Source organism: Pongo abelii, chromosome 13 (genome assembly GCF_028885655.2).
Source record: "Pongo abelii isolate AG06213 chromosome 13, NHGRI_mPonAbe1-v2.0_pri, whole genome shotgun sequence".
Lineage (NCBI taxonomy): Eukaryota > Metazoa > Chordata > Mammalia > Primates > Hominidae > Pongo > Pongo abelii.
In genome coordinates this window covers 33,437,609-33,581,787 of record NC_071998.2, presented here as the reverse complement: position 1 = coordinate 33,581,787, position 144,179 = coordinate 33,437,609, and the positions used below count along the sequence as shown (strand labels likewise).

The 144,179-nt window shown below is 34.6% G+C and overlaps 1 protein-coding gene and 1 long non-coding RNA gene across 7 annotated transcripts; one reads left to right on the top strand and one right to left on the bottom strand.

Annotated features, from left to right (window-relative positions):
- Positions 1 to 55,487: 55,487 nt before the first annotated feature.
- IZUMO3 (IZUMO family member 3) lies at positions 55,488 to 58,557 on the bottom strand. 6 transcript variants are annotated; one of them, XM_054519788.1, is made up of 7 exons: positions 58,090 to 58,557; positions 57,878 to 57,952; positions 57,638 to 57,727; positions 57,409 to 57,426; positions 56,867 to 56,947; positions 56,338 to 56,428; positions 55,488 to 56,061 (listed from the first exon to the last, which is right to left on the bottom strand). In XM_054519788.1, exons 1-7 carry the CDS (start codon positions 58,313 to 58,315, stop codon positions 55,923 to 55,925), a joined length of 720 nt encoding a protein of 239 aa, XP_054375763.1. In that variant the 5' UTR covers positions 58,316 to 58,557; the 3' UTR covers positions 55,488 to 55,922. The 6 variants fall into 6 exon arrangements, with proteins under 6 accessions (XP_054375763.1, XP_003777416.1, XP_063570242.1 ...); XM_054519789.1 differs by having other exon boundaries at positions 55,640 to 56,062; positions 56,356 to 56,428; positions 58,090 to 58,538; XM_003777368.2 differs by lacking the exon at positions 57,409 to 57,426.
- Positions 58,558 to 58,605: 48 nt separating this feature from the next.
- On the top strand, positions 58,606 to 123,903 carry LOC129047822 (uncharacterized). Its single transcript, XR_010136460.1, has 7 exons — positions 58,606 to 58,789; positions 62,307 to 62,466; positions 74,127 to 74,203; positions 111,885 to 111,955; positions 120,101 to 120,287; positions 122,444 to 122,567; positions 123,137 to 123,903. It is a non-coding gene; the product is annotated as an uncharacterized LOC129047822 (long non-coding RNA).
- The last annotated feature ends 20,276 nt before the right edge of the window (positions 123,904 to 144,179 follow it).

Sequence of the window (144,179 nt, the reverse complement as noted above, 5' to 3'; positions counted from 1 at the left end):
TGCATTCAACCCTTCCTTGGGGTGTGCTTTTAATTCTGCAGCCAGGGTATTAGCAATATTAAACTGAAAATGTCACAAAATGTCAAATCTGAAAATGTCGCTGGGAAAGGAGAAAAAAGATGATGACCCCATACTATCTACAGATGAAATAAATATGCCTCCCTGGTACTGTACAGTGATTTTTTTTTAGTGGATATAATTTTATACATTTTGCATCCTATTAATTTTCATGGCATAGATGGAGAAATATTAGAACAGCGAGAGTGCTGAAGACAAATTAACTCATCAATTACATGTATGGGACAGTGGAGACTGAGTTTATTTCACCATTTGGAATAGCAATAAAACTGTAATTACTAACTCGTGGAATCTTCATGGAAATCTGCATTCATTACTGCTTAATTTGAAGTCAGTGACTGCTGTATACTTAGCTTTTCTAATATCTGCCACCCAGTGAAAACAGTAGAAAACAGTTTAGAATTAAAGCAGCTGTCCTACTAAGTCCCCACAGAAACATTTTTGTAATCAACCAAACTAAATTTTACCCATGACACCAGTGAGACTAGTTTGTACTTAAATAGTGCAGAAAATGGAAAATGAATACATTGTTTGTTCATGGGTACAATTCCCCCTTTTCTTTTACTGTTCTCTGCATCTCAGTCTCTCTGCTAACTCTTCCCTCTTCTATCCTCTCTTTACACATGCAAGCGCGGTACAGACAGTTATTTTTTAACAGAATGGCTAAGGGGAAAGATGTAGTCAGAAGATTTTGGTACAAATTCTGTTTATAACACTTACCAACTTTCTTTATGGTGTTGAACAAGTCACTTCTTTGAATCTCACTCTCCTCATTTATAAAATGGAGATTATAATGTCAATCTTCTAAGGTTTATATGAGCATTAAGTGAGCTAATGTATGTAAACACCTCTAGTGTAGCACCCAATATTTTAATGTTGGTTTCTCTTGTTTTAATCTGTAAAGGAAACCAAAAGTTATAGGTATTATATGCTGTGTTATAATTTATGGAGTGAATTGAATATCCCTGACAGCTTAGTATCTAGAAAAATCAGAACTGCATTTATTATACATATGCCATTTGTTTTTGTTTTTGTATCTTTACTATGGTTGAAAAGCAAAGTGTTGTATCAATGGAAACTGATCTTTTAACTGTACATTTGTTTTTACGTGCCACTGTGAATTAATTAAATCTGAAAAGGCATCATTTAAATGCGATTACTTGTTTTTATTTATTTAGTCTGTTACTGGCACCTGGGAAATGATAGATCACAGTTTTAAGGGGTCAGATAGGGGCAGAAATCAACGGCATTTTATTTTAGGATCAGTGATTTTTTTCAAACGTTTGTTTCTCTCAACTACAGGTTTTGATATATGTGCATACAGAAGCAAAGGAAATGTGTCTGTGGTATACACACTATCTGATTGGAGAACAGAGGTAATAAAGCTCACTCTGAGCAAGAAAAAGGAACATAAAGAAGGGTTGTGGTAGAGATTAGTTACAATGAAAAAATGCAAACAATAAATTTTTAGAAGTGTTTGAAAGTTGTGATGGATGCTTAGCTAATAGTTTGAAAACTCCACCTGCATCAGCGTTAGGTATATTTATTAATAAATCTCATACTCTATCTCTCCGAGTTCCTTTGCCTTGTAGAGATCTGTAAAACCTAACAACACTCAATAACACAATTAACTGAAAAGAGGTTAGAACAAAACTAAATTCTATTCGTTTTCTTCATTCACTTGCCTATTTTGAGGTATTTTTCCATTTCCTTAAGAGGTACAAATGTTTCCCCTGAATCAAGCAAGACTGGAAAAGTGAAATTGATGACTTGATGTGGCTGATCTGGCCACATGTATGCTCCATGGGTTTCAACTGATTAACATAGAAACAGCACAACATTTATATTGCTAGCAAGAAACTGTTGAGCAAATGCCATACCTCTGATCTCAAACTGCTTGGCTAAATCTACTGAACAGATCCAAAGTAGTATTGAAAAAAAATAAGGGATGTCAGAGATTTGATGATCTTTCAGACTCTTTCAGATAATAATTGTTATCTGCAAAATTAAGATTTCAATAAGTTATTACATGCAGATCTCTGCTAAGAGCTCCTGCTATATATAATATGCTCTTAAGTAATGTTAGCTCTTATGATTCCTACTCAAGTTACAGTTTGTATAGTAAAATTAGGGTACAAATATCAACTAGAGAGTGATGTTTCTACATACAAAAAACAAAGGAAAGTTAAGTTCAGCTGTATATGATATCTGATTGAAAAGCCCAAGCAAGAAAGCTAATGCTCTAAGCTTAGTAACTTATAATTGATTATCCACAGTCTGCTAGTTGATAGGCCCAGTACATTATGTTGCTTAGAAAATGTAGTATTTAGAAAGTATCTAGTGAAAATAATTTGGCAGTGTCATTTATAAATTGATGTCTGTTCACTCATCTGATTAAAATGTACATTTTCAATAAACCTTGAAATAGAAAATGCTATACAGAAAAGACCACCTTGAATGTAAATTTTTAATTCCAAGAATCCGTCAAAGAACATAAACCTGCTGATTCTAGTGATTAGATGTGGTTCACAGAGGTTTATTGAGCAACATTTACATCTTATACCTAGGTTGATCTAAGCTGTTCCTGTTATCATTTGTCATACCATCTCTGGCCCCTTCTCAATTCTTCCCCTCTGTATATACTCTGAACTGTGCAAATATGATGCAAGAAAGTAGGATAATTGATGGTAAGAATTTCTTTTAAAAAATGACCATTTTAGTGCATTGTGAGTGAATCAGAGTGATGGCTTTGCATTTTTCCAGAAATATACAGCTATGCTGGCTGACCTGTGTTTTAATTGACTTTGGAATATATTGTTAGGACGTAAACCCTGTGGTGACATATAGGAAAATATTGACAGCACCTATTTTTAAGTATTGTAAATGCATATAAGAACCTTGGCCTCTCAAATTATCATATACATATATATGTATATAAATATATATAAATCAGTTATCTCTCACTTGAATTCGGAGGTGTTTCTTGGCTTTTCAGGAGCTATGCTTAAGCCATACTTAACTAACTCAAATTCTCTTTATATGCCTGCTCTTCCTCACTTTCAGGTTTTTGCACATGCTACCTTCTCTGCCTGGAATATTCTTCTCTCTGCTTCCCTTGTCTTGTCTGATCACTCCTTAACCTTTTGCTTTCAGCCTAGATATTTTGTACATGAGAAACATCTTCTCTGACCAACAAAACTAGGCTAATACCTCTACCCATGTGCATCCAAAACACTCTGATCACCTCTACCATTGAACATGTTACATTGTACTCAGCATTTCTCATTATGTGTCAGTGTCGTTCACGATACTAGAATTAAGCTATAGATAACAACTGTATTGTTCACCATTTTGTCTTGAGTTTTTAGCAAAGCACATGACATATATTAGATGTTTAGTAAACATTCATTAAGTGGATTCGTGGTTTAAAGTTGGAATGAGTTGGACTAAGAGACTATTCTTGCCCAAGTTTTCTTCTCTGGGTTCAGGTGTGTCTCCGAATCCTGGACCCTGGTAATACTTTGCTGTGTTCCATGCTGGGATCTAGATCTGGGATTCCTTAATGCAACTATAAAAGTTCTTACTTAAAAGCAATCTGTGAGGTATGTCCTCTTTTAGGACCTCTGACCAAAATCCAGAGATGGAGCGAGGACACTGTAATTTCCAAGACCCTTGTAAATATAGAAAAACATTGGAATTTCCACTATAGGCCAGTGTTCACCATTGTTCTCTAGACTGTCAGTCATCTAGCATTTAGAAAAATACTATTAATGATTGATAACCTACCTCTCGGTAGGCAACTGAGCTTATAAAGAACTTCTAAGGCTGGGTGTGGTGGCTCACACCTGTAATCCCAGCACTTTGGAAGGCCGAGGTTGGTGGATCACTTGAGGTCAGGAGTTCGAGACCAGCCTGGCCAACATGGTGAAACCCTGTCTCTACTAAAAACACAAAAATAAGTCGGGTGTGGTGTCGGGTGCTTATAGTCCCAGCTACTAAGGAGGCTGAGGCAGGAGAATGGCATGAACCCAGGAGGCGAAGCTTGCAGTGAGCCGAGATCGCACCACTGCACTCCAGCCTGGGCACAGAGTGGGATTCCATCTCAAAAATAAAATAAATAAATAAATAAACCATCTCTACTAAAAATACAAAAAATTAGCCAGGCATGGTGACGAGCCCCTGTCATCCCAGCTACTTGGGAGGCTGAGGCAGGAGAATTGCTGGAACCCAGGAGACAGAGGTTGCAGTGAGCTGAGATTGCACCATTTCACTCCAGTTTGGGCAATAAGAGTGAAATTGCGTCTCAAAAAAAAAAAAAAAAAAAAAAGTTTCTACAACACAATGAGAATACTGGCCACCAAATGCCCATCAAGAATTTCAAGAATTTAATGTCTTTACTAGTGGTATTCCATAATCATTTAAGGATTATCCATAGTTAAAATTTATCTGTCTCCATCTATTGCCAATGTAAACAGTGGAAACTCACAGCCATGCACTTGCATCTGTCACAGGCATGCTATTTATTTCTTGTCCTGTCAACTTCACCTATTTTTATTTGCTAATCATATTATTCTCATATATCTAACACATTAGAATGGATGTTCCTTTGTGTACATCATCACTGAACATATAGAATGTTGTCTATAGTCAAAAGCATTTTCCTAATGTAGACTTAAGAGGAAACTGAACCATCTTACCCTTCTAGTGTGTCCTACTAATTCTATACAGGAGATTAGGCAGTCAGCTATTATTCTCTTATTGCACAGAATTTAGATTCCACATACCATTCTGGTGGATACAACCGTTTGTCTTTGCAATAAAATCCCCACAAATATTTTATGGTCTGAATTCAATAGTGTTAAGAGCTTTCAATTTCTGAAGTCTTGCCCTGCTCCTTCTTAAACACAATAATCAATAAGCCCTGTGTCACAAAGTCACATTTTTTAATAGAATTACATTGATAACTCTTGCCAAAGTCTTCCTTTAAAACCTGAAATTCTGTGATAAATTCATTTGTGCCAGTAATAGTCATAATCTTTGAGTACTGTCTTTCTACAGTCTCTATTATATTGCCACTTATGCCATACCTTTTAAAAATTATTTTATATAGAGTTTCAAAGGTAAAACTTTTATATCTTTTCCGAATTAGTACTTTTTTGTTGCACAAAAAATTAGAGAAAGATTTTCACTTATAATTTTGAGACAAAGTCCTAGTTTCCTAGCAAAATTGATGTAAAATTATTTGTTCTTGTGCTTCTGCTATTCCACCTCCTCCTTTTTTTGTCTGTCCTTTGTTTAGGAAACGTTTTAATAGGTTTATGCATGAGCCATAAGTAACTGCCCCACAATATTCTTTATATAACCAATATTCTTTTATATATAACTCTTTATATAATCAATATTCTTTTTTATATAACTCTTTTATGTATAACTTCTTGATCCTTTGAGTAGATTATTTTATATTGTCATAAGATTAGCATTTTTTTTTTCTGTGACAGTGCTCAAGTTTGGACTAGTTGGTAGAAGTTTTGAGAAATAACACACATTTAAATAACCACGTCTATAATTTACTGAGTGCTTATATTCCAGACACTCCAGTGTTAAGTACTTTTCGTATATTAATATATTTTAATCTTCACAGCCACCCAAATTTGCCTCCCACTTTATAGATGAAGAACTTAGAATTCAGAGAACTTAAATAGACTGCCAAAGGATAGCAATAACAAAAGAGACTAAGTCTATTTTGGAATTCTGTGGAATGGAAAAATGAACCTGAAAATCTAAACCATGGAAACAAAGTAAAAGTCCTAGAGAGGATTCTTAGTCACCAGTGAATTATCTTCTCTCCTGGATTTTTGCTTACACCAAGCATTTCTTCCTCTTCTTTGTTGGCTGTTCCTCCTCTGCACATTCTTTAATGGTTGGCTTGTTCTAGGCTTCAGTCCCAGATCTTCATTTCTGTTTAGTCTTGTTCATTAGGAGCTTTCATCCATCACATGGTTTTAAATACTATTTATATGATGATAAACCTCAATTGTATACCAGTAGCCCAGAGCTTTCCCATGAGTTCCAGACTCATAGTCAACTTCCAACCTGATATCTCCACTAACAAGCGTATAAAATTGTATGGGTCCAAAATGAGTGCTAAACTTTTACCTCCCCGAAACGATCCCTCTCACTGTTTCTCATATTGGTAGTGCCGCTACAGTTTACTCATTAATCAAATCAAAATTATACGAAGTATCCTTGCTCATTTTTTCCTAACTCTCCCAGTAAAACTTAAATTCTATGGGTTCTGTCTCTAGCATGTATCTTGAATCTGCCTACTTGTATTGATACTTGTATGATTATCTTTTCTTTTGCCCTTGCCCTTTCGTAACTGCAGACCTTACCCTGGAATGCTCTATTCTCCTTGATCTTATTTTCTTTGCTAGATTATTCTCTCTGAGTTCTCAACGTGAAAGTAGACAGAATTTTTTCAGGACTTCTTTAGTCATCTTATATAGTCCCTTGCTCTCTTCCAATCCCATCCATTCTTGTCTCACCAACCTAAATGCTTATATTTCTACTTGTCATTATTTGTAGTATTTTGATAATGCTTTGTATACTTGCTTACTAGACAGGCTCACACAAAGGCAGAGACGTGTTTCTCTGTTGTATCCCCAGTTAACAGCAGAGTATTTGGAAATTGTAAGTATTCAATATTTATTGTGTTTCAAAAAAACTCAATAAATAAAGCCTGATATAATGGTTGCAAGGATGAGGTGGGTGGTGAGGTATCATTGCATGGGAATGAGGCACTTCAGGTTAGTTTGATAAGCTCATACTTTTTAAAAAAATTGACTGTACCCTGTGGAATTCCTGAAGTGAGACTTAGAAGATTCTTGACACTGGCTATTTCAATTTTTTTTTTTTTTTACTAAAAACATACTAAATCTTTATTGTCCAGCCAAATCCTCTTTTCTGCATTTAATGTTAATCTCTTCTTAAATTTTGAGTTCAGAAAAGCCTACTTTACATTCCATGATCATCATTGCCTTTTTATGAATAGAAGTTTATAGGTAGCATTCATCTCTCTCTTCGTTACAAATTAACTGCCACAATGATTTATATAGAATAAGAAGCCTTATTATTACTACTAATTGTGGTACATAGTGGATGGAGAATGTATTTTTAGCTAACCTATATTAGTACTTTGATAAATATTTTACATTCTTCCTCTTTTAATTAATGCTATACCTCTTTTACAAAGAAGAAATATTAAATTACAAAGCTTGGAATGACCAAACTGCAACTCAAGCCTACCAGAATAAAACGATCTTAAATATTATGTTCTAACTACCCAGTACTTCCTTTCTGTGCCTTCTCACCAGGAGTGCCTCGTATCTCATCATACAAACTGGTAGGAATGACATCACAATGAGAGATGAAAGAAGAACGTAAATTTCTCACCAAAACAATGTGATTTTCATACTGGTATTTGCTTTATTGACCAATTGTACCTTCATGTTAGCATGACAAAAACTTGAAATTAAATTCATCTTTAAACAATTTTACTTGTATTTTGGCTAAATAATAATATTTGAGGAGTCTGTAAGTTTAAAAGGGGAGATATCTAAATGGATTGCCATTGCTATTAAGCAGGTTATTCAAAGTTAGTCCTCAGACCGTTTTGCTGGTGTGGGGCAAATTCCCCCTTCCCTTTGCAATCAGACTAGATCAAAATTTCTGGTTCACCCAATTTTTACAGCAAATGTCTACAAGCTTACCCATTCTCATGTACTTTAATAATAACCTATGGAATAATTTTGTCTTGTATATTTATAAAGGTGATGTGAGAATTTATTAAAAAGAGGTCCCATACTATGGAACAAATATATTATTAAATATATATTATTTAGATAAGGTTAAGCATAAGTATGTATGCAGGAACCAGAAATAATGTGTGTTTAATGTTAGCCACCAGGTCCTGGTGACAATAATTTAGAGAAAAGGGGCAGTGGTAGCTCTGTAATATATATTTTTGAATTTTCATTATTAATTTTTCATTTTCTTTTTTTTTTTTTTTTTTTTGAGACGGTCTTGCTCTGTTAACCAGGCTGAAATGCACTGGCAAAACTATGGCTCTCTTCATCTTCAGCCTCCACCTCCTGTTCTTAATCAATCCTCCTGCCTCAGCTGGAACTATAGGCATGCACCATTGTGTCCAGCTAGTTGTTTTGTATTTATTTTGTAGAGATGGAGTCATACTGTGTTTCCCAGGCTTGATTCGATCTCCTAGGCTCAAGCCATCTTCCCACGTAAGCCTCCCAAAGTGGTAGGATTACAGATGTGAATCACCGTGTGCAGCTTTGCATGATTCCTTGATGCACTTTTTTTTTTTTTTTTTTTAATTTGAGATGGAGTCTTGCTCTATCACCCAGGCTGGAGTGCAGTGGCATAATCTCAGCTCACTGCAATCTCCAATTTCCTGGTTCAAGCAATTACCCTGCCTCAGCCTCCTGAGTAGCTGGGATTACAGACACTGCCACCATGCCTAGCTAATTTTTTTGTATTTTTAGTAGACATGGGGTTTCACCATGTTTGCCAGACTAGTCTCAAACTCCTGACCTCAGGCAGTCCGCCTGCCTCAGCCTCCCAAAGTGCTGGGATTACAGGTGTGAGCCACCATGCCTGGCCTATGCACTCCTTAAACCCCTATTGGTCTCCGCAAATTCCTACTGAATTGTTGTTTAATTCATTTATTCATCCAACAAATATTTAATCTAGTTCTTCGCTCAGCTAAATGTTGGTCATTATTTTGTATCAGACATAAATTACTATTAAAGAGAGTCATTCTGCCTGTTTGCAATTATCAAATATTTAATTTTTGAAGCCCACAGGTTTGTCATTTGCCACACACAGTTTCATCTTCTGAGTTTGTTGTTTTTCTCTGGCTGTTTCTCTTTCAATTTGCTAGTGTATATAGTTGTTTTCATACTGGAGCTGCTAAAATCTTGGCTGTTTTCAAATGCAAAGGTGCCCTGTATTTGCATTTTCAGAATGTTTGCAAAGAATTTTCTTCAGGATACGTCTTTACAAAGGACCTACTGTAGTTGTGTTATAAGGAATTTTATAGCAGTTGCTGATTTTTACTTATAAGAAGTATTCCAACTGGTATGTTTCCTTGTAGATAACTACTCATTTTATAGAATGCTTTACTTTTGAGATGTTTTTCTTACTACTGTCAAAATAAAATAATGGTGACTTATTTTGAAACTTGAATTTTTTTTGTTAATGTTTTAGTCTCTACTGCCTAGCATGTAGTAGACACTCAAAAATATTAGTTGTATGGTAGGATGAATAAATTAGCAAAAAAAAATCCCCAATCTGCAGCAAAAATTCTTTTATAACACAATTCTGCATCTCCAAAGCTTTGTTAATTATTACATGTGTTTTGACAAAGAAATGGACCAGATAGAATATTTTATGCTTTCAACCAGAGTTTCAAAAAGTGACCATGCCATGTAATATAAAAGAATAAATAGTATCCTTAAAATAGGCACATGGAACTCTTCCAAATGCAGACCCTTGGAGTATTTTCAAATCTCCTTCCTACTATACGTTTACATTCTAAAATAAAAAAAATCCTGTGACTTTTCTCAAAAATGAATGGCTACCTCTCTAACCTTTAACATTGTTAGAATTGATTTTTCCTAATCTTTATGGATATCTCCTTCAGTTTTGTTTTTATAGTTTTTCTAGAATCCCAGTGCCCTGCCGCAATTATTTCTGCAGGCCCTTTCTGCTCTTGACCCTTTCTATTTCTATTATTTTTTATAATTTTCTTTAGTCATATCATACACTTCCTCTGCACCTGGATCTTCTCTTGTCCTTTAAGCTGGGCTAAAGAGAACACTGTAAATGCTAATGAATTCAGAGTTGTCTCTCTGTCTTTCCTTGAATCTTTCCCCTTGCTTTCTCCCTGCTGGCACTCTGCCTCTGTCTGAGTAGTTTACATTCCTGGAGGTCAAACTTCTTTGACTTTGGCTGCTCCTTTATTTGGGGTCGGACAACAGTGATCATTTTTATAGATTTCCTTCCTCTGTCTCCATCTATAAACACTATTCGAGCTTCTCTTACATACAGCATTCTCTTACCTCTGAGATTTAGACTTTGGCATCTGAAAGTCTATAGACATTATCTCTCTTCATTTCACAGATGAAGAAAGAGTTGAAGTTTCTGGTTAAATTTGGTGCATTGAAAGCATGCTATTCTGCCAGAAACCTGACTAAAATAATAGAAAAAAATAGCTAAAAGTCTGCAGGAACAAACAGTAGTGAAGACAACAGCAGCTGAGAAATGACACAAAACTTCAGATGAAAGCAGATGGGTGAGTAATGAGTGAATTGGCAGAGCAGAGTGGAACCCTGGGTGCCTATAGAGAAGGACACCAGAGAGGAGAAGGTCACTTTGTCCCCCCTGGGTCTTGGAAAGTCCCTCAGGCTCTAAGGAATTACAGGAACCAGATTCCGTGAAAGGCAAAATTTGGAGGATAAAAAAATTAGAATTGGTTTATTTTTGTAAAAGAAGTGATTAGAAATGTCAGATGCCTTTTCCCACTTCTCACAGCAAGACAACTACTTCCTTCTCAAACCTGAAAGAGAAATTAAATCCATTTTTTGGATAAATTGACCTGGAAGAGACTTTGAACTGGAATTCCAGGCAAAGCAGAGGTGAGATTATCTTTCTTCGTAAAAGCCAGGAGCTTCCCCAAATGTCTGCATAGCTAATGGTAAGAATACCCATCTTTTAACTTTGTCTCCTATAATGGTAAATTATTATTGTCAGAATCAGACATTCGTGAGTCTCCCTATAAAAATCTAGCTAGGGACTCTATTAACTTACAGGGTAGCACATGAATTCTTGAACCCAGCACATGTACAAAATTCAAGATCAATTTTTAAATTACTCACTCTGAGTGAATAAAGACCACTAGAAATCTGGGTAAAAATTACAATGTGGAAAATAGAGACAAAAACAAAAAGAAGCTCAGTGAAAACAGTCCACACTATGAAAGGGAGAAAACATCATAAAGCCACGATTAATATTCTCAGAGAGATAAGGGAAAATGTCGCGCTCATCAAACAGAAACAGTATGCTATTAATCAAAGAAATTCTCAGGGAATAAGGAGGATTCATTTGAAATTGAAAATATAATAGTTAAAAAATCAAAGTGTTAAAAAGTTAATGTAATCTTCTAGACTGTAGAACAAAGAGACAAAGAGATGAAGTTCAGTACTCAACTAATAAGAGTTTCAGAAAGAGAAAAACAAGGAAAAAAAATCAGGTGATGCCAACATCAAAGAAATGAGAAGAATTTTTCAGGAAGTGGATGTTCGAAGTTCCTATAATGAAAGAGCCTGATAAGCTCTCAGAAAAATGGGTAATAAAAACCCACTTCAAGGCAACATAACATGGTCAAATGTCAAAACTAATGAGTTTTAGATGTTTTCAGAGTTAAAAATGTGTTACACATGATGGATCATGCTACAGAGCATATAGATCCTGATATGGATCATGATGTAAGCATAGAACTTCCCTACAGCAATACTCGAAGCTAGAAGATTGTTCTTCAAAATTTGGAGTAAAACATTTTCCATGAATAGTTCTATATGCAGCCAAACTTTCAACTAATTTGAGGACAGAATAAAGACATTTGCAGACATACGTGATGATAAACAGTTACTTTCCATGCACCCCTTCTTAGAAAGCTACTATCACAAAATATTAGTGGCATAACATCATCTTCTACCACCTGTATTTGAAAGAATAACTGCTTATTGAAATCAGAGGGTTGGTTTATAGATTGCCCATTTTAAAAGCCCAGGATACCTCATATTTAATAGATACTGGGTGTTAATAGTGCTGAGTTACTTGTCAGTTCAAATTGTTAATTCGCCAGCCAGCAAGACCCTGAGAATTCAGCCTCTTAACTCTGGCAGAATTGCATTTAAATGTTCTAGACAAATTAAAATCTGCTTTTTACAAGAAAATTCCTTTTTCCCTATATGACCCATTCTAACACTTAACAATTTCCCACTGCTAAGAATTTCTTTATGTCTCAGTTAAATCTCTTAAATTGCTACTTAAGTGCATTTATTATTTTTTTCCATTTTGGTGCTTTGTTATGGATACCAACTAACCAATGCCTGCATGTGTGTGCTCTCTCTCTCTGTGTCTCTGCCTGTCTCTGTTTCTCTCTCCCTTTCTAATCAAGCTTGCTTCAAATTCAAAGTGAAAATTTTTTGTTTTGACATGGTATCTTTAAAACAAAACGAAGGAGACTATACTCTGAAAGCTAACTTAGGGCAACTCATGGCTTTCACCAATTGTAGTCCTCTGATGCATAATTCTGTAGCATAATGTTTCTCTGAATATTGTAAATATGAAGAAAATTTGGTTATTTACTGACATTTAAAAGTCTTACTAATTTAATTTAGCTTTCTATCCCTTGGAATGAACTACCTTCCTGGAACTTCCTATTCTGTTGTCATTGCCATGTCTATGGGACTATATTGTTAACCACTCACTCAATCAAACTGTAAGTTTAATGTAAATGATTTTAATATTCACTGTTGATTTATTTTCTCTCCTATGTAAGTAGAAACAAAAGCATATAAAGAAAGACTTTAAAGACCTGATTTCCTGAAAAAAAATGGTTAACTTTTGAACACAGGTTCTTGTAGAAAATATTATTAACATAAAATTTAAATATATAGTAAAATACATACTTATATTACACAAATATTAAATAACTGTCTATAATACAAGCAATTTATGAAGCATAGATAATATATATTTACCCTTTATATTAAATAACGAAACATTTTTGTTAATGTGTTAGCCTTCAAGGATAACTTTCCTGCTAGCAGTAGCTGATAATGATGCTACTGAGAAGACATCTTCCAAGAGAGATTCATTCTCTAAGTAGATCACAGACAAATCAATGCATAAAATGTAAATAGGCTGCGTGTTGTATCATTGGTGATTTCTGCTTTTCTTTAGACCATTTAGGTGACTACCTTTAAAGTCTTTGGCAGTGTGTGGGTGGTCAAAGAATTTCTAAGCTACTCCCTCTTGCTTTCAGATCATTGAACCAATTTAGCTCTGGTTAATAACTCTATTAACTGGATAATGGTTACTGTCCTTTTATCAGCTCAGTAACACTACATCCCCATTATAAACAATTGGTCAGTAACGTAAATCTCTTTATGTAGTAATACACAAAATGCTTTGTCTCTTAAGGGCAGTCTCACAAACAGTAACTAGCACTATATTTTTCATTGGGAAAAGCTGCCTCAGGCTCCTGTGGGGCTGCAACTGGTAGCATCTTCTAATCTCTTCTCCAGAGTTGAACAGATGGCAGCTCCCTGACTGGAAACTTGATTCAATGCTGCATTTAGTGTGATTAAAACAAATGGTGAGCCTGGAGCTGGGTCTATACACCCCACAGAACAGGTGGCAAAATGGAAAGTGAAGGTAACCTGTTTATTTGTCTACACAACACTAAAGAAATGGCTTGATGAGTATTCTCCTTACTAGTGTGAATCTTTTTATTTTTCCCTTCATCAAATGAATTGAATTGACCAGCTGTATTGGCGTCCTGTAGACACAGCCTGAAAAGTCTCCTGCTCTAACAGGCTTCAAGCTAGTAGGGGTCTGTAGTGACGCAGCAGGTGCAGAGAGATCTAAGCCATTGAATGTAATGTATACACAGAGCTCTGCAGACAGCCCCGTGGAGCTACCACATAAGATGGTTTTTCATGTGTAAATGAGAAGGTCTTTTCATTTTTCAAGCTATTGCATTATATCCCCTTCTGTTGAAAGACAAATACAGGAAATCAACCAACACTGAGTTAATTACAGAGTGGCCAGTTCTATAATCAGGATTGCAGACTTCAGTCTTGAGGTTTAAGTGCACAAGCATATTTTGCACTTTGGTACTCATAGTTCAAACCATCTTGGGAAGTCATGGTTTTCATGATTTTGCTCCCTAGGACATCAGTGCTGGGAGCCTATTGGCTTTGAATGAAATGCCTACCAGGATGGGGGTTGAAAACAGAAAATACTTTTAGGGTGAAGAATTACGAAGAGCTCAGTGTCTGATTTACAATGTGAGAAATTACTTGGAGTGGTGTTTTAGTAGAAATTTTTCTCCTTGAAAGTTGCTGCTAGAAAGCGATGTTGAAGTCTTCTAGAATGAATAGAAGAAAATAAGTGAGGATAAGATATATCTTTAATGATTCTCAGTGATGTTTCTTAGTTGTGGAATGAAAAACTCTATTTAAAATTATTGTAAAAAAAACAAGTCTTTTTCTACTTTCAATATTTTGGCTGTGTAATTTAGCTGTCAAAAGAGTAATTGTGATTATTACTTACGTATCTATAATTTTTTAATATATTTGATATTCCTGGTCCTATTATATAATGGAATCCTAAAATATTTAAAAAAGTTGTTTTCATGCTACTTGCTTATGTACATGTTTATGTATGTATGAGTATAGATGCATACACATACACATATCTTTTTGCTGTGTATGTATGTATCTATATATACATATATATAGACACACACATATATATACACATATGCAAAACACACTACGTAATATTCCCTCCGAAACATTAAATAATTTATTTCTAATGTGTTAAATGAAGAGTTAATAATGAATGCTAATACCTTTCCTATATGAAGGATTTTTCATGATAGACATTGAAATATGAAGTTTTGATAGTACTATTATTCCCATTTTATAAGTGAAAAAGCTGACTCAGTAAGGTTTGGTAATTTCCCAGGGTCACACAGCTCATACATTACAGAGTCAGGAATTTTAACTTAGGTCTTAAATCTTTTAATCTGACATGTACCTTTTCTCGTTAATATATATGTTAATATAAAAGCTTAAAGTACATTGCAATATGTAGTAAAGTGAATATTACATATACATGTGCTAAAAAATTTGCATGTTTAACATTTCTTGGATGAATACGTTTTTTCTGGTAGACATCTAATGTAGGGATCGTTAATTACAAACCAGTTTTTGTAAACAAGGTAGAGATCATATATATCTTTGTTTCCTTTAGTGGCATACGTCGCCTAAAGTTGTTCTTCTATATATGGATCATATTTATGGTTTTTTTTTTTGTAAGCTTAGTCTCAAAAGATTAATATCAGAAACATAATTTTAATGCCAGGTTTTGGTTTTCTTATTGTTAGTAGCTTCTGAAAATAGAATTTATCTCTTTTCCATATAGTACCTTCTTATGATGTAGCTCTCTGTAATGACAGGTGGCATTTTTTTGTATGTTTGTTTGAACAAAAGAGCTCAAGAAAAATCTGAAACAGAAATATTTAATATTTATATACTCAAAGAAGGCATCAAGGGCAAGCCTTAGAGACTCTTTGCAAAAGCTCATTACTAAGCTCCATGTAGCCAGAAACTTATAAGATTTGGGAACTTAATGTTTATAGAAGTGCTGACAGAACTCTGCCAAATGTTCTGGATAATGTGTCTTGGGAGAGATCAGGTCGGTTCAGATTCTACTGCTCCATGTATTTTGCAATACGACTCGATTCCAATCCTTGACTTTCTGAGTACAAAGGAGAAAAAGGAAAGGGTATCAGTTATTCCGTAGCAGACAACTTCGGCACAATCCTGTTGGCTGCTCAACAAGTGTCTACTATTGGTCGGCTCTGTCATTGACAGCTGGGGGATTGATGCGTGCAGAACAGCCACTATTGCTAATGGAGCAACACATGTTAAATCCCACTGCCCTGACAAAGGACAGATTCTGGTGTTGAATGTGAGACTTCTGTGAAAAGCAAGATGGGACTGGTCTCACTAAAATAACTCTTCCTTCTTGCAAATCTATAGCTTTTTACAAGACAAATTGACCTTTTTTTCTCTCTGTTATTTGCTGGGAAAGGAAAAATGGAGGAAATATATAACTGTTCTTCTTGGTGGTGCTTTACCAGTATGACCAATTTTAGAAAATGCAGTTTTTAAAATACAAAAATATTCTTCGAATAGTTCTAGTCATTGTCTCTGCATCATCTCATTTATTCAGGTAAAAATGATGGAGCCAGTAAGTTCTCCAGATGTTTCTATTAATAAATATTTGGGTATTCCAGATCCTATAAAAAAGGAGACAGGATGACTAGATTTTTTTCAATCTTTTCTTCTGAAATTATAAATTCTTTTCATGATTTGAATGTGGATACTGATAGGGAGTTATATATTTGAACTGTGAGGTTTGGATTATTTAACAACTTTTCCTAAGTATTATCATTGCTCTTGGCTTTATTCTACTTTATACTACAGTGATTCCTTAGTAGAATTATCTCACTTTAGAGGAAACATTGAGTTGATAAAAGAATTGCTTTCTTACAGAGACAAAGATTGGGTTCATTTTCTCCTATTTCATGAAAGTGTTCATTAATGTCTAGATGTCTATTGAATGCCTACTTTTACTGTCCATCAGATGTTCATCTGGGGACTGGGACTCGCCTTTTATTGTGGGAAGACATAAATTGAACCAAATTATTGCATAACATGTCTAGTGATAAGTGCCAGGAAGGAATACCAAGCAGCACAATGGAGATAGACTTGTGGATAAGAGGGCTGCTATTTTATATGTGGTGATGAGAGCTTAGATGGTGTTAGAGGTAAGGAGCTTGATGCTAAATGTTTACTATTGGCTTATTTGGAAAGCCAGACCTAGAGGAATATCAAAATGGGTAACCTCTATTCGTTTTAGAGAATGACATTTTACAAAGTGGCATAATCTGACATTTTTCTCTCTCTAATATGGCATAATTTTGAGAGATGGAGCCTTGAGCAAAGAAATCTGTCACCAGTTCCTTGTCATATCAGTTACAGGCAACAATTGGGAAGATAGAGATTCAGAATATTTCACCGCATTAAAGAAAGCTGGGAAGAATTTTGCCATCACTTTATTGAGCTCAGGAACAATATTGACTTCAGAGTCCTTGAGATATTTCAATCTCTACTTCTTTGCCTGTTCCCTATGCTTTCTTCTCCTCCTCTCCACCCCCCACCCCTTACTCTCCAAGGTGGATGCAGTCATCAGTCTGCAGAATTCATCATGGCGTGCTTCTCTTCGAGTTAAAACCTGAAATCTGTCAAGTCACTGTGTTGATTATTGTTTTGAATTCTATGTCTAATTGTGGAACTCCCTAATTAGCATTCTGCACATTTTTTCCAAGGGTTTTCTCTAGTTTCCCTACCACCAAATCCTAGGGTTCCTTGCTGTATCTACCTATAAAGAAATACACAATCTTCCATGCAAATAGTTAAAAGTTTTGTGGTAATTTAATCTTCAGTTGGAATATGCTGGGTAGTCTTGCACCAGTTGCTTGTACTTGGTGAATAGGCAGGCGTGGGGCTAAAGCCTTCAAAAAGGTAAGGAAGAAGTCTAGGGACATGTATATGTGCATCAGCAATTATTTTTTAAGCCCGATTTAAAACTCTTATGAGAGGAAATATTTCCCTTAGCTCCCCGATGAAGCAATTGAGGCTCAGTTGGTCAGTCTGCCTCTCAGTGCAGGGTTCTGAAAGATTATCTGAGTTACTAAAATTCAAACATCAAACACATAATTTTACCTTTTTGTGTTTTTAGTGTGTATGTGTAGGGGGTAGGGTAGTGTAGTTGTAGGTATGTGTGTCATAATTATATAACAGATTTTACTGGCTTTTGCAGTAATATCTCTCAATACATTATAATATCCTTCAATTCTATTTTAAGTTCTCATTGAACTGATAGGATTTTGCTATTTTAATGATGTTTACTAAAATCAATAAAATGCTGAATAGTTTTTTAAAAAAGCTTTGTGCGACAACAAATAAAATTTATATTTCATACTATCTATTAATCTTAATCTTGTAGTAGATTTATCAGACATTTAAATTATTCACATGCTTGCTAAGATTACCAGAAAAAAAATAACAAATTGTAGCTGGGCATATGAAGAACACATTTATCATTGCATTCTTCTCATATTTTACTCAGAACTTACACAATGATTATTACTGTCCATACATTTAAAATATGATAGTAAAATACGTAATAATTACTAACACACACCATATCCTAGGCCGTAGGCTAAAAGCTTTGTGTTCCTTATCTCATTTCCTCCTCATTGCACTCCTATGAGGAAGATCCTATGATAATGCCTATTAGAGAGAAAATAAACACATGGTTGATCAGTTGGGAAAACTTGCCCAAAGTTGCATAACCAGAGGTTGATTTAAGATTAGGCAGTTGACTTGAGAACAGACACCAAACTTATGCCATTTCTAGAGATTAGTGGAGAAAACATGAAATTCAGAATTGGAAGTTCCTCATTTTAACAGCATGATAGTTTTAGATCTTGTTACTTTGACTCACAAAACAGGAGTATTCTTTAAGAAAAAAAATAGACAAATATGTGCAAAAGCACCTTGAAAATGTTCATACTAGCTAAATAGACGTAGTTTCATTTATTATTTCCTTAAAAAACAATTTCTATCCAAACATTTTTGTTGGACACAGTAGACTGTAATTTAAAAAGTAAACGAGAAACAGATAAAGTTGTTTAAAAACTTTTAAAAATCAATGCATTGCTTTTTAAAAGTAGCATTGAAAATTTCACAGCTTTAATGCAAGGAAATTTATGTTACAATTTTCATCTAACACAGGTATATGTAGGAATGCAAGAGACTTGATCTTAAAAAATAATGTAGAATATCATAAATATTTATCATGTGGGGCAAATATATTTTCTTTCTTATAGCTTTCAATAGGTTAATATGATGTGAAAAACAGCAAAGAAATTTTAGCCAAACTTTGGAAGAACAGCAATGACTGAAACACCTCTATTCATATTTTAATAAAAATACCGATTAAACTATTAGAATGTAAACATTTTAAATAGCTGTCCCTGAAAACCAAGAGAGTCTGCTGAAAAAATATCAGAATTTATGTAAAATTCCAGCAAAATGGCAAATTTAAACATTGTCAGTTTATATAATCAGATGGAAACTGTCGTAAGAAAATTATTGTATTCAAATTAGCAATAAAATATATAAAAATGCTCAGAAATATACTAAATAAAAAAGTAAAACTTTGCACATGATATGAAACTTGACTTTCTGGATTAGTGGAGAAACAGACAAGTCACTGATATTAAGTATTATAAATACAATGATCATAAGCCAGTCTGAGAAGACTAATGAAATCACCATAGTATTTTGGTATTTTTCACTGGGTTCCCTACTCTTGTATGTTCTTGTAGCTTAACTTTTTAAAAAACAGCTTTCTTAGTATATAATTGATATGAATAAATTGGTATGTTTAATATGTACTATTTTTTTCCAGTATATAACAATAATGCTATTACTAGAGTCAAGATAAACACATTTATCCCTAAAAATTTCCCCATGCCTTTTGAAATACTACCAACCATTCCCTCCTTGACTGCTTCTACTTTCTTAAGCACCTTCTCATTTGTTTTCTGTCACTACAGATTAGTTTTCCTTTTCTAGAATTTTATTTAAATGGAATCATATGCTATTAACTCTTTTTTGATATGGCTTTTGCCGAGCATGTTGGCTCACACCTGTAATCCCAGCAGTTTTGGAGGTCAAGGTGAGTGGATCACTTGAAGTTAGGAGTTTGAGACCAGCCTGGCCAATATGGCAAAACCCCGTTTCTACTAAAAATACAAAAATTAGCTGGGCATGAAGGTGTTCTCCTGTAGTCCCAGCTACTCGGGAGGCTAAGGCAGGAGAATCACTTGAACCTAGGAAGCAGAGGTTGTAGTGAGCCAAGATCATGCCATTGCACTCCAATCTGGGTATCACAGTGAGACTCCATCTCAAGAAAAAGAAGAATAGAAGAATATAGCTCTTATCACTATTCATAATTGTTTTTAGATTAGTCTATGTAGTGTATATAAACAGTCATTTTTAAAATTGTTGATTGGTATTCCATTGTGGAAATATGCCACAATTTGTTTATCCAGTTACCTAATGGCCACTGGATTGTTTCCAGTTCTTGGCTATTACAAATAAACATCAATGAACACTCATGTATAAGAAGTTAAGGCATGAATCGGATATACTCCTCCCTAGGTGGTAAGTGATATGGTTTGGCTGTGTTCCCACCCAAATCTCATCTTGAATTGTGGTTCCCATAATCCACACATGTCATGGGAAGGACCTGGTGACAGGTAATTTAATCATGGGGGTGGTTATCCCCATGCTGCTCTTCTCATGATAGTGAGTGAATTCTCATGAGATCTGATGGTTTTATAAAGGGCTTTTTTCCCTTTTGCTCAACACTTCTTCCTGCCATTATGTAAAGAAGGACAAGTTTGCTTCCACTTCTGCCATGAGTGTAGGTTTCCTGAGGCCTCTGGAGCCAGGTGGAACTGTGAGTCAATTAAACCTCTTTCCTTTATAAATTACCCAGCTTTGGGCAGCATAAGAATAGACTAATACAGTAAATTGGTACTGCAGAGAGTAGGGAGCTGCTGTAAAGATTTCCAAAAATATGGAATTGACTTTGGAACAAGATAACAGGAAGAGGTCGGAACAGTTTGGAGGGCTCAAAAGAAGACAGGAAAATGTGGGAAAGTTTGGAACTTCCTAGAGACTTGTTGAATGACTGTGACCAAAATGCTGACAGTGATATGGACAGTGAAGTCCAGGCTGAGATGGTCTCCGATGGAGATGAGGAAATTGTTGGGAACTAAAGTAAAGGTCACTCTTGCTATGCAAAGAGACTGGTAGCATTTTGTCCCTGCCCTAGAGTTCTATGGAACTTTAAACTTGAGAGAGATGATTTAGGGTATCTGGGAGGAGAAATTTCTAAGCAGCACAGTATTCAAAAGGAAGCAGAGCATAAAAATTTGAAAAATTTGCAGCCTTATGATGTGGTAGAAAAGAAAAAACTCATTTTCAAGGGAGAAATGAAAGCTGGCTGCAGACATTTACATAAGTAACCAGGAGCCAAATGCTAATTACCAAGACAATGGGGAAGATGACTCCAGTGCATGTCAGAGACCTTATAGGCAGCTCCTCCCGTCACAGGCTCAAAGACTTAGGAGGGAAAATTGGTTTCCTTGGCTTGGTCAGGGCCTTTTTGCTGTGTGCATCCTCAGACTTGGTGTCCTGCATCCCAGCAGCTTCAGCTCCAGCCATGGCTAAGAGGGGCCAAGGTACAGCTCGAGCCATTGCTTGGGAGGGTGCAGGCCCCAAACCTTGTCAGCATACATGTAGTGTTGGCCCTGTGGGTGCACAGAAGTCAAGAACTGAGGTTTGGGATCTTCCATCTAGATTTCAGAAAGCGTATGGAAATGCCTGGATGTCCAAGCAGAAGTTTGCTGTGGGGGTGGAGCCCTCATGGCGAACCTCTGATAGGGCAGTGTAGAAGGGAAATGCGGGGTTGGAGCCCCCACACAGAGTCTTCACTGGGGCACTGCCTAGTGGAGCTGTGAGAAGAAGGCCACTGTCGTCCAGGCTCCAAAATGGTAGATTCACTAACAGCTTGTACTGTGTGCTTGGAGAAGTTGTAGACACTAAACGCCAGGCCATGAAAGCAGCTGGGAGGAGGACTGTATGCTGCAAAGCCACAGGGGTGGAGCTGCCCACAGCCATGAGAACTCACTTCTTGCATCAGTGTGCCCTGGATGTGAGACATGGAGTCAAAGAAAATCATTTTGTAACTTTAAAGTTTAATGACTGCCCTATTGTATTTCAGACTTGCATGGGGCCTGTAGTCCCTTGTTTTGGCCAATTTCTCCAATTTAGAATGAGTGTGTTTACCTAATACCTGTACCTTCATTTTATCTAGGAAGTAACTAACTTGTTTTCAGTTTTACAGGCTTACAGGCAGAAGGGACTTGCCTTGTCTCAGATGAACCTTTGGACTTGGACTTTTGAGTTAATGCTGGAATGAGTTAAGACTTTGATGGATTATTGGAAAGGCATGATTGTGCTGTGAAATGTGAGGGCATGAGATTTTGGAGGGGCCAGGTGTGTGATGATATGGCTTGGCTTTGGCTAATCGTGAATTTTAGTGCCCGTAATCCCCATATGTCATGAAAGGGACCTAGTGGGAGGTAATTGAATCATGAGGGAAGAATACCCCCGTGCTACTCTTCTCATGATAGTGAGTGAGTTATGAAATCTGATGGTTTCATAAGGAGGTTTTCCACTTTTGCTTGACACTTCTTCCTGCCATTATGTGAAGAAGGATGTGTTTGTTTCCCCTTCTGCCATGATTGTAAGTGTCCTGAGGTCTCCCTAGCCATGCAGAAGTGTCAGTCAATGAACGTCTTTTGTTTGTAAATTACCCAGTCTTGGGCAGTCCTTTATAGCAGTGTGAGAGTGGACTAATCCAGTAAGCATTATATTGATGATGATGATAATAATGGTAACTGTCATTAAGTAAGCTTTTGCTGTATCAGACTGTATCACATTCTATGTGCTAAATGTATTTTATATGTGTAATTGTAACAAGATAAATTTAAAGTTCATCTCAGTCACTGAGACAACAAAATTGTCAGATCCTTAAGAGTGTGTGCATATCTTGGAATGGGATATCATGAAATGGGATATATGAGAATGGCTTTCATGGCTCTTGTGTAGAGTTTTCTGTGAATGAAGCATTGATAGAACACCATTGTTTCATCTTGAAACATAGAGAGCTTCAACTGGACTTACTAGAATGCTTGCTATGCATTCCTCGCAGTTGAGGAACTCTGCTGTGATTCCTGAATGTACCAATGAAAACTAAAGCTGAATTTGGTGAAGAAAGATGTGAAATTAGGAAGCTGCACTGAAGAAGTAAACACACTTACACTGAATGCAATACATAGTAATTTGCACTGGAGTTTAATCTAGTCAATAGGGACCCTCTGGAGGGTCAGAGGACTCCAATAGCCAGTGTGAGTTGTAGACAACTAGAGAACTAGGGCTGAGGATGGAAGAGTGGCCAGGAGGCTGCAGTGCGAGAGGCTGAGCAAGAGACTACTGTGGAGCTCCCGGAAGGTGCCTAAACATCTTCCTCACCCAGAGAACAAGCAAGTACTTTCCTGTCCTCATATCTCTTTCTTGTACTCTTTGACCTTGGTGAGATTTAAACAGTGGCAGATAATTTGAGGAAAAGGTGAAAAAGCTGAGCAGAGAAAGAGAGTAGGAGTTTACTACATCCACTCCCTGAAGACCAGCAGGTTACCAAGTACAGGATTTGCTCCAGAGGAAGAAAATAAGAGCAAAGGGATTAAAGTGATGAATTAATAACTTTGATGGGATGTAGCAAATTACCGAATCAAGACAGGGCTTTGTAACATAAAGTTATTGTATAACTATTTATTATCAAAATGTAAAGGGAATTGCTTTTCCCACTAGATAGTTTTTGCTTCCCAATGTCCTTTTAAAATTTAAGTTTCAATTTGATTGCATCCCAGGTGTCATTCTTGTGCAAGTTCTGAGTACATGTGAATTATTAGCTCACATAATGCATTGGTTTCGATGTTCACAGATGTTCACGTGAAAAGCAAAAAAAAAAAAAAAAAAATTTGCTAATAGATGAGGAATTCAGAAGAAAATAATTGTTGCCCTTCAGATTGCCATTTAAACCAGGATCACAAACAGCTTAGTGTTGACCTGTTCTGGAAGATAATAACTGTTTGTACCTCAAAGAGCTAGATTTTAGAAAGCTCTTTGCAGAAAAAATATTTAAGGTGTAAATCCTTTCAGAATTGTTTATTTCATTTCTCAGCATTCCATTATTCTAGTTTAGATTCATATCAGCTAACTGCATGTCTTTCTCTGAAACACACTGTTTGTTTTTAAGCAGGAGACATGAAAAATGAGGGTTATATATTGAGATGTAACTTGGTCACAGCAGAATGATCTCCATCTAGTTATATCACAGAGCTAGCAGAGCCTTAAGAAACTAGAGACAGGGCTTTGAAATGACAGTTGCAAATATAATGAAATAGTCACTCTCTTTACCCATATCTTATGAGTAAATACTTTTTTCCTGGCAGGTTTATCTTTTTTTTTAAATATCAGCCACCAGTCAGACACACACACACACACACACACCCAACCACTCCCACAACACACACACAATCCCACTCACAATTTTTTATTGTGTATGGTACATTTAGCAGTTGGGGAAGAATGTAACTTTAAATAGAAGTCAATCTTGGCAGTTTCACTTTTAACTTTGTACTAGGATTTTGTATTGTCTTTCTAAAAATGAGCTGTGAGTGCTGAGAGAGAAATTCTAGAACATCTGATCTGAATAGCAATGCAAATCAAATTCTGGTAAATTTATTTACTTACACTTAAAATGTGTTCATTTTGTAGTCCTGCACATATTTTAAGTAGAAAAATTTTCAGCATACATTTTCGATTCTAACTTTCAATGTTAGATAATCACAAAGCAAATTTTAAGAAATCTTTTATATAAAGCATCTATGATTATAATCAATTAGAAAAAGGTTTCCTATTACATTTGGTTAGAAAATACTTCAACATAGGTAAATTGAATAATTATCTGGAAAAAAAATCTTATAGTGCTGTAGTTTCCAGTTTTAATTGCTCTTCTTGTATTTTTAATGAGTATTCACTAATTTTATAATAAAATTTTTATGTGATTACTACCAGAAAAAATATTTTCAGTCCCAAAACATCACAATTAGTCAACATATTTGATTGAAATACTCTCCCATTTAACTAGATAAAAGTAACAAATTTACATTTTCATTGGCAAAATATTTAACACCTTGAGAAAAACAGTTATAATTTTAGTTAAAAATCTAAGAAGCTAACTTGGATGTTCCAAACTCATCATTTTCCAAATGGTTGAATTGAGATCCAGAGCAGTAAACTGATGGAGCCTAAATTCTTTTGTGTCAACATACAGTTCATCAGACTGATTGTAATATTTATTGTTTCATTCTTGAAGCAGTGTTTTAAAATCAGTGTGAAGGGGTTTGGGTGATGAATTTAGATAAGTATTTGTCTATATGCATAATCCTTTCATATTTGTGATGTGAAATAGTAGGGTGACTGTACAATTCTAAAGGACAGTTACTTGTAGTTAAGCAGAAAATGTTTTCCTATTTTTTCTTCATTCTTCAGCAGTTAGTACTGTGTTGTGTAAAACTGATTCCCGTTTTACATTTACTGAGTAAAATTAAATCAGATTTAGAAATTTTTTTTTGGATGGCAAAGTATGGATGAAAATCACTTATACTATGATATAGATTAAAGTGATATAGGTTAAAAACAAAGAGTCAAACTTAAAACTACATTTTCTAATGCATGTGTTACTTAATGTCCACATAGCTGATGGATGCAATAACTTTTTCTACTCACTGTTTGACTTATGGTTAATGATTTTTGGATTATAGTAATTCATTTGGTATTTATGGACTTATTTTTTTGTAATTTTACAGGTTGTATGTAACTTAGGGAAATAGAAGTTAATATATACATATATAAATATATAATATTTATAAGTATCAATCATGTTATAGACATTGTCTCATTTGAGACAACAGCTCCATTAGGGAGGGAATATTAACATGTTAACATTAGAGAAATTGAGGCTCAATGAGATTAAGAAAGTTGGATGTATTTCACACAAATATTAGAATCCAAAATTTAACTGAAATCTGCACATTTCCAGAGCTCCATACTCTTTCTCATTGACTCTCTGCTGAAGAAATCGAACAGTAAAGAGGAGTTCTAGTACATTCATTATCTTTTGGCAAATGTTGACAGTTTCAAAATATAAATGATCTTAATTTATTCATTTGAAAATTATGATCAGCCTTAGTCCGTGGTAGAACCTAAGCTGTATACATGAAGAACTAGCTTGTCTGTAGTTGCAACTTGACAAGAAAAAAGGTATCCTTAAAGGACAACCTGCCTTAAGGAATTACCAGAGTATGGTGGTGAATTTTGATAAGAGTTTTGACAGTTGCTAACTGTAATATTTAAATATGTAGCTCCTGCCTGGTAACTACAAAGCACACCAAAACTATTGTACTTGGAGTGTTAATTGTGGTGAGCAAATTGAAAAACACATTTCTTTGGGATACAATTTTTTCCCTGCATACAAACAGTGTCCTCCTCTATTTGAATGAGAACAGATGGATGAAGCCTCAATATACTTACGGCCCATAGCAAAGGATGCTTTTATAAGACTTTCAAATTAAGCTTAGACAAGAGTTATGACTTAGTAGATCTGCTTAGCTTGGTATTTTTATTCTGACAAATAATAAGAATTTCTATAAGGGTGAAGCTGAAAGGGCAACTGAGACCCCTTTGAGTGAATTAGTATTCCTATAGCATTACCTATGTGGATAATATTTTTTTTTACCTCTGATGTGACCCGTACAAATTTAATTAAGTGTGATGGCTGGCCAGCATGTAGATAATTCCTGCTATAGGCAAAATTTAAATGTTTTTGTCTCACTGTGGACAAAATATTTTTGGAAGTCCATGCCAATTTATGTCACTCAGGTAACTTTTCTAACTTTTAGGTATGAGAGTTGAGGAACAAATTATGTGTGTTGTCTTGCTGTTATGTTGCATGTCTATTAACAATAATCAGATGTGGTAGTACAGCATAGTCAGGGTTACTGGAGATGTATTATAAAATGTACTTTTACAGATATTTCATTTTTAAGCAGGCTTGATATATAAAAATTGTATGGGGTTTTATTTTTTTAAATGTATTTCTCTGTCTGTTTTTCTCTTTCTGTTTGTGCACATTTATGTGTCCAAAATTAGATATCATATTCTCTAAAGAACATGTGAAAAAGAACCATATTCAGTCAATATAACGAGGTGGATTTTTGTTAAGATAGTAACACTGGAATGATTTCTAAAAATCTGTCTCTAGTAAAGTTTGTTTTCTCCTCTGAGAAAATCCTATTCTTAGCATCCTGATAAATAGTACTTCATAAGCCTTATATTTAATTGCACTTAGTGACATTGTGGTGTGACATCTTTATAAACCAAGGCTTCTCACTTTAACAGAAGACTCTAATTGGAGCTTTTATTCAAAGAACATGCTGAGAGGTAAGAGGTGTAGCGAAGGCTGCATGGTGTAACAGTACTGGGTTTTCAAATCTAACTGTTGTTTCCTGGTATCATGGCTCTGGATAAAGCATCCTGTGCTTCAGCATCTCTATTTTCTCATCTGTCAAATGTTAATGACAACACCTTCACTGTGATGATGGACAAGTAATGTATTTGGAAGAATATGATAAACTTCGTAATTTATATAATTAGAATTGGAACACTGATAAAACCTACTGATGAATGGGTGAAAAGGAGGGTACTAGAAGAGTTCATATTAACGAAAAAGGCAAACTACACTGCTTCTCTGAGGAGCAGGATAGCAATATGTTAAGAACAAGGGACTGGGGGACGTTAAAAACTCTGACCCCCAACTCCACTATTATGATCTCATCTTCATACCTTACCCTATAAAGGTATGACCACTGGCCTCCTTGCTCTCTCTAGAACACACTGGTCATACTTGGAATGATCTACCAGATACCAGAATGCTTCATTCCCCTATTTCCTTCATATCTCTGAGTAAATATGACTTCATCACAGAGGCTCGCCCCCGTAATTCTATATAAAATGCCCTGCTGTTCTCAGTCACATTAATTTTTATCCCTTTACCTTGCTTTATTTTGCATTACTACCATAAGATGCATTGAATCGTTTATGGTCTTCCCACCAAAACACAAGCTTCATGAGAACAGGAATTTTGTTTCTTTGTTTGTTGCTACATCCTCAAGAGTTATGTTCTATGGATTAAATGAGAGAGCAAATTGTGCTAGGAGCAGAATACTTGGGTTACAGTTTTTCCTCACTATATTAAAATGGACAAGTCAGTCAATCATTTTTGCATTTCATGTTTGTTACATGTAAGTAAAAGATGAGATGGCGATTGGTCCTCCCATTTTTACAGATTAAGAAACCATGGTTTAAAGAGTTTGCCAGATGGCTCTTTTTAAAAAGACAAAAAACAATAGATTTTGGCACAGGCAAGGAAAAAAAGGAAACTCTTATACATTGTTGGTGGGAATGTAAGTTAGCACAACCTCTATTAAAAACATAATGGAGTTACCTCAAAAAGCTAAAAATACAACTATCGTTTGATTCAGCAATCTCACTGTTTGGTGTCTACCCAAAGGAAAAGAAGTCATTGTATCAAAAAGATGTGAACACCTAAATGTTTACTGCAGCAATATTCACCATAGCAAAGGTACGGAATCAACCTAAGTATCCATCAACAGATGACTGGATAAAGAGAATGTGGTATATATACAAAATAAAATACTATCCAGCCATAAAGAAGAGTGAAATAATATGGATTTTTTGCAGTGACATGAATAGAGCTGGAGATTATTATCTTAAGTGAAACAACTCAGAAAGTCAAATATATATGTTCTCAGTTATAAGTGGTAGCTAAATAATGTGTACACATGAGTATAAAGTGCAGAATGATAAATCATGGAGACTCAGAAGGAGGAGAGGCAGGTGGATAATGATAAATTATTTAATGAGTAAAGTATATGATATTTAGGTGATGTATATCCTAAAAGCCCTGACTTTACCACTCTCCAGTTTATGCATGTAATAAAATTAACCTTTGTACTCCACAAATATGTAAAATTCAAAATTTAAAAAAAAATTGTGACTCATAAAACTCGGTGCTATGAAATTGTAACAAATATTAGAAATATAAAACTCTTTAAACTATAAGGTACTATATTTTTTATAATAAACTAGCAATAAATAAGTAGCTATAAGCCAGTCTATAATTTGGTAGGTGGAAATAATGTATAGTTCGGTCACTGTTTATTTTTATGATAACTTTAGACATGGATAAGAGTTAAGTAAAACAATTCATTTGGGTACATTACCATTGGTACTATCTGATTGCTGAAAAGTTTATAGTGTCCACTTTCTATAGAGATCTGTTATAACTTGAGAGCAACAATTCCCTAAATATTTAAAGCTTTTTGTAATACAACTTTTTGCAGATCCACTTAATTTAATTTTTTTTTAGCAAAAGAGTTATTAGGACCAGTTTGCACTATTTTGACTGTGCTTTCAAATTTATTTCTACTTTGTACACTTGCTAAACATATTGACTGATGGACCTATTATAGTAACTCAAAGGTCTTCCAATGTTTGTAGCACAAGGTTTGACAAGTGTTCAAGAAACAAGATGGAGAATGATTCTCACAACCAAGACTTTTTGGCTAATTTAAGTACATAAATAAGAGGTCTCAACATTGTTTTTTCAAAGAAGAGATCCCAAAATCTGTTATGTAGAGAATTTTCATATGAAAATAAGAGACAAAACATGAAGTCTTCATAGAAAACCATTTAAATGAATGACTAGATAGCTGAGGTAGTCTTTCATTCACAAAGGCTTATAGGTGTGTCAAAGTCAAATAAAATATATAGAGATGGATATCTAAATTTAATATTTTATTTGGAAAGGCAGAATTACAATTTGGAGCATACACACAGACCTGGTGGTCTTTGGTTTATATGAAGAACACAGAAGGGTTGGAGGTTGTGTATATTGCTGTTTGAAAAAAGTTTATTGGCACTAGTAAAGTTTGCCGAGCTGGCAATCTTTGATTGGTGAGTGAAGACAGTGGGTAAAAACAATCTTAAAGATTCTGCAGGTTATTTCAGAGGCCATTGGATACAACTGGTTTTATGTTACAGTGGGCACTTTTACCAGCTAGACTTCAGAGAACTACCTTTGTGGAGCAATATTATACATCCTAAGTGCTTTTTGTCCCTGATTTATTGACTCTGTTTTAGTTGGGTATGACAAGGATAACCCAATTCATATTGTCAACTTTCAGAGTTGGAAAGGGAAAAATAATGGTGTTAGTGGACTGGGGAAAAAAGAAACTATTTTTTATCCTAGCTGTTTTATACTTTGCATCTCCTTATTAAAATTTGGGAGAAATTACCTTAAGTGGGCCTAGGGCCATTTAGAAAAACTGATAATTAATTCCTGTTGCTGTTTATTTTCCTTTACCAGCTGAACATATTTTATTCACCTAAAGACTTTAGGCCAAGCAGGCAATATGCCAAATGAAAAGTTTGTTATGTGGAAAGATCTTCAAAAATTAAGCAATTTTCTCATTCTTAATAATTAATTTTAAGATACACAGAGATCTCATCTTAAGTACATTGATAAAATTGAATTACTTTTTAGCTTTTCTCTCTTTTTTTAAATAAGGTTTAGTCAGCTCATGCAACTTTAAAAAATATCAAATGCTTCATTAGAAATGCACAAATAATTTCATCTGATTAAATAGAGGAAGATATTGAAATGCTTTTTAGTTTCTGTGTTACTGATTCTGCATAGCTGATTATAGGTCTGTTACCTTGCACATGCTGTTTCAAATCCACTGGGGGCAGTTTAAATGAAATTGGCCAAGTAAATATGACAAGAAGAAATGCTTTTTATTCTCCTATAGAGTTTAAAAAAAAAAAAAAAGAAAAAGTAATTTAGTGGGGACATAAGGTATGAATGAGGGAAATGAGTATCAGACATCAGACAAAAGGTTGGTACAAATACATTGTCTGATTTTTTTCTGATGGAACTGATGAGTCATATGAAAGATTTTTGACATCAGTGTATGTTGCTTATTTACTTGACAAATATAGCATGAAATAATATTTAGTAAAGATTTCTGAAAAACTTCTCTATTGTGTGAAGTGAAAAAAAAGTTAGGATTTACCAAATTGCCTCATATTTATTGAAATCTTTTTTTTCTGATGCTCATTAGAAATACATGGTTCCAGCTACTGCCAAGCTGTAATTAAGAGGAAGTATAAAGTATAGAACGGGGCAAGATAGGACAGGTGTGTGTGTGGGGGGTGGGGGGCAGAGGTAGGTGTATGTAGAAAAATGTGATTTGAACAGTAGGTGTAGAAGATAGAAGAAATGAACTATATCCAGGTGCATATGTAATGCATCTGTTTTGTTTCTAATAATAATGTAGTAAAAGCTTAAATAAAGGAAACATATTCTCAGAAGAAGACCAATTTAATGTACATCTGAGCTTCATCTGTGGACTAATCAATATGTTATTCTGATATAAAAGGAAAATATGCGTGGTCTGCAAGGATTCTTTAGAAAACAAAGCCAAACAAAAATGAAAGTTCAGATATTTTTTCTTATCATACATTGCTTTTTTCCATGAGCAGCAGTAACCTAGATGTTTTTATCTGAAACATTAGCCTGGCCCAGTAGGTGTCAGATTAGATATACATTACTCCATTATCTTGGTATACTACTCTGCATCAAAGGATCTATGGACTTGGAGAATGAAAGGGAAAGAGAATAAATAAAGGATATCTCTTTTCAGTTTTAGAGTAGCGCTTTTAACATTAAGAAAAATCAATAACTGGATTGAGTGCGTTCAGTAGGGAGCATTATTGTTTCCCATAATGGATCTAATGCATATCATTACCAAAGTAATCACATTGTTATCTGCCTCTGCCTTGCTGCTTGCTTGGCTAGATATGAAGCCAAAGCTATTTGTAAAGTAAGGTTTTTCCCCTTTTGCAAAATTGCTGCAAATTGTATTCTTCTCATTTTCTTTATTAGTTGTTTGAACTAGCCTGCACCTCTGATTCAGATTAAGTGGCGTGGTTTTTTTGTGGTGGTTATTATTTTTCCCCTTCAGGATTCCTTTTTACTCTATTCAAATTAAACTCACCTTTAGGAAACGGGACACATCATTGGTGGTTTGTTGTATCAGCTGGCATGGGAAATGGGGTAGTATAAACTGTAACTTAGGGTGGGTTTTGTGTTTCTGAGATACCTTTTGAAGTCAGCAACTGCAGTGATTCTGGAGTGTGTCTCAAATTGTGTTAAATTCCAACCCTCCTATGCAGGGGGCTCAGTATAAAACAATGAAGAGCATCTAGAGACTAGTACATTCCATTTATTTTCTCTACTGATTACAAAAGGGGGTAAAAGATGTACTTCTACTAAATTTTAGTGGCACATCTCACTTGGGTATAATGCTCATTTATGAGCTTCATGATATTTAGCTAGTTAAATTGGATGAGACTTAGTTCTCACATGTAGAATTGGAGTAATAAACTCGATGGTACAGATTTTTGGTGGATATTCAAGACAATACATATAAGATATCTAGCCAAGAGCATTGTCGCAGTGCACTTCCAAGTGGCAGTGTAATAAAAGAATGGCAGAGAAGAAATTCTTCCCAGTAGAGGGCTGAAATAAATACATATGGAACATGTTTCTCTAAAGACTTCATTATACTTCTACATGCTAAGGAGTTGCTGATGATGTCTTATGAAAGGATTAACAGTGGGAAAGGAAAATGAATGTACAGGAAACAATTAGATTTTTTTATTAGATTTACTTGCATTCATTTTTGTTCTGGGTTGAAAGATCACTTACTATCAACTTGCCAGAACATTTGTTGAAACATGTTCCCAAGGAAAACAGCAAACTAAATTAAATCAGTAAAAATACGTACACACACACAAAAATAGAAAGTATTTCTCCTATATTTTCCTTTTCACATATTTCTTGAACTTGCTTCCTTGTGCTGAGCAATGTAGTCAAACTGAGATCGCTTAGCGTTAAATAGGAAATAAGAGGGACATGCAACTGGACTAATTCATGGACCTGGCTGAAAGACTTCTGAGAATGAGAGGATGACATTTCTGGTAAAATAATTCTTCTCAGGAAACACTGGTTCTTCCATCCTTCATTTCTCATTTCACTTTCATTCTAAAGATGCCGTTATTTAAGGAGAGATTGGAGTTTTCTAATCAGAAATGCAAATTGCCTGTCTGCCCTTCCTTCTTTCCTTCCTTCCTTCCTTTTCTTCCTGCCTCCCTTCCTCGCTTCTTTTTCTTCCTGCCTCCCTTCCTCCCTCCCCTCCCTTCGTCTTTCCCTCCCTCTCTCCCTTTCTCCCTCCTTCCTTAATTCCTTCTCTCCTTTTTTCCTTCCCTTGTTCCTTCCTTCATTTTTTGACGACCAATTCAAGAGTATGGGTAATAATTGATATAATAGCCCAATTTGACACAAATGTGAACTTTGGCAAGCAAACCACTTTATAAATTCACTTGAAAGTACTTATTTGCTTACAATCACTTGTTAAGGGGATTATACCAAAGAGCTGCCAATACGTTTCCATATTCAATTCTTTCTCTACATTATGGAAAGGAAACCAAAGTACTTGGGAACAAAAAACCTCTCTGAATACAGAATTCAAGAGCATTGTTCAATTGGGAACTGGCAAGAGGCAAAGCAGAAAATGGATGTTGTAGTTTTCCTTTTAGTCCAGATGGAGGCATTTAAAAGAGTCATGCTTTTAGGATCTCTGAAACAAACCAGCGGAGCTTATAATATGAAGACCAGGCATTACTGTATAATACGTAGGGAATGCTTTTGCTGTGATCTTTAACTTTTAACCTATGTTCTGATAGTTTTATAATATTACTCGCCTGGTGTTCAGCAATTCAAATTACATATACAAACACACATGATTGTAGAAAAAGAAGCACATTTTGCAATTTCCCAAGGAAACAAGTTTGAGAAATATGTGAAAAGGAAAGTATAGGAGAATTACTTTCTATATGGATGTTTTTATTATTGTTTAATTTAGTTTGTTGTTTCCCTTAGGAATGTATTTCAACAGATGTTGTACCAGGTTGATAGTAAGTGATCTTTCAAACCAGAGCAAAAGTGAATGCAAGTAACCCTGACCAAATAAACTCTTAATAGCCTCTGGTCAGTGAGACATGAATTGTCTAGTCAAGTTCAAAAAATCAATAGTGGCCACTCAAAATTCAACTATAGTTAGAAACCAACAAACTTGACCACATTCCCAAAGATCAGAAGTTATTTCAATCTGACTTCCTTTTTTCCTAATTGAATACCTTTTATTTCTTTCTCCTGCCTGATTGCCCTGGACAGAACTTACAACACTATGTTGAATAGGAGTAGGGAGAGAGGGCATCCCTGTCTTGTGCCAGTTTTCAAAGGGAATGCTTCCAGTTTTTGCCCATTCAGTATGATATTGGCTGTGGGTTTGTCATAAATAGCTCTTATTATTTTGAGATACATTCCATCAATACCTAATTTATTGAGAGTTTTTAGCATGAAGCACTGTTGAATTTTGTCAAAGGCCTTTTCTGCATCTATTGAGATAATCATGTGGTTTTTGTCTTTGGTTCTGTTTATATGCTGGGTTACGTTTATTGATTTGTGTATGTTGAACCAGACTTGCATCCCAGGGATGAAGCCCACTTGATCGTGGTGGATAAGCTTTTTGATGTGCTGCTGGATTCGTTTTGCCAATATTTTATTGAGCATTTTTGCATCGATGTTCATCAGTGATATTGGTCTAAAATTCTCTTTTGTTGTTGTGTCTCTGCCTGGCTTTGGTATCAGGATGATGCTGGCCTCATAAAATGAGTTAGGGAGGATTCCCACTTTTTCTGTTGATTGGAATAGTTTCAGAAGGAATGGTACCAGTTCCTCCTTGTACCTCTGGTAGAATTCGGCTGTGAATCCATCTGGTCCTGGACTTTTTTTGGTTGGTAAGCTATTAATTATTGCCTCAATTTCAGAGCCTGTTATTGGTCTATTCAGAGATTCGACTTCTTCCTTATTTAGTCTTGGGAGGGTGTATGTGTCGAGGAATTTATCCATTTCTTCTAGATTTTCTAGTTTATTTGCGTAGAGGTGTTTATGGTATTCTCTGATGGTAGTTTGTATTTCTGTGGGATCGGTGGTGATATCTCCTTTATCATTTTTTATTGCATCTATTTGATTCTTCTCTTTTCCTCTTTATTAGTCTTGCTAGCGGTCTATCAATTTTGTTGATCTTTTCAAAATACCAGCTCCTGGATGACTTGATTCTTTTTGAAAGGTTTTTTATGTCTCTATCTCCTTCAGTTCTGCTCTGATATTAGGTATTTCTTGCCTTCTGCTAGCTATTGAATGTGTTTGCTCTTGCTTCTCTAGCTCTTTTAATTGTGACGTTAGGGTGTCAATTTTAGATCTTTCCTGCTTTCTCTTGTGGGCATTTAGTGCTATAAATTTCCCTCTACACACTGATTTAAATGTGTCCCAGAGATTCTGGTATGTTGTGTCTTTGTTCTTGTTGGTTTCAAAGAACATCTTTATTTCTGTCTTCATTTCGTTATATACCCAGTAGTCATTCAGGAGCAGGTTGTTCAGTTTCCATATAGTTGAGCGGTTTTGAGTGAGTTTCTTAGTCCTGAGTTCTAGTTTGATTGCACTGCGGTTTGAGAGACAGTTTGTCATAATTTCTGTTCTTTTATATCTGCTGAGGAGAGCTTTACTTCCAACTATGTGGTCAATTTTGGAATAAGTGCGATATGCTGAGAAGGGTGTATATTCTGTTGATTTGAGGTGGAGAGTTCTGTAGATGTTTATTAGGTCCGCTTGGTGCAGAGCTGAGTTCAATTCCTGGATATCCTTGTTAACTTTCTGTCTCGTTGATCTGTCTAATGTTGATAATGGGGTGTTAAAGTCTCCCGTTGTTATTGTGTGGGAGTCTAAGTCTCTTTGTAGGTCTCTAAGGACTTGCTTTGTGAATCTGGGTGCTACTGTATTTGGTGCACATAGGATAGTTAGCTCTTCTTGTTGAATTGATCCCTTTACCATTATATAATGTTCTTCTTTGTCTCTTTTGATCTTTGTTGGTTGAAAGTCTGTTTTATCAGAGACTAGGATTGCAACCCCTGCCTTTTTTTGTTTTCCATTTGCTTGGTAGATCTTCCTCCATCCCTTTATTTTGAGCCTATATGTATCTCTGCACATGAGATGGGTTTCCTGAATACAGCACACTGTCTTTTATTTGGAGCATTTAGCCCATTTACATTTAAGGTTAATATTGTTATGTGTGAATTTGATCCTGTCATTATGATGTTAGCTGGTTATTTTGCTCATTAGTTGATGAAGTTTCTTCCTAGCCTCGGTGGTCTTTACAATTTGACATGTCTTTGCAGTGGCTGGTACAGGTTTTTCCTTTCCATGTTTAGTGCTTCCTTCAGGAGCTCTTTTAGGGTAGGCCTGGTGGTGACAAAATCTCTCAGCGTTTGCTTGTCTGTAAAGGATTTTATTTCTCCTTCACTTATGAAGCTTAGCTTGGCTGGATATGAAATTCTGGGTTGAAAATTCTTTTCTTTAAGAATGTTGAATATTGGCCCCCACTCTCTTCTGACTTGTAGAGTTTCTGCCAAGAGATCAGCTGTTAGTCTGATGGGCTTCCCTTTGTGGGTAACCTGACTTTTCTCTCTGGCTGCCCTTAATATTTTTTCCTTCGTTTCAACTTTGGTGAATCTGAATTGTCCCTGTTTGCAGATGATATTATTGTATATCTAGAAAACCCCATTGTCTCAGCCCAAAATCTCCTTAAGCTGATAGGCAACTTCAGCAAAGTCTCAGGATACAAAATCAATGTGCAAAAATCACAAGCATTCTTATATACCAGTAACAGACAAACAGAGAGCCAAATTATGAGTGAACACCCACTCACAATTGCTTCAAAGAGAATAAAATACCTAGGAATCCAACTTACAAGGGATGTGAAGGACCTCTTCAAGGAAAACTACAAACCACTGCTGAATGAAATAAAAGAGGCTACAAACAAATGGAAGAACATTCCATGCTCATGGATAGGAAGAAGGAATATCATGAAAATGGCCATACTGCCCAAGGTAATTTATAGATTCAATGCCATCCCCATCAAGCTACCAATGACTTTCTTCACAGAACAGGAAAAAACTACTTTAAAGTTAATAAGAAACTGAAAAAGAGCCTGCATTGCCAAGACAATCCTAAGCCAAAAGAACAAAGCTGGAGGCATCATGCTACCTGACTTCAAACTATACTACAAGGTTATAGTAACCAAAAGAACATGGTACTGGTACCAAAACAGAGATATTGACCCTTGGAACGGAAGAGAGCCCTCAGAAATAATACCACACATCTACAACCATCTGATCTTTGACAAACCTGACAAAACCAAGAAATGGGGAAACGATTCCCTATTTAACAAATGTTGCTGGGAAAACTGGCTAGCCATATGTAGAAAGCTGAAACTGGATCCTTTCCTTACACCTTATACTAAAATTAATTCAAGATGGATTAAAGACTTAAACGTTAGACCTAAAACCGTAAAAACCCTAGAAGAAAACCTAGGCAATACCATTCAGGACATAGGCATGGGCAAGGTCTTCATGTCTAAAACACCAAAAGCAATGGCAACAAAAGGCAAAATTGACAAATGGGATCTAATTAAACTAAAGAGCTTCTGCACAGCAAAAGAAACTACCATCAGAGTGAACAGGCAACCTACAGAATGGGAGAAAATTTTTGCAATCTACTCATCTGACAAAGGGCTAATATCCAGAATCTACTAAGAACTCAAACAAATTTACAAGAAGAAAACAACCCCATCAACAAGTGGGTGAAAGATATGAACAGATACTTCTAAAAAGAAGACATTTATGCAGCTAAAAGACACATGAAAAAATACTTGTCATCACTGGCCATCAGAGAAATGCAGATCGAAACCACAATGAGATACCATCTCACACCAGTTAGAATGCTGATCATTAAAAAGTCAGGAAACAACAGGTGCTGGAGAGGATGTGGAGAAATAGGAACACTTTTATGCTCTTGGTGGGACTGTAAACTAGTTCAACCATTGTAGAAGACAGTGTGGTGATTCCTCAGGGATCTAGAACTAGAAATACCATTTGACCCAGCCATCCCATTACAGGGTATATACCCAAAGGATTATAAGTCATGCTGCTATAAAGACGTATGCACACGTATGTTTATTTGTGGCACTATTCACAATAGCAAAGACTTGGAACCAACCCAAATGTCCATCAATGATAGACTGGATTAAGAAAATATGGCACATATACACCATGGAACACTATGCATCCATAAAAAAGGATGAGTTCATGTCCTTTGTAGGGACATGGATGAAGCTGGAAACATCTTTCTCTGCAAACTATCGCAAGGACAAAAAACCAAACACCGCATGTTCTCACTCGTAGGTGGGAATTGAACAATGAGAACACTTGGACACAGGAAGGGGAACATCACACACCAGGGACTGTTGTGGAGTGGGGAGACAGGGGAGGGATAGCATTAGGAGATATACCTAATGTAAATGAGGAGTTAATGGGTACAGCACACCAACATGGCACATGTATACATATGTAACAAACTTGTACATTGTGCACATGTACCCTTGAACTTAAAGTACAATAAAAAAATTTTTTTAAAGTTATTTCAATCAAAAGCAAATGTGTGAGAATCTGGAAAATAATAAATGAGTTAAAACCTCAAAGAGAAATAGAATGTTTCACAGTAGATACATAATATCTACTCAGAAAAAATGACAGTGTTACTAAAAATGAGTAACAAAGTTATTGCTGAAGATAAGATTTCAGACATTTGATATTAATGTTCTTACACTTATGAATGATATATGTTATTGTTTTATTTGCTTAGCATGTCTAATGCATATCATTTAGTGGAAGCATCCCCCAAATTAGGAGCTCCATTGTCAAAGGCATTCTCTTCTGAGATTTCCAGAACCGGAGGCCTCAGAATGCAGTGCTGTACAGTAGTTCAAAACTCCAGTTTTGCTATCAGATAGACTAATTTCTGAACTCTTACTTATCACTCTTTTCTCTGAAACAAGTATCTTTTTCTGTTGGAACCTCAGTTTCTTCATTTATGCAGCAGGGCTATTCACAGTGCTTAGCTAATGGCATTTAATTCTCTTTACAGGAGAATTAAGTGAAACACTGCAGCAAATGTGTAAAATATCTAGAACAGAGTAATCACTGAATATTCCTGTTGTAGTATAATATATAATAGCTGAGATAGCTATTATAACTCTGTGTTTTGGTTTGGATTACTTACAGTGATTCATATACAAAGCCCACATATTTTATGAAGCATCTACTATGTAAGTTACTCTGCTAGTTTTTATAAAATATTAAAAATAGGTATAACATCATTCTTTTTATTAAGTAGCTTATCATCAAGCAGGAGTTACACTGATTATACACAAGTGAATGCAATATAAGTTATAATTGTGATAGGTAAAATCAAGTAGGAAAAAATTCTCTAGTGGTAAGAAGAAAAGAGAGATACCTTTCGACTTAGTGGAAGATAATCAATAAACTGTAGTTATTATTTTTACCATTATTATTGCTAATTCCAAATACAAAGCACCCTAGTAGAGCTAAACAAATAGGTCTCTTAAAATACAGGGATATCACAAAATGATTTATTAAATCTATTAACAGCATTTACATGAAATCTCTTTTGTTAAAAACAAATAGGAAAGTAGACAAAAAGCTATTGTAAAAAGTTTAGAATCTATGACTATATTGTGCTTAAGGCAAGTAGATCTCATTGAGAAGAAATCTATTGCTGATTAAAATATGAGCTATCTCATTAATCACACAATACATTAGATAATAAATTGTGGTTGTTAACTTGATATGCACCATTGAACATGGAGAAAAAATATCACATAGGCAGACAAGTGCTCTAGTGTATGACAGTGTAATAGCTTGTGGATATATTCTTTTTGTAAATATGTCTGCTGCATATCTTATGTCTTACTGAATTGTGCTGTAAAATATGGTTATTCTTTAAGTCACAGAGATTAATGCTGAAGATTTTTCAACACTGGAAAAAATCATGCATTTGAATAGAAGAAAACGTGAGATAGAAATTAACATTTTTCACTCAGAGTATGTCATTCTAATATTTCATTCAGTTTTCTAAGGGAGCTTTGAAGATGTTAGTTTTTAAAAAATGTTTTGGAAGAAAAAAGAAACTAATGACATAGTCCACTGACGGGTAATTATGTGAACTAATTTCAAGGACTAATTTAAACTGTGATCAAGGATATTTAACTGTCTGTTCTATATGGATCTAGTGAGCCAGACCTGAAAATTTGCTGATAACAGAAGTGGAAAAGAATAGAAAAGTGTTATGTTCTGTAGACCAGGGAACACATTTTTTTTTTAAGAAAAGAATTAAGATTTCTTTAAATTTTGTTTTCATAAATGTGCAATTTTAACATGTAAGAGATTGTTGAAAATTAATTTTGACCTAGCCTTGTGTTCAGTTTGCTTGACAAAGTAACATATTCAGAAAACTGGACCAGTTTCACTGTAAATATTGTTTCTGCTTCTGCTGTCCAATATGGCAGCCACTAGCCATGTGTGGCTACTAAGTACTTGAAATGTGGTTAATCTGAATTGATTTAGGCTATAAGTGTAAAATACAGGCCATATTTCTGTATTATTTTTATGCTTTATCTTCTTTAAAAAAAGGTAAAATATTTTACTCGGATATATAAGTTTTAATGAAATGTGTCAATTTCACTGGTTTCTTTTTAACTTTTTAACAGAGAGAGGAAAATATTTATACTCATGTGGCTTCCATTTGTGATTTGTCATGTTTCTATCAAACAGTCCTGTTTTTTTGTGGTACATGAATAAAGTCACTGATGATGGAAGTAATATTCTGAACAAATAATCTTGATCTCCTCAGAAACACATTAAAATTACTCACATCGTGGCCATAAAGCATGTTTGTTTTAGTTTATGTATAAATCATTGTAAAGAAACCATATAATTCAAAATATATTATGCATTTTAAAAATGATAAGAAAAATGATATAAAATCATAAATGTGTGGATAGATAACAGTGCAAAATCTGAAATGCAGAATATCCATTTGTTAGGTGAAACATATATATTCATGTTCTTATATAAAGCATATGTTCCACCTATAATTGCTGCATTATTCTTCTATTATATTAATAGAGACATTGTGATTATAAAGGAAACTCTTCCCCCTATATGGTTTGAAAGTTTGTGGAAATTTGTCTTCTCACTGATGAATTTTAAATGCAGAAATCAATACAAATCAATTATGCAAGAATCTTTGCCCAAGTCTATCCCTGCAAACTCAAAACAAAACAGTACTCTATCCCTTCCAACAAAGACTATATAGAACATCTCCTTTTCTCTCCTTCCGTTTTCTTTTCTTAGGTGTGTTTTTCAAAGAACGAATGAGTTAAAGACAGAAAAATCCCCCAGTGCAGTCACAAGCAAGAAAAATACAATAAGTGACTCTCAGGATTTATTGCTTTGGAGTACTACAATAGACTATCTTTGGGTTCATAATAAATAAATCTTTAACACCTGATAGAATGCATACATATCTCCAAGTAGGTAATATATGTTTTCATTTACATTTTCTAAGATTCTTCATTTATATTTTTAAAATACTGTGTTCTTCCAGGAATTATTCCATATAAATTCAAAGTACAATTGTTGTTCCCCCAGAAATGGAGCCATTATATACCAGGAATCACTGTCAGAAGGGAATGTATTCTGAAACGTTTTTCACATGCATATGTGTTGGATGTGGTTATTCTCACATATATGTCCTTCGTAGAAGTCATCTGTAAGTCTGTAAAAGCCACTGCTGGGCTTGTGTGTGGGGGCCAGATCTGAAGGTTAATTCCTGTTAAAAATAAGTATCCTACATATGAAGGTCTGAAGCAGAAACTAGCCTGTGAATTCTAAACCTCTGCTGTCCAATACAGTAGCCACTAGCCACATGTGGGTGTAGATCACTTGGACTGTAGCTAACGTGAGAAACTAAGTTTTAAATTTTATTTAACATTAATTAAGGTAAATTTAAAAACCAACACTGGATTCAGTGTTTGAAAAACTTTTAAGTATATTTGGAACAACTTTGGACTTACTTTATCAGGAATACATTTTATGATATCTAAATACAGATTGAGTATTTGCAGCCAAAAATTTCAAATTGAGATGTGCTGAAAGTATAAAGCACAAAGCAGATTTTGAAGACTTAGTGCTAAAATAAATAAACAAAATAACTCCTTAGTCATTTTACGTAGATTGGATGTTGAAATGGTTTGAATATTTGGGTTAAAATATATTAAAATTAATTTTACCTGTTTCTTTTTATTTTCTTAATATAGCTACTAGAAAGTTTAAAATTATATATGTGGTTTAAGTTAAATTTCTGTGGAAACAGAAGAGGAAAATACATGGAAATATATTTGAGGTAACAAGGTTATAGATGGGATATAGTGACCAGAATGAGGAACTAGTGCCAGCAGAGTGAGAGTGGGTAGCAAATGGACCAAAAGAGAAGCAGCTCCTTGCTGTATTGGCAGGTCAGTAGCTTATGATTCTTGAACTGTCATAGGGCTCAGGATCAAGAACGTGACTTTTTAGCATTTAGTGTCTTATGATCAATGACAGACAAATACATTATTATGTTGCTTTAATAATAACACAATTATTTTTATAATTTAATTAATTTTTTATTCATTTTTTAATATATAGAGATGGAGTCTTTCTGCGCTGCCCAAATTTGTCTCAAACTCCTGGGCTTAAGTAATCTTCCTACCTCAGCCTCCCAAAGTTCTGGGATTATAGGCCTGAGCCACTGAGTCTGCCCAGTAATAATAAATTTAATTATTTTTTAAAAGTATTACTGTATTTCAGTCTTCTTTCAGCCTACAATATGGTATTAAATGCCTTACATGGAGACATATAAAGGATTTTACCATAATAACCTTTAAAACAAAAGCGATTTCCTAGAATTATAGGACAGAAAAAAGAATGTTAAAACAAATTTCATTTCCCAGGGTAGAAATCTAATGGAACATTAACTTGGGGCACTTTGTTATATCAAATCTAGTCCATAGCTAAGAACTGGATTAAATTAATCCTTTGGACAGTTTGGAACAAATTGTATTACATTGTGTTTGCCATGGAAGTCTTTTTGCCCTCATGTTGAATTAAAATAGCCTTTCTCTCTACATAAGTGAAATACAAGCTCACTGCAGAGAAATCAGAATACTAACAAGCAAAAAGAGGAAAACAATAATCACTTGTAACCCATACCACCCAGAGATAATGACTGTAATTTTTCCTTGCATTTTCTTCAAGGAAACATAGTTGGTTTTTAGCCAGGGTTTGGTATGCCTTAATAAGCACTGCATCACAAACTCTGTATTTAATACTTTTCACCCTTTTCTTTGAACTCTCTTTGAGCTGTTTTCATAGCCCAGACTGAGGTTATCTGTTGTAGAACAACAACTTAATAAATGATGTCTTGTTGGCTTGAAAGTATTCTTCATATAGATTTCCAAAGCACCAAACATAAAGCCAGGAAGTGCTTTATTCACTAGAAAATCTTGTTGAACATTTTCTGACATTATTAGTAAAATGGAGAGAGTGAAGATGAAAGAAGAATGAAGAATTCTGAATCTTGAAGAGCCTGTGCTTATTAGTACTTTCAGCAGAAATCACGAAGGGTCACCTCATCAGCAGATTCATAAAGCCTCATTAGGTAAAGGCTTTAAATGTTTCAAGAGTAATCCCTCACAGAAAGCCTTATAACCATCCTAAGCAAATGCTAGACAAACATGCCTACCTGCCCATGTTGACCTTTGATTGGTGAGAGTTTTTGTTTCCTCTTTAAGAGGAAGATGCACACCCAAGTGTGAAACTACACAGAAAATTTAGCAGTGCTGCATCTGGGAATGCAAACCCGAGGACCTAAAGTTCGGCAGACCACTTGAGAGGAAGTGGAGTGCAAAGTGTCCTTCGTCAATTCTTCAGATAGTTTCTTCCATTGTCTCTGATTTTCATTCTCTCTATTGTCCTTTCACTCAGTCTTGATATTCAACTATTTTTAGGACAGTTGAACAACAAAAACATGTATGTTGAAGTTAGGAAAAACAATGGCTTGGTGTCCTGTTCCAGAATCTTCTGTGTTTATTGATTTTGAGATAATTTGTTACATAAATACCAACATCTCTACTGTCCCTTACCCAACTCCCACCCTATCCCTATAATAAGGGTGACTTTGGGGAATATGCTGCAGATTCTTTATCTCCAAGTTAATCTCCAGGTGTAGATCAGTGCCAAAAGTTCTTAGAACTCCTAGGAAGTTCTCAGCTACTTTGAGTTTCTGGTCCCTTTGGCAGGAAGGCAGGCTGAAGAGGAAGAGTCAACCAAGCTTCCTTGAGAAGCAAGTGGAGGTGCTGAAAACTTCATTTACGTGCCCCTGGACTAGGTTAAACACTAGAAATCCATGTGCTTGATTTGTGAATTTGGTACATATAGCCTTTATTTCATGGCAATGTTGGCCATCAAGCTGCAAAGGATTTTTAACATCCTTTAAATAAAGGACATAAAATGAAATACCGCCACATTGTCTACTGTGGGACTGCTACAGTGGACAATGTGGCAGACAAAATATTTATGATGCTGTTAAGAATATTTGGGTTATACTCAATTTCAAGTGATAGAATTCATCAATATTTTATTTGTATATTCATACTTTTATTCATCCAATATTCATCTTTTCTGTGCCAGGCATTTTAATGAGCTCTGAGGATAGGTACATCTATGAACAAACAGCAGATGTGATTTCTGACCTCTTGAAGTAAGACATTAATTTATAGTTATATAATATTCCTTAATTCCTACAGAGCGAAAAAAGTAAGCAATGACACAGTGTAATTGGAAGTGCTAGCATAATATGAAGATTCAGGAAAAATCTTCCTTGAGTAAGTGACATTTGAGCTGATGAAATGTTCCCTGATACATTGCTAGACTCTGTGACTATAAAGATAAGCATAACATAGTCCCTGTCCCTGAGAATTTCATGTCTAGGAAAGAGACTTGAAAACCAATCACAGTCATTTATTAAAAAGGCTCTACAAAAGCATGTGAACTGTAGTGGATTTCAAAGGTTGTGGGTGATCAATTCTAAACATCTCAGAAAAGGACTTATGAAAAGAGATTACTTTAAATGTGAGTTTTGAAAGACAGTAATGTTGAAGGCTGAGAAAGATTACCAGGCAATCAAGACAAGGAAGGACATAGCAAGTATTGTCTATGAGCTTAAAAAAAAAAAAATGCCTAATATGTTTGGCAAACTCTAAGTAGAGATTAAGGTTTGGGAAGGCAATTGACCAAAGGTGAAATTATATGTAAAGCATGTTGGTAAAATATAAAACATGTGAAATGTTGTATGAAAGAGTTTACACTTCTCTTTTTGAAGTAGAAGAGGCAATGGAGTATTTTAATCAAGGATTTGACGTTGATTTGTGATTTAAGATTGATATTTCTGAGTGCAAAAGGAACGATGAATTTGGCTCCTAGATAGGCTGGGCTCAGGGAAACTGAGTAGGAGACCACTGTAGTAGCCATCAGAGAAGAATGAAGGACCTCAACTTTGACAGTAGCTGGGGAGATTCAAGAGATATTTAGGAGTGAAAAATCAATGCTAATTGAAGAGTGACTGGCTAGGACAGATGAAGGAGAGAGAGGACTCTAGAAAATACTGAGATTTCTACCTTCTGGATAATTTATATTATCCATGGGACCTCTGCTAGCTAGTGAAAAGGTTAAGATTTGGGGTTTGAATCCTGCCTCCACAACTTGTGAATTATGGGGCTTGGAAGGAGTTACTTAAATGTGACAAGCCTCAGTTTTTTTGAGATATTCTTGGGAAGATAACTAAAAATCCTTCAAGAACCCTCAATTAGGATAAATTATATAGAATCAGGAATGGTTTGAGGTAAGTTCAGTGTTAGGCATGCCAATTTTTAAATTAGCATTGTCTTTCTGGATGGATATATCCAGTAGGTATTCAGAAATAAGGACTGAGGACTTGAGAAAGGGGTGCAAACAGAAGCCTAAGAATTTGGAGATATTATTATTATGTGGTCTTTGAAATCACATCAGTGGATGAGATTTCTCCAGGTAAAACGCAGGAAAAGGTTTGAAATGAGTTCTCTTCTTGCAGTATCTAATAAGTATGCAGAAGAAGAGGAAGAGCTCAAAAAATCAACTAAAACATGGTTTAAACATAGAAAAATCTAAAAAACAAGAACAAAAGTAAGAACATGTGCCTAGTATACCACAAAGGGTATTTTAAGAAGCAACCATTAGCACTCTGGCAAATCTTATAGCTGACAAGTAGCTCGAGGAATAAAGAGAACTCTGAATATAACAACAAAGAGATCACTGGCAGCCTTGGAGACAGAAATCTCCATATGATGGTTAGGAGAAGAATGCAGATTGGGGTGATTTGAGGGGAGAACGGAAATATAGAAACAGTCATGAGAAATAGAGTGTTCCTGTACGAAGTTTGTCATAGAGGACTGGGTACAGGATAAAGAGGCTTGAATTCCTAGTAATAGATAATAAGGACCTGGGGTTGAGAAAAGGGGGTAATGATTGGAGATAAATGATGAAGGAATGCTCTAGAAGTGACTGCAGTTCAGGATGTAAAAAACACGTAAGGGGGCAGGGCGCGGTGGCTCACGCTTGTAATCTCAACACTTTGGGAGGAAGAGGTGGGCGGATCACGAGGTTAGGAGTTTGAGACCAGCCTGGCCAACATGGTGAAACCCCGTCTCCACAAAAAACACAAAAAATTAGCTGGGTGTGGTGGCAGGCGCTTGTATTCCCAGCTATTCAGGAGGCTGAAGCAGGAGAATCGCTTGAACCCGGGAGGCGGAGGTTGCAGTGAGCTGAGACCTTACCACTGCACTCCAGCCTGGGAGACAGAGCGAGACTCCGTCTAAAAACAAATAAACAAATAAACAAAACAGGAAGCATTAATCTAAGATGGAAGAAGGTGAAACCTTCCTTTGAGTCAAAATGTAAGGGAGCAAGGTTAGAAAGAATATTAGTAAATGGAAATTAAGAAGCTTCCAGTATTAATTCAGCTGTTGTTTGATACTATTCACTTTTATTTTTATATTTTATCTAATACTTAATGTGTTTATATTTTATCTAATAACATATGAGTACTTTAATTGCTATCATGTTTTAATGTTATCTTTAGATAAATTATTATGTTATCACCCAATAAAAGCTAAGTGAAACCTCATCTCTGTCTGCTGTCTCCTACACACACACACACACACACACACACACACACACACACACACACGGAAAATACTGCTTGTTAATAAAGTAGCCCCAAGAAAAATAGGATCACAGAAACTATACCATCAGTGCTAGGGTTGAATGTTATCAGATAAATATCTTTCGCTAATGATTTGTAGCTCTTCAGGAAACCTTAGAACTAAGCTTCATGAAGGACTGACATCAGGACATTGGAGTATGTGTTAGCTTTTAAAATATAGTTGTTTCAGAATAAAATGATTTGTATTATTTATTGATATAAATGAGGTTTTGCTTGAGCATTTGCTTTTTGGAAGGATGTTTTTACATAGCCATGCTTTGTTATGTTAACTGTCAGCTCAAGCTTAAATTAGAATTGTAAGCAATTAATTTTGTATCATGTTTACATTTAAAAAACAGAAGTACCACAAGACCTTTCCTAGTGAATGAATACATAGTTTAATTAGATCATCTTCATTTTATTGTATGATAAGCATATAAACATAAAAGGCTTCTTCTAATTCTGGTGATTTTTGAAATAATAAAGTCCAGATTCTGGATTTATATGATGAAGCAATTGCGGTAGATTGTGCAGATAGAAGAGCACACATTTGAAAAAAAGAGTCCATTATTTTTTGAGTTTTTGATTATGGCCATTCTTGCAGGAGTAAGGTGGTAATTGCATTGTAGTTTTGATTTGCATTTCACTGATTATTAGTGATGTTGGACATTTTTTCATGTTTGTTGACCATTTGTATGTCTTCTTGTAATAATTGTCTATCCATGTCCCTAGGCCACTTTTTGATGGGATTATTTGTTTTTTTTCTTTCTAATTTGTTTGAGTTCCTTCTAGATTGTGGATATTAGTCCTTTGTTGGATGTATAGATTGTGAAGAATTTCTCCCACTCTGTGGATCGTTGGTTTATTCAGCTGACTGTTACTTTGGCTCTGCAGAAGCTCTTTAGTTTAATTAATTCCCACCTATTTATGTTTGCTTTTGTTGTATTTGACTTTGGATTGTTGGTCATGAAGTCATTGCCTAAGCCAATGTCTAGAAGGGTTTTTCTGATGTTAACCTCTGGAATTTTTATAGTTTCAGGTCTTAGATTTAAGTTCTTGATCCATTTTGAATTGACTTTTGTATAATCGGAGAGAAGAGGATCCAGTTTCATTCTCCTACCTGTGGCCTGCCAATTATCCCAGCACCATTTGTTGAATAGGGTGTACTTTCTCCACTTTGTTTTTGTTTGCTTTGTCAAAGATCAGTTCTGGGTTCTCTCTTCTGTTCCATTGTTCTATGTGCCTACTTTTATATCAGTCCCATGCTGTTTTGGTGACTGTGACCTTATATTACAGTTTGAAGTCAGGTAATGTGATGCCTCCAGAATTGTTTTTGCTTAGTCTTGCTTTGGCTATGCAGGCTCTTCTCTGGGGTTTCCATATTAATTGTAGGATTGCTTTGTCTAGTTCTTTAAAGAATGATGGTGGTATTTGGATGAGAATTGCCTTGAATTTGTGTTTGCTTTTGGCAATATGGTCATTTTCACAATATTCTACCCATCCATGAGCATGGGATGTATTTCCATGTGTTTTTGTTGTCCATTATTTCTTTCAGCAGTGTTTTGTAGTTTTCCTGGTAGAGGTATTTCACCTCCTTGGTTTGGTATATTCCAAAAGTATTTTATTTTTAAATTTTGGCAGCTATTGTAAAAGGGGTTGAGTTTTTATTTGATTCTCAGGTTGGTCACTGTTGGTGTATAGCAGAGATACTGACTTGTGTACATTAATTTTCTATACTGAAACTTGGCTGAATTCACTCATCAGTTCTAAAGCTTTTTGGAAGAGTCTTTAGGGTTTTCTAAGTATAGCATCATATCCTGTTGGCATGGATGTGGTGTAAAGGGAACACTTCTACACTGCTGGTGGGAATGTAAACTAATAAAACCACTATGGAAAACAGTGTGAAGATTACTTAAATAACTAAAAGTAGAACTACAATTTGATCCAGGAATCCCACTACTGGATATCTACTCAGAGGAAAAGAAGTCCTTATGTGAAAAAGATAATTTGTACATGCATATTTATAGCAGCACAATTCACAATTGCAAAAATATGAAACCAGCACCAATCTCCATCAGAGTGGATAAAGAAAATGTGATATATATATATGAAAGAACACCGCTCAGCCATTAAAAGGAATAAATTAATGGCATTCATAACAACTTGGATGGAACTTGAGATTATTATTCTAAGTGAAGTAACTCGGGAATAGAAAAACCAGACACTATATGTTCCCACTCATAAGTGGGAGCTAAACTATGAAGATGCAAAGGCATACTAATGATATAATGGACTTTGGGGACTTGGGGTAAAGAGTGGGAGGGGGGTGAGGGATAAAAGACTACAAATTGGGTTTAGTATATTCTGCTTGGGTGATGGGTACACCAAAACCTGACAAATCACCACTGAAGAACTTACTAATGTAACCAAATACCACCTGTTTCCCCCAAACTTATGGAAATGAAAAATTTTTAAAATCTGCATTGTCCAAAGCTGATTGGAATTCTTCATTATTCTTACTCAAAGTTAGTATCATCTCAAAGTCATTGAAAGGAATGAGTTTGCATAGAACAGGTTGGATTTTGGGGTATCTTAATATTATAAGTATCTTAATAGTTATTATCTTGCTGGCTTTGCCTTACAGTTCACTTAGAGTTTTATTTTTATTTTACCATATTGTAATGATCTTTAATATTCTGTCCTTGGTCTGTATCTCTTCTTCGCCAGCCTCTAGCTAGGTGACCTCAGTCATATTGTCAGCTTTGCTATTTATTGTGTTCTAGTGCCTTTGAAATGTGTTTCACTAGCTATGTTCAGGTATGTAAGTTCAAACACTGAAGGCATGTCTTTTTAAATATCCCAGCAGGATTCATACTTAATATTTCAAAACTGATCTGTGAAACTTACTTGTCCTCCTGTATTTCCTATTGAAGGACACAACCAAATAAAAAGACTTAAACTGGAAGAAAACCATAGTTCCACCATCAAGGTAAAATCAGTCAACATGTTTTATTTTACTCTGGGCTTTTCTCTAAGCATGGCATTTGTTTTCAATTGTGTTCATAAAATTTTTAAATTTTTATTTTTATTATTTATTTTTGTAGATATGGGGTCTCACTGTGTTGCCTGGGCTTGTCTTGAACTCCTGAACTCAAGCAATCCTTCCATCTCAGTCTCCCAAAGTGCTAGGACTGCAGGTGTGAGCCACTGTGCCTGACTCATTTTAAAATTTATTTAAAGAATATTGACATTTTTTTGGTGGGGGGGGGGGGTTCTTTTATCTTCCAATGTCGATATTGGTAATTTATACTTTTATTTTCAATAGCCCTTTCGCCCAAGTTTTAAATATTTTTGCAATTTAGCTTAAAAGAGTCTGTTAAGATATAAAAACAAATCTATCTGAAGTTTTGCTACTTTCAAATTTCTGTTTTATAAAAAATATCTTTTATTTTAAAAATTTTGTTCAGTGTGGATGAAAACTTTTTTATTAGCAGTGTTAGTTACCTTTTTATGCTTAATATTTCATTTATGATAGAGTCTAATGTTCCCTTTTTGTACATGCTTTGAGTTTAGTTTGTTCTTTTTCTATCTGCTTAATTATTATTATTATTTATTTATTTTTTTTTTGTCGGAGTTTTGCTCTTGTTGCCCAGGCTGGAGTGCAATGGTGCAACCTCGGCTCACTGCAGCCTCCTCCGTCTGGGTTCAAGCAATTCTCCTGCCTCAGTGTCCCAAGTAGCTGGGGTTACAGGTGTGCGCCACCACCCCCAACTAATTTTGTATTTTTAGTAGAGACAGGTTTTCACCATGTTGGTCAGGCTGGTCTCGAACTCCTGACCACAAGTGATCCACCCACCTCGGCCTCCCAAAGTGCTGGGATTACAAACGTGAGCCATTGCACCCAGCCATTCTATCTGCTTAATTTAAATACCCTGTTCAATACATATACATATATATATAAATACATAAATATGTATGTATTTTAAAATCTTTTTGATATATATGATTAGAATGTTATATTGTGAAATGCATAGTTAGCACATTTCATAAGATTTGATAGGTAATATTTTTATTGTTATTTAGCTGTAAGCATTTTATAATTTTGCTTTACAGATTCATTTTTAATTCATGAATTATTTAGAGAGAGAATTTTTCAGTTTCCAATATATATAATAAGGGAATATCCTTTGTGGTTTTAATTTTGTTGCTCATGGTCTGAATGATTGTTCTTTATGAGTCCTTTGGAATTTGTTAAAATTTCCTTTTTGGCCTACGTATTAGATCAGTTAATGCTAGTTCTAAAAATATCAGAAGCTTAATCAAATAAATATTTTTCACTCGTGAAACCTAAAACATGCTCCAACTAAGAGGCATCTTCAGGATTCTAAGATATTCCTGTATATTGACATCCTACCACTAATCAGGGAAGAAAGAGGCTGAAGGATTGTTCCTTAAATTTAGATGCTCCTGAAAATGTTTAATACACTTTTACCCACATTCCATTGGCCAGAATTTAGCTTCATAGCCCATCGAACAGTAGGGATGACTGAGAAATATAGTTTAACCATGTGTCCAAGAGGAAAGGGATGTAGTTAGGAGAAAACAAGCTGGTGTCTTTGAAGCCATACATGTTGTTAATTTTTATATATACTCCTTCTTCACTAGAAAGAAGAAAATCTATTTACTAGTTGAGCATGGGGTTTAATGCATCATGTCATTTAAAGTTGTTCATTGTGTTCTACAAATTATAGTCTTATTAACATTTTTTCTTTCTATTTATCAGATTCTAAATGAGAGGACTACACTTTCCCATCATGATTGTGAAAATCTTTTTCCTTTTTTAAAATCAGAAGACTATATTGTTAGGCTCATATGATTTCATATTATATTATCACATTATTCTTGTTAATGTTCTTTGGCTTAAATTCTCTCCTGGCTAATATCAATAAACACCTGCTTTATTTTGGGTAAGTTTTGCTAGGTATTCTTTCATTTCATATTTAGCTTCTCATGTTGTTTTAGGTTGCTATCTTACAAGTAGCCTATAATTAGATTTTAAAATATCCAATCTAATAGTTGATCTTCTGATTAATATATTTACTTCATTTACATATTTATTATGCTTATTGTGTTAGATTTTGCCCTGTTTATTTGTTTCTTCTTTCTTGTTTTTATTGAATCAATAGAATTTATCCCCTTTTTCTTCTTGAAATTGTGGATGTCATATATTGTATTTTCATCCCTAAAGAGTCACACTCCAATATTTCATAACAAAGAATAAAAGTATCATATGTATGCATGTACATGTATGTATAACGAGGACCTTGGCATCTACTGCTTTTGTTTAAACTCCCTTACTTATCTTTCATCCACTTTTAGTTTCCTTTTTCTTAAGGCATGTAATTGTTTCCCCCTGATTTTTGGACACAAAACTTGTTTGATTTTATAGTCAATATTTGATCATAATATTAATATGGTTTGTTTTATTTTGGTAATTTTGCTTCTCTTTCTGTTCTTTTACATAAAATCGCATGTCACAAAAAGAAATAACGAAATTATTAACAGAGCTAAGCAAGATTGAGGGAGAGAACATTTTTCTTCCTTGTGACAGTTTTCTAGGTACTTTCTTCTTTTCTAAGGTATTTCTTTTTGTGGTTCCTGGAAAATCTTTTGTATATTCAGAGAAGAAGAATACAAAGAAATGATATTACTGATAAGGACTGAACTAATTTATTATAAAATATAACCAGTTCATGAAGGGTTTTAAGATTCAACTATCTCAAGGCAGTGATATTATGTAAAGGAACTTGAACATTAAAATTCTTCTCCATAGGACTAGAATTTTTTAACCTCAAAGTAACATAATGGGTGTTCTAATACAACTTCAGGTGTTATGAAATAATCCCAATATAACAATTTGCAGTTTGCTTAAGAGTTAATGTTTTAACTTTCTCTGCATTTGCTGTTTACAGACTTACAGTTATATAATGATTGAGTTCTCATTCTTTTTAAAATAATAACTATGTTATTATTCAGGACTGACTTAAGATTCTTACAAATACACTATAATTAAAAAAGCAAAATGATTGGTACTAATAGAAAAGAAAATAGAAAACATTTGTTTTGGATAGAAATATGACTGAATATCAAAAAAATGCAAGAGACTTTAAAATAAAATTTAAAAACAAATGTAAGTAGTTGGTTATAGAGTGAATATGTGAAAATAAATGGGTTTTTATTTGACGTGATATGGGTAAAAAGACCTAGAGTGGTTAGATGTATAGATAGATAAAATAACACCTTAAATATTCAACTGTCCAATGATAGCTTTGGGGAAAAATACATCTGCAAAAGAGATGGTAGAGTTAATATTTATGTTATGGAAGAACCTCTTTTAAATTGACAAAACATTTTCAGATTAAAATTAGCAGAGTGTATGAATAGGTAACTCACTGTGGGACTGATTCTAATGGCACTGAATCCTATGTAAAGATGCTGACACACTAGAGAATATAAGTAAATTGATTATCATATTTATCAGACTGCAAAATTTAAAAGAGCTGTATTACCTGTTGCTGGTGGGGATGTGGCAAACATGAACAATTGGTTGTTACTGATATACTTGCAAATTATTACATCATTTCCGTCACAGTCATCACATTTTAAAGTACATATAACTTTCATTTTGATATCCCAATTCTGTAACATTATTTCTTATAAATAAAAGTATTAGTAAGTAGAGATATATGTACACAGATATTTACTGCAGCATTATTCATAGTAATAAAAAGGAACATTAAGAGATTTCCTATCAGTAGAAGAATATTGGAATAATTGTGGTGCCCCCACACTATGGTGTTGTACATAACTACCAAAATAGTGAATTAGACTTATATCACTTAAATAATTTCCACAAAGTACTTAAGTATGAAAATCAACATACGAAAAACTGTTTATAATTGTTTTAATTGCAAAAAAATCATCCATAAATGTTTTCATATGTATGTATGTCTATTTACTTTTAATTATTTAGGCTTTAACAAAAACCATGAAAGATCTATCCTAAATTGTTATCCAATATTTGCTAGAAAGGAGTGAGGAGTGTGGAGTAGCAACAGAGGGGAAAAAGAAGAACAAGCAATACGTTAATACCTTAAGTATATAAAATAAAATACATGTATAACAAAGTAACAAAATTAGATATAAAATAAAGTATATAAGTAAAAATCCACAGAACAAAAATATCTTAAAAATCTAGAAAGTATGTTACTCCGTTTACATATAGTTATAATGAAAAAAACAATATAAAGACAATAATTAAGACTGAATGAAGTTAATATATCTCAACAAGATACTTGAGGAGGTGAACGTTAAATCACTGGGAAATGGTAGATGCCTGACAAACACTCTTATCTGGGAATTTTACATGAATTTTAAATTTAGCACTTGAGAGATATTTGGGTTCAGGTCCTCATCAAATGCGTTTTCATTTATCTCATTATTATAACTGCAACTATAAGCAAGCACTCAGAGATCTATGTGTGAAAGATTTACAAATACCTGTACCCATCCCTGAAGGAGGACTCTCGAAACTATTTCCTGCTGCTAAATGATGGTTTTTATCTTCTAAAATAAGTTCCGGAATAAAAGGAAACAACGTAGGGCGAAAAGGTCATGAATTTTACAGTTCACCAGGCATCAGCTTTATTTCAGGCTTTGCCACATACCAACTGTGTAATGAAGAGTGTATAAAGACAATAAAGCCACAATTATCTCTCCATTAATGTGTCATAACTATATGATGATAGCTGTCAATACCAATCAAATGGTTTGGATGATCAGAGGTCAGCCACTAGAGGAGAGGAGTTTGTCGTAGCTTAGATTAGTTACCTGTTTGACCTTGAGTTGGAGATACTTGTGTTTATTCATCCCCAAAGCAGATATAATAGCAATGTTACCCATAGGGCTGTTGTGAGAATTCAGATGGATAACACATGTAAAGCACTATTTAGAGTGCTACACATACTAAAAAAGTATTCAGTGGAAACAACCAAAAATAATTTAAAAAATATCATATCCAACGTGGCCTTGGAACATAGATCCAGGGGGAATTAATTGGGGCAAACCTCAGCTACTCAGGACTAATACTTTGGGCCTTTTTTTTTTTTTTCTGCGTGTGTGTGTGTGTAATAATGAAGATTAAATGTTGTGTATTATCAAGGAAAATTGTCCACCTTGAACCTAATGATAAATATGAAAACAGTAACAAAACAATAAAAAGCAGCCTTAGAAATGTGAAAGTTATCCTAGTTACAGCCATTAATGAGAGTTACTAACGATGCATTGTTTATTACTATCCAGCATATTATCTTTCCTGTGCATTGCAACATACCAGCATTACTTTCTGTACAACTCTGGCCAAATTATTTGCTCTCTCATTACTTCCATTGTCTCAGGATATCAATAAGCATTTTCGTTAGAGAAACTCTAAGTTCTATTTCAGTTTTAAAATACTATGACTTTATGACCAAGAAAGGGTTTACCTCCCAGTTTTGTACTTAGAGTCAACACTTAAGAGAATCATGAAAGACCTCTTGTCCATGTTGATGTGTTTATTTTCTGAGTCTAAAGTCTTTCTCCTCATTCTCATCTATCTTCCCCATTAATTCTTCAAGTTTCTTCTCCATATATTCCTTTAGTGACCTTCGTATTGCCTTTATTTTCCTCCGATGAAAGATGCAAAAATGGAATCTAGAGTAGGAAAAGAAAATAATTCCAACTTCAATATCAGTAGCCCCATTCTTTAAGCCAATTATGCAGTGTTTTTTTTTCCTTTTCTGGATACTTCTCCACTTCCTTTTGTTCCAACTATTATCCCATCAAATTCTGCATTTTATTCCTGTCAGTATTCCAGAATTTAAAATGACTTCATTGGCCTTATTTCCATTTGGAGGAAGAGGCAATTTGGGCAGTCTCTTGGCAAAAGGAATATTTGAGCCAGTGTTTATTTGGAGAGAAGAAACTCACAGTAACATAGCACTTCCCAGTATTACAGCTGTTGCCAGCAATATGAGAAATAGAGCAATCTCTCGATTCTCAGCCTTTCTTGGATCCTCGTCTGGAAGGAGAAACAGGGAAATATGAAAGTGAGTTTTGGAGAAGAGAAATAGCTTGGGACGTTTATTCAGAATAGAAAACTCTTTTAACCTCAGTTTGCCCTGTTTACTACCTTCATCACTGTTCCATAGTTATTTTGACCTTTATTACTTTTAGTCTCCTAGGTTCTACAAAACTGTTCCTGATAGCTGTCAGCAAAATTCTTCCCAGCCTAATTCCTTCATTCCAAGCCTAGCCTCTTCATTTCTCAGCCTTTCAGTTGGTTCAGTGACAAATTATTTATACTGGTGAAAATTTTGCCCAACACCCTAGCTCCATTTTGTAACACTATCATGACCTCCATTAAAGATGCTCAACAAATATGTGTTGAATAAATCAGTGAGCAACCCTGCTCCTTGATCCCTGTCCCTTCAAAATTCCATAACACAATCTTTGTTACCTCCACAATATTCTCCTTTGAAGCACCTGTCGGTCATGCGAAGACACGTCCAACAATCAAGAATGGGACCTTCAACCACAACTGATAAAGAGGAGAAGAAAGATAATCAGAAAGAGGGCATGGCACGAGGGTTCCTTAGTCATACATCAAGTGTGGAGGATTTGATCTCAAGCATTCCCAGGACTCTCAAGTTTGCATTGCTGTGAATTTCTTCTTCTCCTAGAAATCAAGTTTCTTGATGGATCAAAATCTGTAAGTCTGATCTCCAGGAAAAAGCGGGAAAAGGATGCCTTGGCTTATACTGGGACAGTGGATTGTAAACTATATGTTAGAAGGCCTCCTAGTACCTCAAAAATATGTGGGGTGTCTGAGATTTCATGAGCTAGGTTTCGTTATCAGGTACTGTTGACGTTACCCCTTGTAACCACAGCTCGAGGAATTGCTTTCCCAGTGTAACAGGTGGGAGAGATGGGGCCATATAGAGCAAAGGAGATGGGAAAATATGGACTGAAACCTCAAGGCGTCACATGTACTGTACTCACTGCAATCTTCAGAACAAGCTAGAAGAGAATCAGAAAGTTCTAATGAGTTTAAAACCAGCTACAGTTTGCCATATTTATACCCAAGTAGTCTTTGTTTACCCTTTAAGTTCCAGTTACCTCTCCACCCATTCTAAATAACTCTATTATGAACTTGCATTTCTTCCCTCATCCCGCATTTTCTATTCCCTTCATATAACTTCAGTGCTATTAAATAGAAAGTTTTAATTACCAACTTCAGAGAAGTTCTTTAGTAATTCTTTCAGTTTGGATTCCAAGTTTTGGCAGACCTCGAGAAGCTTGCCTTGATAGATAAAGACACCTAAGAGGGAGTGGAAGGGGTGTCAAAAAATAGAAGTAGCTCTTCCCTTGAGAAGTTAATTCTGTCTGTTTTTATCTTTGTTTTCCCCAGCCAAATTTTCTGAGGCTTGCTTGAGCAGTACAAACTTTTAACATTGAAACAGTACCTCACCTTTCCATGTTTCATTGCCCAGTTTATAAAATTCATTCTTCAACCATGTTCTCAACTTAACAACCTGCTGAACAGCTAGAGAGGGAGAGTAAAGGTACATGCAGGGGAATAATTATATCTATGCAGGAAGTTATGTAGACCCAGGTGTTCTCTTCCTTGCCTCCCTTCTCCGTTTAAGCCCCTGGACTCTCAGAAACTCAAGCTTCCCTCACCCAACACCCGAAGCCTCTTGTCACTGTGGGAGACCTTGAAGCTTAAATGAATCATCTCCTTAATCTGCCGTTCAAGCAGCTGAGTTCGGCCAGGGACTTCTGAGGGTATCAGATTTTCCAGCAAGGAGCCAACATCCTCTATAAATTTGGGGTCACACTCTAAACAGCCTTTGACTCCATGGAAGGCTGACAAGGGCAGGAGCAGGAATAACCACAGGTCACCCATTTCTTTCTTCACCCCCGCTCCCCAACAGCAGGTTGTCCTGGCAACTAGTTCACTTAGTTCCTTTTCCTTCAAAAATCCAGGGCTGAGAGTCTGGTCCTGGATAGTCTGACTCCACTTTTCCTCCTGTTTCCATCCCACTATCAGGCAATCTAATTTCCTTAAGGATCTTTAGTTTTTTACTGACTGTTATCCTTCATTCTAGGAGGGGGAACTGCCAGCTGGGGAGCAGATACCTGAGTTCTGAGTGTAGAACACCAAGAGATAGAGAAGCCTTGAGCTCACACAAGCAGAGTTCTGTGCAGGGAGATGTCTCAGAAAAAGTGTTTCTTTAGCCCTCTCCCTGACTTGCATCCTCATGAAACTCTTAAACCCCCTCCTGACCTTCAGAGATGTTTATCACCAGAGATGGGTTATGAAAGTGATCCTATAGAACCTGAGGGATTGCTTAACTCAAACTCTACTTCTACATTAGAGGTAAGAAAAGCCAAGAATATTGAGTTTCTTGCGGGTCCCAGTCCCTACTGGGGCAGTATTGTTGACAAATACTGGTGGCGGTATTGTTGAGAATAAAGGAATGAGCATTTATCTAGAATAATATTTGGCAATTTTAATAGACAATAACTTATATTTCAGGCTACATTTGTCACTAGGATGATTTTCTAGACATGATTTGTAATCTTTTCCTTCTCTTCTCTCTTTTCTTTCTCTTTCTTTCTTTCTTTTCTTTCTTTTCTTTCTTTTCTTTTCTTTTCTTTTCTTTTCTTTTCTTTTCTTTTCTTTTCTTTTCTTTTCTTTTCTTTTCTTTTCTTTTCTGTCTTGTCTTGTCTTGTCTTGTCTTGTCTTGTCTTGTCTTGTCTTGTCTTGTCTTGTCTTGTCTTGTCTTGTCTTGTCTTGTCTTGTCTTGTCTTGTCTTGTCTTGTCTTGTCTTGTCTTGTCTTGTCTTGTCTTGTCTTGTCTTGTCTTGTCTTGTCTTGTCTTGTCTTGTCTTGTCTTGTCTTGTCTTCGAGATGGAATTTCACTCTTGTTGCCCAGGCTGGAGTGCAATGGCATGATCTCGGCTCACTTCAACCTCCACTCCCAGGTTCAAGTGATTCTCCTGCATCAGCCTCCTGAATAGCTGGGATTACAGGCATGTGCCATCATGCCTGGCTAATTTTGTATTTTTAGTAGAGATGAGATTTCTCCATGTTGGTCAGGCTGGTGTCGAACTCCCAACCTCAGGTGATTCACCCACCTCGGCCTCCCAAAGTGCTGGGATTACAGGCGTGAGCCACTGCGCCCGGTGATTTCTAGTCTTTTTATAGCATTCTTCTTATAGAGAGTATGGAGTCACATACTAGAAACAATAGTTGAGGAATATAGATTGATGAATCCGATAAAGTTCAGATCCCTTAACAAGTGCTTTCTAAAATACTGACAAAGTATGTAACATACAAGAACATAATGGTTATCATGGGCTTCCCTCTCAGACCACCTACAAGGAAGATGTCCAAATAAACATGTTCTCCCTTCAGTGGCCCTTTGAATAAAAATATTCTGTGTTATATGAATAAATTAAGGTTGCTTTTCAGACTCTTAACAGCACTGGTTACCTCTTTTCTAATATATTGCCTGTATGGCTGTGACCTCCTGGAAACCAGGAAACATTGGCAATCTACAGGGTTAGTGGTAGAATTTATATTTAAGATATGGGGTGATCACAGTGGAATGTTGTGCGGGAAGTTAAAAGAATTACCATTACTTTTATGTCTACCAAGCCCATGTGACAGACATGGTGCTAAACATTTCAGGTAGTCACGAATTCTCATGGCACAGCAATCCTTTGGAGATTGTCATTTCTATGTTACTGGTAAGAAATTGAGGCTCAGAGATGTAAAAGGATCCTCGCTGCAAGGGTTCAAGTTCATGTCTGTCTGATTCCAAACCCTATACACTTTACTGCCTCTCAACAACGACTTGCTGGGATAACACAGAAAATTATCTCTTGGAATTTGATAAGTCAAAATATGAAGGCCAATACAGATTTCTTGATTTATGGTTTAAATTAGCATCTCTCTGCTCAGATTTTTTATTCTCTTGGCTAGATGATCTCATTTTTAGAGGATTTCCCAAAAGATTTTCACATGCTGAGGTCTGAAGGCAAGTGAGCTAATGGGATTAAATTAACTCCAGATACTAAAGTTGAAAACTAAAGGGGCTAAAAAATTTGGCAGAGAAGTGGCAAGGTATGAGAACAAACTGTGCTTCAAGAAAAGATATGCATTATAGATATTTTCCAGTCAATGATCCATACCTTCACTTGGACAGTTCAAAGAGTGTTCTCTGACACATTACTGAATAATTCAATGGCACATTACTTTAACCCAGACCTAGAGGTCCATCTATCATTTTTATCATTATCTCACCCTTCCAGTGTAAATTTCAATCAGGTTTTTAGAACGAGAGAAAAAAATTGGCTTTTGGATAGTCTTAGAAATGCTGGAAAAAGGCAAGTCACTTATTAAGACAGATAGAACTTGTAATTGAAAGAATACATATATCCCATGTAAAAGGAAAAACAAGGAAGGAAATCTCAGTCTCATGGAGTAAACAGTAGAAAGATAACACAATGTGCTAATGGTAAAGGCAGAGGTACACATCGAGGTTTATGAGAAAACAGAACAGTACTAGCTAAGTTTAGAGAAATTTTTATAGAAAGGCTGGATCCAGGAGACTAGAGACAGTAATTAATATATCATGATGAGTGAGAATCCAATAGTGTTCAGGAACCTTTAGGGGGAACACTCTAAAAGTACTGATGGTGAAAAGTATAACATAAGAAAATAACCACAATTATCATGGGATAGCACTTTGAATTTCATAAATGTAAAATATTTGAGCTTTGGGAAAGAAGAGCTGTCTGGAAATTGATTAATAATATAATGATCACATTACTTAATTAAAATAATAATACCTGTGTCTGGAAGGCAAAAGGCTGACACCCAAATCCGAGAATAATTAAGTTAGTATATGGTTTGGCTTGGCAGGAAGAGCTATGATTTATAGTCAGCAGAAATCTGCAGACTAGCTAGCTAAACTCTGTTTAAAATAGTATGAGACAAATAATGGCACATACATTCATAATATTTTTACCAACTACATAATGACTCATTTGTGGTTCTAACATAGATATTCATGGGTAGTTGTTTTTATACTAAAACACTAGCAATTAGAGAGTCCCTCCTTTAAGGGCTAGAATCAGTTGTTTGGTACCATTTGGCCTTTGTTACAAATCACGTAAGGTACTGATGTTTGAAATTTGAAGAACGAGTTTCATAAAGAGTAAGATTTTTACAGAAATTCTCCCTCATCCCATGGTAGATCTGATTTCTCAGATTTATTAACAAAAATAATGAATCCTTATCCTCAAGTTTCTTACAGCCATTTTTCTGATGGATTATTTATGCCATTGAGCTCTGCTCTATTTCCCATCCCTACCTATCACTTCACAGGATTCCTTAAAAATTTGGCAAATAATCTAGATACCTTTTATAGTCACATGCAGTTAACTACATTCCTGACTGTAATCTGAGATCAAGAAGCCATTACTTGACATTTGGCCATGTTATAAGCTGTATTTCTAGGTAGTGTAATAATCGTATTTGAAATAATTACTATATACCAGACATTCCACATGTAGAATAAGTTTAATTTTCTATATACCTCCCCATTTATATTCCATTGTCATTAAGCTAATTTATCTCCACATATTTCACTTATCCTTTAGAAACAGTCATAATGGTGGGTAAATTATAGGTAGACTAGAAGATTTACAATGAATCTTTAACAGGAAATGAACTAAAAACTAATCACATCAAGGTGATTGTGGGAAGAATGAGGGGAGAAGGGTAGTGGAAGCAGAAGATATGTGTCACAGCTTATTTTCTCTCTATACTTTAAATGTTGAGTAAAATCCTCATATTCCATGAGCTTTTGCCCTGTTCCCTTTAAGGGCTTTTACAGGATAGGTTAATAGAAAGTGCTCCTGAGACGATGTCAGTTCCTATGTGGTGTGGAATGTCTAAGATGCTTTCACTGGCTGCTGGGGAAGGATGTACAACTCAACTCAGTATCTGACTGGCACCTTTGCTGGCATATCACCAAGGCTTCAGGTAAAGGGACCCTGTGTAACAGCTGGAGAGCGGACCTGGTACCAGGGTCAGGAAAGGAAATGGAGTCTGCAGTAAGCTTCAGGGCCTTGATGGGCCAAATCGTTAGGAAAGACCACTAGTTACTGATGCAACTGAGAGAAAACAGGTCCAAAGTGCCCCATGTGCAGAGTTTCTCAACAAACACTATAAATAGATTCAGGAATGGTATTAGGTAAGGTTATATCTTCACCTTGGAAGATACCAACACACTGTCAAAAACTAAAACACACGTTAGTGGAGAAATTTACTACACAATTTACTGAGAGGAAAAAAAATCAGGAGTTTTTAAACCCCTCTCTAGAAGGAGAGGGAGTCCATGGTGGCTATATTTACTACATTTTAACACGCTACATAGGAAGAGTTGAGTCCATGACTGGACTTGTAGTTGGTTAAAACAAGCCTGGATTTTGGTGATTATGAAATTGTTTTAACCTGGCTCAAGAAGGTCTAGGATCCCAGAGTTACTCAGACTTCATAGTTTCTTACCAATTTCAGGAGGTTAGAGCTAGTTGGCATGAAACATAACAGTTTTGATATGTTGTGGGTAAACGCTACCGTAAGTGAAAAACTTTCTTCTACGTGCGACACGTCCAAGGCAATGACCCCTCAACCACACAGTCCATGAGGTAATATCAGCTCCTACCTCCCCATTCTTACATCCTGTTTGGAAAGAAACAAGAGGAAAAATGTGAAAGAATGATTCTTCCAAAAGAAATGTAGTTATCTAAAAAAAGTGTTTAAATTATTTAGTGAGATTAGGCTTATTATATTATGCTACTATTGCTTTTTATTTTTTATCCAAAGAGGTGAAAAGATGTTCAGAGAAAGCTAAGACCAATAGACTATGAGGAAGCTATGTCTCTTTTCTGTATCTGAGAGCAGTGTGAAAAAATGTGTGACCTTGCAACATAAATGTCATAATATTTTATTCTCAAGACAAGCTTGCATGACTATTTCCATTTTATAAAATACAAACCTGATGTTTGGAGCCATTAAAGGACTTGTCCAAGGTCACACACTTAGTAGGATAAAGATTTGGGGGTTATAACACAAATTTGTCTGCCTTCAAATCCATGTTCTTTCTAAAACACCAAAATTTTTTTCTGAAGAGAGTTAATCCAAGGTCACATCATCATTGCCTCAGAGTAGCAAGAATAGCTATTCTTATGAAATTATATTTGGAAAAAATAGATGTTGTGTTCTTTTCATTCAATTATTTAAAAATTATGGAGTCTGTAATTCAACCATCTTTTAGTTTTCTCCCCACAGCCAATTCTTTTTTCCACTCCTCCCAATTATTTCTATAGAGGAATTGCCTGTTGATTAAAGTACATAATTTTTTTAATAATACATATAAAAGATACAAATGTTAACCCAGTTTACCATAAATAAATACCAGGTACATGCAGCATTTCTCCTTTCCTACCTTCAAAAGGAATAAAAATACAATAATAAAACCAATAATGAGAACCCAGTAGCCAATAAGAAGTAATTTCATTGAGCAAAAAGTCTATGTGAAATAGTGTTTTATATTCTTACATGCATGATCTTATAAAATCCCTATTCTAAAAGGATTGTCCTATTATACCCATTTAGAGATGAGAGAACTGAGACTGAATGGTTAAGTATTTTCAACCAGACCATAGAGCTCTCTGGCAGTAGAGCATGGATTTGTACGGTTTTGAATCATTCCCTATTTATTTTCTTTAAACCACCAAATTCTCAGTTTTTGGTAGCCAAGAGGAAAAAAAGTACCCTTTCCCTGTACGTAATGAACTGGCTTATTTCTGATAAACTTATACTTAGCAGGTGAGACATTGTGGACTAATATATGGCACTAGATTCAATTTTAGTTCTGATCCTCGTAAGAACAGATCTCTTTGCAATGTGCAGTCAAGGGGGTGAACTCTTAGTGGAATTTGAACTTAATGGTTACTACCCTTCAAAAACTAATTTTATTGTTAACTTTTTTTTTTTTTTTACATTATACAACTTTTCTTTAGTATAAAATTTTGCATTTGGATCTTTGTTTATTTGCAGACTTGTATTTGTCATCTTGTTTTGCAGTATTAATTAGGATACTTTTCTCTTGATTCTTTCTAATATGCTAAGTATTTTCTGTGTAATATAACCTGTCTTCAAACTACATCTGTAGGTGTTGTCTTATCTATAAGATCACCGGAAATTTAATCAAATTCCATTATATCTTGCAGTATCTTCTGAGAAACGACCTCAACAAAATTTGCTATCTACCTATTTACTAACATAAATGAGGAAACCAAAAAGGTCAACGGTGAGGCAGGAAGGTTTCAGTTCAGTGGAGAAAAGAAAATCTTGATGAAATGTCATTAACTTCCATATTTGGAATAAGCTATAAAAGGTGTGGAATCTCCATTCCTTCAATCCACAGTCAGTGTTGGGCAGTCCTCCCTCAAGGTTTAGGCTTTACTGAATTGGAGATCCTCTTAGGTGACATAGCTGTTACAATATTTAGAGTATTTAGAGAATGATACCATGAAAAGTTTCTGATTTATATTATTTTTTAAATTTAATGCAAGTATAACAGCAGATATATATGTATAATTTTTTTGAAAAATGAAAATTCTGTTATTACATATACTAGATGAAAAAGGAATTTGTCTAGTTCTACACATTATTAAGTCATTTTTTCCTAAACATATTCACCAAGACGGATTCTAAAAAACACTACAAATCAGTTTTTTTAAGTGGTAAGAAGTATATTTTCTAGAAAAATATAAAATGGTTTCCAATTGTAGCTATTTAAGAATTTCACCATAATTACTTCATCAAATTCTTTTGCTCTGTGAAGCCTTAAGAAAAGACCTTGACAAAGTATACATTGACCACTTTTTATTTTTGCCAAGTTTAGCTCTATGTCTGAAGGGCAGATGTGATAAATTGGTCATACATTATCTCATTTGCAGTCTGAGTTTTATGAACTCCCATAAAACAATTACCATATACACATTTTACAATAAATGAGCAAACAAAGTGGCTGCAAACAATATGGAAAAGTCAATAATTAATTTCAGGTTTCGAAATGTAACGGAGACAAGGGAGCTTTCTCTTCTTTTCAAATGAGAAGGTTTCTTTGTTAGGAATATGCAAGCATGTTAATTCATTACTGTGTGGTTTCTCTTTTTCCAAAGCTTGTCGAAGGTCTAATTTATGTGCAAGACTGAAAGCTGTTTAAACGGATAATATGCTTCCTTCATGAGAAATACCACCCCTTTATGCTCCATTAAATTCAGACGTTGACTCTATAAGCTACGTACCAATTATTTCTTTCCAGAAACAGCAACATAGTTTTTTCTGCAAGGGACAACAGATTATTGTAGGCTGCTATTAATCTCCACATAGTTCACAAAATACACAGGACACTAGGGAGAAACAATCACGTTGCTATTTTAACATTTGCAAAATGCTATGTGGAGCGGAAATAAAAAGAAGATGCCTGTCTGATTGCAATACTCCTTTATTATTTCAAATCTCCCAAAGATAGAAAAACTCTTAATAATGACCTGCTGATGTTGAAGCATCTCTGTGATAGACACAGAAATGAGTCTTTATCTGGTTGATCTTTGTTTTCTCCAACATGTATGGCTGACAACTGCACAATCCAACTGCATGAGACATTGGTTGGATGTGAGAGTGAGTAAAAATGCCTATTAAAATGCTAAAATAAATTCTTATACAACAACAGCATTGTTGAGTACAATGATAATGGAACAATTCTCATAGTAAAAACCAGAAAAATATACCACTACTTCAGTATAACCTCCTATAGGTTAGAATTTAATATGATGGCACTGAATTATTTTTAGGGGAGTGAATTACCCTAAGTAGCAGAGCTGTTTACAAAACTATTAACACTGATACTAGCCCACGTATCAAAATCCAAGGATTATTTTAATAATGAGAAGTCAATATCTTATTTTTAAAAATGTATGACTTTATCCAGTCAAAAGTATGTAAGTGCCTACATTTAACTTACATCCAACAAGTATTTATTGAGCACTTATTATTTGTCAGAAACCATGCTAAGTAGCAACAATAGAAAGAAGACGGGAGAGAAATACCTCTGCTGCAGCATGCAATCAAGTGGAAGGCTGATATTTTAATCTAAACATCTTTTTAATGTGTTGAGGTGGCTTTTTTCCCCAAGCATTCATTTTTGTTACACACATATACATACACACACACACACACACATGCACAGACACAGACACAGGTTATGTATATGCATATATGTATATATTTATTTTAAAAAATTAACAGTCTTCATGTTTCTGAATGGGAATTTTGCTCCATTCCAAACAAATTGGGAAAGTTTTGGCTGAGTTGGTCCATAGATCAAAGGGTGACTTAAATCAGTTAACACATTCTATTCATCCAGAAACTGTATCAAGAATGGGTATGTAAACCAATCATAGCCCATGAAATACTGGCAAATATTAATGGAAGCTTTCAGGAAAACAAACAGAAATCCACACTGTCTCCTTTGTAGGAGTTACCAGAGAAAACTCTGACCGTTTTCCCGAACCTCCTGATGTGAAAATGTGAACACTAAAGCTGCAACTGCCAGAGGCGTGTTGGGGCTCCCCTTGTCTGTGGTTTATGAGAGTTGATTTTACAATCAATTCTGCACGTGAGCTTGAAACTGACCATGGTGGAAGAATTTACATCTCTGAAATCGCAGATGATACAAATAAAAGGTCTTTACGTTTTTTCTGTCCTTTTTTTAAGGGAGGTCCTGATAGCCAGCTTACTATGAGTCCATAGTGTGGAGACATATGGAAACTTACTGTGAGACCAGCAGAGAGTCATGAGAAATTAGGTCTTGATACCGTAAATTGAACTACCAGATCAAGCTTTAGTAAAAACCTGCCGTAGCTCTGGAGTTTTCATTTAATGTGAGCATATAACTTCTTCACAAAATAACAGTTTCATGAACAATGTACATTATTTTTTGAAGGTAGAATACTAAAATTAGCATTACTTCAAGAGAATTCTTAAAAGCAAATTGAGGTTACAGAAAAAGACAGTATGTGTACTGGGAATCTGAAGAGAACGATTGACAGTTTTGAAAATGTAAATCTGCCTCTCAAGGTACATCTGGTGGACAGGCACTTAGGGGATTGATAATTTGGAAAAAGCAGTTTAATTGTTGAAGGCATGTGTTGCCTACAGTGGTAAAGCTTAAGTTGTTAAAATGTGGTATTGACCTGTGCACTGATTCCAATTATAAAATTTACTCCAGTCAAATTTCCAATGTACATTCCAGTAAAATTAAGTGTTGCCCCAGTAAAATTTGTAAATCCACATATGCCATTCTACAGGAATAACTAGCTAACTAGCCACTGAGCTTATGAACGGAGACAAAACAGAATAAAATTCCAAAATAACAGTGTGGTCAAATTAGAATTTCTGTTTTAATATAATGGGGAAGTAGTGGAGGCATATAATTTTATTAAGGCAGAAATAAAAATGTGGTGGGTCTTAACACTAAAGAAATAAATTCTACAATATTTTGTCTAATGTATTCAATGTCAAAAGGAAAGGCATTATACTTAAATTGTGACACAACAATAAATTATTAATGGAGAAACATTGGTCCACATTTTAAAGCTAATTTTTATACAAATTTACTGACAATATTGAGAAAGCTTGATCTTAATAATTTAATAAACTCCTGACATGTTTTGAGCACCTTTGTAAGTACTATGCTTTCTAATTTTCATGGAATCTCCATGGACAAGGGTATGAGCTACACCATTTATTAAATAAGAAGCTGCACTTCCAAAAGGAAATGTTACTTTTTCAAGCTTATGTGTCCTATGAGGGCAAGAGTTTGGGTCCAACTCTAATGTCCATACTTTGCTGAATTAGATCACATCAATTAGACATTTTGATGCATATTTCATCTTAGCCCAATCAAATCAAAGTGAGATAAAAATTAAAGAAAAAACATATTTTTAGTTCAGTGAGATAAAAATTAAAGAAAAAACATATTTTAAGTTTTGTTTAGATAAAAGAAAACATGAAACAGTGGGCAAGCCATGGGACAGTTGAACTAACTCCCACACATATTGAAGTTGAGTTCTAAAATAGCATTTGATGACAATAGTTAGCACAAATCTGGAAGATATTTCTCTGACCTGAATAGGTGCTTAGAAAATATTAGCAAGCTAGAGCAAAGGCCTAAATATGTGTCCAGGCTCATCCAGTCTTTCAGGTGTGGGAAAATTGAGTTTTTTATTAAGGTGAAATAACCAATGTCTATTTCACAGCATCAAACAGATGACTTAGAGAGACAAAAGAATTTGGAAAAACAGCTTTGTCAGTCCCATCAAAATAGCTAGTCTTTTAAAGTAATAACTGTGTAACCTTGGGGAAGTTAGTTACCCTTTAGAAACCTAAGGTTTTGCAACTGAGACATGGGAAAAAATACATACACATACACATTATAAGGTTCTTGTGAGGGTTAAATGAGATGATAATATGTTACCAAAAAGTACCTTATATTTATTAAATGTAAGCATTCATTAAATGTTAGTTGTTATTGATGCTATTTTTTTTTAACAAATAAAAGTGTTCTTCCTTTATCATTTAGTAATTGTAAAGCATTGCACAATTCACTGGATCTCTTTAAGCCTTAGTTTATTTATAAAGATGGCTCTCGTATAGTATCATGTTAATCTTTTAACGTTTCTTTGAGGGTTAAACTGTAAAATGCATATAAAAGTACAATAAGTCCTCACTTGATATTGTCAAGAAGTTCTTAGAAACTGACTTTAAAATCCTTGAATAATAATATTTTTTTCAAAATTGTTTCATTCTAAACTTGAGCGGAAAAAATACTGGTTTTATTATGCTTCTTTTGCTTAAAGTCAGTTTCTAAAAACCTATCAACAAAGTTAAGTGAGGACTTACTGTATTTTAGAAAATATAATAAATTAAAAGAAGTGATATATTAACATCCTCACTAGAAAAATCCACTGGGTCTTCTCACTCCACATCTCATTAGCCTCTGTAGCATTAGAGAGGAAGACTACCTTTTGCAAAATAGTATCATTCACTTTTTTCTCAATGACATTTCTGCACTTCTCTCTGTTCCTGTCTAACCAGCTCTTTTTCATTTTCTTTACAGAATGCAATTTCTCTTTTGACCTCAAAATTGTTAAATGTTCCACAGGGCTCCCCTTAATCCCCTTCTATTCTCATTCTACTGAATCTTAACTACTCCTATGACTTTAACATCTAAATCCCTATCTATAGCCAACCTAGACCTACAACTATTCTAATCTTAAAATGAGTTTTCCCAAATGGGGCTTGACAATGACAAAATGATTAGTGATCTTCAAAGTATATTGGATAAACTTTATAAAGCTATATGAAACACTATTATTCCGCTAGATATTGATATAGAAGTAATTGAGCTGCAATATCAGATAACATTAAAATGAGTGTTTATCACCATTCTTGGCTGAAGGCTTCTGGTAAGAAATAAGTAGCCTCTAAGGACAAACTAAGCAAATCCAGCCCAATTAAGTTATGATAGAGATTATTCTGGAATTTATACCATCTTTCTCTTCCTCATTAATTTGCTTCTTCAAAAAGCATTTATTTAGCACTAATTATGTCCAGAATACTAAGATTTTTTATAAAGAAAGAGGAGAAATGATAATAGGGCATGAAGAAGATTATTGAAACTGTTCCTTGAACTAGCTTTAAATTTGAGGTTTACTATAGTGAGAATTACACTAGAAAACTGAGTCCCTTTGTAAGTATTCCATTTGATAATCTTGCTTCTAATTTTAAATCAATCTGAAAGAAAAAAGAAAAAATTAACTCCATCAGGTGGAAATTATATATAAACCTGAATTGAAGAACAGATTTTCTTTTAAATTGGAAAATAATTCTTCTTTGGGAGTTAATTCCTTTCTACTTAGAAACTGGTAGTTTTATGTAAGATAATAAATGCAGAAAAATTAGACTGATACACAAATAACTGGCCAGTCTTTGTTTTCTGATACACTAGATAAGTATTTTATGTATTTAAGGAATTAAAAGATGGTTTACAAATAAGAAAAACATTCCTCATTTTAGGCTGTAAAACTCCCCAGACAGAAAAGACAATAGAAATCACTTCACAGAAACCAAACAACCTGATTTATTCAAATTATGAATTCCAAATGAGCGAGAATGCTCACTAATTCTTGAGAAAATACAAACGTGGAATTTCTATATTTTCGATATGAATATGACATTGAAACTGCTTGTAATTTCTGTTAGCAATGGGTAATATACTGCAAAGAAAGAGAAATCGGTTATTTTTTAAAAAGAACCCACTGAAAAAAAATATGAACAAAAAACCTAGGGAAATTAAAGATAGAAAATAAGCTTTATTGCTTAAGGAATAAGCATGGGAGACTGGGAAATTATTAGTATGGGGAAAAATTGAGGATAAGAGATAAAACCAAGGTCATAGCTAATTGTTAGTTGATTTGGAATCAATAAAATTTCCATGTGTAATTTTTTGGTTGCTGAAAACCTTAGTTATAACATTTGGTCTTATATTTAATTTAATCTTCATAATTCTGTGAAGATAGTATTTCTAATTCTCGTATATGAAGATAAAAAGCCAGGTTTATGAATGTTACAATGTTTGCTCATGTCACAGTGTTGGTCAGCAGCAGAAGTGAAATATAAACCCAGATCTGTCTGAGCCCCAAGCCTGCGTTCTTTCCACTTTCCTATGCTCATCCTATTCCCTCTCTACAGAGTGAAGCAACATTATTATAAGGTTCTGTATAATGCAATGTGATTTAACACTAACCAGTGATTTTCAACTTATGGAAGTTAATTTTGTGCTAATCCATTTAAAGTGACTCACTCCATCTTCCCCATGGCCCACACCACGTGTTGGTGGGACAGATGGTGTGAACTGAGGTCGTTGAAGAATAATACTGATTGATTCATGTGGGGATTATCAAGATGTTATGACCTAAAAGAAAAATCAGTCTATGTTTAACAAATTTTATGAGCATAATAAGATATAACTTGTATACTCAGATATTTTTCTTAAATGCATTTATGAAAATATAATTTTTTATCTTTATAATTAGCATGCTGAGATAATACTAGGATCATTTTAAAGACAGGTTTTTCATATATAGAATATTAGCATACAAATAGGCTTTATAGCATAAAAAGCATATTAGCATAGTTAATTCACACACTGGACGAACATATTCATTTAGTTTCTGTAATATGGTAAGCATTGAGTTAGGTGGGGTATATCAGTTAATGAAACAAAGACCCTGTTCTGGCAGAGCTCAGAGTCTAATTACACAAGAAAATGAATTATTATAACTGAGAGAAAGGCCCTAAGTTACAAGAAGATTGTTTAGAACAGCACAAGAACTTCATTTATACTGGAAACAGAAGGAAGTTTCTCATAATAGAAATAAATTTCAGCTGAGATTTGAAAAATTAGGCATAACTAAGGTAAACAATTGTGACAGAACATTCCAGATAAAGGAGGAAGTATGTGCAAAGGCCCAGAGGGAATACAGTTAATTCAAGAAACTGAAAGAAACTTGATTGAGTGGAGGCAGAGAACAAAAAATAACGCTAGACTACACAGGAGAGGTTAAAGATTTTGATCTTTGGCCTAAGAATAGAGAGAGTTGATTTAAAGAGTTTTTGCAGCAGCTGATATTATCAGATGTAGGTTTGAAAAATTTGCTCAAGTTTCAGGCTACAAGACATTTAAGGGTACCAGAGTGTATACAGAAAAATCAGTAGGCTTTTGAGCAGTAATCAAGGCTAGAGAATGGCATATGGGACCCAAGGTATGGAAGTGGTGGCCATGAGACTAGATGAATAAAATTTGGATTTTGAACTATCACATGGGCCTTTGTATTTTAACTGGTGAAATTAGGCTCTTCTGTGTCTGAAGTGAGTTGATGAAGTGTGGATTACACTGAAGATTTTTCCAGGAAAGCAAGGAAAAAAAATGCCTCTACTGTGTATATTTGACTGGCAGTCAAATGGGATGGAGAAAGAAGGAAGCTGCTTCTCATTGTACTCTATGACAGGTGACTAGTAAAGGGCCATGCACAGAGATAAATAACACTGAAACAGGACCAGGTTTAGGAAGGCAGACTCAGCAGCACTGTAATATAGTGGTTGATAAACGGGTCTTTGGACCCAGCATGCCTGGGTTTAACTACTAGGTCTGAGATGTATTAGCTGTATGAACGTGGACAATTTATTTATACCTGTTGTTCCCCGTTTCTCTCATCTATAAAATGGAGAAGATTATGATGGTAACTACTTACCTGAAACATTATATAGCCCATGGCAAGAAATTAATAAGTTGCTATTATAAGCCGTTTCTGGATATGTTGAATTTTAGGTCATTTTAATTATCCAAAAAGGCATGGTGAGTAAATTTTTAGATATATACATCTGAGTTCAGAGGAAAGGTCTGGACTGCAGATAAATTGAGTAGTCAATAGTGTTTAGACGGTAATTGAAATGGGACTAAAAGAGATTGACTCCCTGAGAAAACGTAGTGAAAACAGAAAAGGAAATAAAACCGCTTTGAAGAACACTATTGTTTAATACCTGGGTAGGAGAAGGTGAGCCTTTTAAGAAGATTGAGAAAAAGTGGCCAGATGGAAAGTAAGAAAACCAAAGAAGCTTGTATCATGCGCACTAAGAGAAAGAAGATTGTGAATAAAAGAGAAATAGTTACTACTGTCCGGTGTAAGATCATGTAAGACAAACATCAAAATATGACTATTGATTTTAGTTACTTGACAATCATCATTTAAGGCCAATAATGACCTTAGCAATGGTTGTTTATATGGAGTTATAGGATCAGATGCCAGAACATAGGAAACTGAAAAATAATATGGTGGTAAATAAATGAAAACAAAAAGATATCGCTCTTTTAAGTTTAATTGAAGGAAGAGGAGGGAAGTAGAATGGTTATTTAGGTGGGATTGAAGAACTTTACTAATGAAAAAAACTGATAGTTTCTTTTAAGACGATGGGAAAAACCTCAAATTGATTCAATTTGGTTAACGGGCCACATATAATTCCAATTAGACAAATTAAGGATTGACAGTTACAAAGGAGTGAAATAGTCATCAGAGTGTCCATATCGAAAAGACAGAATCTAAATAGTGATCTTACATTATCAATTTGGTCAGGTGGTGATCCCTTTGGATAGTATACAGTAGGACAAGATACACACATCTATCACATTCCAACATCTTCATAGGTCAAGGTCCCAGTCACCAGAAATACATTAGACTACCCTTATTCCTTACACAAAAGTATACATGACAACCGTGATTCCTTGCTTTCTTCATAAATTTCCACTTTCTTCTACCCCTTCCTTTATTGGTTAATCTTGACCTCATACCCCTTTGTTAACACTGACTCAGTCTTCATTTCTTTTGGCCTTCAGGACCTCCGGTCCTTTAGTAATTTATTTCTGTTTCATACTTTGGCATTTCCTGAAAGATGGACAATCTATTGTTACATATTTACAGAGTGCCTACTGTGTACCCAATGTCTTCTAGGCACTAGGATACAGCAGTGAACAACAACAACAACAATAGCAAAACAAAATCCAAGCCCTCAAGAAACTTACTTCTTGGTGAGTCAGAAAGATAAATGTATGTATGTGTATCTAAGTGCTTGAATAAATAATTAAAGATCACACAGTAGGTCAAATTTGTACACTTTTATGAGTGATTCTATGTCACTCTATATAGGAACTTTAGAAGAATTTTCTCCAGAATTTGCCTAGCAGCAATTATGCTATATTTTGAATATGAATGTGTTAAATTCCTCAAATTACATAGCAAATTATCAAATGTTTACAGTCGAGTGATACTTACCTAATTTTACAGGTGACATTGGAGCATCTTGCATGGTGTTTGGAATATACTTATGATTGATTTGTATCATTTGTTATACTTCCAGGACTATGTGTCTTTCCCCAGGACTATATGCCATTCCCCAAGGGCCATTCAGGTAGTCTGACCTCTTACCAGTCTTGGGTTAATCAGCTTTGAGATGGTCATAAGATAATGATAAATCCTGAAAAAATATTTTTAATAGTTTTTGTCTGCTGCTACTCTGTAAATAGTAATTGGTAAGTTTCTGTTTTAAGTCATGTATTACCCTGAAGCCAGTGTATAGTGGAGTCCATCTCATGCTACTAGGACTGATAATGTATTTTTAGATCTTCAGCATCTTTAAACCATTGTGAGTGGAGAATGGGAAGAGATTGGGGGTGATAACTGTGTAAGCATAAATCCAGTGTGTGAGCTGCTTGAGTGTACCAGTCTATCAACGTATAATTACAGAGTGATGAACACAAAGGAAACACTAAATATTTATTTTCTACATATGAGTTTTGATGCTGGATCTTGCTGCCTTTTACCTAAGTTCTTCTCATTTGTTCTCACCACCTCCCTCTAGCACTTAGTAATGGGATAGTTGAAGCCATAGGTATCTCAAGAAATAGACTATGATTTATTCGTCTACCCTTTCATTTCACACATTTTAATGGTCATCTATTGGGCAAGGTGTAATTTTCATGGTATTTGGAATTCATATATCGAAGGCACATTTCATGTATTCAAGTTTATTACAATTTAGTACATACAGGAAAATAAAAGGTTTTAATACATAGTGATAAATGAGAATGTAGCATAATAGTTGGCAGTCTAAGCTCTGGAGTTCAACACAGCTAGGCTGGGAGTCTAAATTCCATCACTTTTGACTAGCCTTGGGTAGTCATTTAACATCTGTGGGATATCAATAGTAATTGAGACCTAAAGATACTGTAAATATTAGATAAAATGACTCAGCTGTTTAATCACAGTACCTGGCATATAATAGGTCAGCCTGCATTTTTGTTGATATTCGTGTTTATTTTTGTATAAGAATGGCATACACGTAGTGATACTGGACAAGGGAAAGAGCGCTGGAGGTGAAACATCCCAGAAGACTTTCTGAAATATTAACAGGACATGTCTTGATACTTGAAAGATGAATATGGATTAGGAAAGGCAGAAAAGGCAGAGGAGGAAAGGACAAAGTTTAGTGCAAAGGCTGGAAGTACATAATGAGCATTTGCAGGCTTCAAGAAATTCCAGGTATCTGGAGAAAAAGTGTGACTGTGGAAAAGTAAGACTGTGAAGGGCCTTGCGTGTCTTAGGGTACTAAAAAGCAATTCGAATTTCTTCTTTTCATGGATCTTAGTTTTGTGTGAAACCCCAGTGTCCTTCCAATGAATTAATATGTTCCGTTCCTAATTTCAACAATCCAGTGATTATGCTGCTTTGTAGTAAAAATAAAAACAACTCAAAATATTTAACTGAAATAAGTTTGAAATCATTATATATATATATATCATGGTGTTAATGAAAAGAGTTATAATTCAGCTCATATATAAGTCTAGCTTTTCTAATGCTTTCGTTTTAAGGCCTGGATTTTAGGTTCGGGGCTACATGTGCAGGTTTGTTATATAGGTAAACTCATGTCACAGGGGTTTGATGTACGAATTATTTTCTCACCCAAGTACGAAGCCTTGTACTCAATGGTTATTTTTTCTGCTCCTCTTCCTCCTCCCACTCTCCATCCTCTGTTAGGCTCCAGTGCCTCTTGTTCCTCTCTTTTTGTCTATGGGTTGTCATCATTTAGCTCCCACGTATAAGTGAGAGTATGCAGTATTTAGTTGCTGCGTTAGTTTGCTGAGGATAATGGCCTCTAGCTCACTCAATGTTCCTGCAAAGGACATGATCTCATGCTTTATTATGGCCGATTATTCCATGGTGTATATGTGCCACATATTCTTTATATAGTCTTCCATCAATGGACATTTAGGTTGATTCCATGTCTTTGGTATACAATGCTTTTTTTTTTTTTTTTTTTTTTTAATGAAGCTGGAGGTAAGAGATGTCTCTCTCTTAGAAATGGCACAATCATTACCCTCTTCATTGATGCTCTACTTAATTCTGTGAAGGTAGAGAAGTGAGCAAGATCTTGCTTGAGAAGTGGACAAGAAATTCTTGTTCACTTCTTTAGCCCAGCCATCTTTATCTGTCTTTGTATCTTTTCATGCCTTTCTAAATATGTAGGTAAGGCACCTGGTGCTGCTCCAAAAATGTGGGAGTGGGGGGGAATCCAGTTATGACCCATGTGTATAGAGCTTTCCTTCTGGCTTGCTCTTTCCCTGCACCCACTCTAAGCAAAAGGTCTTCCTCCATGGATCTAGTTTAGCTCACCCCAGGGAATATTCTGGAGTGTGGAGCTAAAGTGTAGATAGAAATATCATGTTCTTTTATTGTCCATTTAACTGTATGCTATGTTTTTCCTGTGGCAGCAGCAGGGGAAGCTGCTTGGGGCTCTGTTTCAGGGCCCCTGCTTCAGGGCTCCTGTGTCTCTACCATCTGTCTCCTTATCAAATATTAGGTTGGTGCAGAAGAAGTAATTGCTGCACCAACCTAATGTAACAGTGGACACCACCATTTTGACTTGATCTCTAAATGATTACCTCAGTGCTTATTGTGAGGTATGGATGAGTTACCATATTTGAAATGGCCTAGAAGATTGTCTTGGATATGGTTGGTAATGTGCATTCATTCTGATGTAGCACATTGAGAAAGATAAAGGGAAAGAATAAACAGAGATTGAGGGTTTCCCTTTCTTTTTTAACCATTGTGAATACAGAGGAAAAATGAATGCCCAGATATACTTTTTTACACCATCTTCATTGGATTTATATGAAAAGCACAAGCCCATCAATAAATAATAAAACACACATTCCCAACTAAAAATCTTGGTATTTTAGTTCTAAGATAACAGTTTATTTTTTCAAGATGAAAAGGTCCCATTCTAAGGTCTTTTTTTTTTTTTTAGATAGTTTTATTCAGGGAGAAATAAATATCTCTTTACTGAAAGCAAATAACAACAAAAACATATATTGGGGTCAATAAGGTTAATTTTTTTGGTAGAATATTTTTTTCTTGCGGGATACACAATGGAGGTGATTATGTTGGAAGCAAGGAACAGGAGAGGCTGAGTTCAGTAAGTTCAATAAGCAATAGCTATTGCTTATTCTACAATGTTGGGAAATCTGGGGACTTTACCTTTTTCTCAGATTTTGATTATCTCTTTGTCAAGAAGTGAAGTTATGTCTGGAATGAATGTTAACAATATCAGTTGAGGCTAAAGAAAGCATCTATTATTACCAGCCTATTTCAAAACAGGATTTTATCACTTTTGGCATAAGTGGCATTCTATTGTAGTCTTTTTCCTCCAGAATTCACTGAAAACAAGTAATTCCATGAATCTGTGTGTTTGCTTCTCTTGTTTTTAAAAGTTTCCTTCAGTGAATCACTTGGTAACTACTTTTTAAAATTAATGTACACTCAAAATATTTTTTCTGTATTAATTAAACAAGATAAAAAACCTAGGCTTGATAGGATATGGCTCTCCAAAGTTTCTCTTTAAGGATAAAAGAATAAATAAAATAACAAAGAACAAAATAGTTGGGCAAATTCATTTTCGGTCAACGACTGTCATCACTTACACTACAAATCTGTGTGTCTGTTTCTGGGTATTCCCCAGAAAATCTAAGCCACAGAGTTGATTGTCTTCTGTGTGACATCTCCACCAGCGCTTATCCTCTCTATATCTCAAAGTCAGCAGGATCAAAATTGAAACCCTTATCAATGACCAAACTTCCTCCTCTTGTAGGATCTGACCTATTGGATACCAGAACATTTACCCTAACTTCCATCTAAAAAATCATTTTTTTCTCATTTATGCATTAATTCCAGTAATATTTATTGTGCAACTGCAGTGTGCTAGATATGGTCTAGGTGCTGATGCTATTTTAGAGAATATGTCTGACAACATTTTTCCCTTATTCTAATGAGGGACAGCAATAAAATGAAAAAATATGCAAATAATATTATGTCAGGTAATAATAGATGCTATAAATAAAATGACTAGAATAAAATAAACTACTTTGGTCTTATAGTCAGTGACATTTTGTAACTTGTTTCTTCTTCCAGTATAGTCTTCTGAAATTAGTCTTTAGTGAGTCTTCAGAGATATTTTAGTGAGCTGAAAGACAGAAACTAGTTAAGGTCATCAAACTGGAATTCATTAATTGTTCCCTTTCTATAGGTGATACTATCCTTCTCTCAGTGTTGTTTTTTGTTCAGTCTCTTATTCTTAACTCTCTTTCAGCCTCTGCTTCTTTTATCTTCTCTCGCATACTGCAGATAGAATTTTTCTTCTGCTTAGCCTATGTGGTAGCTGCATTCCAGTAGCCTCAGACTCATTATAACATCAGTCACCTCAAGTGAGATGGATCTTGGCAGTGGTGTGTTGATGAAAAAAAAAAAAAAGCCTGATTTTTGGCATTTCTAAATTTCCATGTGTAAATACTTCTAACAGGGCCAATTTTCAGGCTACCAGAATGACAGCACAGAACACGGAGCTGGGAAAATTTTATGCCATACACTCTCACAAGCCTGTATCAACACTCTGAGCTAGCACACCACTGGATCTTGGGCAAAAGATAAATTGACCAAATTTTAGTCAAGGTTTCCTATCTTAACAAAATAAATATACTAGGGTAGTATAATCATTTTATATAAAATAGCTTCCTTGGAAATCTAATGTGCTGTTCTCAGATCTGGGCAGTGATGGTTGAGGATGGGAAGGGACTTCCTGTGAACGTGTAAAACAATAGGACTACCTCTCCAGGTCATGTGATTTGTCCATTATGGACTTATTACATGGATTTTCTTTCCTCTTTCTTCTATCAATTTTCCTAGTGTCTATGGGGTTTTTAATACACGGCCACAAATGCTCTGAACTGCTGTCATGAAGTGGTAGATTATGTGTTGGAATCAGGACATGCTTGTGACTACTTTGAAAATGACCAGTAGAGTTCAGTGGAAGTGACAATATGTGACTTCTGAGTCCAGGTCATAAAAGACCTGGACTGAAGTCCTGCCCTCTGCTGCATTCTCGCAAAGCTGAGAATCATATGAGAAGTCTGACTACCCTGAGATTGTCATGTTGTGAAGAAGTCCTCCTTACACGGAATGGCCAGATATAGAAACTCTGGTTGGTAATCCTAGATGAGTCCCTCACTCTCAACCCCCAACCACAGGGAAAGTTTCAGGCACATGAGTGAAGAAGACACCAGATAGATGTAACACAGAGCTCTTTATGAATCACTTCCAGACAGGAATTTTCCTAGCTAAGGCCACAGACATTTGTAGAGCAGAAATGGAAAATCTCTCCTGTACCCTGTTTTGGATTCCTGAACCATAGAATTCACGAACTTAATAAAATGATTGTTGTTTTATTTCACTACATTTGACATGGTTCGTTCCAAAGCAAAAGATAGCTGGAAAAGACTCAATTTTTCCAGGCTCAGTTTGCCATAATGGAGATGTATTCACGAATAAAGTTCCTGGCACTCCACTCATAAAGCTGGTGAGAAAATAGAAGATTGTACTGCTGAGGTTAGGACAAAAAACTCATAGTGATGCCTCCCAGGAAGTTATGAAAAATCAAATACAGCATTCCTAAAGAGTTTGAAAAATTCAGTTGGGACAGGGTTTCTTGCAAAAGTATTTATTGGGGAAGATAAGATCTTCCAAGTGAGAATCCAGGAAGTAGGTGATTTTAGAATAAAAATAGATAATTGTGTGATGGAAATGGAGGTCACTTCACAAAAACTTTACAGATAGCACATCAAAAATGGGACCCATGTATATCCATACTCTGGTCCGTTTAAACCAACAAAGCTCAGAGTTTTAGGTGCTCAGTTTTCTGGTTCATATATCATCCCTCTGTATTTGAATTAAGCTTATAGAATAGGGGAAAGATGATGTATATTTCCATTTTTCCAGCAGATGGGCATAAGTGCTGTATGCATTATTCTGAGGAAGAATATTTCAATTAACTATTGCAGCAATATTTCTGCATAACAGACCACTCTAAAACTAAGTGATTTTAAATGACAATAATTTATTATCATGGGTCTGCTTTAGGCTGTGGAGGCTGGAGGATAGCTCACCTGGCTGGTCTCGGCTTGGCAACTTTGCTCCATGTGTTTCTTAATCCTCACATGGAATTTGCTGCATTGTTGGGGCATAGTTTTAGGGTGATGAGAAAGGCACATAAAGTTAAGTAGAAACCTGCAAGGTTTCTTAAGGCAGTGTCTCAAAGGTGTCATGCTGTCCCTTCTACTCTACTCCATTGACAAGTTACATGGCCAAGCCCAATAATGTGCCATGGAAAGGGTGCATATGATGATGGGGGTTAAGAATCAGGGCTACTAATTTGATCTACCACAGAAGAATTGCAATGTGTAACAGAGATCTAGTTTAGCAGATTAAATTCCAAAAACTGACAAGATGGCTCGGTATGGGCATTTAGATAAAAGCTCAGCTGTGTGGACATAAGCTGTGTTGTAGCTGTTTACATATGCCTAAATCACAGGAATATTTAGATTAAGCTTATTGCTGACTCTATTCTAGATGGTCTGGTTCAGGGTTCAGATGCAAAACATTTTATTAAAGGAGCAGGTCAACAGTTAGGTGAAGATATGGCTGTAGGTGTGCCCCCCTGATGCCACAACCGCCTCCGCAAAAGACAGATGTTCACCTAGCAATTTTCAATTCATTTTTATTCCACTAGGTTTTATATTGAATCTTCATATAAATAATGTATTTTTCAACAAACAAACTGATAAAGTAACCTACCATAGTTAAAGTGAGTGTTGGACATCTATTTTTACTGTTTGTGCAGTAAAAATAGATTTGTGTCCATACCATACTCTAGTGCGGCTTTTTAAAACTTCTAGGTCTTATAACTATGCCTGAAAAAACATAGTTCCTTTCTCTCATTGAATCTTTCCTAATTGTATTAGCACTTACTATTGAATTCCTATTTCTCTTATAGTACATATCACATATTTTGGTATTTCAGTGTCTTTTTAAAATATTGAGGTAAAATTTACATAGAAATGCACAGATCTTAAGTGTGCAATTCTATGATTTTTGACAAATGTGTATAGATTTGTAACTATGCCTCAATGAAGATATAGAACATTTGCATTTATCTACTTGGAAATTTTCTTTGCACCCCTTCCAATTGTCATTCCCACACCAAGGCAGCACTGGTCTGATTTCCATCACCATAGGTTGGTTTTGCCTGTTAACTGATCTTTATTTAAATGCAATCATGGATTACATGCTCTTCTATGCCTAGTTTCTTTTGTGGATCAAAATATTTTTGAGATTCATACATGTTATTGCATATGTCAGTTGTTTATTTTTTGGCCTGTTTATTTTTTAAAAATTCTGAGTAGTATTTAATGGCATGAATGTACCACAAGTTGAATATTCATACTATTGATGGGCATTTGGATGATTTATAGTTTATAGCCATTATGAATGAAGCTGATATAAATATTTTTGTATATGTATTTTTCTGGACATATATTTTTACTTACGTTGGATCAGTATCTAAACTAGCAAATTTCTGGGTCATGGGATACATTCATGACCCCAGCTGCAAACTTTATTCTAGAGTTTTTGTATAATTGTGCACGTCTATCAGGAAAATATCCTATTTGTATCAGTTTCTTAATAGCTCTGATATTGGCATTAATCATCTTTTAAATATTAACCATTCTAGTAAAGTAGAGTCTCATTGTGGCTTTAATTTTTCATTTCACTGGAATTAATGATGTTGAGCACCTTTTCTAGTACTCATTGGCCTTTCACATATTTTCTTTTGTGAAGTGTCTATACAAGCCATCTGTTTTCTTCTATTTATCTTCATCTGTCTTCTTATTGAGTTGTTTGTCTTTCTCTTAGTGAATTATAAGAGTTCCTTATATTATCTGGATAAAACTCCTTTGTCACATGTACATATTGAAAGTATTTGTAGATCATGCATGTCTGTTTCTACAAAACATCTTTTATAAGTTTTATTTGGAATATATTGAATATATGAATAAATTGAGAGAGAATTGACATTTTAACAATGTTGAGTCTTCCAATCAATGAATATAAAGTATGCCTTTCCATTTATTTAGTTTTTAAAAAATTATGAGTTACTTTGTAGGTTTTGGACAGAAATCCTGATAAGTTATTCATAAATGGCTGTTTTTTGATATTATTGGAAATAACATTTAAAAACTTATCCAGTTGTTTGCTAATTATATGTAAAAATATATTTTAAAATTGTGAATTTATAGATTACAGTTTTGTTAAGTTTACTTTTTAGTTTTGGTAGTTGTTCTGTAGATTTCTTAGGATGTTCTAAGTAGCTTATTACGTAATCTGCTATGGAGACTATTTTAATTTTCTTTCATATCTACTTGTCTTTTATTTATTTATCTTGCTTTACTTTCCTGGTTAGGATTTCCAAGACAGTGTTTATTAGAAGTGGCAAGAGCAGAAATTCTTGAATTGTTTGATTCTTAATTTCTCACTATTAAGTCTGATGTTAGCCCTGGGTTTATTTATTGCTGTGCTTTTTCACGTTGAGGGTTTCCTTTATTCCTAGTTTGTTAAAAATTTAAAAATAAAAGTGCAAAAATGTTGTCAAATTCCCTTTTTAAATGTATTTAATTGTTTTTAAAGTTTTTATTAAAGTTGTAAAATAAATTGGCTGATTTTTGAATGTTGCTCCAACTTTACATATCTGAGAAAGCTCATTTCATGTGTTAGTAGACTTTATTTATATATTACTTGTTTTTTTTGTTGTTGTTGTTGTTTTTTCAGACGGAGTCTGGCTCTGTTGCCCACGCTGGAGTGTAGTGGCACGGTCTCAGCTAACTGCAAGCTACGCCTCCCGGGTTCACGCCATTCTCCTGCTTCAGCCTCCCGAGTAGCTAGGACTACAGGCGCCCGCTACGACGCCCCGCGAATTTTTTGTATTTTTAGTAGAGAAGGGGTTTCACCATGTTGGCCAGGATGGTCTCGATCTCTTGACCTCGTGATCCACCCGCCTCGGCCTCCCAAAGTGCTGGGATTACAGGCGTGAGCCACTGCGCCCAGCCAATAGTTGTTTTTTATGTATTTTTTTTTTCAACTTAGTTCAGGGGTACATGTGCAGGATATGCAGGTTTATTACATAAGTAAACATGTGCCATGGTGGTTTGCTGCACAGATAATCCCATCACCTTAGTATTAAGGCCAGCATCCATTAGCTATTCTTCCTGATGCTCTCTCTCTCCCTACCCCAACCCAGACAGGCCCCAGTGTGTGTTACTACAGTGTAATACCATTATTTAACTATCGTTTATGCTATTGTCATATTACCATGTGTGTTATAAATTTCCATAACATGTTATTGTCTTAGTCTGGACTTCTATAACAAAATACCTTAAACTAGGTAGCTATTAAATAACAGAAATTTATTTCTCTCTCTTCTGGGGGATAGGAAGTCAAAGATCAAGGCACTGGCAGATTTTCTGTCTGGTGAGGGCCTGCTTCTCCTATATGACAGTTTTCTCATTGTGTCTCACACGGTGGAAAGGGCAAACAAGCTCTCTGGCCTCTTTTGTAAAACACTAATACTGTTAATAGTGGCCCCACCCTCATGACCTAATCACCTACTAAAAGCCCCACCTCTTAATGCTATTACAGTTGGGATTAGGTTTCAACATATAATTTTTTGGGGGGTTGGGAAAACAGACATGCAGACCACAGCAGTTATTTTGTGCTTTAAACAAATCTTTCAATTAAGAGAATATATGCTCACATATTTATCATTTCTTTTTCTCTATAAATTCAAATTTTTTTCTGAGTTTTATTTTAAAAGGAACTGAGGAGCTGTTGTATTTTTTAATGCAGGCCGGCTGGCAACGACTTTCTAACTTTCACTTATTTATAAATATATAAGCCTAAAAATGCATAAAATGAACCAATTCTATGAGGCTACACATAATTAGTATTTTGTATTAAGTCCTTGAAAATATTCACGTTAACTGTTTCAAAGTTCTTTTCTATATTCTGTTTTTATTTATTGTTTTCCTTCTTGATTTGGCATTGCTTTTCCCTGCTTTTTCTCACATGCAGTAACTATTATATAATGGCCATTGCCAAAGCTATGTTGTAAGTAGTCTGAATCATGTCATCTTCTTTTAAAAGTTTTTGAACTTTGTTCTGAAAAAGAAATGAACATCCCAGGAGCTTTTTTTTTTGTTTTTTGTTTTTTTTTTTTCATTCTAGCAAACTTGGTTTTACTTTTTATAAGAGAAAGTATATTTTTCTTTTGTCTTTGTTACTAATGTGTCCTGTGACCTAGGAAATGACCCTTACTTCTAAATTCTAACCTTTTCATGTCCCAACTAAATGCACAAGGTGCTCATTAGGGTCTCTTTACTCTTGCAGAACTGAAACTCCAGTATTTTCCAACACTGTGAGACCTCTGGTGTCTTTTTCAGTCTTCATCTCTGAGTATTACTCTGCTAATTTTCATAGTATTGACTTACATATTTGAAACCCAGACATTGGCAAAAGACATGTCACTAACTCCTGTGAAGTCTTCCATGCTGTTTACTCCTAGCAGCTTTCCCTTCTCTAATACCTTGTGTACAAATTCCAGTAAGTTCAATATTAATTTCCTTTGCTTAAGAAGATTGTGATTGTTTGGGGGGGCTCTATTCCTCTTCTGTTGTAGAAAAGCAGGATGTCAGAAAACTAGAATGACTGCTTTTGTGTCTCTCAAGAGTCAGACAGTCGGTACTGTCTGATGTGAAATACCTAAAAAAGAGTGGTCTTATACACTGTGTTCATGTTTACAGTTAGTGGGTGTGTACATCCAATATAAGTTATTTCATCATAGCTAGAATTGTTCATTCGTGGTTTCTTACAGTTTTATCGTGATTTACTTTTGGCTTCATAGTTATAATATAAACTTTTTACCAAGTGGGCATGTATTTTAGATATATGTAAAAAATATTTTTCAAACAGTAGGCGCTTAATAAAAGGCCAGCATATTAAACAAAAGTCAAACAACTTTTGCTGTCCTTTGTCCAAGAGACTGTCTCAAACCCGTGAGCTTTAGCTTCTCAATACAGATTTTTAAACCACATTTAGGAGTCTTGTCTACTATAAAACACTTCTTCGTTTCGTTCTCTCTTGCCTTAATATCTTGACAATTTCTAGGATAATATTCTTGCTTGCCTCTTTAGTCCACACGTCTCACCAGAGGGACAGACCCACTCTTCACTTGGCATATCAAGTGATTACTGAAATGTACATTTTTTCAGGGTAAATACGTTTTAGTGGGGATTACCAGAGAGAATAAGAATATTAACATTTATCCCTTGTGTTTTTTGTTAGTCCTATAACAATATAGAGAGTTAGGTTGTATTGTTCCTCTTTTGCAAAGACAATCACAATAAATAATTTTCCTGGGATATAGATATTGAACTGTTAGAACCTATCTTCCCCAACCCCCTCAACTGAATTTATTTAATTTCATCTGAACCTTAGTAATGTTATTTTTAAAATATAAATAATACTACCAGCCTCACAGGGCGTTTTAGAACATTAAACATTATAATAAGTGCAAAGTTTCAGTCACATATTTGATTAGTTTCCTCCTCTCTAGAAAATTGTCTTGAGTGCCCAGTTTATGCATAGTTAGAGATTTGAATCAGTATTTCATCAGTGCCTCTTACTTTATAGCCTGCACTCTTTGCAAGGTATCATTTAAAAAATTTTTCTTCAGGTAATTCTTTTTTTTATTATTATTATATTTTAAGTTCTAGGGTGCATGTGCACAACGTGCAGGTTTGTTACATATGTACACATGTGCCATGTTTGTGTGCTGCACCCATTAACTCGTCATTTACATTAGGTATATCTCCTAATGCTATCCCTCCCCCCTCCCCCTACCCCACGACAGACCCCAGTGTGTGATGTTCCCCTTCCTCTGTCCAAGTGTTCTCATTGTTCAATTCCCACCTATCAGTGAGAACATGTGGTGTTTGGTTTTTTGTCGTTGCGATAGTTTGCTGAGAATGATGGTTTCCAGCTTCATCCGCGTCCCTACAAAGGACATGAACTCATCCAATTTTATGGCTACATAATATTCCATGGTGTATATGTGCCACATTTTCTTAATCCAGTCTATCATTGTTGGACATTTGGGTTGGTTCCAAGTCTTTGCTATTGTGAATAGTGCTGCAATAAACATACCTGTGCATGTGTCTTTATAGCAGCATGATTTATAATCCTTTGGGTATATACCCAGTAATGAGATGGCTGGTATTTTTCAGGTAATTCGTAAGTGTAAGCATAGGATTAATTTTCTTAGCTATCATTCTCTGAGTCATTCAAAACATATTTTGGTAGTCACTCCAGTTGGGTTAAGGGCTTTTCAGTTTCATTGGGTAAAATCACTATAATTCCAAACACCCTTATTAATAGACACTTTAAAGACACTTAACAACTTTTTAACACATCGAGCCTGATGCCATTATGAAAGAAGAGTAAGTTTCAAAGTTTAACAAATTTTGAATCTGTGACCACTATTTATATCTTATATCTATGCTCCTAACAAAAGGCAACCAAATTAAATGGAGGATTTATTATAAGGTCACTGTCATTGTATACTTGTATTTCCATGTAACCTATGATAACTATTTCTTGTGTTCACTACCTCTGACTGTTTTAAGCGAAAGCACACAAGGAACGTGTTAAAGGTCAGTTCAATATTGCTATGGAGTGTAATAACATTTGTACCTTAAAGAATGTCTAACATTGCAACTGATTTTTTTCTAGAACTTTAGAATCTTTTTCATTATTCTAATATTACAGCCCTATTTGTTGAACGAAGGAATGAGTGAATAAATTACATAGCTTCTCATTCTGCAAAAGCATGATACATTGTAATTGAGGAGAGACTACTTGTTCTACCAGTTTTGAGTTAATATAGATCTGACTCTGCTATTTACATAATCATAATTATATTATCATAGTTCCCAGGAATTATGTCTATGTGAAATTATAAATAAAAGTATTTTGGTGTAAAAATTTAGATTTTTAGCCCAGAAAACAATATTAACAAATGAAGAAACCTATTAACCACTGCATTTAAAACTTCTTGTTTAAAGAAATGATCTATTAATATATTAACATATTTTGCTGAAATGTGAGAAGGGTCCCATAGTTTTCCAACAGTGTTATTTTAGACAATTAACGTGTATAAGAAAATCTATGAAAAAAAGGACAGCAAAATTACAAATAAATTAGAAAACTATGCTTGTGAGCCTGTAAGCACATATCACATAACTGACTATGCCATTAACTATCTGTACTTTTTATGAACATAATTGTTATCTTTTGCAGTCTCAGAAAATTGAGTTAGGTAATTTTTTGCATTCGTATTTAGTTTCTAAAATTTCCATGACTCAGAGAACACTTTCTCTGTGAGCTACTTTGGATTATACAACTAACCAAATGGAGTTTGAAAGTATAATGAATTAGATTTTCTCAGTTAGTGATATTAATTCTAAAATTTGCTTCTATTAATTTCTATTCAGTAGCCCTTTCATATTCACCCAAAGATCATTTCTTAAAGTTCTAGAAAAAGGGGGCCCAGGTAAAAACTCATGATTTAGCTTAATAAAATATTCCTCAACTTTATCCTATACATAAATAATATGCATAATTTTTGAGTTACACCTCTTGGATTTTTTTAAATAAAACTAAGCCTAGAATTTCGCCTTTTATGATTTATAATAAGTCTAGGTCATTCCAGTGCTAATTCTTACCTTTAAAGCATCAGTGCCTTTTGCTATCTGCTCCTTGGGATTCATTTATTAAGAGGCTGAGATGTGAACATCTGTCCATGTTCCAACAGAACAAATCATTCCAAATAACCTTTCTAACCCAAAGTTCAATGGATGAGGCAGACCATGATTTATATTTGAGGAATTTTGTTTTGTTTTTACAACAAAAGCGATTCTTTTACTGTACTCTCAACAACTGCTTGTATTGCATTAATCAGACCTTAATTAACAAGGAAGAAAGGTGATAATTTACATTTATTTCCGATTGACACATTGTAATTTATTTAGCAAATGAGACCTGTCAGGCACTGCCAGTGATGCTTAGATTGAAGACAGAGTGTCGAAAATATGTCTTCCACCTGCCTGTGCCTTTGTAGGAGGGAGCTTTCAGTATGTTTACACAGGGATCATTAGACATACCTCATGCTAAGCTTTCATGAATCTTTGAATAAGAAATGCTCAAAGGTCATCAGGTATGAAATATTTTATAATGACACGGTGCCATAAGGCATGAGAAACTGTGATTTATTCTCCAAAGTAAACTCAAAAGAGGATAAAGGAAAGAGAACTGCATAGGACTCAAAATGACTTCAGGTCTATCAAAAACAGAAGAGAGGAGAGCTGAAACTATCAGAATAGAAGCTGAGGAAAAGTTTATTTACTCAGCGTCATTGTGCAATTTAAGAGATGGAGGATGGAAGTAAATAGACGACCACTGTAACTGATCACCAACTTCTAAGAACAATAAGTGACTATCAAATGTCAGGAAGAGAGGAGAATTTAGGAATTATGAAAAACAGTCTGCTATGGGATGAAAACTGTTAATTAAAGAAGATAAGTAATTTCTCCCATTCTTGCTTTTGATTGGGCATATAAGTAAAGGTTGAATTTGAAATGTAAGTTTAATATAATTGAAAAGAATGAGGCATATAGTTAAAGCCCATATTCTGCTTTCATAAACTTATTTTCTTGACTTTTATTAGCATATATTTCAGACCACAGTTTAAGGCAGGCAGTGAGAGGAAGTCTTACAGGCTCCCTTCTTGCATGTTTGATGAGCCTGGACACTTGAGCATCACCGAGAGCATACTGTGCCCCTGCAGGCATCCACATCTTTGCTCACGTGGTCTCCTCTGTTGAGAGGACCACTCCATCCACTCGATATGGAAAATCTGTTATCAGCTTTAAAGTGTGTCTTGGATTTCCCCTCCTCTCGGGAGCCTAGTACTATTGTACTCCCAGAGTACTTTAAGTTGTACTTATCCCACTGCTTATACACCTCTGCTTACCTGTAATTCCTATTCATCTTTATTTCCCCATGGCTTAGTAGAATGTCTAGTGCAAGGAAAAAATTTTGGTAGTTGCTAGTCAAATTAGATTAAAATTTTAATGAAAATTCATATTTTTGTAGCCAGTAAATAGCATTGTTTTAGGGTAAAATCTTGGGTATTTGCTCTTTTAACTGTAGCAATTGACTGGTATAGGGATATGCATGCGTACCACGGAGTGTGCATTGTGGCACTCTTTATATAGTTTATGTGATGTGTGTATAAGTTTAAAATATTAATACATGTAAATAGTATATTCTCAAAAATTCACACCCATTTATACAGTTTTTGAAATGTATAGACTCTCTTCCTTTTTAAAATTAGTTTACATTTTCATTGACATAAATCATTAGAGGAAATTAAACTTTTTATTCACTCAAACCATAGTTTAAATGCTGATTTTTCTCTTTTATAATATAAAAACTTACGTATATTACTTTTGGTAAACTTTTTAAAGTTTTATTTTATTTGTCTAGAGATTAAAAGTTAATAACGCCTACCTCTTTTTTTTTTTAATTTCGAAAGGTAAAATAGATCCTCAAAGTCTCTAGCAAATTTTAATTATCTGATTAAATGTTTACTATCTTCTCATCACCTTTAATTAACACTCTGGCAAGCACACTAATTTATAGGTCAAGGGGCTGAAATTTCCGTCAATTAATGGCATTGAACAAGCCTCTTAACCACTGTTAAACTCAGTTACCTCATTTAAAAGTATGAGTAATTTTGTTGAAATAGTAGCTGCCATTCTATTAAAGAGAAATAAAAGCTCTTTGGAGGAGAGGGAAATTTCTTGTTTGATATATGCTGTTAAAATTATACAGCCAAATGTAGATGGAAAAGATGTTGTAAGTCATGATAGAATCCATGATGCCAAATCTGCTTAATCTCACAACACAGCACAGAATTAATAATGATGTGTCTTGAAGTGGAAGATGTTTCTTATTGATGAAGATCTGCATAAAAAGGATATTAAGTTTTCTTATGTTAGGCATGCCAATATATATGAATTAGAGTTTCAAATTCTGTTTTGTGTGGAATGGAAATTAGAAAATTCTCATTATTATGAATATCTTGTTTCATGGTTGTTCAGTGGCAGAGCTGAAGTGGAAACTAGGTTCCTGTCCATTTCCATGTCTTAAACTATTTCATTTAAGGTAATACTTTTCAGATTTAAGAATCCAGTTTCAAATTCTCTTGCAAATTTTAGGATCTATTTTCCAATTGCTTGCTGATATCTTTACAGAGATTTTTCTGCTAAACACAATACAGGCATATCTTGGAGATATTGCAGGTTCACTTCCAGACAATTGTGCTAAAACAATTATCACAATAAGGCAAGTCACACACATTTTTGGGTTTCTCAGTGCATATAAAAGTTATGTTTACCCTCTGCTCTATTAAGTGTGCCATAGTATTATGTATAAAAAACAATGTACATACCTAAACTTGAAAATACTTAATTACTATGAAAATGTTATCAATCATTTGAGCCTTCACCGAGCTGTAATCTTTTTGCCAGTGGAGGGTCTTACCACGACATTAATAGCTGCTGACTGAATAGAGTGGTTGTTGAAAGCTGGTGTGGCTGTGACAATTTCTTAAAATAAGACAGCAATGAAGTTTTCTGCATTTATGACTCTTTCACAAAATATTTGTCTGTAGCACGTGATGCTTTTTGAGAGCACTTGACTCACAGAAATTCTTTCAAAATTGGAATCAGTTCTCTCAAATCCTGCCACTGCTTTGTCAATTAAGTTCATGTAATATTCTAAATCCTTTGTTGTCATTTCAACAATGTTCATAGCATCTTTATCAGGACTTGATTCTGTTTCAAGAAACCACTTATTTTCTCATCTGTAAGGAGCAACTCCTCCTTTGTTAAAGTTTTGTCATGAGATAACTATCTTAATGTTTATATTTTGACTTCCTCCCATAAATCACTAATGCTCTTAATGGAGTCTAGAATGGTGAATCCTTTCCAGGAGGTTTTCAAATTAGTTTGCCCAGATTTTTCAGAGGAATGATTACCTGTGGCAGCTCTAGCCTTATGAAACTTACCTCATAAATAATAAGACTTGAAATTCAAAATTACTCCTGGATCCATGAACTACAGAATGGATATTGTGTTAGCACATAAAAACATTACTCTCTGTGTACATTTTCATCAGAGCTCTTGAGTAACCAGGTGCCTTGTCAATGAGCAGTGATATTTTGAAAGGAATATATATTATTTCCTCAGCAGTAGGTCCCAAAAGTAGGCTTAAAATATTTAGTAAACCATGCAGTAAATAGATGTGCTAATCCGGCTTTGTTGTTTCACCTATAGAGCACAGGCAGAGTAGATTTAGCATAATTATTTAGGGCTCTATGATTTTCAGAACGGTAAGTGAGCGCTGGCTTCAATTTTAAGTCAGCAGATACATTAGCTCCTAACAAGAGAGTCTTTTGAAGCCAAGCATTGATTCCCTCTCTCTAGCTATGAAAGCTTTATACGGCATCATCTTCCAATAGAAGGTTGTTTTGTCTACATTAAAAATCTGTTATTTAGTGTAGCCACCTTTGTCAATGATCTAGATCTTCCGGATAACTTGCTGCAGCTTCTGCATCAGCACTTGCTGCTTCACCTTGAACTTTTATGTTATGAAGAGAGCATCTTTCCTTAAACTTCATGAACTAAACTCTGCTAGCTTCAAATTGTCTTATGCAGCTTTGTCATCTCTATCAGCCTTCATAGAATTAAAAAGTGAAGGCCTTCTCTGAATTAGGCTTTGGCTTAAGGGGATGTTGTGGCTGGTTTGATCTTCAATCCGGACAATAAAAACTTTCTCAACATGAGCAATAGGGCTGTTTCATATTTTTTATCATCTGTGTATTCACTGGAGCATCACTTTTAGTTTTATTCAAGAACTTTATTGCATCCAGAGCATTGCTAATTTTTCATGTTGGAAGCTTAGATTTCAGCCTATCTCAGCTTTGACAGGCTTTCCTCAGTAAGCTAATCATTTCTAGATTTTGATTTAAAGTGAAAGATATGTAAGTAACAGTCTTCTTTTCACTTGAAAAATTAGAGACCATTGTAGGGTTATAAATTGGCATAATTTCAACATTGTTTTTTCTCACAGAATAGGGAGGCTCAAGGAGAAGAATAGATGGGGGACTGTTTGGTTGGTGGAGCAGTAAGAACACACATATTTATCAATTAAGTTTTTTGTCTTATATGGGCACGGTTACTGGTGCCCTAAAAACAATTAAAATAAATAAAAAATCACTGATTACAGATCACCATAACAGATTTAGTAGTAATAAAAAAGTTAGGAATATTGTGAGTATTAACAAAATATGACATAAAGACATAAAGTGGGCATATGATGTTGGAAAAAATGCCCCCAATAGACTTGTTCCATGCAGTGTTGTTACAAGCCCTCAATATCTGTAAAGTGCAATATAGTGAAGCTCAATGAACAAGGTAAACCTATGTATTAAACATTCTGTCAATGTACCCTCCACCCCATCTCATTGTTGTTCTGTATACTCATTTCCTATTCTGTTGGTTACAGATTTCTTCTAAAATTTGTTTCATTTCACTCTATTTCCAAAATCCAGAGTATCTCTTTCTGGAATGTTGATTTCAGGCCTCTGTTTTATACTCAGTGCCTACATGGTTGTTGATGATTATAACATATACTTGCTACTTCTGGACTTTCACTAAAAACATCCTTTCCACATAACTTATCCATAGAAACATTTCCCCAAACTATAAGACTTACTGTGGCTTTTCATTGCTTGGAGGATTAGCTTTAATTTCTGCAGTCCAGTACAGAAGACAGTTCAAAAATTGTCTGGTAATTTATGCTTCTAAAAATTTAGAAGATCCTTCCCATAGAGCATATCTAGGGTGCCTGGACAACATATAAGGTATATATGTTTGAGAACCTCAGAGAGATAACAACATATTAAAGAATTACTGAGCCTTCCTTGGGAGAAGACAAAAATCCAGGGAGATGAGCCTGGAACGTGTCTTGGAAATGCATTCATATTGTCGCAAAAAGTTGTGCTGTTTGAGAGTCTGAACAGTACTTTTGACAGACCCATGAGTATATAAGCACAGAGTTGGAATTCAGGGCCTAGTGTAGTTCTCCTAACACATCTGTGCTTTGAGGAGGAATTCCAAAGAGTTTTTCCACAGAAATAAGTCTCAGTGACAAGAAGGCAAGTCCTCACAGAGTCCAATGATTCTGTGACTGAAATTCAACTAAAGTGAGCTCAGACTCTTGTTGTCCTCAGAAGCCTGGCAACTGCAAATGTAAGTCATGTGTAGAGGAAGAAGATATCCTCATGGTCCTCAAACTATTTCAGCAAATAATTTTTTAAGCATAATTTCTGAGATCCAATAAAATATGACAAGAAATATAAGTAGATAAAACAACTTGACTAATGAGGAAGCAAGAGAGAAAATAGGGCTTCAGACAGTGGATATGCTGACATAAGCATAAAAATTCTATATAGTCATGTACTACATAAAGACATTTTGGTCAACAGTGGATCACATATACAATGGTGGTCCCATAAGATTATAACAGAGCTAAAATATTTCTATTGCTTAGTGATGTAGACCTTCCAGTGAGGCAAGATATGGAGGTAGAATTCAGTGATATTGATGGTTCTAGCCCTGTGTAGGCATAGGCCAATGTGTGTGTTTGTGTCTTAGTTTTTAGAAAACATTTTTAAAAGAATAAAATTTTTAAAAAATTAAAAATAGGAAAAAGGTTTACAGAATAAGATATATGGAAAGAAAATATTTTGTACAGCTGTACAACATGTTTGTGTTTTGTGTTACTGTAAGAGTCAAACGTTTAAAAAAATTAAAAGTTTATAAAGTAAAAAAATTACAGTTACTAAGGTTAATTTATTGAAGAAAGAAAAGTACTTTTTCAATTTAGTGTAGCCTAAGTGTATGGTGTTTATAGAGTGTACAGAAGTGTACAGTCATGCCCTAGGCCTTCATATTCACTCACCTCTCATTCACTGACTTACCCAGAGCAACTTCTGGTCCTGCAAGCTCCATTCATGTTAAGTGCACTGTACAAGGGTACTACTTTTTAAATCTGTTATGCTATATTTTTAGTGTAGCTTTTCTATGTTTAGAGTCACAAAATCATACCATTGTGTTACAATTGCTTACACTATTCAGTACAGTAATTTGCAATATAGTCTATAAAATATAGTCCATACAATAAAGCTAGGGGTATAGTATATTCCATTTAGGTTTGTGTAAGCACACTCCATGATGTTTGCTCCAAAACAGAATTGCATGGTGATGCATTTCTCAGAATGCATTCCTGTAATGACTGTACATGGAGATTATATTCAAGGAGATTAAAAAGAACAAGATAAATAATTTCGATAACTAAAAGCTATGAAAAGAACATGAAAATGTAAAATATAGTTTATAATATTAAACATAGTTTAACAAGTAGATGTTTGCTAAAAAATAAATGAGTTATCCACAATGACGCCAAGTCAAACATAGATTAAAAATATAAAAATAGATATGATGTTTTTAGAATATAAATGAGTAAATATCATCAGAATATAAATGAATATAATTGAGTATAAAGTTCTCAATTGTATATATATATGAGTAATTGAAACCTCGAACATAGAGAAGAAAAAGAATGGGGGAAAATTCTATATACAGAAGTAATGTTTGGAAATTTTCTCATACTTTTGAAATCATTCAGCCATACATTCAAATGGTCTTATAAACCCCATTCTTTGCAGCCCATAGGTTAAAAACCAAATCATAATGGATAGGAGAAGATATTTTTTACTAAAGAATGATAAAAATTCCATAAATAAAAATTTCCATGGTAAAGGAAAAATCATGCTTAGAAAGTTTCTTATAGGCTTAAGTATACAAATTAAAGAACACAAAGGCTGAAAATTTTAGTAACTAAACATCTTCAAGAAATTAGAAAAATAATAGTAAAGTATAGTATATCTAAAGAAAGTTGAATAGAGGACATAGAACAAAAAGTAGAATCATAAACAATGGAGAAGATCAGCAGAGAAAAATATATTTTAAAATATTAATATAATTGGTAAATTGCTGGCAAGGTAAATTAAGAAAAAGAGAAAAGAAAATACAAAAAGCCTAAGCATTAAAAGATAACACTACTAGGCAACTGAAGACTCAAAAAAGATAGCCAAAAGATATTATGGACAACTTTATGACCATTTCTTGAAAGTGTTGCAGAAATGAAAAAAATTCTTAATAGACTAAAACTGTGGAAACTTACATAAAAACAGAAAATCAAAATAATTCTATAACAATGAAATTGAATATATAATTAACCTTTCCACATACACTTTACACATATATTTTTACACATATGTTTTTACATACACATATATTTTCACATAGCAACAACAAGAAATTGGAAAAGGAAATAAAAAGGATATGTTTTAATAGTATAAATAATATTAAATGTATTGGAATAAATTCAATGAAATATATGCAAGACCTCTACAAAGAAAATTGTAAAAAAATATGTTGAAAGAAAGTAAAATATGACTTAGTAAATGTAATAAATGTCATGTTCATGAATTGGAAGATTAAATATTGAAGGTCTAAATTATCCCAATCCAATTCTAACAGTTTTTGTTTTTCCCTTGTGGAAATTATTTATAAAATTTATGTAGAAACAAAAGGTTCAAAAATAGCAAAGACACTTGAAGAACAGGTAGGAAGGACTTGTTCTACCAGCTATTGATTTATTATATTATTACTCTAATTAAGACACCGAGTTTGTCATCAATATTGAAAAATAGTTCAGAAGCAATGAATTAAAAATCCAGGTAAGACCCATATTTTTGTGGACAATATTGATTATAGAGTTGGCATTGCAAAACAATATAAAAACATGAGTCTTTTATAGAAATGGTGTCAGTACATTGGCATTTCTGTACAAAAACAATGAAATCTGACACCTAAGACATGTAACTGATTTCCCTGTAATACTTAATTTTCCCCCTGGTTTAACCTGTCTTAACCTGTCTTGGCCATATCTTGATGAGGCAAAGTATTTATATAAACAATAGCTACTCCATAAGCTACAGGCTGGCCACAGGTTTTTAGAGTCTGCTCTTCAATATTTGGTTATTTTTTTCTCTTAGTTTTTTGAAATTTAACTCTAAGAATATGTCAGTTAGCAAGTGGTTTGCTCCTAATTATACTCCATTAATTAATTTCTGGAAAGAAAATTTAATCTGTTTCAATTTAAAAGTTGTTTTTCTACTCATGTTCCATATATAGATGCTTCAAAATTTCTAAAGTGTAAATTGGCATAATGCTGTAATTCTTTTGGTAGGATTTATATCAATTTTGTTTAGACTCAATCTTAATTACATTTGAATACCAAAATCTATATTTCGTTTCTAATTGTAGCAGAAAGGTTTACCTAAGTTAAAATATGTCTGATCATTAAAAATATGTATGGAATTCAAATAGAAATTTTAATTGCTTTCTTATTTTTAAAAATATAAATATTACAGGTTCAGATGTCTAAAAATAGTTAAACCAGAAAATTCAACACAAAGAAATGAAAGATAAAACAATGGAATAATTAACCTCACAATAAACTGGGGGTGTTTAATACAAATGCCTTAGGTAATATACCATACACATTTGAAAAATGAAAAATGATAACATGGTCTGAAGTTTCCAGTTACAGAAGCATTAAAATATGAAGCCATTAGTCAGAATTAATCATATTCCTATTTTGTCTTCATATTGAAGTATTCAATAAATTCTAGTAATTCCATATTTATCTTACATTTAATAACCTTCAGAAAATTACCAACATGATCTTTGCAGTGTACCATTTTCTCTTTTACCTTTGTTTCACTTCTTAAATTCTGAAAATTAAGTAACCAAGTCATTCTTTTGTAAATGCATTCATTATTTGTTATTCAATAAACAAATCTTTGTTATTCAATAAGCAAATCAACAAAGTGAAAATATTAGCACTTCAGTAAGATTTAAATATTCAATCTTAATTGATTTAAAAGGTCTTCTAGCCACCCCCCACCCATTTCTAAGGTGCCTTTTTGCCAACTATGGGTAGATCTTATCACATTTTAATTCTTTGCCCAAAATTTCTAATTAGCAGAGTATTGCATGGTATTTGAGTGCTGCTGATTAGCATCTAAGAGACTATATCCAATAACATTCCCAGTGTGTATTAAATCAATCCAAATTTTGATAGATTATTCTTTTCTTATTTTACAGAAACCAGCCATTTTTCCATACTAATTTGGTCTCAGTGAGAACAACAAAATTGTCATTCATCTCCCTATAGAAGTTACATATTTCTAAAGTGGTTCAAATGTACTGAAAGCCAACTCACTACTAGGAATTAAATTAAAATTGACCCACAGACATACGACATTAAGTTTGCTGAGAAGATTTAAATCAGTGGGCCATAAAATAAAAATTGTATGCTCCCCAAACCAAAGCCTCTCCTTCAAAAAATATTGTTGTTTTTGTTGTTTTCCCATTATGTCACAGTTCTTAAGTGGTAGAAAAGCAAGTTGATAGGAATCACTTTATCTTGTAGTTTCATTTTCATACCACAGATCTTCAGTTTCCTTTCAGGCAAAAGTCATCAGTGTAGTAACAGATGCATCTTTTTCTGCCCTAGGATCTTAGAATCAATGGGATTATCAAGATGGAGATTACCTTAGCAATGAGTGAGCACTGTTTTGTGCATAAAGGCATTGAGATTCATATAAGAATTGACTTGAGGTCCACTGTCTAGTTACTTTAAAAGCAGGAATGATATAAAGGTTTATTCTAGCTAATCTGTGCAATTTCCAATCAGCTCTTTGTTTTTCCTTGTTTTCTCTTGTATATTTGCTTCTCTCACATCTAGGTTAAATAACTGCTTTTTTGGGTAATGTAGCAGATCTCCTTATGTCTGCCTCATCCATTCTTTCTCCAACAACATAACTGAGTGGGCAGTAGAAAGTGTGAGGCTGCCCTAGGCTCCAGTTTATTGGACTAGAGTTGAGCAGCTGAGTCAAAATTAATCAGTCACAGTCTCTATGGTGTGAATTAGAAAATGTGAGATGGGGACTTCTAAAACATACCAACTCATCAGGCCCTTCTAGAGGTCAGTTAAAGCAGGAATCACAGGGTAAGGACTACACTGTAACTCCCCACTTGTTTCTCATGGTTGGGATTCAGAGCCATTGATCCAGATTATAGTTATTTTATACCTATTTCCATAGGCCATCTATATTCTGGTTGCATATATGTGAATTTGTATGTATGTTCCTATTATGTACTTATAGACTGTGGCCACATTCATGTATATTACTCCAAAAGCATAATCTTTGGCCCTTACCTCAATTTCAACAATTCTACAATATCTTTCACTAGCCTGAATAAACAATTTTGATTTAGTGTTCATGTTCCTCCAGCCTTAAGTAATCTTCATTCCACCATAGTACTCCATATAATATTGTCATGTGTCAACTAAATGCTAATTTTTTTTAAAATTATGTTTCTGGTGTATAAAATGTGATTAGAAATCCAAATAGTAAATTAGCCCTTAAAATAATGCATAAATAATTTATCATGTATAAAACTTTTCTGATAAAGATATATCTCTATAAAATGATAAACACTATTTTGATTAATTGGTTAAATTGACCTTTTCCTGTAATTAACTTTTTCTATATTAAATTTATTAAAAATACTCCAGTATTTAATTAATGTTTAACATGGAAAATTGTGTTTGGTAATTGACTTAATTTTTTTACTAATTGATTACATATTAAATCCTCGTTTTTATAGAACACTGCTCATTACTAAGAATAATAATTCTAGTCAAGAAAATATCCATCACTTTGGTAGAGGTTTTCTTCCTAAATTAATAACACAAAAGTTAATGTTTATTGAATTACTTCTGTTTAGGGATATTAACCTTAATCAGGCAAACTTCTTATCTTCTCTAGCTTACAATTTAATGCAGTGGTTTGTAATATATCACACAATGCAGTAAGCATTCTGCACATATACATGTTTGTGTGTGCATGTGTGTATATATACACATATATATATTTACACAAGTGTTTTATTTGAACAGAGATAATTACCATTCATAAATGCCCATTGGTTAATTGCTTAATAGTCGTATTTAGTGGCTCAAAGTAAAACACTTGTGCATTATGTTTTACGATACTAAGATTAAGTTCTAACCAAATCCTATGCTGACAAGGAACACGTTCCTTGATGAGCTCTACTAAGACCTACAAAAATAGTAATTCAAACACCAATTATTCATATTTTATACAAATGTTTGCCTATACATAGCCTAGGTGAAAATCAACCTGAAACTTTATATTGTTAGAGGCATGTCAGTCCTAACTAAGGAGACTTTTTCTGATTTTATGTCACTATATATATAAAAATGATGCATTTTAGTCTATTTAGGAAAATATTGTTAGCTTCAATTCCAAGTTTTTATTTATTTGTGAGGTTTCTTATGGTTTGATTAAAATAATTTGTTACAAACCTGTCACATTCAGTTCTTGCATGATCCACCACAAATAGAAATTCTCACCATCTCAAATATAATGGTGCAGATCAGTTGTAAATATAATTACGATATGCACTTATAAAATATAAGGATAGGAGAAAAAAATCCAGCCTCTTATTTGTGTACCATGTCCTTTAAGATTATATCTAGTATTGCAGCTTGGGCCCCTTGACTATCACTTCATTGCCAGGAAATTTTCGGCAGTGCTTTGAACTATTTTCATCAAAGACAGAAGAGTGTGGTGCCATAGGAGTTAAAAGACTAGATAGTCTCAATGAGAAGGGTGTGATCCAGTGAACTAGGCAACTTGAAAAGTACAGTAAACTATGAGTTAAAAACTTCTATTAGTTTTGGCAACTTGAAAGGTATTTTTGAATTTATGGAAAGCAATATTTTATGAACTCAGACAGTAAAAGCCAAATTGCCATAAAGTGAGGAGTAATAGGGTACAGGGTACAGTCGATTGTAGACAGGGTATCAATGCTGAGGAAGTTAGCCTGGACTTGTGTTGAACCACTGACCTATGTGCCTGGAAGTGTCATCAGAAATACTATATTAAAGGAAAAATCTGCATGACAGCTCTGGATCACAAAATGGAAAGCCAAGCGGAGCCCGGCCACGGGCGGCATTGAGAAGAGTAAGGTTGTGGAGACTTGGGGACCAGCGTAGGGTTAAAATAGAGACACAACTGACCTTGATGCTTCTTAAAGTATTTGTATTTGTTCTATGACTTAAGTCTTCAATATTAAAATAATTGATTAGTTCTAGTTCTATGCAATATTCAGAGTTAAAATCACTAGCAAAGTCTCTTAAGTGTATCAAAATCCAAAATGGAACTCAGCCAAAATCTTCTCTTGCTCCAGGAATAGGCTTTTAAACCAAGACTCAGTTACCTCATCACCCTTAGGAAGTTTTGAGTTGAATAATTTTGAAAATGCAGAAGATAGCCTCACCTAAACAACTGAGTTTTCTTTTTTTTTTTTTGAGGGGTGATAAGATAGTAAAAAATGTTTGTTTGTTTGTTTGTTTTTTGAGACAGTCTCGCTCTCACTCTGTTGCCCAGGCTGGAGTGCACTGGCCTGATCTCGGCTCACTGCAAACTTTGCTTCCCTGGTTGAAGCAATTCTTCTGCCTCAGCCTCCTGAGTAGCTGGGACTACAGGCGCCTGCCACCATGCCTGGCTAAATTTTGTATTTTCAGTAGAGAAGTGGTTTCACCATATTGGCCAGGCTGCTCTTGAACTCCTGACCTCGTGATTCACGAGCCTTGGCCCCCCAAAGTGCTGGGATTACAGGCGTGAGCCACCGCACATGGCCGAATAACTTCTTAAATACTTTTTTTTTCTTCTTCTAATTCTTACTGTGGAAAGTTCCTATGACCCTGGAAATTGAGTGAAATGTTCAGTGTGGAATCGCCTGCATTTTCATGAAATTTCTTCAACTATGTTTTTAGAATGGTGATTTTATAATAGTAAGTTGTCAATAAATTTGTGTTGATTAATCACCTGATTTCTAAATTATTTTCCTAACTTTTAATACCTTTTAAAACCTAAACTTTTAAAAATAATTCATATAAAACCTGAATATGCAGAACTACAAATTGTTAACATTTTGGCACTTTTGATTTCTCTATCTCCATCTTCGTATATTTTGAGTTACAGATACTGAGAATCTTTCCTCCCTAATTTAGCATGCATCTCTTTCTAAATGCGCTCCCCCTTTTTTTTTTATTCCAGAGTCTAGCCAAGGTTCACATGTTGCTTCAAATTCTTTGTCTGTAGTTTGTTCTAACCAAGAGAGTCCCCCCCTCCGCCTCTTTGTCTCTCCTCCTGATCTCTACTTTTTGAGGGATATGGATTAGTTGACATAAAATGTTCCAAATTTTGTTTAGGTCTTTTGATTTCTAATTAAATTGTTTTCTCTATAAGAATACTACATGAACCATGTTGTATAGTTCTGATTGCTTCTTATTAGTCATTAATAATGTCGTGTTTATTAGACATGATGTTAAGTCACTTGGTTAGTGCAATAATTACCAAATCTCTTCAACTGTCTCACCTAAAGAAATGTGAGTATCTTGTCCTGATCCTCTCCACCCCCACAATATTTCATAAAATGCTTTTAAAGCCCTTGCTGATGATGTATTTAAGCCATCAGTACATTAGTGGTTACAAAGTGGTGATTTTAAAATTCTGCCTTTTCTTCCACATTAATTATTGGGCAATCTCCTCTATACAAATATTTTCTTCCCACTGTCCCTTTGTCCCCGACCTCCAATAATTACTTACACAGGAAATAGCAGCTAGGGCTGGCCAAATAGAAAATGTAATGAGGGTAAAATCTTTCTCTAGCACTTGGTTTTCTTTTCTAGATATTTTTCCCCCACCAGGTCTTCTCAAATATGCCTTCCACTTGAGGACCCAAAGCCTCTATGCATTCTCTTATTCTTTCCTAAATATTATAGTGACTAAGACTTATTAGCTGCTTTAAGACTTTAAACACATCATTCATTCTCTTTGAATAGAGGTTTTTCATCAGTTCAAGGAAGTAACATGTATCCTTCATTGAGTTGTAAGAATTTCGAAAGATAACAGTGGAGTGTGATACATGGTTAAAGTTTAAGAAATTTCCATTAGCAAATGTAAAGCACTAAGAAGAGATAAGTATCGGGCTTCTTCCTGCACTACATTTTCGACTGTTCTTGTGTTTTAGGAGTATTTATGATTATTTAGCTAATGTTATTTATTCATAAAATAACTAGTTTTTATGCTTATATACCTTTACCTCATTTTTGGCATAGGATAAAATGTATTATATATATCCTATTTCAAAACATATGGTTAATGGTTATTGAATAGAAAAAATTACCACAGAAACTCTTGCATAAAGTTGCAGGTTTATGAGGTCTTTGTTAATTGTCTTTGTTAATTGTCTCTGTTAACATTTTCTTTGTTAATTGTGTTGCTTCTACCTTATTTAGAATATTTAAAATTATATTTTAACGTTGAATATCACAATATCTACTGGAGTTTAAAGGTGATCATCACACACAGGTTTAAAACAGAGATTGATGGAGTTAGAAAAAAATGGAAATTAAAATGTGGGTGACGTTATGCACACTGCTAAGTCAGTTTGCACTGTGGCCAGATAGGCTTCCTTCCCCACCCTCACTGAGTATGTACATTGGAAAAATCCAGCTAAGAGAAAACATAGGACTTGCAGCAGAAACATCCCTTCAGGTATCAGTGGGACTTTTAACTCATATTTTTAAGCTTGAAGAGCAGTGGCAGAGAAATAAAACATTGATTTGACTCTGCAAACCAGACCCTGAGTCCTGAGGAAGAACCGGGTTAGTGGGAAATGGAGAATGGCAAGAAGAGCAGCCCAAAGAGTAAACCCCAGAGGGAGGGAGTAAAACTACATATGCCCAGTGCTTTTTTGCTATCCTCAGAGGGGAATAAAGGGGGGGATTACAAGAGAGAGAAGAGCATGTACATAGAGGAGAGAACCTGCAAAGCAGAGATAGAGTTAGGGTTGTTCCAAGGCTATTGAAAAAAATTCCAGATGAGAATTGATTGCTGGCTGCAGTGAAGTTATTGAAAAATGGTCAGATTTTGGATCTATTTTAAACTTGAGTCAGCAGAATTTGCTGATGGATACAGTAAGGAATATAAGACTCTAAGAGAAAGTCTAGGATGACTCTGAGGTTTTGGGCACGTGCTAGGTTGGAATTTCTTTGTTATTACGTGCCAAACTTTATTTCTTTGCATATATCACAGTGTTTTTTTATTGCTTATCACTCTCTTAAAATAAGTTGTAATTTTATTAAAGGCACATCTTTTCTTATTTTTAAATGAAAATGATATTACATGACTTTGTCAGAAAGGTCAATCACCAGCATTTTGTCTCTTCATCCCACAAGATTACTCCCCAGATGGTATCAGTTTTTCTACTGTTTTTAAGGTATTTTTTTTTGGATATTTTAAAAATTACATTTAAAAATGTTAAAACATTACATTCTTTAAAATAATGAAATTATATTTCATTTACTCATTTTAGTAACTCTTGATTTCCTGTTATGGTAGTTGAAGATTTAGCTTTCCACTCATCCTCACATTCCTGCTTTCCCTTTTCTCAGCCTTTTGACTAAGGTTTCTTTAAACTCATTAATAGGTTAATAGAAGATACTTTCATGGTGATGACTATGTAAATACAATTCACTTCCAAAGGATGTATTGTGCTATGATTACCTTTCTTTTCCCATTGCCTCCCTTCATCACTATATGCTGGACTTAATAATTGCTTAATTTACATTAGTTTCCTATACGTATATGAACATTTTTCTCCAAACGCATTGATCTGTCAATAGGAAGGATTCCTATTCCTTCCTATTTCCCAGTCTATATCGTTGAAGTCTAGGCTTGAAACAAAGATGTTATTTGTGTATTTCCCTCACCTCTCTTATTTGTTGTAATCCCACTTTCTGGATCTCATCTCTTCCTTTTAAGGTTTTCTGCATACACATCTTCTAATATAGTGTTTCTGAAACTTTAGCGTGTGTCAGAATCACATGGATATCTTTTTAAAACACAGTTTGCTAGGTTTTAACCCCAGTTTCTGATTCAGTGTATCTGGGGTGAGGAGAGTGAATTTACCTTTTCAACAAATTCTCAGGTGCTGCTGCTGATTTGGGAAATTCACTTTAAAAACTATTCCAGGGCACAAGGGACATAAAATTTTGAGAGCTTCCATGTCTTTCTAGTTTAGCTAGTATGATAAATTGCACTATTGCCTAAAACCCCCCATGCCTACTTGTATCCAAGCCTTTTGGGGTTTTTGTTTGTTTGTTTGTTGTTTGCTTGTCGTGTAACTGCAATTCTTTCCACTAGAAGTGGAGTTCACTTCCCTGTTTTACTGGTGAGGGGTTTGGTAATGTTCTTTGCTTGGGCCAATGGTGTTTTAATAGATGGAACTCAAGCAAATGATTTATACTTGCTTGCAGGATGAGTTCCTCTTATGTTTTCCCCTTCAACGACAACAACAACAACAATGAAAGTAAGAAAGAAAAAAGCCTTAGGTAGTGTTGTCATCTCAAAAATGAGAGACATCTGAGGCAAACCCAGCTGAGCCTAACATATACAAGCTTAACCACAGATAATCTGCAGAAGCATGGGTGAAAAATATATGCTTGTTTATATAAGCCACTGAATTATGGTGTAGTGTAACAGGGCATTACTGTGAAAGTAGCTAAATAATAGATAGCCTGGGAAAGAATAGTTTTCTCTCAGAGTATTCATTTGTTTAAGAGCTTACATTTTTTCCCCTTATGGAACATTTTAGAGAATTCCCTTCAAATTATTTCTCTGAGTTTTGCAATGATGAACACTGTGAAGGATCTTTTCTCATTTATTGTGCTGACTTCATGATTGGCCCTTTTATTCTAGAGATACAAATTCTTAATCTCCCAGAATTTTCATATATTGCTATTATATTTTCTTCATAATCACCCAATTATGTTTTATTTGCTCTTCCTAGAACTCCTATAATCTAGATGTTAAACATTCTGGATTGAGTTATCTTTTCTTTCATATTTTTGTATTTATTTCTGGAATATTCCCTTGACTTTATCTTCTAAACTTGCCAATTAATTAAAAATAATAGACAGTTTTATCCCTAAATTCTCAGCACTCCTGGCTCTTCTTTGAACGTTTCTTATAAAGTCATATTTTCATTTTACAACTGCATTTCATCTCACAACTGCATTTTATCTCTTCTTTCTAAGAATAATGAGGATCTATCTACAGTATCTATATATCTACTTTTTTTCTACTTTTTGTTTTGAGGATTTCTTTACACCATATTTTGCTTATTTATTTTGGGATCTCCTTTTTCATAAGTTGGTTATTTTTCCTACTGGAGGGCTTACTTGGACGATACGGTCTTTGTAGCAGTGAAGCTTTGCTATAGGAAAGCAGGTTGTTAACTTAGGGTTTTGTTTGAGAACACTCAAAATTAATAGGAGTCTATTTTTTTCTTTTTCTTTTTCTTTTTTTTTTTTTTTTAATTCCCTAGTGTCACTTAGTTTCTTGTCAAGGAATCTTCCAGGCCAACTCCTGGGTATGTGTTGGCCTGGAATTAGGTATTCCTAATAATACAGATCAGGTATTATTGAGGGGAATTTATGCCTGGCTGCCAGGATTCTGGGAATAGGTTAGAGAAAGATCAGTTAACACGTTTCAGTTCAACATGTAGTTGTTCAATTTCTTTCTCTATTTTAAGCTCTATTCCTCAATTCTGCCATCAACTGAGCATGAGTCTGGGGCCTCCCCAGCTCAATTTTCTCAAAGAGGAGGAGGAGAGTGCCTTAGCTGTCCTTTGCCCTCCAAGGTATTTATATTATTATTTCCTTGATTGTTAAGCCTGTAATCATGTCTCCCCACATGCTTTCTGCCTTCTAATAACCAGAAATAACTTGCTTGCTGTTTTCTGTTCTCTTGTTTTCTATCCTTGGGTTTATAATAATTTATCATCACTTTAGTGAATTCAGGGGTGGGAGTTGAGAGGAATAGGGAGGGGTAAATGAGCATCCATGTTCAGGTAGAGGTATAATTTGTTAACTGTGTTAACTGAACTGTAATCTTCATGAAGAGAGGATGTGTAGCCACTTTATTCACAGTTCTATACCCATGATCTAGCACAGTGCCAGGCACATAGTTAGCACTCATTTAATATGTGTTGAATGAATACTTCAAAAAGAAATATGTAATATTTAGATATCTGTTTGACAGAGTCCATGGATTTCCAATTCAAAGGAGAAAATGCAGAGATGTCGCGGAAAGCAGGCAAGACCATTATTTTGACCCAGCACAGTGGCATGGACAGACAGACAATTACTATTTAAAAATTCAGTTCCATTAGCCTTGCTCTTAGTTAACATATTTTGCAGGCACTCTTTACACTTAAATTTTTCCAGGGAAAACACCCTTCTCTACTTCAAGGATATATGGATCACATTCCTGGGCCATTGCTAAGTATTATGAAGTGATTCTTTTCTTTATTTTGAAAAAAAATGGAAGGTCAAACAAATAATTTTTCTTTTTCAAATATTTGTGGTGTTTTGTCACGGTAAATTGAGAGGTTAGGCTCCGTATCACCTGGTGTGTAAAATATGATCTGCTTAATTCTTAGAAGATAGTTATCTTCTATTTGAACAAATATACTGTCCAGTAGCCTTGTACCTTGCGTTCTTGAAAAACACACGTGTGATTGTGAAATACTTTGGTAAAGAATACATAAAGCAGAGACAGATCTAAATATTCTTTTAGTAAGATTAGAATTTCTCAGCATGTTTAATCTGGCACTTATATGAGAATATTGCTGTGATGAATGCGCATGTATCAGAAAAGGTAAGTTACATTACTTAACTCTCTATTGTTTTTAAGGAAATTCTAAATCCTAATTTGGTTTAGGCCTTTAAACTAATGTCCGTATAACCCAGCATGACTTATAAAATCTGTGATTATAGGCATGTGTTTATTAGTATGTGTTTGTATATCAAAACATTTATATGAGCAGGCAAATATTCTTCAGATAAATCATACCCTTCCTATTTCCCTCCAGAGAAGGTCACTAGTTTGAGAGTAAAAGTACATATGTGTGTGTGTGTGTGTGTGTGTGTGTGTGTATAACATATAGGTTTAAAATGAAAATTCCTTGGCTATAGAAAATATATTTACATATATATAATAAATTGCTACAGTGTCACAAAAGCCCATGCTTTCTTATTACGTGGGAAATCCAAATATTCCCTTTCTATTTCCATCTGTACAATTCAGCTTGAAATCAAATCCCATGTATAAAAGAAAGAGAACAGAAGTCCTATTTTTATGAGAAAGCAATGCCAAAGTCATGATGTGTCTATTTTGCTTCTAAAAATTCTACTTAGGAGCAAGGACGTAGAAGACACACTACAGTCAGTTTGCCCATTAGCTTTTGCTGTATACAGAGAACCAAAATTAGTATGGCTAACACCCTGTGACTATGGCCATTCTTAATGACTCTTGCAATGCTTATAGATAAAACCGATTCTCCATTATCACTTTAGTAGTTGGGGCTGCATTTTTAGCATAAGCGAACACCATGGGAGGCCCAGAACTTCACTGTGGCACAGAACCCTAAAGCCTTCTCACTCTGTCCTTTCTGTTATAACTTGACCTTCATTTGATTCCAAAAACTTGTTCTGATTTGAGCAAATTCCTCTGTGCCTGGAGAAGTTGCCATTAATGTACATCAATTTACCATCATCTTCTGTGTATCTTTCCTTCCATTCTGGACTATTAGCCCCTTTCTCCTTTCTAGTTTTCCATGATACGACCTTTATTCACACTCCTCCTGCAGCAGCCTTTTCAAGATATCATTCCTAATGGATACCGATGCTCAAGTATGTAGACCTGCCATTCAATATGATAAATATCAGGGCACACTTTGTTTTCCTTGTACTCTGCCTGTAGACTCTAAGTCCTGTAATTGCAGGAGCTCTGTGTATCCTCTAAATGATGTATCCTCAGAACCTAATGTAGTGTGTAGAACATAGTAGGCATTCATTTCATATTTGTTGTGTGAATAAATGCAATTGTTTCTGATTCTATTACATTTTGAACTTCCACATGCCAAGGTCTATTCCTTTAGTCCAGATACTAAGGCATTTGTCTGAGAATTGCATCAGGATCTGAGTCATGTTCCATCATGAGAGGAAATAATTTACTATGATTATTGTTTCCCTTAACTGCAATAACCACAAAAGTGCTTATAAATGCCTAATTGTCCATAGAGATATATGTGGTAATGTATGATAAAAGGAAAAGCCCCAAATTTTCGGAGTTTGACAGGCACCTCAGTAGACTCAGACATGATAGAACATAAGAAAGGCAGAATTCAGGCCATTTTGATGTAAAATGAAGAAAAATAAGATTTCCTATTTTTGTGTCTCAAATGATTTTTTTTAAATAGCTAATTTTATGAAAAAAATCAGAAGTTTTTATGTGTAGTTAATTTTTCGTTAACAAAAGAATAGAAAAATCCAAATAACATACAGGTGATCAACACATTTCATGCACACAAACATACTCTTGTTCATGCATACGTACAGTTTTTAGAAATGCCTATACCTAAGTAATAACCATTAGTAAATTTCTGAGATCCTCTTGATAATAAAAGATAGTTAATAGCTTAAGAAAGTCTTTGTTCATGCTTCATGTGTCATTACCACGTATTTAGAAAATTCAAGCTTATAAACTCTAAGTGACAATAATATTCCCGTTAAACCAATGAGAGATACCTATTATTAAAAAAAAAAGATTGTAGTTAAAATAGATGTGCTGACATCATCCTAAATATTTGAATTTGCTAATAATTGTCCTCTACACAATTGTAGTACAAGTTCATCCTTAAGATGCATATGTTTTGCTAATGTTAAGATTAGCTGATTAATATTGATGGCAGCTAAGGCCAGTGGCTAATGTCTGACATCTGTTTGGGAAATCTTTGTTCCCATTCAGGAAGCTGGCATTTCTGTAGAGGTTAGAATGAGGGGTTAGTGTGTAAGGAATTATGATTAGGGTTTTGTGTATGGTTAAGGTTAGAAATAGGGACATGTTCTATCTCATTTCTGTTCATCTCAATATATTTCTGGTGTCAAGTTGCTTGCTCTATTCTGTGTTAACAGAGAGGTCTTCCCCTCTGTTCCCTTGTGGCACATTCACTGTGGCACATTATTTCACGTGCTCCATTCTGTGTTAATGGACTGATTGATCTCATTTTCTTACCTGTGTTAGTCCTTACTTTGTCCTTAAAGAATCTCTTCTTTTGGGATAGAAACATTCTTTTTGTTCCAATTGTTCATTTGAGTCACAGGTGGACACTTTAACTGATGTAAGGTGGGAAATTAATTTTTACCTCATCCTTTTCCAGTGCCACCTTAACCTTAATCTTAATACTGAAACCATATCAAAGGGAACTGTGTTTTGGTTTTGGGAGGGAAAGCTATTGATATATGGATTTGTCTCCCAAAATTAAAATTTTAATAAATGAAAAATTGTAAGCCAAAAAAGTCGTAGTCCTTTAATTTTTTTCTAACACAGCTATTTGTTTTATTTTTTCTCTAGTGGGCTTTGGTATTAATCAGTGTATAGTGGAGGTAAAAATAGTTTTCCTATAACTTATGCAAAGGGAAGAAATGAACATTTATTATAACAAAAGACTACTAAAGTGAGGTAACCAACAGAGACTCAGAAAATCAATCAACCTGAAAAGGAAAGAACACTAGGACCGCTCAGTATATTGAATTAATGCCCAATTAAAGTCTGTTTTCCTTTTATTTCCATTTTCCTTTAACTGAAACATCAAGTGGAAAATCATGAAAACCTTGAAAATTCAAGAAAACTTTTAAAGAACATTCGAGGATCTTACTATATTGATGTACATTGCTTGTTTGATATTTTTAATGAAGTTCTTTAAGCCATTATGTTAATGGCTTCAAGACATTTTGTTCAGTAAATGAAAAATGAAACCTTTACACACTCTTGTAAGATTTTCGTTAAACACTTTAAAAAATAGTTTTTTATGTAAAAGTTTCAGTCAACATCAAAAAGCTTTTATTTAGTACACATTTCCTGTCTGTTGGGGGGAAGCAAAACTAAATGAGAAGAAAATTGAAATTATCTATGTATATTCCTTATTAAATGTAAGTGGGGGCTAGGGTGGAATATTCTTTTATTACTATTGATTTTTAGACAGAGTTTTTTTCGTTTCAAAATGATATCCCAGTTTGCCAACTTGTAGATTGAGAAAAGTGCTGCTTAAATTTTTTGTGCCTAAGACTCCATATCTTTAAAATGGGTTTAGTAAAATAGGGATAATCAACAAAATATTGCATTTCGTAACACATTTAGACATACCTGATACATAGTAAGTACACAATACATATTATTTAATAGTAAGGGTACTAATATTATCTAGCATGATACCCAGCTAGCCCTGGACCTTTTTTGTGCTCAAATTAATGAATGAATAAAGAAAAAATATATATTTTCTTCACAATAATAAGATTCAGGGACATTATAGAAACTTAAACTTAGAAGTTATTTAGTTCACACTTTTACCAAATATGAGAGTACCGTAATTTATGACAAGGGATTAAATGGATTCACACTTTTTTTCTGGATTTCTTAGAAGAGATTAACGTTTTTGTCTTGCAAAATATTTTTCTTAAATTAAAATGAAATTGAATGAATTTAGCATTTACTCATTGGTGCTCACTTCAGCCCCAGGAATGTCAAGAGTGGGTTCACATTTTCCCATAGAGTTGGTCAATGCTTTCCTCATATAATAACACTAAACATTGGATTGTAAGAATTATCACCCTCTTACATAGACTACTACTGTCTAAGTAAAACATTTGTTCTCAATTTACTTGGTTTTCTTGGGAAGTAATGATTCAGTCATTCTGATTTGTAAATGTTTTCTTGTATATCTCATGGCCAAGACATAATAGAGACTCCAGGAAGGTCTGACTTACTCCTGATGCGAACATTAATAACCACTACAGGCACTATGGTAAGTTGTAGATTGTTTAGTTCTCCTTTTGTCGAGGACCCTTATAAGGCAGATTTCATTATTGTCATTTCTTCATCAAAGAAACTCAGATCTACCTTGGTTATATCACTTTATTTGGATCTAGTCACAAAGACAGTCAGCTCTCAAACCTTTGTTTTTTCTGATATTTCTGAAAAAAATGACCTTTCACATTTCCATTTAGTTGCTATTATCTTCTGCTTTATTCTGGACACCATAGTGTAAACACTTGTATTCTTAAAACTATGTATAAGACCTTAGAAATTCACCAAAAGTTTAAAAAAACACTCCTTAAGAAGTAAAATTATTGTGGTTAATTAGGCTCCTGTATACTAAATAGAATTCCAATTCAGATTAGAGGCATTAAATATAACATTTTATTTAATCCTCAATTATGAGGTAGGAGTTATTATTGCCATTTAAATTAATACATATCATATACCTTCCTAGTCACACATGAATTGACTTGTTAATTCATATAAATTGAATTTGCATATGTCAAAAGTACTACTCCAACTTTATGAATGCTATTTAAGATTGGGTTAGGATTTTTGGTAGTCACGACATAGTATTACCTTTAATTCAGCTATTGCTAATAAAAACACATCGGTTCCAGATGCGCTATTCAGTGAACACTCTAATATCTGGAACCTATGTGATTAAGGACCTAAAGGCTAGATTCTTAAGAGAATAATTTATTAGATCACTGCTCTTGTGTAAATCTTCCCTTAAGAGAGATTCATACTCAGTCTATAGTAATTCACTTCTGGGACCCTAAAGTTAGTTGCTTGGCTCTGCTGTGAGAAAAAAGTAGTATCAAATAATAATATGATACAAGCAAGAAAGCAAAATAAAGAGAAAGAAGGAAATTCAGCCGTTTGATATTTTGATTGATAGTTGCAGGGTCTATGCCGATAAAAATTATTATTTAGATAGCATTAATGTAGTTATTGACTCAAGCAATATGTTCATGCATGCAATATTTTATTTTGGTTTTTACCATTTTAAAAATAATAAACAATGGACATACTCTTTCTCTGAAAGAAAATAACAAGATAAAAGAGTTTTGACATGCAGTTTGAGTAAATATATCTAAAATATGTAATGAGAATGGGAGATTTCACATCTGCTATATTCATTGTCAAAAGGTTATTCTAGATCTTTTATTTAATCTAGTAATATAATTATCTAGCAAAGATAGTAATTTAGTAACGTTTTAAATTTAAAAAAGAAATTACTGGAATTATGGCAGCAAATGGATATATTTAAAACTGAGGGCAAAATGAAGCGTGTATGAAAAGAACCAACAAATGAGAGAAGATAAAGATAATCAATATACTCAGACAGAAAAGTATGCTTAGTACACAGCAGTGAGCAGTTTCTGAGGTTTCTGGTGCAAGGGAATTACCTCTTTCAATAAAATGAATCAATTGTAACCAAATTATGAAATAATCTCTTACTGTTTGATTTTTTGATACATGAAATTATTTTTACTGCAGATTTTAATATAACAATATGTTATAGTCATAGAGCACTTTTCCTAATTTAGTAATTGAAAGCTTGTGTAAAAAATGTTTCTCTGTTTTTGTTTTTTTCTTATATTGGCCATGAAAACCTTCTTTTGAGGAAGATTTTATTTTCCCTTGCTAAGTTTCAGTAAATATAATTTAGTTGAATTTAATACAACTAGATGCGTAAGATGAGGTAGGTAACTTAACTGTCAGATGAACTATAGTTAGTTAAGGTACGCAACGGTTTTTGTTTTTCTTCCAAGCAAGTGTCAGTTAAATAGCATTCATTTCCTTCAAAATACTCCCTCACCTCAGCCCCTCAAAAGAATTTCAATGCTATTTTTGAAAATATTTTGAATTACTGGTTATAAAGGAGTTCGAAAACATTCCTGTGAAGTGCTTTAGAGCTTCACCCAGTAGTGTCAGGAGTATTCATTCTTATTTGAACAAGAGAACAGAAAAGAGGACTGGCTATAGCAGTTGCCAGCTTCAAGGATTCAAGTGCAGAGGAAATCAGAGAAAAGAACAGGCAGAACAGATGGTTAAAAGTAATTTCTGAAATTAGTTCAAGTTGTTTTAATGGCTATTTGTATTTTAACAGCATAATTTAACAATTTATATTTTCAGATGATGTCTATGAAAGTAAGTCCCAAAGTAAGAAAGCATTTGTGTGTGTATATATATATATATGAATATTAATTTTCAGAACTCAATCTTTAAGACTGATAACAGTAATCGTAAATGCAAAAATCTGGAAGAAAAAAACAAGTTTCCCAATATTTATTATCTTTGTTTTCTGATTTTATATATTTAAAAAACTATTGAAACATCTGACTCTTCACTAAACCCTATAGAGAATGGCTGTATTTCTAGGCAAGTGTTCTAATTACGTATTTTTCATTTATATAGTATTTCTTGTTGCTTGAAAAGCTCCTTTCTAATCTAGCAGAATATGTTAGAAAAGACAATCCCAGTAACTGAGAATTCTATTGCATCGGTATCTATTATTTATATTTTTTTTCTTTTTGAGCTTATGGTGGGCAGTTTAGAGAGCTGACCCATTCTTCTGTCTTTGCATATGTATTTTTAAAAATTCTAGTCATTGTGTAGTGAGAATTTGTAGGTGCTTCTCAGAGAACTTTTTCCCCTCTAGCTGGATGTGGAAAGGACAATGCAATTAATAACAGATGGCACGGGATGACCACGTCCTTGAGAGAACGCCTTATTGGCACCTCCTGCTAATTGTATCACATATAACACAACTAAAAGCATAATAAATCTGAACTGGGGGACATTTTATGCAAGAGCTCTTCTCCTTTTCCAGACGGTAAATTGCTCAGCTCTTGAAATATCTATAACCTTGTGACACTCAACTTGCATTAGCTTAATTGCCTTTTTTCCATCTCCCTCCCCCTTCTACCCTCCCTTTCTCTTTCTCTCCTTCTCTGTCTCCCCGTTTTTCTCACCCTCTCACTGTCTCTTTCTTGTTGTCTCATATTTTTTCCCTCTAGGTATGAGGAAGCAATTTGACATTTGTTTTTCTACCTAATTTAGTGCTGCGTCTAATACGGCTGTATTTCCTAGCTTGTATAGAATCTTGTCAGGATTTGATCTGGTAGCACAAAGAGTTTTTTTGTTTTGTTTTGTTTTTTGACGGAATCTCACTCTGTCGTCAGGCTGGAGTGAAGTGGCGTGATCTCGACTCACTGCAACTTCCGCCTCCCGGGTTCAAGTGATTCTCCTGCCTCAGCCTCCCAAGTAGCTGGGGTGACAGGCACGTGCCACCACGCCCAGCTAATTTTTGTATATTTAGTAGAGACGGGATTTCACCATGTTGGCCAGGATGGTCTCGATCTCTTGACCTCATAATCCACCTGCCTCGGCCTCCTAAAGTGCTGGGATTACAGGCATGAGTCACCGTGCCCGGCCTCTTTTAAAGGGCTTTAAAACACTTTTCTTAACATTTGTGTTGAGAAAGAAAGTGCCTGTCTAATGCTGATGTAATTTAATAAATCTGTTAAAAAAAAAAAAAGGGCTCTCATTAAGTGTGAACTCATGTGAGCTTCTGATGGACATAAACAATAACACACGTACGTATGTAAACAAACATCCATTCACACACATGCACAGGACTTTTTTCTTGTTTTGCACAATGGCAATAATTCACCATATTCTGTAGCATTGAAAACGATTGCATTTTCTTCCATTTCATAACTTGGTATTATTAACAATTTCTAAAGTAAAAGTATTATGATATGCCAGAAATGTAACCACCTAGCAATTATCTTTTTCTTTCCTTTAAGAAAATGCTATAGTGAGTAGCATGAATTTCACAGTAAGTTCCTACACATCTATTTTCATTTTTGGTGGTTTGCCTATAAATGAGCAAACAAAAAGTAATTTAAATTACATTTGGAGTTAAAAACAAATACATCAAAATCATGAAGTATGTGTAGAAATTGTGCCTTGGCTGGCTAGCTCTGTTTGTGTGTGTGTATGCGTGCACTCGTGGATGTTTGTGGGTGTGCGTGTGTGCACACTGACACATTCTTTCCTTAGCTCTATAGATGTCTATTTCTTTCCAGTGATTTATCTTCATTGGTGAGAGTAACCTTAGTGTTTATGTCAGTTGGATGAACCAATGCTAAAATAAGACAAAGAATAGCTCATTCAAGAAATGATATAATTTAAAAGCAGCCATGTATTGAGATCTTCATGGTATTATATTCCTAAATCTCCTACTGATGAATAAGTTGGGCAAAAACTCCTAGGGCAGTTCAGGACCTGGGACATACCTGAAATTGGGTATAATGGAAAGTGAAAAATTCTCATGATTCTGAACATGCTTATTTGGGCTCCGGTGACACAAGAAGCATTGTTAAGAGTTATGTGTTAATTATATAGACCCCAATAGTGGGTTTGTGACAGATGAAAGAAAGTTAACATTAGTAGTAGTATTATGAATTTCAAAAGTGCTTACGTCACAATCTGCATTTAGCTGATGAATGACCTTAGTAAGTCCTACTACTTTTCTGAGCATCATTATCTTCCTTTACAAAGTGAGGAATCAGAACTAGAATGAGTCATATTCTAATAGTACTGCCTTGAAGACTAGGAGTTCTACAGACTCCCACTGTAGAATGGGGAGAGGTCAAAGGATGAGAGTATAGTGCTACAAGCCACTATTCTCAGAGGCATTTTGGTATCATTTGTTGCGTTTATATGTTTCATATACGATTTACTTGGAGCGATCTTGTGAATGTATGTCTTCTTGGGTAAAATCATTCAAAAATAATTAGATTGCATAATTGCTAAGGTTCCTTTCAGCTAGAAATTCTATGATATATGTACCAGCATGCCTCCTAATTAATATGATCTAATGTTCTTAATGAATGAAACCTGGCATTTAGAACCAATTACTCTGCTCTTTCTACTTGTTTTGCCGTTGATTTAAATACTGTACGATACATGGATAAACATAAGTAAACTCCTTTGCATTAAATGTATATTTGTGATTAAATATTTAAAATATACATTACTTTATGTTTCTAGATTTTAAAGACTAACAGTTATTTTTACAGCAAGCAGAATCTCTAAAGCTCAAGTAAATATGGATCTTATGTTTGTTTGTTTTATTTCATGGCTGTCTCTTCATCCCCATATATTTATAGTTTACTATCTTGAGGTCAATGCAGATAGAAGGTTGCTTGGTAGAAACATGAAGATAGGTTTACCACTTTTAGAACAACGAATAAGATAAAAGTATTAATTAGAGTGATATTTGATGTTTATCTCATTTGTGTTCCTACAAGAATCAGATATTTTCTAGGAGCAGATTCTTCTTTCTGGTTCAGTAGTCCAATAAAGATGTTTATCTTGTATACAGAGAAAAAAAGGCTAATGTGATAGAAAATATACTCATTTTCATATATTGCTGCCCAATAACTTATCCAGTTTCTGACTTTCTCACTTTTGGTTGCTGTGAGGATTAGAACAAGTGAATGCATTTGAAAAATATAAAGCCTTGAATAAATGCAGTAGTATCCTCATGGGTGGGAACCATCTCTTATTCATCTTTGAAGCCTCGTCACTTAACATGTTTTCTAATTTATAGTCTATGCTTTGTCAATATTTGATGAATACATAAGTAAATTGATGAATAAACAATAATATACATAATTCTGTACTTGGGCCAGTTCATAAGATAAGGTAAATGCTGTGTAATGATGAGTTTATATTCTCTGAATTGTTTATAAGAAACGTAATAAAAATCAATAAACCAGCATATACTGCTTATTTATATATTACCTTATGTGATTGTAACAACTGAAAAAAAAAAAAGCTGATGCTTACAAACATGGCGGATTGCTTTCCTTGTACGAATATTAATCAGATACCATCATTTAAAGGGGATGGGCAGAAAACAAAGTGAGAGAAAAGGATTCAGAAATCAAATGTGCTCTACTATGGTTATATTAACTTTTCTTCTCTGCAACTCATTGTGAGTTTTGCCACTCATTTTGAACCCAAATTTATCTCAAGTCCACACACACCAGGTGATATCTCACTTATATTATTGTAAATTATTTACACCACAAATTCTAGGTCATGAAGCAGAGGTGATGGAATATTTTTACAAAAAAATGTTGGGATATTGGGATCATGTTTTATTTTATGCCTCCTATAGTGATCATTTTATTCTCAGTGTATGTCCTACATTAGCTTCTGAATTTGGATATTAGTGCAATGAATGGGATCATTACATAGCAAGCATTCCATCTTTCCTGTTTAATGTTATTCTTCAAACCCTCGGGAATTGCTGATATATTAGAATATATTCAGGATTGAGTATTACATTTTGTATTTACATATGATTTCAGGTAATTTATTTGAAATTCCTTAGATCCTTGTTCTCTTTTAAAATAACAGTGACAATAGCAAGTACTAATCTATCATTTAGAGTTGGAAATCATCATAATGTTTGGCAGCAGGGAATTGGTAAGTGGAAATACGCTAGCTTTGAAATTTATCTGAACTGGATTCAATTCTTGGATTTTCCAGTTACTATATGATTTTGAAACTGTTTCTCATACTCTAGATTGCTTATCTGTAAAATACCACAATGAACTCATTGGATCGTTTAGATGATTAGACATAATAAAAACAGAGTGTGTAGTACAGTACCTGACTGTATTCATTCAAAACTTCCTCTTTTGTTATTATTATTATACCACTTCTTATTAACAAAGGGAAAATATTGGTTTAGATCAGCGTTCTCTAGCAGAGGAGAGGGATTTTGCTGGTCCCTAGTTCCCAGAGACATTTGTTGATGTTTAGAGATATTTTTGGTTGTCATGAATTGGGGGGAGGTTACTACAGGAATATAGTGTGTAGAATCCAGGGATGCTGCTGAACAACCTGTAACACACAGCCCAGTCTCCCACAACAAAGAAACATTTGGCTTAAAGTTTCAATAGTGCTTAGATTGAGAAACACTGATATAAATTATTTTGAATCAAACCACTCTCTTGAAACAAAAAAAAAAATGTATTTTAAGTTGTAATTCAAATTATCTGCTTCAGATTCCAAGAATTGAAGCTAGGAAGCATCTATACTGAATGGCTGCAATATCCTATCCATTATGTTTAACTTGGTCTTAGGCTACAGGAAATGGCTTCTGCCCTTAATATAACTTAGAAATATCTGAAATTTTTCAGTTATTCAAGACATATTGTATCTGAATTTTAATTACCTCCTGATCAAATTGGCTAAGTACTTAAGAACTGAAGCTCTCATTGACCTGAATTAGTTATTCTGTGGTCTGTGTTTTGTGCTACCTTTTGACTTTGCTATTTTCAGGAAATGAGAGGGATTATGGAGAATCAATGCTGTAGTGGATGACTAAAAGCATAATTACTTTAGCTTAGCACAACTTTCTTTACTAACATTAGTTTTAAGTTTATGCTATTTACTATATAAACTCAAAGATTTTATTCATACCAATGCAACTTGGAATGCAGTCAAGGGTAATATAAATGATTAATTTAGGTTGGTATGCAGATGATACAAAGATCGAATATCATCTTACTTGGCAAGATGGTTTTGTTCTTTTTTTAATAGACTGATAAAAACTGTCTTTATGTTGCCATTGAGTTTCTGTACCTTGTCAATGCCCCCAAAGATTGCAGACTTTAAATACAAGAAAGCAGAGATAACAGACATGAAAAAAAAAAAAACAGAAGAATCTGTGAAAATCATTTACTTATTCAACTTTATTCAAAACTCAACACTCTTCAAAATATTCATGTATTATATAAACAGAACTATTTTTTCCCATAGAGAAAAAACATAACATTTTATAATTGAAACTTGTGTGTTGTAGATGTGATGGGATATATACCAACAAGGATAGACAAGGTTCTGGTTGCCCACAGACCTACATGGGGCCCCAAACAGAATGTTCTTGATTTACAACTTTTTTTTTTTTCCAAAATAGGTAGCAGTATTTTTAGAAACAAAGGATGGCACACACATTTCAATCAGCACTTTCCCCATGAGCCCTCAGTACAATCTGTACAATCTCCTTTCTTTACCTACTTCACTTTACTACCTTTAGGGCCCTTGTCTGCTATGGGTGGAGTATAAATAACAAGCCTCAACAAAAGACAAAATAGTTGGATCAAACAGGCAAATTCTCTGGAGGAGGCAAGAGGGATTAGCAATGTCATATTGACAAGCTGCACTAGAGGGCAAGAGAGAGAAGAATTCTAGCTTCAGCTACAGTTCAACAGAAAACGGACAAGGTAAACTTGAACAATTACCCTTGGGAAGTTAGTAGAATCTGTTTAAAAGTTGCTTTCAGATATCCAGAATTTATTTAGGAAGAAAATGACTCCACAAAGTCAGTAAAAAATATTTTCATATCTCTTCCTGAAGATAATTCATTGGTTTGCATGAAGAAACCTTTTTTATTTTTTTAAAAAGGAAAAACAAAATTTATTTTTGTGAGAACAAATACACAAGGAAAATATTATGTAACTTCAATAGGGTAATAATCTTGCCAAAAAAAAAAAAACACCACACAGACTAGACAATTTCTTGACCTTTCATTTCTGCAATCAGTCAGTTGGATGTCTCCCTCTTCCTCTGATGAGATTTAGAGCTGGGGAATCAATGTGTTGGCAGTGTCTTTGAGCCAAGTACTGTCATGTTCTGGTAACCATATCTCTTATTATAACAAATATGAATTCAAGTGGATAGCAAGACGACATCCCAGTGGAAATTGTAGCACTTGGTTATTTATCTGTCATCAGTCTACTGAACTAGCAACGAGGAGGAGAGATGAACTGTCACCTGCTAGATACCTAATTCATCTGTTTGTTTAAAACTGCACTGTGGAAGTCAACAACAGACCTCTTCCTTAAAATACCAGGAACTGAAAACCCATCTCTGCTCTTCTCTGTGTTTCTGTTTAATAAGGGATGGGTGTAAAGTGTTGTGTTTGTGATCAGAGCTAGGAACCAAGTTTTGAACAACTTCTAATGGGTTAAATAAATCGAATGCATTATAAATCTAAAATCTAAACATATTGTAGACCCTGAATTGACTTGTAGAAGTAAACCTATTATAAATGTATTAATTTCAATGTAAAATATGTGAAAATAAAGAATATTATATTGAAATTTAGGGGATATAAAGAACTTACCAAAGAAATTTTATTACTCTTAAGGAATGCTTCAGGGGAAATGAGGTTTTATGATAGCATGTAAAAGGAAAAATAATTAGAAAGGAGATTATTAAACAATGGAAATTCCATATTTAGAAGAGACATATTAAGAGTTTCAAAATCTATTATTAACAGAGATCATTATATATGAAGGAAAACATTTAAACAGCTATTAAATATTTTTCCTATTTTCTGAACATTTTATCTCCCATTTGAAATATATGGGTAAACTATTCACTCATACTGTATACAATAGACAATATAAATTTAAGAGCCTTCAAGTTATATGAACCAAGTTGACATGACACAAAAGTGTTAATACAGTTGGAAGCATATTGAATACTTTTCTAAACATGGCTAACTTAGACCCGATGGTTCTACAAAACAAAGCTGACTTCTTGGAATGAATGAACAAAACTTGCCATGATGCAGAACGGGAGAGTGGTTGCCTAAGGAAGTGGAAAATCCAAGTTGTCTCTCTTCATTTAAAAGGACCCACTTTCTCTTGTGTAAATGTCATCCTACAGTTTGTAATGAAAACTTGAGGAAACCCTGAGGGAGACCTGGTGCTTTTAGTAAATGATGCAAGCCGCATTGACTTACAATAAAAATCAGCTTGTGTAGCTATTTACTGCTCCCTTTGGCATCCAATCTCCCTCCTTCCTTCATGAGAAAAAGAGGCATATTAGGGCCTTGGCAGAGGGAATGAAAAGCATTGGGATTCCTAGAAGATTTATGCCTCCCTGAGAATGGGCTAACTTGGGTAAACCAGGAAGAGAAATGGCCTCCAATGCCTTCCGAGGCAAGGGAGACAGATGGTCAAGCTAAATAAAAAACAGAAAAAAAGTTGATTTGGAAAGTTGGTTGATGAAAACATTTCAGTAGATTAGATATTTTGTATTAAGTTCCACACAACTAAACATTACACATACATAATTTTTATATAAATGTTCCTTCTCATTGTTTCAAAACAAATGCTATGAAGTTCACCCTGATTTTTCCAGTCAAATACTTCCTATCTGGCATTTGGCAACAAAACACAGAAAACAAACAAGAAAACTAGAAACACAATTTTAAACACTTCCTAATAATATAGAAAAGCAAGATTTTAGCCAAAAAGAAAATCCATAACTTTATATTTTAAGGGAGGTTGTTGCCTCAATTGACCAAGGCTCTGACTTTTTCAGAAAGAAATGTAATTGTCTTTCTTTTTTTTTTTTGGTCCCATGGCAGGAGGTCAAGACTTGTATTACTTCACCCACAGAAGATTTATCACAAATTCAAGTACTCAGAGTATGCAGTGTTTTCAGGGAGGAACCACTTATTCTGAAGTTCATATATTCTCAGGATTTCTGGGGTAAATATTTGCCTACAAAAGTTAGTTAACACACATACAATACATATGTAACTTGCATACCAAAACACTTACCAACCTTTTAAAATTAAAACAAAAAACAATATAATAAAAATTCAAAAATCGTTTATATAAGGCAGCTGCCATATACTATATTACAAAAACAAATATTAAATCATATATTAAAAGGTTGTTTCTCTCCTTGAAAGAGAAATATGTAAGAGGAGAAAGATAAAAGCCAGGAGAAAAAAGGAAAACATTTCACCATATGTTTACAAAACAAAATGCTGTATTCAGTCATGTTAATTGGTAGAGGATGCATCAGCTGTGCTTGCAAAGGGCACTAATGTGTAACTGAACCATCAGCCATTGTGCTCACTGGAAAGGGGTACTCTCCTACCCTTATTCAATCTGTAAAGTGATATAGCGGTGCCTCCCACAGGCCTGGAGACACAGAGTCCACATGCACAAGGAATGTCAAAACATGAATCAATTATATTTCTGGCCAGAAAGGTCAAGTGTTGAACTTAAACAGCTGAGTTAAAACAAGCCACTTGTCAAATCTGTCCTAGGGACATGAAGCCAGAGTCTTGTATCTCAATGGCAGCCATATCTCGGATTTGGGACACTGGAAGACCAGAACTGAAATACTATATTTCAAAACTAAAGTATTTAACAGTAAGGTGGACTTGGAAAGTAAGTGTAAAGCAATTTCAATGCATGATAAAGAATCGCTTTTATTTATTTTACCTAAAATACTGAGAAGTATATTTCATATTTGGTCCTCCCTTATTTTTTGTGGAATAGTAACTAAATGGCTTTGTGATTAAGTGGCAATGTGATTGGAACTTTAGGTACATCATCACACTTAATTCTCACAAAAAAATGAGGTAAATCTCATCTACAATTTATAACAGAGAAAGCTGAGGCTCACAAAGGCTGATGAAATTTTTAGCTGTCATAGCTAGTATATGGTATAGCCAGAAATTAAAACAGTTCTCTCTGCTACTTAAGTCCACACTTTTTCTACCAAACTAATATGAGCTTCATCATTTTACATATTTTAAGCCACTACTCTGTGTTGTTTTGTACTTGTTTAATATGTTTGAAACTTTAATTTTTCACTAATGTTAATAGGTTGAAAGTTAATTATGTAAAATTAGATTTTTTTCTTTGATCAGCAAAACAACCAAGAGACTTTAATCCGATTCACACTCTGATCAATTGGTTTCAAGAATGAAAAAAAATTATTTTTTGCCAAATCAGACAAATGTAATGTTTCTGTTGGAATAAATATTATGTCATGAAGCTAATAAGTTCAAATAAAAGATTTTTCTTCAAGATTAGACTTGCTGGAATAATATTATTTACAGGATATAAATATAATCACATTGCCCATAAACAGCCTAGTAATTAAAGAAGAGTTTTTGGTTATTACATTTATTTAAAAATGAGAATTAAAAAAAAAATGTCCAACACCAAGGAAGAGGCTAACTTGATTCTTGGTGGAATGGAATTTAGGAAGGGTTCTGAGAGATGTGTTAAGATTCCTGCTATCCTGTGCTCTCTGCTCTTCTTCATTTATTTTTCTTTTTCTAAAAAGTGAAAATATGAGAACATTTACAAGGGAAGTAACATTGTTGAGTACTTACCATGTGCTAGTGAATGTGCCAGGTGTTTTTCATCTATTGCTTTATTTAAGCTCAGACAAAATCAGCATTATTTTCTCCCTAGCACTAAGGAAACTGAGCCTAAAGAGATCCACTGACATACCTAAAACATACATTTAGGAAATGGTAGAACAGATATTTAAACCTAGAACCCTGGCTTTAGAAGTTTCATTTTCTCATTACTCCAGGGTGTTTGTGGAGATGCAAAATGGATCCCGGACTTCATCAGTTTTCCTTTTCTGGGGCTCACAAAGCATATGTTTCAATAATATAAAAGAGAAATTTAAAAGTTGGAGAAATAGTAATTATGTACACTTTAGACTTTATTAGTTAATATGCAAATTCAATAGCTAACATGCTATAAAAAGATTGCATATTTGTAAGTTTAATTCTCTTTTTTACCTTGAGTCAATTTTGATATCAGTAGTGTTGAAACGGGAGAGTTCCCTGACCTCAGTCACAGGACATGCAACAGGAGTGTGGCTCATCTTGAGAACTACAAACCCTTTATGGAAGAAGGAGCACGCAGATGGGCAGGTGCAGGAGCCAGGACTAGAGCTTTTGGGCTCTGGCCCCACAGTAGCGTCTAGGGGTGGATGTCTGTTAACTCCTGCAGCCCCAATGGGCATGTTACAGTGCTCCTTTAGCTCTCCCAACTGCAGACAGCTTAAGAGTTAACCAGATCAGTGCCCTCTTGGTACCTGGATTCTTGTCTGGCATCTAGGAAGAATCAGGTCACCTGAACAAAGTGAAGAATGGTAAATGCAAGGGATTTTATTGCCGGATGGAGGTGATTCTCAGCGGAATGGATGGGGAGCTGCAAAGGGGATGGAGTGGGAAGATGACCTTCACCTGGAGTTCACCCATCCTGCAGCCAATCTTCTTTCCATCCATCCAAGCCAAACTCCTCTTGATGTTCAGATACTCCTCTTCTCTCCTCCTCTGCCATGCTGCTCTTCTGCTCCTCTGCTCCTGTGCTCTTCTGCTCTTCTGCTCCTCTGCTCCTCTGCTCCTCTGCTCCTCTGCTCCTCTACTCTTCTGCTCATGGAGCCTGGGGTTTGGGGTTTATATGGGTACAGGATGGGGGTTTGGTGGGCCAAAAGGGAACATTTGGGCTTGAAAACAGGAATGCCTGTTCCCATTTAGGGCCATGGGTTTCCAGGCTTTAGGGTAGGGCGTTTGCTGGGGAACTGCTCTCTTCTACCCAGTATTTTTTCCTGCCTCCTGTCTGTATCAGTGTAAACAATTTTTTTTTAAGTTACAAATAATTTTTTGTAAAAAATATTGTAAATTCTTTTTTAATGCCAATATTCTTACCTGATTTCTCTTTCCCCAGCCATTTATGTGTTTCTAAGATTTCTGTGGACACAGTTATATTCTTCTATGGAAGATACCTTTCTTTGAACCTATAAAGAAAAACTCTTATGTATTTACTTACTTTTAGCCTAAGGATAGAGAAGCCAATTTAGGAATAATGTGATGGTGAAGTGATGAAAGTAAAAAATAAAAACATCATGCTAGTGCTATTATAATATGTAATTAGTGTGGTCTAAGGCTATATTTTTCAAAATTTTAAAGGTATGTTTTATGGAATATTCTTTGAGCTGTCCTGAAATCTTCAAATTACACACAAACACACACACACACACACACACACACAAACCTTTTTGCTTAAAAATTATCTTGTAAACTCCTGGTATATCTGAATTCTAAAATTTCACATTAACCTGTTAAATGCCATGTCAAGCCTAAGAGTAAATAATCTTTTTTATTACCAAGGGTCTCCCCAAATTTATTTGGCCAAAAATCCCATCTTTCATTTTATACCTACTAATAACATCTAGAAATAGAACTCAAAATTCACATAGGGAAACTATTCTAAATATATATTCAAAGCCAAAAGAAAGATTTACTGTACCCAATTTGGAAGGACAATGAGAATAACAATAGATTAGGTTAGAGGAACTTGAAATAGTGTAGGCAAGCAATGATGAGGGTTGGAATTAAGGCCACAAAATGGGATAGATTCAAGAAATGCCCATGATAGGGCTTAGAATTGATCTGATTGAGTGACTATTCAATGAAAAAGAAGGAGTCACATATATCAAATCTGGCTTGAGTGATTGGTTAAACGGTGGTATTATAACTTGCCAAATAGAGGTCTGGAAGAAAAATTGTTAGAGTAAGAATGTGAGTTCACTTTTGAACTGTTGGCTTCGAAATATTTGGGATTCTTCTAGGTCACTTTTTCCAATAGGAGCTAGAAATAGAGGTTTAGAGCATAAGAAATAAAGAATAAAAGCCTCAGCAAAGATATAAATATCAAAGTCACTGTGTGATAAAAAGCTCCCAGGATATGGATGAGACTGTTGGTGACTTACTCTTCAACTGGTAGGGATCCAGTTACTTTGTTAAGTGTACTAAGTAGAGCAAGATGTTGAAAATGTACACTATATTTTGCTAGTATAAATTCTATTTTTGAAAAAGCTAAAAGTAAATAAAAATAAAATTACCAACATATTAAATGTTTTCAATATTACCTGTGGCAAGAGGCCCATGATGCTGAAACTACAGTCTCCCACAGAGAAATAGGCAGAATTTAAGAAAGTTAGCTGATGAAGATGTTTTTAATCTTCTCTGTGGGTTCATGCCAACAAATACTACATTAAGCTTATGAATACATTAATCAAGAAAAGAGGTGTTGAGTAATGATTCACTCAGAACTTAAATAATCCTGTGATCTATTTGAAGCAGCCTGACACCATTATAGGAAGTGGTAAATGTGTTTCCTGTTAAACGTTTGCTCAGTTCATTTACAGTAATTCCGTATTCCTTCTTAACAATTCACTTTTGTCTCAAATTTGTGTGTTTATATGGAATTTAATACTCAGTGATGCCCACTGATTAATGGCATGCTTGAAAAGGTTTGTGTGCTGTCAAGCTAACTGAACCTTGAGTTGGTATCCTTTCTCATTTCAAGAGGATAATAACAGTACTGGGTAATGTGGGCTAAGCACCTACTCTGTGCCATACTTTAGTAGAAACTTAGCACGTAGAATCTGTCAAATCATCCTTGTAACATAAGTTGTTTTTTTTTTTTTTATTGTCCTTTAAATACCTAGGAACTGAAGCTGTGGGAGTTAATGTTTAAAGCTACAAAATCAGTAAGAGAGCTCAATTTTGATTATGGGGTTGAACGATTCTACAGGCTGTAATTTTTCCATTGCCTCGTCCTTTCTACATATGGAAGATTAGAAAACAAAACATTGAAAGAGGAATTATCCCTTTCCACATCAACTAATTACATCCCATAGAGAGGTTTACACGTAAACCTTCATACTCTATTTTTCCTTTATTTTTGTAATAGCAATTAACAGAAACTAACACACGTGAGTAAGATTGTTGTTTTTGAGCTTCACTTTCTTCCAGAAAAAACACTTCAGTAATGGTGGGCCTATAGTATGGAAGTTAGGGAAGGAATTGATAACAAAAAATGTATAAGGAATGCCAGACAATTGTTCCAACTTAGGAACTGATTTTGATCTCTATAGGGAAACATTGGTGCTGCCTTTTCCAGAAAAATCTGATCCTAGTATTTTTTTTTTTAATAAGGAAAGTTGAGAATACATTTAATATTCCATAAAACTGCTCTGCTTTGATTTTAGAAATAATCAGAGAAGGAAGGCATCAGTTATTAGATCATTTATTCAAAATATTTTAAACAAATTAAGTGAGCATCGATTGCTTTCTCATATATGATGAGTTGTTGAACTAAAGAGAGGATCTGGATATCAGAGAAATGCACAGCTCTTTTCCCATGAAAAGTTCTTTATTCTAGTTCTTTTAATTTGCTTTACCCCGTGAAATTTATTATGCCTTCCATGTCAGTATGGTATGGGGTTAACTTTTCAAATTTATATTTAAAGTAATTGAATATTATCTTAGAGCCCCGATATTCGTAAACATTTACCTAAAAATTTGTTGTTGTCAGTATCTTACAGTCACTAACATTGATCTACTTTTCTTCAAATACATGTTTAAAATGAATTCTCACAGATAAGTAAGGTAAGTAGAATTGAAAACAAATTTAGCCAAAGGAAAGAAGATATGTGAAAATATTTACATGAGGTTGCCTGAAATGGTACTGACACGCATTAAGAAATGTGTTATATAAAAGAAACTTTCCTTATCTCTAGGTGGAATATCCACAGTCATTCTAAATGTTTTTTGATAAGTTTTGACATTTTGAAATGAAAGTTATTTTAACAAAAACCACATTCAAGAAAGATGCTTAAACATTTTAAATGATGCCTAATGTGGTGAATATATTGTTTCTCTTACAGATAGAGATTTTTATCAAATGACATTGTTAGTATGTTATGAAAAAATTAATACTAAGAATTATAGTATGAATTAAATGTATGCATTTTAGAGGTAGAGGAGAATAATGAAACACATAGTATGCAAATACATCCTTCAATTAAATAAAATTGTCATCTTTTATACTTTTATTAATGTCTTACCAAGTTTGTATCCATTCACTGTAGATGGTTATAACCAAAGAGATAACTGTTTACAATCTTCTTTGAGTAAAAATCAGAAATGTAAGCATCTATAGAGTAAATTATTTTCAGGAATATATTACTGATCAATGATTGTTATTTTAACTCAAAGCTCATTTTGAAGGGAAAAAATAACAATGCTTAGCACTTTTGTAATGCTTTTTGTCTTCAAATAATTCACTTAATTAAATCTAATCTTTACAACACCCCTGAGAGGTGGCAAATTGGCTAGATCTGTTTTTCCCATACTGATATTATTATGTGCATGTATATTAAAATCACAGTATTTTACTTCTTAAAGTAAATTTGTTTGTAGCTTCAAATAATATAAATCATCTCACATTCATTTAGTTAAAAAATAATGTTGTAAAATGAAAACAGATTCCAAATCGTGTTTGGTAATCCTTTAGGAGAAATTCCATACAGACTTTAGCTTTGGATTTTCCCTTTTGTGGAGGGGAGCATATTTGAAGTTGTGGAGCATGATCAGTCCAGGACCTGAGGGACCCTAGATTCTAGCCTTAGTTTTTTTATTAACTACCTGTTCTGATCTTGAAACTTATTTTTCTCAGCTACAAGGTAGTGATAATGTTACCTGCCTGGCATTTATCACGGGGATGTTTGATGGTTCATGCAAAAATGTATGTGAAAACATTTTATTACCTTAAAGCATTTTTCAATATAATTGATATATTTTTATAAATTTATAGACAACTAACATAAAATATACTCCTATGGACAGAAATAGAGATTGTAGGAGATTGCATTTTAGTTTATTGATTCAGCATTTTACAAATGTATTTATTGAGTGTCTAGTATTACAGAGAGCACACACAGTTGACATATGAAGAGCATGTATGGAGTGAATGAGTTGTATATGGTGAAGCTAGATAAGATGTAGATATTCATTATGAGTACATTGTGGCCGGCATATCCCAGAATTTTTCTTAATTTTTCCATTCAAAGAAGAAAGCATGGGACTGATATTCCCTCTGAATGGATGATCTTATTTATTAATAGGGAGAAATATATGGGTCTCATCATTTTCATCATGTTTAACTGTAACAAGTTAAAATTCATCAAAATAAAGATTTCAGAGTATAGTGTTCTGCAGTGATATATGTGGTATCACTTCAGTACCTCTGTCCACTGGCATGAGCCACTTCCATTTTCACTTGAAATGTACCTTTTGAGAGGTATTGCCTTAGTTAAAAATATTTTGTCCTCTTTAGAGTAGAATGGCTTCTAGCTTAGGCATTTCCTTCTTCATTTATCTTTTGGTTTTTCCTCTTTCCTTGTGAATTACTCCTTCTGAAGTGCCTATATTGGTTATTCCTTATCTGTTAGACCTCTAAAATTGAGAAGCTCCAGAACTCATAGTACTGAGGCCCTTTTCCTGTCTACGTTGACTACCTTGGTGCTCATAGTCATTGCTGTGACTGCAATGCTGTAAACACTCAAATACAATAATCAATTTTATATCTCTTACATACACTTCTCCCATGATCTCCAGAATCATGTTTCTAATACTATTCATCATTTCAGCTTGGATACATCTCATATGCATCTCAAACTTAAGAGGTTTAAGTAATATTCCTGAGTCTCTCCTTTGTTCACTCCATTCCTCCTACAATTTTCCTCTTTGCAGTCAGTAAATGGCAACTCCACTCTTCCAGTTACTGAAACAAAGGCCCCATAATCCCTCTTGATTTCTCTCAGTCACATATGCTCCACATCTCCTATTGGCTCTGTTTTCAAAATATATCCGCAATTCAGCCACCTCTCATCACATCAACCAAGCACATCCTAGCTAAAACTACTATGTGTTCATCCCATCCCATCCCAGCAGTTCCAGATTGTTATTCTTACTTCCACCCTTGCTATTACAGAGATTATTCTCAATATATGATATAGGTCTGTGGTACTCAAATGTCAGCATGAATCAGAATTACCCAGAAGTTTGTTAAAACAGATTGTTGGGCTCTACCCTCAGAGTCTGTGATTCAGTAAATGGGCTACAGAATTGGCAATTCAAAAAAGTTACTGAGTGATTTGAATGTCAGTACTCTGGGGACCACCCATTGAGAATCGGTCATGTAGGGCTTCACTACTGATGGTATGGTCCACTGACCAAACATATCAGCATGACTTGAGCTTTTCAGAAACGTAGAATTTTAGGCCCCACTTCAAACCCACTGAATCAGAATCTGAATATTAACATGATTTCCAGGTGATCTTTCTAAACATGACAGTCTCAGAAACACAGATTAAAAAAAGTGTATTCATCTTTATAGTGAAGAGAAATCTTCTTCTTTTACACTTCAATTCACATTATGTTCTTCCTTTACTCAAAATAGATTTCCTTCTCAATCTGGGTAAAACCCTAAATCCTTACCATGGCTTAGAATGTCTTGCATAACCTGGGCTTCCTGCAAAACCCTCTGATTTCCCCTCCTACCATTCATCTGCCGATTCTCTGTTCCCCTACCCCATTGGTCAACTTGCTCTTCCTTGAACTCAACCATGTTCTGACTCAGGGCTTTGTCACTGCCTTGTTCCCTCAGTCTAAAATGCTCTTTCCCCAAAAGCCATAGGGTTTATCCTCTAACTTCGTTTGGCTCTATTCAGGAGTCATCTTAGCAATGAAGAACTTTTTTCCCTAAAATATTTGATAACAGTCCCCCTTCCCAACCTGACACTCCATGTACTTCTTAACCTGCTTTAATTTTCAGTGTGTAATATATTACCATCTGAAATACTACATATTTGTTTACTAGCTTATTTTGTTTCTAGAAGACAATTTCTTTTGGCAGAGGTATTTTGACATTTTTTCCCTTTTGTTTGACTCTTGTTCACTTTTGTGTGTCCAATGCCTAGAACAGTGCTAGCATATAATAGTAGTCAAACATTTGTTGAATTTATAAATATGAATGAGTTTTGAAAATCTTTTCTTAAGGTTGGATTTTTAATGGGAAGACATAAGGGTATGCCAGTATGAAAGTACTGAGGAGAAGAAATGTAGATGTTATGTATAAGATATATTTCCTGCGGTTTTATATTCTATCCTAGGATGATAGCTCAACATGATGAAAATTTGCCAATGTATTATCTCCTTCAAGTAAATGACCACAAATGATCTCAGTTGTGATTGTTTTTGGCTAAAGAATTTTAAATTAATAGTGATAAGGTCCAACAGTGTATACAGTTGGAAAGGGGTAGCCAGTGGGAAAATACTGTGATAAATGTTGGGACTGTTTTTATTTAATGCCTTTGCTAATGATCTGGAAGAAATGGTGAAAATCTCATTAATTAAATTCACTGGTTTACTAAATTAAGAAGTATCAATGATACCAAGGAAGAAAAAAAAATGCAGAAGGACATAGAGGTGTCAAAGTGGAGATAAATGAATTAGAGTTCCATCTATAAAAAAAAGAATTCAGATTGAAATATTTGAGACATATTTAAACAGTTCTTTATGCTGTTAATATTCATTTGATGATGATGTTAGCATTGATAATGTTGATGAAGATATTTTACTTTGATTTCTGACTAATCTGTGTCAAGAGTGGCTCAACTGGTGTCATTTTATGCAAGAACACATCATGTTGGACACTATGTGTAGTAAGGGACAAATCTTATTTCCAAACTATAATTAAATCTACATTTACGTATGTCCAGTGGTATTAGATAGCGATGGTTCACATGAGGAAGCAAGTGAAGCAAATTCTTCCTGTGGGAAGGGATTTTGAGGGCAGCATTTAGACAATACGTCAAAGTTAGAAGGAGAGTTGGTTCTGACCTCAAGACATCTTTCAGGTTATAGTCTGCCCCAGCCTCCATGGATTTATTTCTGAATCCCAGTATAAATTTTTCACAGTATTCGTTAAATCTGTTAGGTCAAATCTTATATAATCGGCCATAAATGGTCAGATATTGGTAATTTCTCATGGCTGGACTAATGTGCTGTTTGGTATAAGAACTTTGAAGTTGCAAGGTAATAGCTATCCTGCTTCTCCAGGTACTCATTTCTACTCACAAGAGACCCTCCCAGCTTCAGTTCAGACATCAGGAACTGCTGGTGAGCAGCAAATGCAGTGCTCATTTCTGCTGAACATTGAAACTTCTAGTAAGAGTTAGCAGCTGGAAGAAGACAGAAGGAAAATAAATTTCAAGAAGTGCCCTAAGGTTGTGTGGAGTGGCTCATTCCTGTAATCACAGCTACTGGGGAGACTGAGGCAGGAGGATCACTTGAGCCTGGGATTTCAAGGCTGCAGTGAGTTATGATGGTGCCACTGTACTCCAGCCTGGGTGACAAAGTGAGACACTATCTCTTAAAAGCAAAAAAAAAGTGTCTTAGAAGACTAACGTATATTAAAAGACTTAAGGATTCCTTAAAGTATTTAAGTATTAAGTATTTAAGGATTCCTTAAATATTTCAGGTAAGTTTTAGCATTGATGATATTTGGGGTCTATTTATAATACTATTCATAATTTTTATTTTCATGTTTATATTTTGCCCCAGGCTGTTGTAAGGTTGAAAATATAGTTATGCATAGGAACAAAAGCAAGGCAGAAATAGGGCCTGAAGGACTTCAGGAATTCTGTGATTTGGTTTAAAACTGTAATTGCCCTGCTTCTCCTGCCTGGTCTCCTGTAAAATGTATCTATGGCAGCAGGTAATATTCTCAAGCAAAATACTGCTTAATTCTGAACTATAGAAAGTTCAGAATTAAGGTGGAAACATAATATTGTTAGTGTTGATGTTATTGTGTACATATATGGGAACATTTAGGAAAATACACTGTTGGAGCTCTTTTGGACTAGCATGCTTATAAAACCATGTGTTCTCTATCAGGTGAGCCAGTAAAGCTTTCTGACTCCTAGCATTCTGCAGCCTTAGATGGAACGATGCACAGGAGAAATACATGCAAATGTGCACACCAGCATTCATTCCATTTAGAGTGTCCCTGTTTTGTACCACGTGTGAGGGACATCAGGCAACACACTATATCACTCTGATTCTCAGCTACCTAACCTGTAAAATGGCAGAATTGCACCAGATGCTGTGAATTGTGATTTTTTCCAACCATAATATTCTATTACACTATATACTGATACTTTTAGTGGAATATTACATGTCCTCTACTGGAATATTATATGTCCTCTACATATTTTGATTCACCAGAGAGTAGTTTTGTAAGTGAAATAATAAAAACTTCAGCTACAAATTACTAATAACAATAACAAATAGCAACTATTTAATAATAAGTGGTTACTATGTGCCAGTAGTCATGCTAAGGATTATCATGTATCTTCTGAGATTTCTTTGAGCAGTGTTTAAAGACATCAGAGAAGACACAAACAAATGGAAAAACATCCCATGGTCATGAATAGAAAGAATCAGTATCATTAAAATGGCTACAGTGCCCAAAGCAATTTACAGATTCAATGCTGTTCTTATCAAACTACCAATGACATTCTTCACAGAACTAGAAAAAACTATTTTAAAATTCACATGGAAGCCAAAAAGAGCCTGAAAAGCCAAAGCAATTCTAAGCATGAAGAACAAGGCTGGAGGCATCACATTACCTGACTTCAAACTATACTACAAGGCTACAATAACCAAACCAGCATGGTAATGGTACACAAACAGGCACATAGCCCACAAATAAGGCCACACATCTATGATCATCTGATCTTCAACAAAGCTGACAAAAAAAGGCAATGAAGAGAAGACTCCCTATTCAATAAATGGTGCTGGGACAGCTAGTCATATGCAGAATATTGAAGCTGAACCCCTTCCTTATACCCTACACAAAAAGCAATTCAAGGTGGATTAAAGAGTTAAATGTAAAACTCCAAACTATAAAAACCCTGGAAGACAACCAAGGCAATACCATCCTGGACATATTAATGGAAATGAGCAAAAATTTCATGGCAAAGACACCAAAAGTAGTCACAGCAAAAGCAAAAATTGACAAGTGAGATCAAATTAAACTTAAGAGCTTCTGCACAGCAAAAGAAACTATCAACAGAGTACACAGACAACATAAAGAATGGTAGAAAACTTTTGCAAACTATGCATCTGACAAAGGTTTTATATCCGGCATTTATATGAAACTTAAATTTACAAGAGAAAAAGAACTCCACTAAAAAGTGGGCAAAGGACATGAACAGGCACACTTCTCCAAAGAAGACATATATGCGGCCAACAAGCAAATAAAAAAAGCTTGGTGTCACTCATCACTAGAGAAATGCAAATCAAAACCACAATGAGATACCATCTCACACCAGTCAGAATGGCTATTATTAAGAAGTCCAAAAATAATATGTTGGCAAGGTTGTAGAAAAAACAGAATTCTTATTCACTGTTGATGGGAGCATAAATTAGTTCAACCATTGTGGAAAGCAGTATAGTGATTCCTTAAAGAGCTAAAAACAGAACTGCGTTCAACCCAGCAATCCCATTACTGGGTATATATCCAGAGGAATAGAAATCATTTTACTATAAAGATGCATTCACGTGAATGTTCATTGCAGTATTATTCACAAAAGCAAAGACATGGAATTAACCTAAATGCCCATCAATGACAGACTGGATAAAGAAAATGTGGTACATATACACCGTGGAAAACTAGGCGGACATAAAAAAGAATGGGATCCTGTATTTTGTGGGAACATGGATGGAGCTAGAGGCCACTATCCTTTGCAAACTAATGCAGGAATAGAAAACCAAATACCACATGTTCTCACTTATAAGTGGGAGCTAAATGATAAGAACTTATGAAAACAAAAAAAGGAAACAACAGACACTGGGGTCTACTTGAAGGGGGAGGGATGGCGGAGGGAGTGGAACAGAAAAGATAACTATTGGGTACTGGGCTTAATACCTGGATAATTAATAATCTGTACAACAAACACCTGTGACACATATTTACCTATGAAATAAACCTTCACGTTTACCCCCAAAACTAAAAAGTTAAAAAAAGTTTATGAATTGTTTGATTTAAATCTTAAATATTGTTAGGGTTCATTTAGTTCTCATAATAAATTGTAGAGAACATGGTCTTAAAGATCATGGCTGGGAGGGTTAGAATTAGAACTCAGAGCTCCTGAATCCTTTTGAAATTTTTATCATTCCCCTGCCTGATTGCAAACACTGCCTTTTTCTGCCATAGAGAGATGCTTTCCTACCTGTCTTATAATGGAAAATGCAATGAATAAAACAGAAATAAGGAAGAAATGTAATTGCAATACATAATTACAGTCTGTGATTTTAAATGCATATTCATAAATTGAAGCAGTTAGGTAAGATGGCTTTTCTTCTTGCACAACCAGAAAGATGCCGTCAACACAATCCACTTTATCTTTTTCTATACATCTAATAAAGAAATGGAAGGTAGATTAACTTTATCAAGATCCCCTATTGCTAGTCTATCTAAAAACACTGTCTAAAAGGTCAATTATAGAGCTATCTCCCTGACTTTGCATCGTGCTTAATTTTATGATGAACACCTAAGAGAAGCATGATATATTAAAGCACTTTCTCCATTCTTTAAAACATCAAAACACAATGTTTGGACCATTGATTTTTATCCAAGTATCCTCTCTTTAGTATTTCAGAAACTTTATTCAAAAAAAGTAATTGGTAGTCCCAGCCTCTTTATTCTCACAGCTGCCAAACTTCTCTAATCTGGAGTAGATAGTCAACCATCCTTAACAGGTGATTTATAGCAAGGCAAAAAGTGCTATTGGACACCTGGAGAGTGAAGTTAAGTGCAATGTATTGAGCAGCTGAGAACATTTCTTGACAGATTTTGTTTTAGGTAAAAATGTGAGGCATTTTCTTTTAGAGATTTCTTAAAACATATATTGTAAGGGAAAGAAAATCCATATGGTATTGATTTATTTAAATGTTTCAAAAATTAGATATTGGGAAAGCCTCTTGTATTTATATTTTTCTTAGAGAGGGAACATTTTATTTCACCAAGAATAAAAAGAAAAAAAAGCCTGAAATTCATGTTTAGTTCCAAATTTAAAGTCGGAATTGACATGGTTTTAAAAACATGACCAAACAAAAATAAGTTTGTAGTTTCAAAGAATAATGTACGCTTTAGAATGAAACAAGCAAGCTGTTTCTCTGGAAGACTCCTTATTCGCTTAGTCAAAACAGAGCAGCAAACAAATAAACAGTAGTAGCACCAAATGGTAGTTCGGTATAAAACTCTGCTGAATTTACAGCTTTAGTGATACAAGACTGGATATCAATTCATGGTTTCTTTTTCCTTATATGCAACAAAACAAAAGAACTCTGTTAACAGGAGTAATGAATTGTGTGGGCTGTAATTGCTATCCTGTCGGTAAGTGTTACTTACTTACAATGCTTCAGTGTTAGCTGGAATTAGGCTGTACTCTGCAGCCTACTAATCCAAACTTATTACTAAACAGAGGAGAATGGGGGCTATTACCACCTTCCAGAGGTGTTTTTAAAAAGCATCTTTACCCTGGATGCACATCTGAAGTGTTACCTGGTTTAACCCAGTTTTGAATAATTTTTGTAACTACTAAAAATACAAATGCTTGAGTCTCACAATATGAGGTATAGGGTTATCTTATATAAATAATACTTAGGGATTTGTTATACATCTCAGATATGGCACTGAGAATTTAGAAACACTGATTTTTTCTCATTAGATTTCTTTATTACCTTGACCTTTGCCCTCAAAACTTTTCTAATCAAAACCTGTTAATTTTTTTAATCCCCAGCTTTATCAAGGTTTAATTGACAAAATAGATATATTCAACATGCGCAATGTGATGATTTGATATATGTATACTTTGTAAATTATCACAAATTAATTGGTATATTCATCGCCTCACATAGATGCCATTTGTGTGTGTGTGTGCGTGCAAGTGTAATAAGGAATGATCTTCCTAGAAATATGACAGTATTATTATAGTCACCATGCTGTATATTAGATCCTCAGAAGTATTCATCTTATAAGTGAAAGTTTTTATGTACCCTTTAACCAATATCTCTTCATTTCCCCTACTCCAGGCCACTGGCAGCCACTGTTCTACTTTCTGCTTCTATGAGTTTTACTTTTTTAGATTCCACATATAAGTGAGATTTTACAGTATTCATCTTTCTGTATCTGACTTACTTCACTAAAAATAGTGTCCTCTAGGTTCATCCATGTTGTCTCAAATGGCAGGACTTTCTTCTTTTTAATGGCTTAATAATATTCTATTGTGTATACACATGTATACACACATCACATTTTCTTTATTCAGCTATTGACGGACTTAGATTATTTCTATATCTTGATTATTATACATAATCCTGCAGTGAATATGGGAACACTGACATCTCTTCAAAATACTGATTTTATTTCTTTTGTATATGCATATAGAAGTGGAAATGCTGGATCATATGGTAGTTCTATTTTTAATTTTTTGAGGAACCTTCACACTTCATGCCCTTCATACTTCATACCCTTCATACCCACCAAGAGTGTGCAAGGATTCCCTCTTCTCCACATACCCACCAACACATACTTCATCTTTTTGATAATAGCCATGCCAACAAGTGTGAGTTGATATCTCATTATGGGTTTGATGTGTTTTTCTCTAATGATTAGTGATGTTGAGTACATGTTCATAAAGTTGTTGGGCATTTTTATGTCTTCTCTGGAAAAATGTCTATTCAAGTCTTGCTCATTTTTGAAAAATTGGTTTATTAGATATGATGTACAAATATATTATCCTATTACATAGCTTGTCTCTTCACTCTGTTGATTGTTCCATTAGCTGTGTAGAAGGTTTTCAGTTTGAGATAATGCCACTTGTCTATTTTTGCATTTGCTCCCTGTGTTTTTTATGTCATATCCAAATAAATATGGCCAAGAGCCATGTCAATTAGATTTTTTTCCCTATGTTTTCTTCTGGAAGTTTTATAGTTTCAGATCTGATATTTAAGCCTTTAATCCATTTTGAGCTTATTTTTAAAATATGTGGTGTAAAATAAAGGTCAAATTTTATTATTTTGCCTGTGAATATTCACTTGTCCCAATACCATTTATGGAAGAGATTGTCCTCTGCCCTTTGTTTATTCTTGGTGCTGTCATCAAAGATTAGTTAACTGAATGTAGTTGGGTTTACTTCTTGGCTGTCTACTTTGTGTCACTGGTCTATTTGTCACTTATTATACCAGTACCATACTGTTATGATTACAATAACTTTATGCTATAGTTTGAAATCAGGAAGAGTGATGCCTTCAGCTTTCTTCTTATGTTTTTCAAAATTGCTTTGGCTATTCAGTATCTTTTATGGTTCCATGTACATTTTAGGATCTTCCTTTCTATTTCTGTGAAAATTGCCATTGGAAATGTGATAGGAATTTTGTTGGACTTACAGATTACTTTAGAGAGTGTGGTCATTTTATAATATCATTTCTTCCTGTCCATAAGCATGGAGTATCTTTCCATTTACTTGTATCTTCTTTAATTTTTTTTATCAATGTTTCCTATTTTTCGGTATATAGATTATTCACCTCATTGGTTAAATGTATTCCTAAATACTTTTTCATGCTATTGCAAATGAGATTATTCTCTTATTTTTTCAAATAGTTATTAGTGTTAGAAATGCTACTGATTTTGTATATAAATTTTGCATCCTGCAAATTTACTGAATATATTTATTCTAACAGTTTTCTGGGAGAGACTAGGATTTTCTGTATATAAGATCATGTCATCTGCCAACAGACACAATTTAACAAATTTTCTGATTTGCATGCCCTTTATTCCTTTTCTTACCCAATTTCTGAATAGGACTTCTAGCTCCCTGTTGAGTAGAAGTGGCAAGGGTAGTTACCGTTGTCTTGTTCCTGATCTTAGAGGAACAATTCCTGCCTTCCAGTAAAAAAAATAAAAATCTCACTTGGTCATGGTGTGTGATCCTTTTCACATGCTGTTGAATTTTGTTTGACAGTGTTTTGTTAAAAATGTTTGTATCTATGTTCATCAGGAATATAGCCTCTAGTTTTCTTTTCTATATCATTTTTTATATGGCTTAGATATCAGGGTAATGCTGGCCTTATAGTTTGGAAGTTTTCCCTCCTCTTAAATTTTTTTTGTAAGAGCTTTGGAAGGATTGGTGTTAATTCTTTTTTGAATGCTTGGTAGAGTTTACCTGTGAAGCCATCAGATCCTGAACTTTTTGGTGTTGGAAAGTTGTAAATTACTGAGTCAATCTCCTCCTTACTTGTTTTTAGTCTGTTTAGATTTTCTATTTTTTCATGATTCAATCTTGGTAAATTGTAAATTTCTATGAACTTACACATTTTTTCTAAGTTATCCTATTAGCATATAATTGTTCATGGTAGTCTCTTAAGATTTTTTGTATTTCTATAGTATCGGTTGTAATGTTTCCCCTTTTACTTATTATTTTATTTATTTCATTCCATTAGTCTAGCTAATGTTTGCCAATTTTGTTCTTGTCAAAAAACCAATTCTTAGTTTTCTTGCTCTTTTCTATTGTACTTCTCATCTCTATTTCACTTATTTCTGCTCTGATTGTTATTTTCTTCCTTGTGCTGACTTCAGTCTTAGTTCTTCTTTTTCTAGTTCCTTGAGGTGTCAATTTGGCTTGAGATCTTTCTTTATTTAATGTATGCATTTATCATTATAAGCTTCCCTCTTTACATGGCTTTTAATGCATCCCATACATTTTGATATGTTCCTTTTCCATTTTTGTTTCTCTTAAGATGCTTTTTTATTTCTCTATTGATTTTTTCCTTAGCCCATTGGTTGTTCAGGAGCATTAATGTTTTCTTTACACATATTTTTGAATTCTTTAATTTTCTTCTTGTTATTTCTTTTTTCTTTTTTTTTTTTTTAAACTTTAAGTTCCGGGACACAAGTGCAGAGTGGTTTGCTGCACCTATCAACCCATCACCTAGGTTTTAAGCCCTGCATGCATTAGCTATTTGTCCTTATGCTCTCCCTCCCTGGCTCCACACCCCAACAGGCCCTGGTGTGTGTTGTTACCCTCCCTGTGTCTATGTGTTCTCATTGTTTGACTCCCACCTATAAGTGAGAATATATGGTGTTTGGTTTTCTGTTCCTGTATTAGTTTGCTGAGGATGATGGCTTCCAGCTTCATCCATGTGCCTGCAAAGGACATGTTCTCATTCCTTTTTGTGGCTGCATAATATTCCATGGTGTATATGAACTACATTTTCTTTATCCAGTCTATCACTGATGGGCATTTGGGTTGGTTCCATGTCTTTGCTATTGTGAGTAGTGCTGCATAAACGTATGTGTGCATGTATCTTTATAGTATAATTATTTATATTCCTTTAGGTATATACCCAAAATGGGATTGCTGGGTCAATTGGTATTTCTGGTTCTAGATCCTTGAGGAATTGCCACACTGTCCTCCACAATGGTTGAACTAATTTACATTTCCACCAACAATATAAAAGTGTTCCTATTTCTCCACAGCCTCGCCACCATCTGTTGTTTTTTGACTTTTTAATAAATGCCATTCTGACTGGTGTGAGATGGTATCTCATTGTGGTTTTGATTGGCATTTCTCTAATGACCAGCGATGTTGAGTTTTTTTTCATGTTTTTGGCCGCATAAATGTGTTCTTCTGAGAAGTTCCTGTTTATATCCTTTGCCCACTTTCTGATGTAAATTCTGGATATTAGTCCTTTGTCAGATGGATAGATTACAAAAATTTTCTCCAGTTCTGTAGATTGCCAGTTCACTCTGATGATAGTTTATTTAGCTGTGCAGAAGCTCTTTAATTAGATACCATTTGTCAATTTCAACTTTTGTTGCAGTTGCTTTTGGTGATTTCATCATCAAATCTTTGTCCATACCTATGTTCTGAATGGCATTGCCTAGGTTTTCTTCTAGGATTTTTATGGTTTTGGATTTTACTTTTAAGTCTTTAATCCATCAGGAGATAATTTTTATATAAGGTGTAAGGAAGGGGTCCAGTTTCAGTTTTCTGCATATCACTAGCCAGTTTTCCCAGTACCATTTATTAAATAGGGAATTCTTTCCCCATTGCTTGTTTTTCTCAGATTCGTTGAAGATCAGATGGTTGTAGACGTTTGGTCCTATTTTTGAGGTCTCTATTATGTTCCATTGGTTTATATGTCTGTTTTGGTACCAGTACCATGGTGTTTTGGTTACTGTAGCGTTGTAGTATAGTTTGAAGTCTGGTAGTGTGATGCCTCCAGCTTTGTTCTTTTTTCTTATGATTGTCTTGGCTATGTGGGTTCTTTTTTGGTTCCATATGAATTTTAAAGTAATTTTTTCTAATTCTGTGAAGAATGTAAATGGTGGTTTAATGGGAATAGCATTGAATCTGTAAATTACTTTGGACAGTATGGCCATTTTCATAATATTGATTCTTCTTCTCCATGAGCATGGAATGTTTTTCCATTTGTTTGTGTCCTCTCTTATTTCCTCGAGCAGTGGTTTGTAGTTCTTTTTGAAGGGGTCCTTCACATCTCTTGTTAGCTGTATTCCTACGTATTTTATTCTCTGTAGAAATTGTGAATGGGAGTTCATTCATGATTTATCTCTCTGCTTGTCTATTGTGGTTGTAAAGGAATGCTTGAGATTTTTGCACATTGATTTTGTATCTTGAGACTGCTGAAGTTGCTTATCAGATTAAGGAGGTTTGGGGCTAAGACGAGGGGTTTTCTACATGTAGGATCATGTTGTCTGCAAACAGAGAAAATTTGACTTCCTCTCTACTTATTTGAATATCTTTTATTTCTCTCTCTTGCCTGATTGCCATGACCAGAACTTTCAATACAATGTTGAATAGGAGTGGTGAGAGAGGACATCTTTGTCTTGTGCCAGTTTTCAAGTGGAATGATTCCAGCTTTTGATCATTCAGTATAATTTTGGCTGTGGGTTTGTCATAAATAAATCTTATTTTTTTTTTTTAGCTATGTTCCATCAATACCTAGTTTGAGACTTTTTAACATGAAAGGATGTTGAATTTTACTGAAGACTTTTTCTGCATCTGTTGAGATAATCATGTGGTTTTTGTCATGGTTCTGATTATGTAATGGATTACATTTATTGATTTGCCTATGTGGAACCAGCCTTGCATCCCAGGGATGCAGTCGACTTGATTGTAATGGATAAGCTTTTTGATACGCTGCTTGATTTGATACGCCAGTATTTTATTAAGGGTTTTTGCATTGATGTTCATCAGGGCTATTGGCCTTAAGCTTTCTTTTTTGTTGGGTCTCTGCCAGGTTTTGGTATCACGATGATGCTAGCCTCATAAAATGAGTTAGAGAGAAGTCCCTACTTTTCAATTGTTTGGAATAGTTTCAGCAGGAATGGTACCAGCTCCTCTTTGTACCTCTAGTAAAATTTCGCTATGAGTGCATCTGGTCTTGGCCTTTTTTTTTTTTTTTTTTTTGATTGGTAGGCTATTTATTACTGCCTTACTTTCAGAACTTGTTATTGGTCTATTCAGGGATTCCACTTCTTTCTGGTTTAGTCTTGGGATGGTGGATGTGTCCAGGAATTTATTCATTTTTCTAGATTTTCTAGTTTATTTGCATAGAGGTGTTCATAGTATCCTCTGATGCTAGTTTGTATTTCTGTGGGGTCAGTGTTAATATCCCCTTTATCATTTTTTATAGTGTCTATTTGATTCTTCTCTCTTTTTTATTTTTAGGTATTTTTTTCGAGATGGAGTCCCACTCTGTCACCAAGGCTGGAGTGCAGTGGTGTGATCTCAGCTCACTGGGACCTCCCCCCACCGAGTTCAAGCAATTCTCTTGCCTCAGCCTCCCGAGTAGTTAGGATTACAGGCACCTACCACCATGCCCAGCTAGTTTTTGTGTTTTTAGTAGAGACAGAGTTTTACCATCTTAAACTCCTGACCTCATGATCCACCCACCTCTGCCTCCCAGAGTGCTGGTATGACAGGTGTGAGCCATCGCACCCAGTCAATTCTTCTCTCTTTTCTTCTTTATTAGTCTAGTTAGTGATCTATTTTATTTATTTTATTTTCAAAAAGACAGCTCCTGGATTCATTAATTTTTTGAAGGGATTTTCATGTCTCTGTCTCCTTCATTTCTACACTGACCTTAGTTATTTCTTGTCTTCTGCTAGCTTTTGGACTTGCTTTTGCTACTGTAGTTCTTTTCATTGTGATTTAAGGTCTTTCTAGATTTCTGATGTGGACATTTAATGTGGCCATTTCCCTCTTAACACAGCTTTAGCTATATCCCAGAGATTCTGGTACGTTGCCTCTTTGTTCTCACTGGTTTCAAAGAACTTCTAGATCTCTGCCATAATTTCATTATTTACTCAGGAGTTCATTCAGGAGCAGGTTGT

Excerpts from the sequence above, each read along its gene's own strand:
- IZUMO3 (XM_054519788.1), bottom strand. The coding sequence starts at position 58,315 with ATGGGTGACCTGTGGTTATTCCTGCTCCTGCCCTTGTCAGCCTTCCAT. Across the intron at positions 57,728-57,877 it reads GGGCAATGAAACATGGAAAG|GTGTCTTTATCTATCAAGGC; the intron begins GTGAGGTACTGT and ends ACTCCCTCTTAG. Across the intron at positions 56,062-56,337 it reads CTGGGAAGTGCTATGTTACT|ATTCCATTTTTGCATCTTTC; the intron begins GTGAGTTTCTTC and ends TTCCTACTCTAG.